Genomic DNA, 144,179 nt, shown 5'->3' with positions numbered 1-144,179 from the left:
GAAGCGTGTGCTGGCGGTGGTCTTCCCTGACTTGGATAGGCGCCTAGCGGAGAAGCAGCAGCAGGAAGGGGGTAGGTACATGTGTGTCACCAGCTTTTGGAAGTGCGCAGTTGCATGGATACACTGCCAGGGTTCATATGTGCAGTACATATCCTGTTCCCCAAAGTAAACCGGTGCTGTTCTTCCTCCCTTCCCCTCCTTGGCACGTGTTCCCTGGTCTGTGTGTAGTCACTCTTGCACAAGGTCATCTAGGCTGCCAGTTAATCCAAGTGACCAATGCTTGCAGCATCATGTGTGGGGGTGGTGTGTAACATGTGTTGGGACCTTGCCTGTGCCCTGGCCAGTTCAGTGAACGTGGGGTCCATGTTAGTTGGCACTGATGCTGAGTCCCGACATAGGAGTGTGTCTGAAAAGTATACTGCCTTACAGCATGCATGACCAATGTTGTGGCCTCAGACATGATGTGCATGAGTGGGAGATATGCATAGTGCAGGGACGTTTGCTTCTGTTGCAGTCATATCCATCCCGGACTATGGAGGAGTGTGGCCACTACAGACCCCTGGGGCACCATTTCCTAGGTATCATGTGTGTCATCCAACAATGTGGACATTCACTGTGTCTTCAGCATAGGTTGGGCTCTGTGGCATTGTACCCTGGCCTAATGGGTATATACGTAAAGTGTGCTACATGTATCCACTGTACAGGGTGACCCAATTTGGCTTGTGCATACTCACAGTGGCCGGTGCCAGTGTGTTTTGGTACAACTATCTGATGATGGTTGTTTGTCAATTTTATGTGTGGACAGGCGCACAAGGGTTAGTTCGTGTACATTCAGGATTTATTGAAGGGCATTTTAGTAATCCCTGAGTAAGAGGTGTAACTACTTCCTCTGTGTCACTCACATTGTCTCAGGTAGGGGGGGGGGGTTGTGCGGGCAAGGCCTACATGTCCAAACCGTATGTGTCCTTGCCAGGTCTGGCCTGTGTGTGATGATTGTCTGAACATACACTCAACATGCAGTGACCCAGTCATGTTGGGCAGGGTTAAATGTATTTGCTAAGCAGCATGTGCCAAAATTTACAAGACATGGTTCCTGCTCATCCCTTTTTTGGCTACGGTGTGTGGTCCAGATGCTGTACTCGACTGTACCCAGAGACTAGCTCCTCAGTCTAATTTGATATCAAGTTCTTTGCTGTTGTGTCATGCTCTCCATTGTTTCTCAGTGGCATGGTGGGTCAACCAACTGTGTGGTGCAGGGCCTACATATGTGCGTAGTTTTGTAGATGTTACTCCTGTTGCTTTTCATGCTATGCACTGTGACCTCTGTAGTTTTGAATCATGTGTCATATGTATACAGGTGTCTGATTATTTCCTGTCTCTTCACCTTGCCCACAGCATCGTCGGGGAAGACCGAGGGAGACACTGGCATGGAAATTGAGGAGGGATCCAGCAGCGGTGCCACCAGTGCTGGCGTGTCTGGCTCAGCGAGTGGCACGGAGGCGGAGGGGAGTGCGGCGGAGGACCTGTCCAGTCCCACCACCGACTATGACGCTGACGGGTCCGAGGCTGAGCTCCCTGAGAGGGCGGATGCTGCTCCCAGAGCTGAGAGCAGCACTCCGTCTGTCGCCGCCCCCTCCATTCCCATCACCCGCCTCCCACCTGCTCGGGTCCCTTCCCACCGTGCTAGGCGCCAACAGGTCTCCTTCGTGCCAGGCACCACACCCCCTGCCCCTGTCTCCCCTGCTGCCATCAATGCCGAGTCTGTGGATATTCTGCGGCAGTTGCAGGTTGGTCAGGCATCGATGCTTACTGTCCTCCATGGCCACACCACACTGCTGACACAGATGCAGTCGTACATGGAGGCCATGTCAGCAGCGATGTCTGATCAACGGATGTTGCTGAAGTCCATAGACTCCTCACTGACTGCAGCAGTGGATTTCCAGCAGCACTCCGTCCCCCCCCTACCACTGCACGATCCACACTTCCTACTCCCATGCCTGTCCCACGCCCCCCGACGTCCCAATGCACGCACCCCACCAGACACAGGCAGCACACCACCAGGGAAGGCAAAACGCACTCCTCCAGTCATGCACACACAGGGGGAAGTAGGCACACCCACTGGGTCTGGGGGCAAACGGCAGGCACGCAGCCAGAGTGGGACTCCACATTCCTCAAGACCCACTTCCTCCAAAGCCACTCCCCTTAGCTCTCCTGGCCAACTGTCACCGAATGAGTCCTTGGTGCCCAGTGTGTCCCTCAGCCCCAGTGTGGCACCACCCCGCAAGCGGTGGAGGCAGTGCCCGGCCACGGGAGTAGAGTCCCCCCCTGTCCACACCCTCCCCCGGGAGCGCTGCAACCCATCCCTCCGCCCCCCCCCTCCTTGGGGCCTGTGGTTCATTCGGGTGCAGGGGAGACACTGGGCGACCTGGCAGTAGTGTGTAGCGCCGTGCTGGAATCCACCTTTGGCGCTGCCCCACCCCCTGTGGTGGAGTCGTCCATCCCTGCACCCACAACACCTACCCTTGCCCCTCCTGTCCCTGCGGTGCCTGGTCCTTCCCCCCCCACATGATGCCCCCCCCTTCTGTGGAAGAAATGGACATGTGAACTGTGCAGGCAAGCTAGGGGACACACGTCCCGATGTGTACCCCCCCAGGACTTTGCTGATGGCCTGGCCCATGGGCCTTGTAAATAGTGGACATTTAAAACAATTTATTTTGAATGCTGAATAAAGCATTTTGTTTTTCTTTTGCACACTAATGCTTTCCTGGAGTTGCTGTTGGTGGTGCTGCTCCATGATTTGGGGTGGTGATAATGTGTTAGGTGTCTGGGAAATGTTGTAGTGTGCTGCTCATGGGGTGGACCCTGGTATCTGTGTGCCATCACAAGGGCTCTGCAAATAATCTTTGGTCATGTGTGCTCTTACTGTATGGTGATATTGTCCCAAGGTGTGTTCCTTCCTCTGTGGACCCTGACATCTTCCCTGCAGGCTGTTTCCCAATTGTTGTGCTGAGCTGTGTCTACATATCCTGGGTGTGTGACGGATCCCTTCAACTTTGGCCATGCCTGCTCAGCAATGTCTCCACCTGCATCATTTGTGGCATCCTTGGTTGTCACTGCACTAGTGTATGGAGTATATTGACATGACTTCATGTGGACATGTTCCCTTTTACGCCCTATGCATGTGTGTACTCTCAGCCTCGCACACATGTGTTACGTGTTCTGCAGGGTCTTTGGTCACCTGACTGACAATTGTGGGCATTGTATCTGTGATTACTCCACCCTTTTCCTTCCATGGGAGGCAACAACTTGTTGGCTGCCCCAGCACCTGTACATTCCTATCAGTCCTGGAATGTGCGTGACAGTGTGTGTTCCCTTTGGGTCTCTTAGTTTAGTAGGGTGGCACATGAGTATACAGTCTTGTTGCATGCTCTCATTGTGTGTATTGTGCTGCCAGCACCAGGGGTGGGTATGCATGTGTCATATGTCTGGGCACTGCTGGGGGGGACTCTGCACCCACCCCTCATATGTCTGGGCACTGGTGGGAGGACTCTGCACCCACCCCTCCTATGTCTGGGCACTGCTTGGAGTGATAGGCACCCACCCCTCCTATGTCTGGGCACTGCTGGGAGTGATAGGCACACACCCCTCCTATGTCTGGGCACTGCTGGGAGTGATAGGCACACACCCCTCATATGCCTGGCCACTGCTGAGAGGACTCTGCACCCACCCCTCCTATGTCTGGGCACTGCTGGGGGGACTCTGCACCCACCCCTCCTATGTCTGGGCACTGCTGAGAGGACTCTGCACCCACCCCTCCTATGTCTGGGCACTGCTGGGAGTGATAGGCACACACCCCATATATGTCTGGGCACTGCTGGGAGGACTCTGCACCCACCCCTCCTATGTCTGGGCACTGCTGGGAGGACTCTGCACCCACCCCTCCTATGTCTGGGCACTGCTGGGAGTGATAGGCACACACCCCTCATATGTCTGGGTACTGCTGGGAGGACTCTGCACCCACCCCTCCTATGTCTGGGCACTGCTGGGAGTGATAGGCACCCATCCCTCCTATGTCTGGGTGCTGCTGGGAGTGATAGGCACCCACCCCTCATATGTCTGGGCACTGCTGGGGGGACTCTGCACCCACCCCTCCTATGTCTGGGCACTGCTGGGGGACTCTGCACCCACCCCTCCTATGTCTGGGCACTGCTGGGAGGACTCTGCACCCACCCCTCCTATGTCTGGGCACTGCTGGGGGGACTCTGCACCCACCCCTCCTATGTCTGGGCACTGCTGGGAGGACTCTGCACCCACCCCTCCTATGTCTGGGCACTGCTGGGAGTGATAGGCACATACCCCTCATACGTCTGGGCACTGCTGGGAGGACTCTGCACCCACCCCACCTATGTCTGGGCACTGCTGGGAGGTCTCTGCACCCACCCCTCATATGTCTGGGCACTGCTGGGGGGACTCTGCACCCACCCCTCCTATGTCTGGGCACTGCTGGGAGTGATAGGCACCCACCCCTCCTATGTCTGGGCAGTGCTGGGAGGACTCTGCACCCACCCCTCCTATGTCTGGGCACTGCTGGGGGGACTCTGCACCCACCCCTCCTATGTCTGGGCACAGCTGGGGGGACTCTGCACCCACCCCACCTATGTCTGGGCACTGCTGGGAGGTCTCTGCACCCACCCCTCCTATGTCTGGGCACTGCTGGGGGGACTCTGCACCCACCCCTCCTGTTGGACAGGCCACACGAAGGGCTTGCTCCCTCCCCGCATGACAGGGCCCAAGCCCTGGCCCGCCAGGCGTGACCCACGAGAATCACCCACACCCCGTCACCCGACGGAACTCCTGCCCTCGGACCTCCATGTATCACGGGCCCAAGCCACCACCGGCTCCCTCGGCCGGGTCAAGCCGCCATCTTGGGCCCTGCGCCACGAGGCCGCGTGGCCTCCACCCGACCCTAACCCTGGGCCTGGCCGGCCCCGACATCCCGGCACCACCATCCACCCAGGAGGTGAGCGGACCACTTGGCAGGTCAATGGGAGAACGAAGCGCCAAGGACTCTCCCCCGCCAGGTGACGATCGCCTTCAGCTCCCCCAGGCACCGGCTCCACCCCCCCGCTGGGTGTCTGGACACCTTCATCCCGGACCCTCCGACCTCTAAGTGCGAGGGGCCGGACATCAAAGGGTGCCTGCCCTATAACTGGAGCAGCTCCGGAGCAGGAAGGCAGTTGTATCCTGGAGTCGAGAGACACCGAGAGAACTCAGCCTTGACGGACTACTGGCGCTGCCGTAGCCCTAGCTTGTGAACTATCGTCCTGCCTGCTGGCGCTGCCGCGGCCTTCTGCAACATCCATCCTCGTCGGGACCTGCTGGCGCTGCCGCGGACCGTTGTAACGACCACCTTCACCGGGACCTGCTGGCGCTGCCGCGGACCGTACATCGACCATCTTCACTGGGACCTGCTGGCGCTGCCGCGGACCGTGTATCGACCATCTTCACCGGGACCTGCTGGCGCTGCCGCGGCCCGTACCAGCTAGACCACCAAGCTCGAGGATTGTGAGCTACCCACCATACCATCTCAACTACCAGACTGGTAACCAGACTGTCCCGCTACCCCCTTTTCCCATCTTGAGAGACTTGAATCGAGGGGACCCCTGAGTCCAGACCTCCTTGTACCTTTTCATCGTACCTTAAGAAGTGCTTATAAAGAACGCTAACTCATCTCCTTGTGTGGTATCTGTCTGTGGGGGGGAAGTTATTTGTCTGTACGATCGCTGGAGACGGCTCTCCCCGGAGACCTCTCCCCTTGTCCTCGGCCGACCCTCCCGGTCCGTCTAACATTGGTGGCCAGCGGCGCGATCCGAATCAACGCGTAATCGTACAGAGAGTAGCTCACCCCACGACAAAACCACGATGTCAGCCAAAGATAGCGGTTCCACTGAAAAGTTCCAAATGGATAAGTTGGGAGAATATAGCCACCGCGAACTTAAACAATTCTGCATGGAACTAGGCATTGCTACCACCGGCCTGAGTACCAAAGATGATTTGAAGCGCGCCCTTGAGTCGTGGGCAGAAACTGGGATCGCCGGATCCTCCGACCAAACCAGTGTCGCACCAGAGGGGAACGCCACGGCTCCCGAGGAGCGGGGAACGGGCCTCTCGCAGGAGGAGATCCAGGAAAGAGAAAGGACCAGATTACACGAGTTGGAAATGGCACGACTCAAGATGGACGGTGAACTAAAGTTAGCCGAGCAGAAACTAAATCTAGAGCATCTGCGGCTCCGAGAGGAACGAGAAGAAAAACAGAGACAGAGAGAGCTTGAGGAAAAAAGAATAACACTCGAACACGAGCGCAAACTGGCGGAAATAGAACTTCGGAAACAGAATAAAGAACCGGGGGTGCCTGAGCGACCGCACACCCCAGGGGCAACCGAGAAAAAAGTCCACATCCCCAAGGATGTTGTCCGAGAGTATGTCCGAGAAGACGACATACAGCAGTGGTTCAAAGCCTACGAGATCGCCATGACCTCCCACCGGATCGACCGGAGTGATTGGGGAGCCGGACTATGGGGGAGGTTCGTCAACGAAGGTCGCGATGCCCTGTTGCAGCTCCCAGATCACCAAATGTCGTCCTACGACCACATGAAGGCTGCCCTCCTCACCCGCTACGGCCTCACACCCGAGATGTACCGCCAGAGGTTCAGAGATTGCACCCGGATCCCGGGTACAACTTGGGTGGAGTACGTAAACTATTTCAGCCGAGCCTTCGAGGGTTGGATCAAGGGGAGCCATGTAACGACCTACGAACAACTCTTTAACCTTATGGTATGGGAACACCTGTCGAACAACTGTTTCGTCGAGCTCAGGCAGCACCTCCTCGACAGTAAATTGACTGACCCCCGGCAGCTCGCCGCTGAAGCTGACCGATGGGAAAGCACCCGAGTGGGCCGGAGAGGACCACACGAGCAGAACCGAAGCAACCAAGGCCAGCACCGTCCTCGGGGAGGAGGAGGAGGCCAGGGGTGAGGGAGAGACACCCTCCCGGCAACACCCGTGGCCAGCACCCCGCCCCCGGCCGGCCGGGGAAACCCCCCGATGCGTCCAGGGTTCCGAGCCAATGTCACGTGCCACCGATGCCAGCGAGTCGGCCATTACGCCAATGACCCGAGCTGCCCGCAGAACCAAACGCCCGAGCCCCGCCAGGTAGCTGCCGCCGCCCTGGGGGAAGAACGACTATCAGAGGAACAGGAAGAGTATGAGCCGGCCCAGCAAGAGTGGGAACCGGCCGCCATGGTTCTAGCGTGCCTAGGGGGAAAAGACATAGTCCCGCGGGCTCCCCTACCCGCCAACACCAGGAAATACGGTCAGTGGGTGACCATTAATGGGCATCGGGCCAAGGCCTTACGTGACACAGGCACCAGTGTGACGGCCGTCCGCTGTCACCTGGTGAAACCCGAGCAGATCCTGCCGAACATTCTCTGCCCCGTCCGCTCAGCCGACAATTCCGAAAGTCTGTGTCAAATGGCCTGCGTCCCCTTCGAATGGGGAGGGGTCTCCGGCCTGTTGAAAGTGACGGTCCGGGATGATGCCCCCGTGGACTGCCTCCTGGGGAATGACCTTGAGAGTTCCCCGTGGGCCACCGTCGAGAGAAGAGAGCACCTGGGGATGCTGGGCGTCCCGGACTGGGCCTGCGTAACCACCCGGGCCATGGCCGCCCGTGCCGTCCCCCGACCAGAAGAACAGGAATGGCCAGCACCTCCGCCCCCGGTCACCCCAGTAGAAGACAACAACGAGGCCAACCCCCCGGAACCAACGACCGAAGGGGACGCGCAACCCCAGGACTTCCCCGGCCTGGCTCAGTGGCGTCAAGAAGGGGGGCCCACCCAAGAACAGTTCCGCCAGGAACAAAAGACCTGCCCCTCCCTCGAGGGACTCCGCCAACAAGCCAGCGCCCAGAGCGCAGGGGACACCACCGGAACTCACTGGGTCTACTGGGAGAACGACCTGCTATACAGTGAACAGAGAATCGCAGAGCTAGGGGCCGGTCGAGTATTGGTGGTACCTCTCCGCTTCAGAGACTTCCTGCTCAACCTGGCCCACGATGTCCCCCTGGCTGGACACCTGGGCCAAGACAAAACTTACAGTCGCCTAGTGACCCACTTTTTCTGGCCGAAGATGCGGAACGACGTCCTGAACCACTGCCGGTCCTGCCCCACGTGCCAGGCCAGCGGGAAGAGTGGCCGTAAGCTGAAAGCCCCTCTACAACCCTTCCCAGTGGTCACCACCCCGTTCGAGAGGGTAGGAATAGACATTGTGGGGCCCCTGGACCCCCGCACGGCACAAGGACATAGGTTCATCCTGGTACTGGTGGATCACGCCACCCGCTACCCCGAGGCGGTGCCTCTACGAACTGTAACAGCTCCGGTGGGTGGCCGGGCCCTAATGGGGATCTTCTCCCGGGTGGGCTTCCCCCGAGAAGTCGTCAGCGACCGAGGCACGAACTTCATCTCAAAATACATGAAGTCCCTCTGGCAACAGTGCGGGGTCACCTACCGATTCACGACCCCCTATCACCCCCAAGGGAACGGACTAGTGGAGCGATTCAACCGCACTCTCAAGGGGATGATTGGGGGATTGGAAGAGCCCCTCCGTCGCCAGTGGGATGTACTACTCCCGTGCCTCCTCTTCGCCTACCGAGAAGTTCCCCAGAAGTCCCTCGGTTTTAGCCCTTTCGAACTTCTGTACGGGCACCCTGTGCGAGGGCCCCTCAGCCTAGTCAAAGAAGGTTGGGAGATGGCCCCCCTAAAAACCCCTCCAGACGTCTTCAAGTACCTCCTGGCCCTACGCAATCAGACCCGGCGCTTCAGGGAGATGGCCAAGGCGAACCTCGAGGCCAGCCAGGAAGACATGAAGAGATGGTATGATCACAATGCCTCCTCCGTCGAGTTCGAACCTGGTCAACAAGTGTGGGTGATGTCCCCCACCGAACCATGTGCCTTGCAAGATAAGTGGACGGGGCCCTTCAAGGTGGTCGAGCGCAAAAGCCCCGTCACTTACCTCATCGACATGGCGACCCCCCGGAACCTCCTTCGGGTCCTCCACACCAACAGACTCAAACCACACTTTGTGCGCTCAGAACTCAGCCTCCTGATGGCTACGGACAGTGGGGCAGAGGAGGACTCCGAACCCTTCCCGGATCTCCTGAAGACTCAGGAGAACGACGGTTCCGTGGACGGGGTCCGGCTCTCCGATGCCCTCACCCCAGAGCAACGCCAGGGCTGCCGGGACCTCCTGCTGCGGTTCGCTTCACTGTTCTCCCTCACTCCCGGGGTCACCCCTTGGTGCTTGCACGACGTGGACACCGGGGACAGTCCCCCTATCCGACACCGGGCCTACCGCGTACCAGATCGGGTACGGGCCTGCATACAAGAGGAAGTGGCCAAAATGCTCACGATCGGGGTCATCGAGCCCTCGGACAGTCCCTGGGCCAGCCCGGTTGTATTGGTCCCCAAAGCCGCTGCCCCCGGCACCACACCTGAACTGAGATTCTGCGTCGACTACCGGGGCTTGAACGCTGTCACCCGAACCGACGCTCATCCTATCCCCCGAGCGGATGAATTGATCGACCGGCTGGGGGCCGCCCGCTACCTCAGTATCTTCGACCTAACAGCGGGCTACTGGCAGATCGGTCTCACACCCCGGGCTCAAGAACGGTCCGCCTTCTCTACCCCCGATGGCCACTACCACTTCAAGGTCATGCCCTTCGGCATGAAGAACGCCCCCGCTACATTTCAACGTCTTGTGAACCAGGTCTTGGCGGGGCTCGAAGAGTTCAGCGCTGCCTACCTGGACGATATCGCTGTATACAGCCGCCACTGGTCCGACCACCTCCTCCACCTCCAGGAGGTCCTACAGGCCCTCCAGCGGGCCGGCCTCACGATTAAGGCCGGCAAATGCCAAATTGGTCAAGGGTCCGTGACCTACCTTGGGCACCAGGTGGGAAGCGGGCTGGTGGCCCCACTGCAACTTAAAATTGCTGCCATCCAGTCCTGGCAGCCCCCCGTCACCCAGACCGAAGTCCGAGCCTTCTTGGGGCTCACCGGCTACTACCGGCGGTTCGTGAGGGACTACGGCAGCATTGTGGGGCCCCTCACGGGTCTCACGTCCAAGAACCAACCGAAGCGGATTAACTGGACCCCCGATTGTCAAGCGGCCTTCGAAAAGCTGAAGGCCGCCCTGTGCACCGCCCCTGTGCTCCAGGCCCCCGATTACAGTCGGGAATTCGTGGTACAGACAGACGCCTCCGACCACGGCATCGGAGCGGTTCTTTCCCAAGTGAACCCCGAGGGTCATGACCAGCCGGTGGCCTTCATCAGCCGACGTCTCCTGGCCCGAGAACAGCGCTGGAGCAAAATCGAGAGGGAGGCCTTCGCAGTGGTGTGGGCCCTCAAAAAGCTCCGGCCCTATCTCTTCGGGACCCACTTCCTGGTACAAACCGACCATAGACCCCTGCAGTGGCTGATGCAGATGCGGGGGGAGAACCCAAAACTATTGCGCTGGTCCATCTCCCTGCAGGGAATGGACTTCACCGTGGAGCACCGACCGGGCCAAGACCACGCCAACGCAGATGGCCTGTCACGCTTCTTCCGCCTCGACGAGGAGAGTCCCCAAGAAGATGGGTGACTCTCCCAGCCTTCAGCTGGGGGGGACGCATGTTGGACAGGCCACACGAAGGGCTTGCTCCCTCCCCGCATGACAGGGCCCAAGCCCCGGCCCGCCAGGCGTGACCCACGAGAATCACCCGCACCCCGTCTCCCGACGGAACTCCTGCCCTCGGACCTCCATGTATCACGGGCCCAAGCCACCACCGGCTCCCTCGGCCGGGTCAAGCCGCCATCTTGGGCCCTGCCCACGAGGCCGCGTGGCCTCCACCCGACCCTAACCCTGGGCCTGGCCGGCCCCGACATCCCGGCACCACCATCCACCCAGGAGGTGAGCGGACCACTTGGCAGGTCAATGGGAGAACGAAGCGCCAAGGACTCTCCCCCGCCAGGTGACGATCGCCTCCAGCTCCCCCAGGCACCGGCTCCACCCCCCCGCTGGGTGTCTGGACACCTTCATCCCGGACCCTCCGACCTCCAAGTGCGAGGGGCCGGACATCAAAGGGCGCCTGCCCTATAACTGGAGCAGCTCCGGAGCAGGAAGGCAGTTGTATCCTGGAGTCGAGAGACACCGAGAGAACTCAGCCTTGACGGACTACTGGCGCTGCCGTAGCCCTATCTTGTGAACTATCGTCCTGCCTGCTGGCGCTGCCGCGGCCTTCTGCAACATCCATCCTCGTCGGGACCTGCTGGCGCTGCCGCGGCCCGTTGTAACGACCACCTTCACCGGGACCTGCTGGCGCTGCCGCGGACCGTACATCGACCATCTTCACTGGGACCTGCTGGCGCTGCCGCGGACCGTGTATCGACCATCTTCACCGGGACCTGCTGGCGCTGCCGCGGCCCGTACCAGCTAGACCACCAAGCTCGAGGATTGTGAGCTACCCACCATACCATCTCAACTACCAGACTGGTAACCAGACTGTCCCGCTACCCCCTTTTCCCATCTTGAGAGACTTGAATCGAGGGGACCCCTGAGTCCAGACCTCCTTGTACCTTTTCATCGTACCTTAAGAAGTGCTTATAAAGAACGCTAACTCATCTCCTTGTGTGGTATCTGTCTGTGGGGGGGAAGTTATTTGTCTGTACGATCGCTGGAGACGGCTCTCCCTGGAGACCTCTCCCCTTGTCCTCGGCCGACCCTCCCGGTCCGTCTAACACCTCCTATGTCTGGGCACTGCTGGGAGTGATAGGCACCCACCCCTCCTATGTCTGGGCACTGCTGGGAGGACTCTGCACCCACCCCTCCTATGTCTGGGCACTGCTGGGAGTGATAGGCACACACCCCTCATATGTCTGGGCACTGCTGGGAGGACTCTGCACCCACCCCGCCTATGTCTGGGCACAGCTGGGGGGACTCTGCACCCACCCCTCATATGTCTGGGCACTGCTGGGAGGACTCTGCACCCACCCCTCCGATGTCTGGGCACTGCTGGGGGGACTCTGCACCCACCCCTCCTATGTCTGGGCACTGCTGGGAGTGATAGGCACACACCCCTCATATGTCTGGGCACTGCTGGGAGGACTCTGTACCCACCCCTCCTATGTCTGGGCACTGCTGGGGGGACTCTGCACCCACCACTCCTATGTCTGGGCACTGCTGGGAGTGATAGGCACACACCCCTCATATGTCTGGGCACTGCTGGGAGGACTCTGCACCCACCCCTCCTATGTCTGGGCACTGCTGGGAGTGATAAGCACACACCCCTCATATGTCTGGGCACTGCTGGGAGGACTCTGCACCCACCCGCCTATGTCTGGGCACTGCTGGGAGGACTCTGCACCCACCCCTCCTATGTCTGGGCACTGCTGGGGGGACTCTGCACCCACCCCTCCTATGTCTGGGCACTGCTGGGGCTGATGGCCACACACCCCTAAGTGTCTGTCCACTGGCGTGGTACGCTTGGTACGAGCCGTACCCACGTCCTTGAGGCATGGGTACGGGTCGTACCCCCATTGTTGGGGTGCCGTAGGGGTACGCGCCGTACCCATGCCTTTAGGACGTGGGTACGGCTCGTACCAAGCGTACCCCTGCATCAACACTGCAATGGTGGTACGGGCCGTACCCATGCCTGTGGGACGTGGGTACGGGCCGTGCCACCATTGTGGCGGTGATGTAGGGGTACACGTGGTACGGGCCGTACCCACACTCTGGGGGCGTGGGTACAGGCCGTACCACCATTGTTGGGGTGCCGTAGGGGTACACACCGTACCCACGCCTTAAGAGCGTGGGTACGGGTCGTACCACGCCCACCCCTACGTCACCCCAAGAATGGCGGTACGGCCCGTACCCATGCCTTTGGGACGTGGGTACGGGCTGTACCGCCATTGTTGGGGTGACGTAGGGGTGGACGTGGTACGACCCGTACCCACGCTCTTAAGGCGTGGGTACGGTGCGTACTACAATTGTTGTGTTGCCGGTTCGCGTCCATGTTGACTTCCGTTGTGGTGGACGCAGGCCTTGGTGGAGACACCCCCACCCCCGAAGTGACCAGGCCCTGGGGGTCAGGTATGTACAGGGCATGTTTGATTTTGGACTTGGGTGGGGGTTATGTTTCCTGCCCCTGCCCCCCCCCCCTTGACCCTGGGTGTTGTTCTGACCTTCTGCGGCATCTGCGTCGGTTCCTGTACACCAGGTGGACTGCAATGAGGGCCGGGATGACACGTAGGTTGGGGTCCATAGCTGTCCGTCGCGTACAGGTGCTCCTTGTGCGCGTCGTCCTGATTTCCCGGCAGTTTTTGGCTCCCGTAAAATATTGTCCGTGCGGAGTGACGTCGGTACGAATCGTACTTGCTGGTTCGTGAAACGCTGCCTGACTCCGTCTGGACGTTACGTCCGCGGTGTCCCGGATCAGAATTGTGGGTATTTTTTGTTCGGTCGGTGTTTTTTACGATTCGTACGCAAATGGTGTTTGCGTACGAATCGTACTTGCATGTTTGTAAGGTATTTCTACCGGGTACGAGTCGGACGGAGAAAACGCTCCGTCCGACGGTTCGTACCCGGTTTATCCAGGATCGGAATCGGCCCCTAAGTTGTGTGTGGTCACACTAGTTGCAACATTTGCTGGGCAGTCTCCTCCATGCATGTGTGACACAGAACATTTCTCATGTAGGCCACATTGCAGTTGCACACTTTGAATCCATCTACACAGTAGCATCTAATGCATAAGGCTCCCATCGCACACTCTTTTTCCCGGCAATGCACACCAAGATACAGCCAAAAAAACAGAAAAAAGAAAAACTCTAGAACTCAATGAGACCATTGAATCCCTACCCCAGTGCGAATTTGGGTGACCAAGAAGGCAATATTCTAGTGGAGCACCAGCTGAATGAAAAGATGCAATACTTCCCTTATTAGCCTGCTCATCGTTTGTCCATCTTCCCAGGGAAGGTTAGAAATTTGCCTGTGCTGATGTGCAACATCAAGACTTGCTGTCTTGCTGCTGCTAGACCCAAGCATGTCCCATAACTGGATCCCCTCACTAATGTAGTAGCAGAACCAGTTAGGAAAAGCTAAAGTGCCGCTCCAGTCATAGAGTCCAGAACACACTTGCGGTCTCAGGAACTGGAGTCAACCCACTTCTATCTCAAGGATCTTTAGAGACCCTGAATAAAAGTGGGACATCTGAAAAAAGCACAATTTCACAACCATCTCCACAATATTGCCTGTATTACTCAAACCAAGAACTCTTTGGTACCTCAGATAATTAAAGAGGTGCAGCGAAATTACTTAGACTGTAATAGAAATGTGGCTACTTTGTGATCTAATAATAATGCCTTTAATGCTGTCCCTGTTATTCCTACTACATTTCATTTAAAAATGGTTCAAGAGGCAACAAAAGAGGTTACAAAAGAGTATATCCTTAATCTTTTCCCTTCACTGCCTCTAAGACATTGTCTACCTCTTTTTCCTCTTTGCATACCCTACTGCCAGATACAACTGCAGATCCCCCTTTTTTCATCTCAACACCTAAAGAGTTTCAGTCCTCTTGATCATTCCACTGGTTACGCATTGCAAAATCAGACCACTCTACCAACCTATCACATGATTGGTTTTGATCACCGAGAAATTGCTATCAACATTCTGGAATCTGTTTTTAATGAGATAGACAAACCTTTCTCTTCTTTATTTGATGTGTTTGTCTTGGGATCTGTAGCAGACTATGAGCCTCAAATTGATAATCCTATTGTCAGGACTGCCTCAATAAATCGATAGCAGATGCCCCAACCTGATGCCATCGAACCCAGTAGGAGCGATGTCGAGATGCATAGCCCACCAATGCCCAACTGCGTCTGTACCCAGTAAGTTCTTAAATAAAGCCTTTTAGAGAAAGAGCACCAAGAGCAAAGGGGGAACATAACAAGGTATAGAGGCAGAGACTATCTAGTGGACTGATGCTTCGAGTGCTGCATCCGTATTACTGGTCTCTCATTGGAATGTGTCTCTTCCCAATGAACTTGTGGCTACCCAGTAACTTTTACCGGGCAGTGTTTGTTTTTTTGTATTGTGACTTAAACTTGGCTGAAACTGCTGGTGTGTTTGTATTTTGGCTCAAACTTGGTTTGGAGTGTGCCAGAAACGGATCTCGTGTTTACCCACAAGAGAAGGAGTCCAATAGAATGCACAAATCTTGGTTTTGTCACAGGCCCAGTCTCCTTAGACAGTGCAAAACGTTGTAGAGTTACAATATCAGTCTTATTAGGGTTGACTTCTTGTCTTTGTTGCAAATCAAGGCTTCAGTTGAATCTCATTCATGCAAATACATTCCCCTGTTCAAAGTCTTAGCTCAAACTAAATGTCACTCAGTACTTCTCCTTTATGTTTGTGAACTTTCAGTTTGAATTTGCTCTCACTCACACTGCAGCTTTGTTCACTCTCTATTAGTTTAACAACTTAAGCCTTATCCAAAGTCTCTAGTGCTTGTGTTCATGCGCTACAGAATGGATTTACTTTGCTGTCCTTTTTGATCTGCAGGTTCAGGATATGTCTGAAATTCAGAAGAACAGGAATTGCATCAGGGAAGATAGAGAAATATAAAGTTATCATCATGGACTCATCTGTTCACCAGAGTAAATCAGGCAATCAACCTGTGGAATCTTTACTGGTAAAAATCAATGATTAATTGTGCACCCATCATGGAAGTATAAGAAGCACATAGTTGGTCTGTGCACAGCTACTAAGAAAATGTGCCTGCTTGGCATTTGAATGACTGATGTAGAAGAATGTGCAAAATGAACTAGAATATGCCACCTCAAGTATTCAAGAGCAAGTTGACAATCAGCAAAAGTAATCACAGTGTCTGATGGACAACGTGGAAGACATGGTAAACCAGATGTGATGTAATAATTTGCGAGTATTAGACATTGAGGAGGGTTCTGAAGGTGATGACACATTTGGCTTCATTGTTCAACTGTTTCAGAGAGCTTTTTGTGGTCTCCAAGTGGGGAATGTGAATAGTTAAATGTAATGCAACATTGCTTCCCCTATACTAGACCGAGAGTCAATCAAAGTAATTCACATCCAAGGAAGATTTTAACATTGATAACCTTGCCTTTCGTCAGTGACTATAATGTGTCCCCTATTTTAGAGATACTTCCAAAGATGGTGTTCACACATTATTTATATGGTATAATGTGAGTCATCTCACAGTCATGCACTGATGGCAGTTCTGACAAATGATTACTAGATTTTGATTTTTGGTGGCATTTAGTCTACCTTCACGAGATGGCATAGCTTAAAATCTTTTATGGATCAAATACTTGTTCTTAAGAGGATGGAGCCTATGCTTTGTTAGATTGGTGGTCCAAGGGGGGGGGGGTCTAGGTTAATGAAGGAGGTTTTAATGATGAATGATTTATAATATGTAACTACTTTTAATTTTTGATTAACTCTCAGTATTTCATTTGTGGTCACTCCTGCACAATATCACTATGCATTTCAGTTACTGTGAAAGCTGTCAAATGGGTAAAGCTTAGTGCAAAGGGGGACCATTAAAACAATTCTAAGTGTTCACTTTCCTCCTCAAGCTCCGTTTTTTTCAGCAATCTCTCCCAGTGGCCGTTCTGACTTGTGGCCATTGACGATGCACTCTGGAATGGTGGTGTGGGAGATTATCTCTGACTATTCAGAGATAAATATTTAAATATTGGGTTGGGAATGTGGGCATCAATATGTCCCTATTGGGGGGAGATGGGTGATGAAAATGAGGGTGTAAGAGAGGGGGTTACAGGGTTGCATACAAAAAAATGAAAAAACTAAAGATGTATATAATTTGCGACAAAATGAGGCTAATAACCCTTGATGATTACACAGACTAGACAGGCAACACAACTTACCTTGTATGGCATAAGTGTAATCACATGGAGCTTCAGTATAATTTGTACAATTAGGGAGGAACTTATTTACTTGGCTTATGAAATACTATGCCTTCCAAAGACATATTTATCGAGACATGAATGTGCAAATTCGACCCATTTGGACTATAAAGTTTTAGGGCCATATTTATGACCCGGTTTGTGTCGCTCTTGCACCAGGCAAGAACGACCCAAAGCTTAAGTCATATTTCTGAAGCCATGCAAAGCCACTTTGTGTGGCTCCAAAAATATGGAGTAATGCAATGCAGTGCAAATCACTTCATTGCTTTCTTCTGCCCTGGGTAGGCATTCCATGGACCTTGGACATTTTGACACATTCCCATATTTACCTGGGAATGTGCCAAAAAGATATGCCTCCCCAGGTGTGGCGTAACACGGAGAAATATGTTTATTTCTCCTCATTCATGAATTCTGCAGTACGCATAGAAGGATAAAGAAGCCTCTCAGGATTATTTTTGTGCAGGAGGGTGTTCAGCTGTACACCGTTTGTATTGTAGAACTGATTCATGCTTATACATCCATTGAACTATACCCACGAATAGTATCAGAACACAACTCACACTAAGTCTGGAAAAGAGGTGGTTTCAATCACCACCAAGTCCACTGAGCTAGACATTTGATAGATGTCTTCTTAATGATTTAAATTTCAGGGTATGTTTGTCCAAAGTAAATTTCTAATATAGGGTTAAAGGAATAAGAACTGTGCTCATTAGTGGTATCAAATATACGCATTATAATATTAACCTAATCCTGTTTTTATGTATAAATTGGCCCTTTCTGCCCTTAAGTTAGATGTTATAAGGTCCATGGCTCACTATAGCTTGTATATTTTTTAGAAAAGGGTATAATAATAAGCTTCCATCTTCAATCAATTAGGGAGTTTTAAGCATGCTACTCACCCGCAAGGGTCTGAAGGCACTGGGGGAGGTGGGGAGCAGCTCCGGTCAGTCAAAGAGCCAAGTCTTGAGGGTCTACATGAAGATGTGCAGGGTGGATGAGCATCTGATGTCGGTCGGCAACTTGTTCCAGGCCTTGGCTGTGATGTAGGAAAAGGTTTTCCCACCTTTTCTTGCTCTATGGATGCGCGGGGGTTCGGCGAGGGCAGGGTCAGCGGATCGGAGGGTCCTCTTGGGCACGTGGAAGGATTTTATGCTTGGTAAAATGTGAAGAACAAAAAGAAATATTAAGAGGGTCAACGCTGCTAGTATTGGGAAAAATTAATCACCAATGGTTTTAAAAATGTGTTGTTTTAAGAGCTGCTATTTCTGATTGTGAATGTTAATTAAGTAAATAGTGTATATAACGAACATTAAGCTTTAGAGAAAACATCAAATGGAATTGTCTTATGATAGTTTTGTATTGCAGACTTAGAACTATGAAATTCATGTTGTCGTATTGTATTGGTTAATAAATAACTAAATAGATATTTCACATTCATGTATATCCAAAGTGTTGCAAGGAATATATTGTCAATAAGATGTGCATTGCCTCCCCAGTGTAGTTTGGGATTGTATGAAAGCTATTATGAGAGCCTATACCTCACTAATACCATTTAAAGATACAGAAACAATTGAAATACAGCTAATAAATTGAGAACTTTATTAGACAGTTTGGAATACGAATATGCACTCTCATTGGCTATGCAGAGTAATCAGTTTAGTCAGGAAAACTTGTTTAAACATCTCACTACTGTCAAGATACTCATAAACAAAATGTTACAGTATAGGGTAGTTCATTGACTACCACAAACTTTATTTGAGAATAATGAAAATATGTGCCCTGTTCTTGCTTCTAAATCATATAGCAGAAATTCATCATCTCAAGGGTAATATAGTTCAAGAAAACCAAATATAATTTCAGCATTCCGAGAGTAATATATGCTGTGGTATCAAGAAGAACAACTGACTACACAGTCTGAGTTTCCCAGGAAAATAATGAACTAAATGCTCATGCTGTTACATCTTCACAATGCCTACTTATGGAAACATCTATAACAGAGGAGAAATGGCATATGGCAATTAAGTTCTTATCATTAGAAAAAGCTGCTGGCCCTATTGGTGTACCTCCCCTGCTCCTTAATTATGCAATTTGCAATAATGCTGATTATGTTGTGGTGTTTACATCTAACCACACTGCTGCACTTCCATCCATCCAATATGAAGGTAAGTGATTTGGTGCAGTATCTTTTGTATATAAATACAACTCAAATCTTGTATAAGCAGAAGGCACCATATTCGGTAATTTACTATGTTACATCAGCCACATATCTAGAGGTTTACATTTCTACCAGTATCATAACCTCTAGTTTACAAAAATGTAATACACTAACTCTGTGGATACAAGGCCAATGCAATACCATCAAAATTGTTATATTACCAAAGTCTTTCTTTCATAAGGTTGAAGCATCTTGGTCTCGATTCAATTGGCAGTTTAAGAAACCTCACCCAATAGCAACAACCTCAAACTAATCGTGGGTTGGCACTGCCCTGATTAAAATTCTATTATACGAGAAAGCAAAAGACACACAATTGATGGACAGAATGCAGAACAAATCAAAACATTCACCCCCAGTCAAGAGATCTGGGTTAAATCCATCATTCTTTTGCTCACCATGCCACCCTAGTTTTGACCTGGCCATATGCAAATCAGTCTTGACTCTGTGCCTCATGGGAACAGTCCTGCCCGAACTGCCAAGCAAGGTCCTCCCTGGACCGGAAACAAGCATCCTAGGACCGGTTTCGGGGTTTCACCCCTCTTCAGCCAGGATAGCTTGATTCCAGTGGCACAGTGAGCCCAGGACCCATGTCTGGGCATACCTGGCGCACTTAGTGCGAGAAAGCAAAAGACACACAATTGATGGACGGAATGCAGAACAAATCAAAACATTCACCCCCAGGCAAGAGATCTGGATTAAATCCATCATTCTTTTGCTCACCATGCCACCCCAGTTTAGACCTGGCCATATGCAAATCAGTCTTGACCCTGTGCCTCATGGGAACAGTCCAGCCCGAACTACCAAGCCATTACCTCCCTGGACCGGAAACAAGCATCCTAGGACCGGTTTCGGGGTTTCACCCCTCTTCAGCCAGGATAGCTTGATTCCAGTGGCACAGTGAGCCCAGGACCCATGTCTGGGCATACCTGGCCCGAAACCGGTCCTAGGATGCTTGTTTCCAGTCCAGGGAGGACCTGGCATGGCAGTTCGGGCTGGACTGTTCCCATGAGGCACAGGGTCAAGACTGATTTGCATATGGCTGGGTCTGAACTGGAATGGCATGGTGAGCAAAAAACCGATGTATTTAGTCCCAGATCTCTGTACTGGGGTGAATGCATGACATTTTTCTGCATTCTGTCCATCAACTGTTGTTTTTGCATTTGTCACCCCGAGTGGGACAGGTATGCCCAGACGTGGGTCCCGTGCAAGCTATCCTGGCTGAAGAGGGGTGAAACCTCAAAACCGGTCCTAGGATGCTCGTTTCCAGTCCAGGGAGGACCTGGCTTGGCAGCTCAGGCTGGACTGTTCCCATGAGGCACAGGGTCAAGACTGATTTGCATGGGTCTGAACTGGAATGGCATGGTGAGCAAAAAAATGATGAATTTAGGCACAGATCTCTGTACTGGGGTGAATGTATGACATTGTTCTGCATTCTGCCCATCAACTGTTGTTTTTAAAATTGTATTATAGGCATATTTCCAATCAAGGATGTCACAAGCACCCATGGTTTCTTTACACAAGCATACTTTAAGAAAACAAGATATTTTTTTTTTTAGTGTTTTCACAGATACGGTCAACCATATTATGTAAGCTACAGACTCCTAGATACACTCATTAAATCTTCTTATGGTACAATCCATTTCTTCTCGAGCTTTTCTCCTGACCCATTGGTAAAAGTCTGGTCACACACAAAAAGCTGCAAACTTCGAAATAAGTGTTTGAGGAGTCTGTTTTCCATTCTTTTACCACATTGTCTTCCTCCTACTTAGGGACTGATTACGATGACGGGCGGATCGCAGTTGCCAGCCCAGTGGGGGCAATCCGCCCACCATCGTACACTGAATTACCCACCGCCATATTAAGATGGCAGTGGGTATTGCGGCAGACAGAAATTCCGTCTGTCTTTTTTCCGCCGATCGGCAATCGTTAAGATTGCCGACCGGGCGGAGCTGGGGTACAAATATCACCGCCATCCATATAAGGATTCAGGGGATTTGCAGGTACTTCCATGGCATCGATGCCTCCATGGAAGGGCTGGCGGGGATTTTCTTTGGGGGCCCGTTGCGTGCCCCCGGGGGGCGTGGGGGGCTGCACTTGGGGAGTACCACATTGCCATGCACAAGGTGGCAGGCACCGCGCGGTGCCTGCCAAGTTGTGCATGGCAATGCACAACACAGCAACACAGCAGGTGGTCGGTCCGTTACCGCTAGGGTGGTGGGCGGACGAAAGTACGCACGCCATCCTAATGACCCCCTTAATTCTTAATGCAGTGTTCTTCAAATACTTGCAATTATTTTATGAATATATCTGGATCTGTTTTACAGATGAACACAGTCATATACATAGATGGCTTGGCCTACACAAAATACATAGGTATAATTCGCTGGGTTCACTATCGTGATGTAGCTGAAATGACATTTTACTCATAGGGGTACATTATAATCACATGTGTAGAGTTCACCCATCTATAATCTTTTGTTGTATTAACATGAAGTGTTAGGATTCTGAAATGTATTAATATGAAACGTGATGTGCTCAGGCCATTGAAAAGTAACCTGGAGAATTTATGTAGAATGTGAATGTACTTAGCAGAAAACATTGACGTAAAGAACTTGTGTTGTGAAACTGACAATTATTCATATATTAAATGTGCTTATTAATTGCCTTGTTTTACATGTAGGTAAATGCATTAATTGAAAGTGCCTTATTTCTATGCAATTTCGTACTTATGTTAGCCGAATCTTGTATACCTGAAATGCAGTTCCTAGGAAACTCTTGCTTTAGGATTAACAAGTCGATTTCATGTGTGCTTTGGAATTTGTTCTTTCTCACGTTTGTGTTGCAGGTGAAAGAAGTGCTCTTGTTAGTTAGAATAATGTCTTTGTTTTACTAGTCAAACAAGGAGAGAAGAAGTTACAATCATGTGGCTTGAGTTGATAAAGGAAGGTCGTTGTGAACGGCTGTTGGTATCAATTTATAGATTTGTGGATTGGAGCTATCCATCATTGAAAATAGCACTGACCGTCATCGTTTAAGGGATTTTCTGGGACCCACTAATTTCCTATATACACACACTCTCAATACGATTTCTTTCTCCTATGCCAATTTAGGAAGTATTCTGTATGCTTGATTATACATTTTTAATCAAGTAAAAATAAAAGCTGAAAAATGTATTTAAATTCCGCTATAATAATTAATTGTAATTAGTTCAAATTTTGGGGATTTTGTATACATCTTCTAATATTAAAAAAAATAGAAAAGAAACACTGCAGATATAGGCCATATGATAAACACACAGGGCCTCATTTATGAAAAGTGCTGCATCGCTGCGGAAAACAGTGATGCAACACTTTTCAGTGCGCCCTCCTTGCAGCACCATGGATGCGCGTATTTACTGTACAGCGCTCCAGGTCGCAAGGATTTACAGATGCGTGAGTATTTAGATATATCTGTTTTCGCAGTAATGACGCAGTGCAGGATTTTACAAAGTGAAGTATCTACTTAGATGCGTCACTTTGTAAATTTGCAACTTGGCGCATTTTTTACGCTGCTGCAGCGTCACAAAAAGTGGTGCAACGGCGGTGCAAAGGGCACATAAATAAGCCCCACACTCATATGCATACCACTCTTATTGAGTAGGGTGCCCTCTGGACGCAAATGCTCTTCAGCACCATGTCAGGGTATGAAACATTATATAAACACATGAGGCAGTAGCATAACTCAAAGCACACTTCGTTTTAACATTTATTTTCACCACCAATTTAGCCTTCCAACCAAGCAAAATTGATAGATGTCATTCCAAGGGAATTTTTATATCATTTCTACAACTAATATGAGATGACAATACATTTGTTCTTCCATTATCTAATAAATACAGTTTGTAAGAACATGCAGTTATTTTTTTCTCCTAAAAATTGTGCCATTATTTAATTGATGGTGGTCGTCAAAACAAGCATCCATTTGGGAAGGCATTTAAACTCGGGTGTTTTTATAGGTGTTCTTGTTTGTTAAAGAAACAAGTCCCTGTAATGCGCATACAATAATCTATTTGTTCTATATTACCTTTACCACCTCTATAATACATCCAGGGGGTGTATTCTGTGCAAGATACGTGCGAACATTATTTTTGCGTAAAAATGATACTGGTGCCGTATTAAGGGAAAGCGCAGTCTACCAGAGTCTCTAAAGCAACTCGGGAGGGAGGGATGAAGGAAGGGAGGGAGGGAGGAAGGGCGGGAGGGAGGGATGAAGGAAGGAAGGAAGGAAGGAAGGGAGGGAGGGAGGGAGGGAAGGAAGGAAGGAAGGAAGGAAGGAAGGAAGGAAGGCAGGCAGGCAGGCAGGAAGGAAGGAAGGAAGGAAGGCAGGCAGGCAGGCAGGAAAATAGGAAGGAAGGAAGGAAGGAAGGAAGGAAGGAAGGAAGGAAGGAAGGAAGGAAGGAAGGAAGGAAGGAAGGAAGGAAGGAAGGAAGGAAGGAAGGAAGGAAGGAAGGAAGGAAGGAAGGAAGGAAGGAAGGAAGGAAGGAAGGATTTTGTATGTATTAGGAAGCTGCAAAATACAATGTTAATACTGAGAGCATAAGGGACAGACGAAGTAGTTTTTAGTAACAAGGCGTCTGCAACACAAGTGATCCACTATCCATAAACACCCATACCAGAGGTGAACTAAGAATCCCAGGGCCAGATTTACTTACATTTGGCGCAAACAGCACAGCACAGCAACCGAACTTGCTGTGCTGCATTATGTCAGAGCAGAACAGCACCATAGCTATTAAAATATGGCGCTGCTGCTCGCTCCCTCTGTTGGTGCACTTTAGGGAGACTTACGCCATCCAGGAACCCATGTGCCATAGTACAAGGATGTGTGAGTGATGTAAAGCATAGGTTTTGTACTGGAAGGGCACCCCTTCCAGTACAAAATATTACACTTACACATAGAACATTTACATTCAAATTTCAAAGAATCAAGTTAGATGACTGAAGTAAGCATAGACAAAGGCAATATACAATGTTAGTATTTTAATTCTGGATCCGCCGGGAACGAGCTCTTGGATAAATTAACAGGCCGGTGAAACAACAAGCATGGGACGGCTGGCAATGAAGAAACAGAGCTCATGCGGTGGTTTTCTTTAGCTCATCTCTACTAGAGGCAGACTGACGACTCAAACTGCTCTGTTGTTTCGATTCTTAGGGGGTCATTTAGAGTTTGGCAGATGGTCTGTCTGCCATCCAGGTCAGCAGAGGCGATGGCCTCCACTCCACCGGTGGAAGGCCACTGAGTGAGTTACAGAGCCTCATCTGCCTGGCATGAATCTCGGTGCATACTGTGCAGCTGCTGCTGCAATGGCGAAATTGTTGCCAGTGATGGGTAAAGGACCTTGCAGAGTGGACAGATTTACAGATCATCTCTTGCCTGGCATGAAACTGCTGATTCAGGGTAGATGCTGCTGTGGCTCCAGTGAAATCCAGGATTCTTTGTCGAACTTCACCGGTGCATGTAGCATGGTGCCCACTCTGCCCACTCTTGTGAGCTTGGCAAATGGGTCATCTGCTGTTTTTTAGCACAGCTTCTCCATACTTTAAATTACCCCCTGAGGGGCTTATAGGACTGATCTGCCAAATGACAAAGTCCCTGAGAGTGGAGCGGCCATTGAAGCAGCATGGTTCTTTACATTATCCATCGTCTCCACACTCACAGGATCGGTGCCTGAGGCAACAAATATCGTCATAAAGAAGATCTTTTGCTAAGATATCTCTCCTTCTCATTGAGAGCACAGGGTGTCACACTTAAGAAGGACTGAGCGTCTGTGATTTCAAGGTCACCAATTGAAACCCCAGAGTATGCGCCCGATTCTGTTTGGACTGTTCATAAAAGTTTCCCTATGAAATGAATGCCTTCCATTATCCTTTATCCTTTCTTATTCTACTCATGGCAAAGCAAAAGAATCTACTTGCCTCGGAAATGGTAAAGAAAGGAGAAACGTTTCTAAGGAAACATGCCATACAGCACCAGGGCGTCCTCCTGGACCGCAGAGTATTTTACAAATCTTATAACATAACATAGCATATGCATTGCTGCAAGAACAGACTGTGGATTTATAATTTGTAAACGCATAGCCTCGCTTTAACCTAGTCTAAAAATACCGTCTGCTACAATATAAATATGGTTGCAGATAAGTGTATGGTTTTGCTGTTCACAGTAAACAGAATGGGGCAGATTTACAAGAAACTGACGCATCTCTGCGTTATAGCAGAGATGCTTCAGTTTAATTGCATCACTTACAATGCGGCGCACCATGACGCAAGGATTGACAGATGCGTCATGCATCTGCTGGCGTAAAGGTAACGCATTGCTGGAGTCGTGTCGCAGGAACAACGCAACTCCAGCAATGCCTATTCCTATCATTCTGCATCACTCCTTATGCCTGCTTCAAGCAGGCGTATGGTTTTGATGCAGTGGCCTCGTAGAAGTGGCACAGTGAAATCTTGTAGATTTCACTGCGTCACTTTTACGAGGCTTTCTTGCATCAGAACGCCCACCCTGCATACATTATACCTGATGCAGGTATAATGTGGTGCAGGGCTTTACTACGTGACGCATCTCTCTAGATGCTTCACATTGTAAATGTGTCCCAACGTGGTGAATTGTTTGCGCCACTGCTCCGTCACAAAAGTGACGCAACAGTGGCGTAAAAGTGTCGCAAGGGGCTTGAAAATCTGCTCCATATGTCCTTCTCTGAAATAGGTAAAACAAATTCACCACAGTATTCTGTCTAGTATGTAAATATTACATGCTGGATATGTACCCACGTAGGAACATGTGTGGCCTGCGGTTCAACCAGGATATAATATTAAGTTAAGTAACCTTTGAATAAAAACAGGTTTGCCCTTTAAGGACATGTCCTTCTTCACATGTTTAAAAAAGAAGAGGAAAAACATATCTCCTTCAATGCACTGTCATCATGCAAGATACATGAATGCATAACCTATCAGTACAGATGAATTGGAGAGAGGAGACAAGGAAAGATGATCTGAGTAGCAAGATGTTACTCTATTGGAAGCCACGATAGCACTCACACAGCAATACACCTACATCAGCAACCACTAGCTTGACACAAAACCGCAATCCAAAAGCAAGGATGCCAGGTGTAATGAGGAAACCATGACAGATCTATTATGTTTAGCCTCATTTACCTCATCTAGCTTTATAGAAGACACAATAAATTAAATCCTCATCTTCTCAAATGAAGTCAAACTCTGTGACACTCTCCATTATCACTTAAGTAAATGAAAACAATCATTATCATAAAATATGGTTAGAAATTGGGTTACTGGTTGAGGGGGTAAAATCCTCCTCAAGCAGCAACTATCATCCCCATCAGGGTGAAACACAAGCAAACTCCAAATTAGCTGTTCTTAACCCTCTGGTAACTTGGCACAAAAGCAGTCATGCTTAACTTAGTGGCAAAGTGTAATGTAGACTTTAAAAATTAATAAAGTGAAAACACAACACAAGAAATATCTCACACGAGTTTAGAAAAACTAGAGCACGATGTAATAACTGATTTGAGATAAAAATGACAAAAATCACATCAGTAGAACCAGAGATGTGAAATGTACTTGTAAGTCCCTTATAAAGTGGTGTTCCATGTACCCAGGGCCTGTAAGTTAATGTCTTCTAGTGGGCTGCAGCACTTATTGTGCCACCCACAGAAGAAGCCTTTCAAACCTGTCTCAGAAAGGCACTTTTAGAAACTCTTTCTCTGCACTTACTGCTCTGTTTGCCTGACAGCCTGCCTCCAATACAAATCCTGGGTGAGTGACAGATTCACTTTGTGTATTCCCTCTGGACAGCGACAAACACAGGAAGAATAGGCGTGTCAGAGAACCCATCTAAATACATCTACAATCTGATGGCCTTGTCTGTGCATTTTCAAAGGGATGTTGAGTAGGATGTGTCCTGTCCCAACATAAAGTACTTATTACCCCCCACAGTTAGCCTATGAGACAGGACTGGGTTGAAAGGGACAATGATGCACTTCATAGAGCTACTTTGAAGTCACCCCCTATCAAAGGCACTTTTGGGTACAAGTACAGGGTCTCTGAACCCCCAAAATCAGACACTACTTGACTTGTAACTGAAGCTCTGCCTGAAACCCTGCTGTGCGGCTTAAAGGACTCAACTGGACTGCTGATCCAGAAGGCCTGATTTTCTGTTTGTTACCTTGCTCCCTGCTGCTCCCTGACTATGCTGAAGGAGAACTGGGCTCTGACTTCACTCCAGTTGATCTTCAAGGGCTTGTTTGCTTGCCTGCTGTTGCTTGAGACCCAGGGATATCAAAGTCTCTACTCTTGCTCCTGTGCCTGGCTCACTGGAAGTGGTCCAGATACTTGCAACAAGGATTTTGCCGGCTCTCCTGTCTACGTGTAGCAGAACCAGCGCATCAAATCGGTTGCAGGAGTACAATCAGATTATCAGAACCAGCACCTTGCCTCCAGATATCGACACATCAGACAGTGTAATGCAGCCACTGAAGCTTGGTAAGATAGATGCATCCCCTCGAATGCATGGGAAATATACAGCATATTGCTTGATGCCTCTCGACTTCGGCACCCATCTTTGAAACTGACACATCGCCTTCACTGCTTGGAGAAGATCGATGCATCCTACGCCTGCGGGCCTCAACATCTACGCATCTCGCTGTTTGCTATCAGAAAAGGTACTTTGTTCAACGGGGCCAGCGCTTCATCATGGTCGGCCCGAACTTTGACTTTGCCCCAGTCCAGTGCAACCCAAAGTAACCTTTTTAGCGCTACTTGCTTCTAAGCACTTTATTGCATTTATTCCTTTAAAATTCAATATCTCAACTTCTATACACTGTATCTTTTCCGTTGTCATCTTGTTTTGTTCAGAATATAATAATCTATTACTCTAAACCTGTGTAGATCCTTTTTGTGGTGAATTCATTGGGTTACTGTGTGCTTATTGCACAAATATGTTACACATTGCTTCTGTAGATAAGCCTGACTGCACTCTGCCAAGCTATCAGAGGGTGAACACAGTTTATCTTTAATGTATTTCTAGCTTACTCTGACTAAAGTGGTGGTTCTTGGGTGCACATCTCAGGCAACCAGGAATCCCATTTCTAACAGCCAACTATCCCTTACTGCCTTCCATTGGGAGGAGGTCGCTTTTGGCTTCTGGGGTCCGATATCTGAGGCAGTATTCTGCTTCCCAACCCAGCCTCTCCGTAACTTGTCTGTTTCCGCTAGGGACATGTGTGTCTCTTGGATCAGTGCTAAGTCTGGTTTCCTGGATCCTAGGTAATACAGGATCATGCCATGTTCATTGAGCGACCTCCTTGAAAGGGGTTTAGTTGTGGAATCAGCCATTGGACAACTTATACAAACTCTCCATTGTCAGAAGGAATTCCAGTAGGGGGTTATGAAGTCTGTTGTGTTGCCGTAAAGAACATGTTCCAGATAACAAGTTCTTCTGCCGTCAATAGAAGCAAACAGAGTATATGGCACAAAGGCCCATGGTGTACAAGCTGGGAAGGACATCCGTGGCAATCCTCTGTGGGTGTCACCAACAAGAACATTGGTCCATTAGGGTTTAAGAGGAAATAGATATCCCAAAAATCCTCTATATGCTCAAGGTCTGTTAATTCTCAAGTGGATTTGTCAATAGTAAGGATCTTTGTGGCTGGATCAAGTAGTCTGTATCAAATCCCCTTGTGTTTCAATTTGGGGCACAGAGAGAGACATTGGTGAAAACGCTCATGGGCATCATAAGGGGAGTCTGCTGAGAATGTGATTGAATGTTCTTTATAGGAAAAAGGGGCATGCTGGTGTGCTATTCTGTGTATCTGCTATGGCGCAACAGGCATAATATGATCGGTCGAGGATGATTCAACAGGTCTGGCTCACCGCGTGTTAGCCTGTGTGCCTGTTCAAAACTCAAAGGGAGTTGAAAATCTGTGTCAAGTACGCAGGGAAGAAAGGTATGCAGGAAGCCCTCGATGTCTTGCCTTCTTCCTTCTCAGTCACTCCATGCAACCGGACATTGCTTGCAGCTTTTCACTGGAGGATGCAAATTGCCTGCCCCCAATCAGCATAGTTGTAGAATTTATCCTCCAGCGTCATTCTCTTGGCCTCTGTGGTGTCTTGTTTGGGCTGAAAAGTGGCAAATTCAGTGTGTACAGATTTCAATTCACTTATTGTAGAGTACGAGGATGCTTCGACTGTATGTATGAAGCTTTTGATGTCCTCCAGTTCTTTCACAATTTCCTCTATATTGATAGCCCGCTCCTCAGACATAGCTCCAGTCTGCGGCTTGCCCTTTATGCTAGACATCACTTCGGAAAAGGTGAATTGACCCGTTATCTTCCCTTTCCGCATTGGGAAAAGCAAGGTCATCCAAGGGCAGGTAGCTCACATTGTCCTTTATAGGTGCTGCATGCGAGGACCAGTCACCACAAGAAGACCCACTGGAAGATCTATCAAGAGAAGTGCCGCCCACAGCCAATGAGGTGCACTATGATGAGCGAGTGGCCCTGCAATGTAGTGCAGGCAAAGACTCAAGAATATGATGGGAGGGGCAGGCTTGCCAGAAGACCATCACAGCAGCACCAGGACCCCCATGATGATTACCCGTGGTCTTGGCACAGCACTTCTTCCCCCGGGTTGGCAAATGGCAGGCACATACAAGATCCTTTCTGCTCTCGTTCTGTATATGCATGATATGAGAGCTGGTGGGGCAGCTTGCCATGTACTGCTAGGATAGCAGCAGCAGTCCACCTCCCCCCAGTGCAGCGGTCCATGCGCTCCATTCCATCAGACCCTCTAGCGGATAAAGCCAGTGCAAAGCCAGTGTACTCTGTTATTCTGTTGGTAACTTGGACAATTTAACACCCTAGAGAGTACACATTGTTGCTGTACACTTAGACGGGAAATTATCTAGACATATACCATATACTCATACTATTTGAAATTATTGAGGTCACTGACTACTTCATGTGGAAGGACCAATGAACAACAGTTGTGGGTGTTCTCATAGAGAGTAAGCTTTACTACTCTAGTGACCTATATACTAGTGTAAGACAGTTTTATGTCCTGTCTTGAGATAATACAGGCCATCCAAACTGTGGTAAAAATTCTCACAAGGATGGTTATAATCTACATTGGCTACCAAGTAAAGGAATCCTCTTTTCTGTATAATTGTTTTATTGGGATTTTCATATCAGTAGAAATCAATCACAAGCTCCCTTCCATACAGTCAATGGATCTTCAAGGAATATTATTACACAAATCACATGAAATGCCCTACAAGCTGCCCTAACAAAGACAACTGACTCATCACACCAAAGAAAAATGGAAGAATAATGTATCAGTAATCTTCCGTTTTCAATGGTCCTTTAAGGCAATATGTGTTTTGATAGATTTCAAATAGTCACTTTCAATTACTCTCAAACACACATAAGACTCTCAGTCTTAAAGGGAACACCATCAGTGGGGCTGCTTTGGCCAAATAGTTTATCAGTGGTAGTCAGATCTTCAGGAAGTGAAAACTTTCAAATTGTAAAGCAAATGTTCTTCCTCCATTGCCAAGATTCCCCAAATTCTGAACTACCATTGCAGAATATTTGGTGTAGTGTTTGATTTCCACTTAGCTGCTAACATTGTGACTGCTAATTGCACTTATTTTAATTTCTATTTAGCTGCTTGCTCAGCCCAATACCCTTCAACATCTACTAGACGTCATACAACATAAACAACCTCACTTACGCTGACAACACACAACTAATACTGTACCTCTTAGAGAAAACACCCACAACCAGGAATACATTCACCACATGCATGACAGAAGTAGCAACCTGGATGAAATCCAGTTGCATCAAATTGAACTCAGACAAGACTGAGGCAGTAGTCTTTAGAAAGAACACCTTGCCATGGGACTCAAAATGGTTGCCTACAGACCTTTGGCCCACCTGCATGCCCTGCCTGTAAGTGTGAAATCTTAAAATTATCATAGACACAAAACTGAACTTGACAGCCCAAGTCAACGCAGTTGTCTTGGCCTGCGTCAACACACTAAGGATGCTGCAGAAAAGCTTTAAGTCGCTATCTGACAACACCAGGAAAATAAGCACACAAGCCCTCATCACCAGCAGAAAAGACTGTGGGAACACCCTGAATGCAAGGAGTATCAACCAGCTCACAAGAACACGGCAGACCATCCAAATCACAGCAACCAGACTTGTCTTCAACCTCTCACACTGAGTCCACAACACATCACACTTTAGTGTGCTCCACTGACTCCCAATATAAATTTGCACACACTTTAAACTCGCCACCCGTTCCTACAAAACTCTCCACAAAACTAGCCATGCCAACCTGAACAGCTGCATTTACTTCCACCAACCTTCCAGACACCTCTGCTCTAATGGTCTCTCACTAGAACACAGTCCATGTGTACACAAAGCAGAGCAGGGGGCAACACCTTCTTGTACCTGGACCCTAAAGCCTGAAATCCTCCCTCAACACATCAGAGCCTCCTCCTCCCCTCTTGAACTTTACAAGAAGCTAAAGAACTGGAGCAAGATTTATTAAAGGATTGTGTTGCCCTTGTGTCTCACAAGGTGATGCACGGGCAACGCAATCCTTAAGTAAAGTTTACCAAGCCATGCAAGGCCAACTTGGGAGTCGCTGCGTTGCTTTAAATCTGGAGTTACGCAAGGCAGTGCCAGTCACTACTTTACGTTACTCTGCACAGGGAAGGCGTTCCATGGGTGGAGAGTGAGTGTTCCCACACATCCACCCATGTTTATAATCAAGGATCGCCGCATTATGGTATAAGCCAGTCGCCGCTTCGCCAGCAGACCGAGCCGCGAAGACTGCACCGCCCCGTGAAAATTAATGAAGGGGACCTTGGAGACACAGAATCTGGCAGTCTCCTGTTGGCGAAGCGGCGACTGGCTTATACCATAATGCGGCGATCCTTGATTCAAAGCCCACTGGAGGGCTATAAACAATGTCAAGTATTGCCATGGAGCAGCGAAACTTACTATAAGGGACTAATGTTACAAAGGAGGTACGTAACCTACGAAAGGAATGTACTAAACTCAAAGTACCAGCATGCTATACAAGCTGCCAACACCTGCTGCCTAATTGAGGGCGTTACAAAATTGCATGCTGGGCGACGCCTCCTTTGACTTTGCTGCCTTTCCATGTTGAACTGCCTGTGACCAAGGAGCCGGTATGCTCTGAAACGCGTAAGGCTATTTTACAAAGATTGAATGAAGGAAGCGCTGGGTGCCGTTATTATGCTGCTTGATATATAGATATATATATATATGTGGTCCAGTAGAAGGCTGGGAGCCAAAACGCGTAGGCCGTCCTCTACCGTTTGTAATTGCACTATGGTTTTATTAAAAGCACTTTCTGGAGTACCTTCTGAGCGTGGTGCTGTGATCATTCACCGAATCCGACTGTGGAACGAAGAAACGGAGGAATTTTGAATATAGACATATATATATTCACTGAAAAAAACACAGGTTTTATGGGTGTTATAGTTAGCTGGACATTTCCCTCATACAAAAGCCTAGAAATTCCCCCGTTATAGTTAGTTCAGCTAACTATAACTTGTGCCCCTGCAATGCACTGCTGTCATTTGAGATGTCATCAGTGATGTCATCAGTGATGTCACTGACCATGTCATGAGTGATGTACTATGTGACGTCATCAGCAGTGCATTGCGGGGGCGCGAGTTATAGTTAGCTGAACTAACTATAACGGGGGAATTTCTAGGGTTTTGTACGAGGGAAATGTCCAGCTAACTATAACGCCCCTAAAACCTATGGTTTTTTCAGTGAATTTCTAAGGTTTTTTAAATGCCAAAACCTAACTATAACGCCTCTGAAACCTATGTTTTTTTCAGTGAATTTCAAAGGTTTTTTAAATGCCAATTCCTAACTATAACGTGCATGAAACCTATAGTTTTTCAGTGAATTTCAAAGGTTTTGTAAATGCTAATTCCTATCTATAACTTATCTCTGAAGATTTCATGTTCAATGATTTTCATTGGATTTCTATATTTTTCAATTTCAGTGTGTCAATTTCATTAATTATGTTTTTTTGAAATACTATTTTATAACCATTTTTTTAACTTATTTTTTCAATTAATTCTTTTAACAATTAAAAAATATTATTTGTTTTTATTGGTTTTTTTTAAATACTTTTTTATATTTTTAAAACTATTTTTAAACTACATTTTCAAAACTTTATGTTTTATTTATTTTTCTCAATTTTTTTGGGATTCGCGCACCCTATGCGCACCGTTCGCGATCCCTATGCGAAAGCATCCGCGCACGATATGCGTTGGGTACGTGTTTGCAATGCGACCGGTACGCGGCTCCAAGCCTATACGCGACACGTACGATGTACATAATGCGACGCGTGCGCGCTTCCGCGATGCGTCATATGCGTGTATGACGCGATGGGTGCGCAGATCCGGCGAAATATTTAACATTTAAAAAAACATATATATATGTATTTCATGTGAATATTAATTGAAGACAAACTCTAAACTAGTCTTAAAAGTAATATATTTTTACATCTAATCCTATATTTCTTTTTAATTGAATTTCGCGGATGCGCGCTGGGTGCGTGATGCGTAAGCGCAGGGTGCGTGGATCCCATGTGACCTGCAAAAAAAGAGATTTGATTGGTTCATTACACTTCCTATTCTAACTATTGAAAGACCCCACCCATTTCAATCATTCTTCTTTGAGCTTCTTTGGAGGAACATCTCACACCTTAGAACTAGAAGAAACTTTTTGAGGAAGATTTCCACAGCAGCTTCTGCACAGCAGCCACCATCAGAATCAGACCATTCGTCCGATGAGGAATTTGTTGTGGAACCTCCACGCACAGAAAGATACACCTCTGTGGTGTGCAAATTGTTTACCTTCCCAGAAGGACAAAATAAAACTAATTCAACTAAAGTGACATGTAAAATATGTCAAAGAGTGCTTTCCAGAGGAGATCCATCAAAAAAATACTCTTGTGGGACTGCGAGTATGTTAAAACACCTGAAGACTCTGCATCCCGTGAACCTGGCCAAGCAGGAATGCAGAAGACTCCGACAGCAGCCTCAGCCAGCAGTGACAAGCACTTCTGCAGCATCATCATCGAGCACTCACCCGGACATACGTCCAGAATTTGGAAAACTAAAAATTAGTTGCATTAAATGCAACAAACTACTATGTTACGGCGAGCAGTCAATTGAACTAATCTGCCGACCGCAGCAAAACTACAAGTGCTAAACTTGTGTTTATTTTGTTTTTTGCAGAAGTTGACTGTTTTGTTCCTCCTGTTGTCTTTTTTTCCTTTTGAAAAAAACAAAAATATAACAAAATTGTTCCAAAAATTACAAAAAAAATTAAAAAACAAAAAAGAAGGAAAAAAAAGTTCTTCAAAGAACTAACTTTCCTGGTTTAAAAAAAGAGCTATATTTGTTTGTTTGTCTGTGAAAGTTTAGATGAATGTATGTGTAGTATGTAATTGCCTGAACAAATGCATTAGTAGCATATGGTGAATGTATGAGTGCAGAACTATGAGGAAGTGCTGCAGCATCACACAGTAACCTCATTAACTACAGTGAGCTGTAGTAGTTCCGAAGCACAGGGATGCAACATATGTACATAAATATTTTGCAAATCTATGCTTCTCTCTGCACGGCTGCTTAAACTGCAGCCATGTGGTGACACAGACACCCTTGCAGCATAGTGCAAGGATATCTGTGTCATGTGCTGTTTGTTTTTGTGCAGGCAGACACACCTTCCTGCACAAAAACAATCAGTAAAGGCATTTTTCTCCTTCAATGTATGCTGAGCATTTTATCATGCATTGAAGATGTAAAAATGTGGAGAAATGAAAACAATTCTCCTTGTTGTGCTTTCCTTCACCAATTTTAGAATGGTGCAGCATTCACACACAAATCGAGATTTATGATTTATGACAAATCTAGACATGTGTCTTGTTCTATGAGTATTCAGTGCAATCATGCACAACAACAATTATAGAACACCCTTTCAACGCAAACTGGTGTGCATAATGAGGTTGTATTTACATGGAGTATAAAAAGGTCACAGAGTGCCTTTTCCTCTCTTTGTAAATATGAAAGAGTGTCTTGATCAATAACTATGTTACAAAAAGTGACATATTTCCAGTTTAAAAATTCCTTGCGAATGATAGATGGTAAGCACAGAGTTTTGTCTGCAAAGATGTTCAAAGAAGAATGATTGAAATAATTGTGGTCCTTCAATAGCTACAATGGGAAATATTATGAACCCCTCAAATCTCTTTTTTTGCAGGTCACATGATATCTGATTATGGTCAGATTTCAAAACTACATAGGTATAAACAGAGTGTTTTTAGAAACGTGTTTCAACTTTGTAGCTTCTTGCAGACCTCCTCATTCTGCATATTGAGACTTAGTTAAACTTACCTTCACAGTAATAGCAATAAAAAATGGTATACATTTTTTCCAGATTTTCATTCATATAAATTGCTTATTTTTAAATTTGGATCTGTGAAGGAAAAGGAAAAAGAATTATAACATGTAATAATACATTTTTTACAACACAGCATAATTTCCACAAAGTAATTTATTTGCCTTTTTTGCTGTTCTCAGAATATATTAAATTTCACTAAAAATAGTGATTTCAATCGTACTCATGACTTAACAGAGGGCAAAAAAAAACCAATCAAAAAGATTGTTAAAAAAAACCCAACATGCTATTCTCAACAAAAATACCACAAGATACAAATCACAGATATATATAATGCTTACAGCTAACAAAATGTTATAAGTTTAACTTACAAAAACTGTAAATGTTGTCGCTTTAAAATATTCACCGAATCTAAGGATGAATTTTTGGAGGACGCACCACACCCACAACGTTTTCCTTTAGTGGTGTGGAAATTTTTTACTTTTCCCGAGGGGCAAACAAAGATCAATGCCACCTTGGTCACGTGCAAGATTTGCAAAAGAGTTCTGTTGCAATGGGATCCTAACAAGAAATACTCGTACGGCACGGCAAGTATGATGAAACACCGAAGGACCCTTCATCCAAACAATCTTGCACAAGAAGAGTGCAAACAGATGAGAAACACTCCTGTTCTGTATCTGTAAAAAAGAATCACAAATAAATGTATATTAATAACTTTCAAATTTATACTATTCCATCACTGTACAAACACATTTTATATAAAAACTGACTAAGAAACTATAGCCCTGAACCACAAGTGTGACGATGGTTAAAACACTACATGCATAGTGCATACTACTTTGAAGCAGTTCATGCCCTAAAGCCTACCTCACTAAAAGACTACATGCTAACTGACTGAATGATTACAGTACTATAAGGAGCCACACTGGGTGAGTGACATGGTGTTTGCTAGAAGTGTATGAATACTAACTGGGGAATTGAAGGTGTGAAAGACAACTGTGTAGGTGGTTAGAGGCCTGCATGCATAGTGAATAGGCATTTGAAGCAGTCTATGTGCTAAGGCCTGGCTCACTGCATGAGTACTTGGGAACTGACGAAAGGATTAGAGTACAGCAAGGAGAGTGCCTGGGTGAATTTATAAGTGGTTGGCTTTTGACACAGTGAATGGATTAGTACTTGGTACTGAATGGGCCACTAGAGGAGTGCAAAGGGAGCGACAGGATGTTTGCTAGACTGTATGGATACTGACTAGGGAATTGAAGATGTGAAAGACAAGTGTATAGTATGTTAGAAAACTGCATGCATACTGCATAGACATTTGAAGCAGTCTATGTGGTAATGTATGGTTCACAACATGAGTACTTGGAAACTGACTAAATCATCAGACTACTGCTAGGACAGTGCCTGGGTAAAACTTTTAAATTTTCAGTTCTGGCACAGTGAAGAGAATAGTACATGGTTCTTCACTTTAGTGTCAAACCCTGACTCATTTTATCAATGCAGAAGCAAAGAATAGCTTCTAAAGCTACTAAAACTTGAGAACATGACCGATTTTAAAACAGTTATCTGTCAGCAAATACACCATGTTACCAAATGCTTCTATCACAATCCTTACCCAAATGTACACAGACTCACAGTGTGATTTTAGACAAGCAACACTATCCCTAGCAGTTTACCAAAACTCATTCACTAGTCTAGAAGAGGTAAGGGTACTGCACACAATCTACATATTTAAATACAGCACATTAGTGTCAAAGCATGACTCATTTAATCAACACATAAGCAAAGACTGGCTTCTAATGCTACTAAAATATGACAACATGACAGGTTTTAAAAGAGTTATCTGCCAGAAAATACACAATGTTACCAAATGCTTCTCTCACAGTGGTTCCCAAATGCACACAGACTCACAGTGTGATTCTAGACAACAACCACTATACCTAGGAGTTTACCAAAAATCATTCACTACGGTGGAAGTGATAAGGGAACTGCACACAATCTACATATTTCAGGACTGCACTATTGTGTCAAAGCCTGACTCATTTAATCAAAGCATAAGCAAAAACTGGCTTCTAATGCTACTAAAACTTGACAACAAGACAGGTTTTAAAACAATTATCTGTCAGCAAATACACGATGTTACCAAATGCTTCTCTCACAGTGGTTCCCAAATGCACACAGACTCACAGTGTGATTCTAGACAAGCAACACTATCCTTAGCAGCTTACCAAAACTCATTCACTACTGTGCAAGGGGTAAGGAGACTACACACAATCTACATATTAAAGTACAGCACATTAGTGTCAAAGCACGAATCATTTTATCAATGCATAAGCAAAGACTGGCTTCTAATGCTACTAAAACTTGACAACATGACAGGTTTTAAAAGAGTTATCTGTCACCAAATACACAATGTTGCCTTCTCTCACAGTGGTTCCCAAATGCACACAGACTCACAGTGTAATTCTAGACAACAACCACTATACCTAGGAGTTTACCAAAAATCATTCACTACTGTGGAAGTGGTAAGGGAACTGCACACTATCTACATATTTCAGGACTGCACTTTTGTGTCAAAGCCTGACTCATTTAATCAAAGCATAAGCAAAAACTGCCTTCTAATGCTACTAAAACTTGACAACAAGACAGGTTTTAAAACAGTTATCTGTCAGCAAATACACGATGTTACCTCATACTTCTCTCACAGTGGTTCCCAAATGCACACAGACTCCCAGTGTGATTCTAGACAAGCAACACTATCCTTAGCAGCTTACCAAAACTAATTCACTACTGTGCAAGGAGTAAGGAGACTACACACAATCCAAATATTAAAGTACAGCACATTAGTGTCAAAGCATGACTTATTTTATCAATGCATAAGCAAAGACTGGCTTCTAATGCTACCAAAACTTGACAACATGACAGGTTTTAAAACAGTTATCTGTCAGCAAATACACGATGTTACCAAATGCTTCTCTCACAGTGGTTCCCAAATGCACACATACTCACTGTGTGATTCTAGACAAACAACACTATCCCTTGCACTATACCAAAACACATTTCTTCATCTAGAAGTAGGACTACATTTTAATATAGAAACATAACTCATTTCACAAATTCATAAACAATGACTGGTTTCTAATTCTACCAAAATATATAAACAGCACAGTTATCTGTCTGCAAACACATGAAAAACACAAATGCTTATCACAGAATGGTTTCTACATGCACACACACTGTCAATAAGATTGTAGAGAAAAAAGTACTCCCTACACTTTAGCAGGAGAAATACATTAGTCTGATTAAAATCAAAATAGTCTACATACATCCCCTCACAATTAAATAACTCACCTTTCAAGTTGTTTTGTAGATTAGGAAGTATATCAGTCACACACCAAATTTTCTTTTACAGAATCTCTGCACTGTGCACCTCTCAGCAAAAACAAAGAATGGAAAAGTTTCCCTTTCATTTTCCACACATATACATGTAAACATCAAATCACAATCCTTCACACATAAATTCAAAAGCAAACACACATTTCTATTGGTTAAACATTTCAACCCTTTCCAAATGAAATACATTTCAACCCTTCCCCCAATCTGCCTTCTGCCTGTTACCATAGAAACAGGTCATGGAACACTGCACTGAGCACACAGGTCACAACTTCAGCACACAATGTTGCTAAACAAGACAGCAAGTGTGCTTGACTTTTCAACATATCAGTTTATCATATATAATGTTCCTTACAATCAGTTTTTGTTAACCAATAAGAATCATGCCTTTAAAAAACTGAAATATACACCCCACCTTTCAGTGTAGAAAGTTGTCATACACCCAATGAATTCTTGTCTTTTTAAAAAAAAAACATTTCCTTGGATCCGCGCACCCAACGCGAGAGGATCCGTGCACCAAACACGATAGGATGCGCTCACCGTGCGCGCATTTCGCCGTTTAAAAAAAAAAAAAAGGGGGGCCCCAGTGGGTCCTTCTGGGACCCCCTAAGCACCTCTACAGGGTCAGAGTATTTCCACTCTGTCCCCTTTATATGTTTTACACACTTATTCCCCTTGCTTCTTCAGCCTCGCTTCTACCGAGGCAGAAAATGGAGGCCAACAGTTCCTGGTTTCGAATGTAGACAGACACTCGACAGCCAATTAGCATTCAGCGTGCGATCAGGAGGGTGCGCGCTCAGTTCGGGGAGAGTGTGCATACGGTGCGGGTAGGGTCCGCGGATCCTCCACGGCCATAGATATATATGTACTTTTAACTCTAATTTTCTCAGGAACTACTGAACGGATTCACACCATTTATGCCAAAGGCATGAGTCTGAACTGAGGACTGCCTCTTTGCCAAATTTGGTGTAATTCCATTCAGCGGTTCGGGCTGTAGCTGCGACAACAGATCCCATGGCAAATTGCATGGGGAAAATGCGTTTTGGGACCCCCCTTTTTTCTCGTACCCCGCTTGACGAATCACCACGAAACTTTCAGGGTAGGAGTGGAGCGGAGATGGCCAAAAGTTTGGAAAATTTCGCGAAGATTCGTCAACCGGCGCCAGACTTATTGAGAATAGAATGTTGCGGATTTCCTATGGAAAATAGGTCCTAACTATAACTATCTACTGGCGACCGCCAGCAGATAATATATATCTCAAAAACCACAGTCCAGCCTCGTACAGCAACTTCCGCCGAGGAAATCTGGCACGGACCTCTTTTACTCTCCTTCACAAAATTACGGACAGCCACATCCAATATGAGGTGAGCAGTGCAGAAATTCATTCAGGCAATAATACATCCTGGATTTTTTTCGGGCTCAATGCCTGCCATGACGCGTTTCACTAGCTCTCGCTAGCTTGATCACATGGCGCGTTCATAGATAGGAGACAGATAAATACAACAATGCGCACTATTGGCTGTAAATAGTGAGAGTCAAGTGAATGAACATCAAAAACAGACTCAAAGTAAACACATTCTCCGATTAGAACTACTTGTATACCTTCCAAGTACGTTGGAATATTTCAGTTCGTAAAGAGAAATACAGAATCATGCCACTTTAGATCACAGTCGAGAAGTGAAAATTGAAATTGATGCATAGTGCCTATTATACTTAATGAGTCATATATCAATGGGGTTAAAAAGTGAATACAGGTTATTTGAAAAGACCTTATTTCCTAAAAATGTATTCACGCAAAAATGCAACAGTTGTTTCACTTAAGTACGTGAAAAACAGTAAGAGCCATGACATTGTACCTATAGGAAATAAAGTGCAAGTGCAATAGTTTCATAAAAAGTACAAAATAAAAACACTTCTAACATTGCGAAGGAAGCATAAGGATCCATGATGTATTATCAGTCACTTAAAACCACAGATAAAAGCAAACAATGCATGACCATCAAATTGGACTGGAAGCAAATAAAGTGCAAGTATACTAATATAAAATACTATGCATAAAAATCTATGGAATCAACCACATTAAAAAGTAGCATAAAAAACAGTATTTCATAGTGGGTACTAAAAAGGTAATAAAAAGTCTAAAAATATATACATTTATTTTTTTTACTCATAATCTCTAGCTCAATAGAATGTTTTACCTGATGATAGTGCTCTATTGAGAAATTAGCACTTAACGAGAATCTATTCTCCTAACAAGCTTCTAGGAAGAGAGAACTTATGAGCACTCAAAAACTGTATATTCAAACTTTGTAAATATTCTTAAACAAAATATATATTTTATACATAAGATATTCCTATATATTGAAAACATCGTATCTGCATTTACAGAAATGAGAAATAAAGTATTGATAATATAACAGAAGTATGACAACTGTTAAGATTGATTTAATAATATATATGAGTATTTAGGATTTTTACACTTTCCATTTTCTACTACTCAAAAAAGCAACATTTGACAGCTGAGAAAAATTGTTTAAAGCACTTTAAGTCTAAACAAATGTTAGCAAACTTTTACTATTGGTGTCAAACATGCATAACTGGAACGCTAATTGATTTTTTAAGTTACTGATCCTTAATGAAAGAATATTAGTAGCACTGAACCTTCATTTTGTCCTAAATTATTATTTTGACAATCCAAATCTGTGCTACATTATGATACCCTCTTTGGAAAGGTGTAGACAAGCTAATGAAATGACTGAATGTAATACAGATTTGGAGACGGGACAACGAGAAAAAGATAATACTTTTTACTCACAACCGTTATCCAAAATGAATTATTTTCTTAGAAGCAAAACAATTCTGAAAAACAAGACCACAATGTCCTTTGGGAGTATCCTTATCTGGAATAAAGCATTGCCAGAGGCTTTCCAAGTTCACCCCCACTTTTGAAAATGTAATGAATCTCTCTTATGTAACAACATAATAGTAAATCTCCCGAAATGTTGTGCTGTTAATCTAAGTGCATCATGGCAGTCATTAAGAATATATCTACAAGGCATTTCACAACCCCAGCAAGACAAAGCTGGGAAAAAAGGGAAATAATAATGAAGGAAAAAGACTTAAACCAATGGAAAAAACATTTTGAAAAAAAGATAGACAAAGTAATGAAACTCAAATACTAGCCAAAGTAATATCACCCAGGTCTATAGTGTATATAGTTGGAAATGTATCTTTTATTTTAATATGAAAATGAAGAGCTAAAAATGTCAATTACTAATGACAGAAATAACTAATGTAATCTCAAGATTAAATATTGGAAACATTTCGGGTCTGGACAATTTCTCTGTTGCAGCCTTTTAGTTATTCAGAAAAGAATATGACACATTTACTAATAAATACATATCATTTGGGGGGGTGTGGCCAACAGCATGGTCGGGTAGCTGCACTTTCTGCGAGCTCCGCTAGCCCCGATCCAAATCCTGTGAAAATCCTGTTCCTCCTCACATCTGGTGAGACTGAGCAAGCGGTGGTGTGCCCGATTGGGAGTTTCGTGGTTCCTTAACAGCTGGAATTGGAGCCTTTTTGGCGCGACTGTTGGCACGCGGTTCGTAAGATGGCGGCTGGGGTGGATCGAAGGAGGCTATGAGCTGACTCGGTGGAACCCTCACCCGGTGTGTCTGTGGTGGTACTGGGCGACCGAGGATTGTGGCCTGAGGGGAAGATGCCGAGACCCGCTCTGCCCCTCTGCAGGGGCGACGCGACTGGCGGCTCCTGCTCACATCCTGACGACTCATACTGTGGCTGCAGAGGGTCTGCTGCGATTGCAGAGGCCCGTAGAGGGAAGTGTGCCCTTCGCCGGAATTAAGATGAAGCTCCGTGCCTGTGAGGGCCGCTGCGGAGACCTGAGGGTGATGCCGGGAGCCCATACGGGGAGGCGCCCGAGCCCCAGAGTCTCTGCAGACTTCACGTGAGGCGGCGGTGAGTGGCGCATTTCGATTGAGTGCATGCCGCTTGGGTGCGACAGGGGACAGTGGCATTGTGCACCGCTCTGCTCCTTTTGAACAGCGCTGCACCCGGGAGCCGGTGGCTACCTTTTGGAATCCCTCTCTGGAGTTTGTGGAGTGGCAGGGCTCCGAAGCAGAGGACGATCTGCATCAGCACATGGAGGAGCCTTGTGCCTTCTGCAGCTGTCCTTGAAGTCTGCGGGTGTAGGTGGAGGGGGACCGCTGTCGATGGGCATGCAGCTCCCTGTGTCCTCTGCCTCCGGTTCTGCTCAATAATAGAGCATCACTATGGCCCATTAGAACTAAATCTGGGGCACCACTATCTGGTGTACTTGGTTGTTGGCCCCATGGATCTTTGGGCAGATGGTGACAGGGGTAAAGCTGCACCACCTTTCAACGTTGGGGGTCCCTGGTGGGGGAAAGACTGCTCTGCTGATCTCCTGGACATACCATGTGGGACGGAGGGCACTGAGGACTGCGTTCCACTTTGCTAAGGGTCCACAACTTGAGAGGTGCGGTTACCCCCCCCCATATTGGGTCGCTTGCTGTGCCGGGCGTGAGATTGACCTGGATGGGGCTTCTTACACCACTGTGATCCCGACGTCTGAGTGCTGCGGAGCTAGGATCCCCCCTCCACCCGGAGTCTCATCTAAGGGCAACTAGCGGCGTCGGTCTGCATACAGCTCAGCCATGAAGGCGAAAGATAAGGAACACAAGATGGCCAAACAGGGGAAGCTGGACCGCTTTACGAAAGTTCTTCCGGCGCACGTAGGGGCGGAGGGAGGCCCAGCCCCCCCGTCCAGACAAGGAGGAGATCCTGCAGGTGATCCACGCTTCTCGGGAAAGCCTGGAGGGCAAGTTGGCGGAGGTGCAGACAGAAGTCTCCCTTCTGCGACAAGACCTTTCGCAAGGTTTCTGAGAGAGTGACCGAAGTTGAACAACGTGTCTCGGAGCTCGAGGACACCTCGCAGACCACGTGTAAAGACATAAAGGACCTTCAGGTGGCAGTGAAGAACGTGGTCTGGAGAGTTGATGATGCCGAAAACAGGGCCCGCAGAAACAACCTGCGATTTATTGGCTTTCCGGAGAACGCGGAGCGTTTAGACCTGGGGCATTTTCTCTTGACTTTTCTTAAGGATGCCCTTTTTGAAGCACAATTCTGCTTTTGTCATAGAAAGGGCGCATAGGATGCCTGGGGTCAGGCCACAGATGGGGCCCCTCCCTTGGCCGTTGATAGCTCAATTCTTGAATTTTCAGGACAGCGATCTGATACTCAGGGAACTGCGGAAGAAGGGTGAGATCAAACATGAGAACACAAGAGTGATGGTGTTCCCTGATTATTTGTGTGATGTTCAAAAACTACAGAGCACCTTTGACCCCATAAAAGTGAAACTTCATGCCCTTGGGATCCAGTATATGTTGCTGTTCCCGGCCAATCTTAAAGTTATCTTCCAGGGTACCATGTAGTTCTTCCAGACACCGGAGGAGGCGGGGTCCTGGATTGAGGAACGGCCTCAGCTACGACATGGGTCGCCTTCCCCTGCTCTCCTGTCCGCCACCAAGCAACCAAGCTCTGGCTGGGAGAGGTCTGAAGCGAAGAGACGGAGATGAATGCTCAAGCGCCGGACTTCCGTCAGGAATATGCTGGGGAGATCCCTGAGGCCCAGGGACCAAAAAGCCACCATATCGGATGACGACGACGACACAGCTCTGGAATGCACATCAAGAACTTCTTTGAGGTCTAGCGGCCATGGAGACTCTGATCAATCAGAGAACTTCGATTTCCAGGTTGCTGACGATACACACCCTCTTCTGGAGAATATTCAGCAGTTGGAGGCCTCAGGCTTGGGTCTCCTGGGTGGGAATTCTTGCTTGTTGCAACATCCAAACAATGGCGAGGAGGAATGAAGCGGTGGGGCCGGATGCCCTCCCAGAGATACTGTATTGTCCTCGAGGCATAGAGGACATTTAGAACCTTTGCTGCGAAGAAGGGAAGTATACAGCGAGTTGTCTTTTTTGTAGTGCTATATAGGTTGAGGAGGCAGAGTACTTAGCCAGGGGAATCTCAGATCATTCACCGTTGTTCCTGCGGGTTGGGGGAGGATGGAGGAGCCAGGGCACAACATGGAGGCTAAACGCTGGAGCACTGAGGGATGAACAGGTTGTGGAAGAACTTGGGGTAGACAATGACCTTTATTTTAAAGAAAATGAGGTCCCCGAGCAATCGGCGACTACTCTCTGGGAGGCATTTAAAACTGTGATACGGGATAGAGCCCAAAATATTATAGCCCACAAAAAAAGACTGGAACTTCAGGAGATGCTGTTTCAGAAACGCAGGCTGCTAGAACTTGAAGGGAGTGCCTCTCCCCTGAGCGAGTTGGATATTACTCAACGGGACTATCAAGTGCTCGTTACTAAAGGGACCCGGGCGCATCAACTCGCAGTCCAACATAGACTGTACGAGACTGGAGACCGAGCGGGCAAATTACTAGCATGATTGGGCAGGAAGGAGCAAGAGTCGAGATGGGTCTGTCTATCAAAGAACAGTGCAATATCTATACTGCACATCAGGACATTGTGGAAGCATTTGCTCGATACTACTCAAAGCTATATGCAGCCCAGATGCAAGCCTCCGAGACACAAATAGCCCAATACCTTAAGAAGATTTGAGCTCCCCTGTTTAGCCCCCGAGGAGCGCAACAAGCTCAATGAGGATATCACCCTGGCAGAGGTCAAGGAGGCCATTGGTCGACTAAAGGCAGGGAAAACCCTGGGTCCTAATGCCCTTTCGAGGGAATTTTTTAAAGCATATAGCTCCCTGCTGGCTCCGCACCTACTTAAGATGTTTCAGGCCTCTAAGGAGGAAGGGATAATCTCAGCAGATCTTCGGCTAGCGGCAGTGGTGGTGATTCCTAAGGAGGGGAAGCACCCAGATGATTGTGGGTCATACTGACCCATTTCACTTTTAAACATTGAAACCAAAATCCTGTCCACTGTTCTGGTGACGTGCCTTGTCTCCGTTATTGCTTCCCTGATACATGTAGACCAGATGGGCTTCATGCCAAAACGTGCCACACGTTACAACCTAAGACGGGTAGCCAATTGGATGGATGTGGTCAGGGACCGGTAGGAGGCTCATTTGCTGCTCTCCCTGGACGCGGAAAAAGCATTTGACACCATCCAGTGGCCCTTCATGAGACAAGCTTTGGAGAAGTTTGGCTTCGGCCCGGGATTCCAGGAGTGGGTGGCTTTGTTGTACAATGTGCTTGAGGCCAGGGTTAGGGTCAATGGTGCTCTTTCTGAGACCTGGCCGATTCGACGAGGGGATTAGGCAGGGTTGCCCACTCTCCCCCCTACTGTTCGCACTAATTTTGGAATCCCTGGCCTGTGTTGTTTGGGCCTCTTCAGGGCTGGGTGGCATCGTAGATGATTCCCGACAGATCGCGCAGGAATGCATATCGTTATATGCAGATGATATTTTGCTGTATGTGACAAATCCGACGGAGACGCTTCCTCAAATCCTGCGAACAGTTGAAACCTATGGGTATCATGCGGGCTAGAGGATTAACTGGTCCAAGTCCACCCTGTACCCAGTGGGGGGATGGTGGAAACTCAGACTTTCCCTAGCCTCTTCCATTGGTCCACAGAAGGATTTACTTATCTTGGCCTCTACATTACTTTGGACGCGAACGCCAGTCTGGTTCGCAATATTCGGCCGTTTTTTTTAAACTTTCAGGAAGATGTAAGGAGGTGGCAGAAGCTTCCCTTAACTATTATGGGCAGGGCTCCCGAGTTTAAAATGGTAACACTCCCGCAGTTGCTTTACATACAGCAAAATACCTACACTAAGATTCCAGATCAGATATTTAAGTACATTGATAGTGAGCTACACTTACTCCTTTGGTGCGGGCCCATCCACGCAGTGCACTTTCAACTCTGCAGCGAAATCCCTATAATTGGAGTTTGGCTCTGCCAGACATTCGGTCTTACTGTAGAGCGGCTCACCTTATTGCCATTAATGAATGGATTCATGCATCTGGGGAGCATCCAACATATAGGCTTGAAAGGCTGTAGTTTAGAGACCATTCCCATCTTCACTATCTGTAGGGGGGCAAGGGATGTAGTAGATTTCTCCAGGTAACCCAGAGAATGGTGGAGCCATGGAAGAGTGCAGAGCGACAAATGAAGTGGGATCAAAAATGCACCAGGGAAGCCCCACTGTGGGAGGGGACTAGGCTGAAAGAGATTGGAAAGTTGACTGGCTTTAGGCAGTGGGACCTAATAGGGATCACTAAAATTGGCGATGTCCTTGAACATGGTGTATTGTCCTCTTTCTCCACACTCCAAGCTAGGTACCAATTACACAACACTCAGACATACGCATACCTTCGTTTGCAGCAAGCATAGGGGACAGAGGGGTTGGCTGGTGTGACTCTACCGGAGTGTGCCCCATTAGAAGGTCGTCTACTACAAGAGGAAATCCCAGCTGAAGCTATTTCCTTTACTTACAAATCATTACTTAATAATATGCCCGACTGACTGGGCCTGCTTCGTGCAAAATGGGAAAGGGTCACTGGTGAGTTGAAGAACATTGATTGGGAGGCCGCCCTCATGTATCCACGGAAAGTGGCAATTAAATTAAGGTTTCATCTCATCCAATATAAAATACTACATCACACATATTTTGATAGAGCCAGTTTGCATGCAATAGGAAGAGCCGAGAGCCCAGAGTGTTTTCAATGTCATACTGAGCCTGGGACGTTTATACATATCCTGTGGGGGTGCACTAGGATATAGGCCTATTGAGGATTGATTGTGGGGGAGCTCAATCGTATATTGGAAGTCCAAATAGAATTGGAGCCAAGGTTTCTCCTTTTGGGAATTCCAACAGAGACATCCTGAGGTGCCAACTTGCTTTAGCTAACTTGGGGCTGGTAGTAGCCAAACGGGATATAGCTAAATACTGGGGGGTACCACAAACACCTATGATCAACGAATGGAGGACAAGCTTTGATTTGAACATGGCTGTGGAACGGGTGACATATAAAGCCCGGGGAAGTCCTAAAAAGTTCCAAAAAATTTGGGCCCCATGGATTAAATATTATGGTTTGGAGGTGGGTGAAAAATAGGAGGGCGGGACTGTCGGTCAGAGCAATGTACTGTTTGTGCCAAATATGTGTAACCATGTAAATTGTACTACTGCCTCTGACTTTTCTTTGTGCCTAGTCCGTTCGCACATATGTGTAGATTTGACCAAGATAATCAGCCTGTTATTCACCTACCCTGCATGGCCAATGTGGAATGCTATGCAATGTGTTTTGAGTATTCATGCCTTGTTTTATGTTTTGATTTATTTGGAAAATGCAATAAAAAACTATTTAAAAAAAAAGAAACATATAATTTCAATATTGGAAATTTCCCAGGTAAGTTAAACAATGCATTACAGCAGAATTTGGTAAAGATGGTAAAGACTCTTAGTTACATAGCACCTAGGGGTACATACCCTTGTTAGTAGAGATATGAAACTATTAATCCGTGATCAAGAACCTTGTAGATAAGAGCAAATATCAATCAACAATCTACTATAAACATACACATTTGTTGATTGTATACTTTATGGATGTAGTGGGCATTGAGTCAGAGGGAAAGTGAAATTACAGGGAAAAAGAAATGGATGCAGAATCAATTTTGAGGTGAAGAGCAGGTGTATTAAAAGCCTTACAAGAATACAATCTCAAAAATATTTTCATGTTTTCCGTTCATATATTTCACAGTTTTTAGGTGGAACTGTGGCATTTTGTTCTATCACAACACCCTCTCTTTTCATACGTAACTACTTATAACTGCATTTTTGCAGCTGCATAATGTATTTTTAATTGTTTATACAGCACAGTCTGAAGTCGAAAAGGCAGCTGCTATGCAGCATTTTTAATGTTGGCACAATTGTGTAGAGACACTATGAATATTTACACATCAATTAATTTTCATAATTCACACAAACAGCATGGCCACCTTCTGGAGTGATTTAACTGCATGAAGATAGGATCACTAACTGTAGCTTGTTCAGAAATATGTTCCCAGTACCATAGCAAATGTATAAATGAATTAGTGTTGCTATTTGAACAGCTCCGCTTCGCCAGACACTTCCCTCATTTTATTTTATTCTGTTAGCAACTATTCCTTCTAGAATAAAACCTAAAGGTAGGAGAGATAGAATGATACAAGAGTGATGAAATTATACATTAAAAAAGAATCATTCATTTTATGCGAATGCTCTGTATAGTGAGAGACTACTGCTGATGAGTTTAGACTAGTGATTAGTTATTTATTCTTGATCTTGTGTTAGTGTGAAAATATGCCAAAATTAACTAATTGCACCAGTCAGATCATAGTTACATTGGATCTAAGTATGTTTCCACTGCATAAATGTTACAACCATCATGAATGTATTTGTTATGCATCGCTCTCACCGAGCCCTGCTACCGTGAATGTGAAGATTCAAAATCGGTTAATTCACTGCTTTGAGGTAAAAACTGTGGTAAACAAAAACTCTGGCAGGGCTCTCCTATCAGTGCAGGGCTGGCGGAGCAGAGAGCATTAGGGCATTACAGACCTTATAATTTAATTGGAAATCTAAAGGAGGGGTGCAGAAAGAACCAACAGAGGTGCAGAAAGAGGGAAGAGAAATGCAGAAAGAAGTAACAGAGGTGCGGAAAGAGCCAAGAGAACCACAGAAAGAGGCAAAAGAGGTGCAGAAAGAGGGAATAGGGGTGCAGAAACAGGCAAGAGGATTGCAGAAAGAAGCAACAGAAAAGTTGAAAGAGGCAAATTAAGTGCAGAAATAAGGAACAGAAATGCAGAAAGAGGCTAGAGAAGTGCAGAAAGAAGCAACAGAGGTGCAGAAAGAGGCAATAGAACTGCAGAAAGAGGCTAGAGGAGTGCAGAAAGAAGCAACAGAGGTGCAGAAAGAAGCAACAGAGGTGCTGAAAGAGGCAAGAGGGTTGCAGGGAGAGGCAAAAGATGTGCAAAAAGAAACAAGAGAAATGTAGATAGAGGCAAGAGAAGTCCAGAAAGAAGCAACAGAAATGCAGAAATAGACAACAGAAGTATAGAAAGAGGCAAGAGAGATGCAGAAAAAGGCAGGAGTGCTGCAGAAAGATGGAAGGGGTGCGGAAAGAGGCAGGAGGGGTGCAGAAAGAACCAACAGAGTTGCAGAGAGAGGCAAGAGGATTGCATAAAGAGGCAAGAGAAGTGCAGAAAGAAGCAACAGAGGTCCAGAAAGAGGCAAGAGAACTACCGAAAGAGGCAAGAGTGGTACAGAAAGAGAGGTATAGAAAGAGGGAAGAGGGGTGCAGAAAGAGGAAAGAGGGGTGTAGAAAGAAGCAAGTGAGGTGCAGAAAGAGGCAACAGAGGTGCAGAAAGAGGCAGGAAAGGTGCAAAAACAGGCAAGAGAAGTGCAGAAAGAGGCAAGAGAGGTGTTGAAAGAAGCAACAGATGCTCAGAAGGAGGCAAGAGAACTAGAGAAAGAGGGTAGAGTGGTGCAGAAAGAGGCAAGAGTGGTGCAGAAAGAAGCAAGAGAACTGCAGACAGAAGCGACAGAGGTGCATTAAGAAGCAAGAGGGGTGCAGAAAGAGGCAAGAGAAGTGCAAGAAAAAGCAAGGGAAACATAGGTGGAGGCAAGAGAAGTACAGAAAGAAGCAACAGAAATGCACAAAGTGGCAAGCAAAGTGCAGACAGAAGCAACAGAGGTGCAGAAAGAGGCGAGAAAAGTACAGAAAGAGGCAAGAGTGGTTCAGAAGCAGGCAAGAGAGGTGTTGAAAGAGGGAAGAGGAGTGCAGAAAAGGCAAGAGGGGTGAAGAAAGAACCAAAGGTACAGAAAGAAGCAATAGGGGTGCAGAAAGAGGCAAGAGAAGTGCAGAAAGAAGAAACAGACGTGCAGAAAGAGGCAAGAGAACTGCTAAAAGAGGCAAGAGAGGTGCAGAAAGAGACAATAGATGTGCAGCAAGAGGGAAGAGGGGTGCAGAAAGAGGCAAGAGAGGTGCAGAAAGAAGCAACAGAGGTCCAGAAAGAGGCAAAAGGGGTGCAGAAAGATTCCAGAGAAGTGCAGAAAGAAGGAACAGAAATGTAGAAAGAGGCTAGAGTAGTGCAGAAAGAAGAAACAAACATGCTGAAGAGGCAAGATAAGTGCAGAAAGAAGCAATAGAGATGCAGAAAGAGGTAGGAGAAGTGCAGAAAGAGGCAAGAGAGGTGCATAAACAGGCAATTGAGGTGCTGAAAGAGGGAACATGGGTATAGAAAGAGGCAAGAGAGGTGCAGAAAGAGGGAAGATGGTGCAGAAAGAGGCAAGAGGGGTATAGAAAGAAGCAAGTGAGATGCATAAAGAGGCAACGGAGGAGCAGAAAGAGGCAACAGAGGTGCAGAAACAGACAAGAGAAGTGCAAAAAGAGGCAAGAGAAGAATGCTGAAAAAGCAACAGATGTACAGAAAGAAGTAAGAGTAGTGATGAAATAGACAAGGGAGTTTCAGAAAGAAACAAGAGAGGTGCAGGAAGAGGCAAGAGAGGTGCAGAAAGAAGCAACAGTGGTTTGCATACCATTAGTACCAATTTAACACCCACAGAGGGTCACCCCTCTGCTTAAAAAACCCACCGCTGATGCGAACGACCCCAATAACTACCGTCCCATCACTAACCTACCCTTTCTTGCGAAAATCACAGAAAAATGTGTAGTGAAACAACTCTCTCGCCATATCAAGGACAATGATCTTCTGGACAATTTCCAGTCCGGCTTTATTCAAAACTGCAGCACTGAAACAGCCCTGCTGCTAGCGATTGATGATGCGCTGCGGATACTTGATTCAGGAGAGTCTTGTCTTCTAATTCTTCTTGACCTTTCTGCAGCCTTTGACACTGTCAATCACAACACTCTCCTTAACATGCTTCAACAGAGAATGGGCATGGAGGGCACTGTGCTCAAATGGTTTGCCTCCTTCCTCTCTGATAGATCCCAAATGATCAAAATAGCGAACAGTCTTTCATCTCCTTTAGCGGTCGGTCAAGGTGTTCCTCAAGGCTCTATACTTGCACCCACACTATTTAATCTCTATTTAGAACCGTGGGGAAATCTCCTGAGTAAATCCGGGATCCACTATCATCTATATGCGGACGACACTCAAATCTACCTTAAGGTGGCCTCTACTCACGATCTCTCCTTCCTAAGCTCTACTCTCGACTCCATTCAAAACTGGATGTTAACTCATCAACTGAACCTGAATCCCTCCAAAACTGAATTCCTCCTCCTTTCCTCCTCACTTTCTCCTCCCCCAGTGCATTCATGGATGGATCAGATTAATCTACTGAACAATAAACCCATCATTGTCGAGAGCGCAAAATCCCTTGGTGTCATTCTCGACAAAAAACTCAATCTACTCTCCCACATCGATTCCATTGCAAAGTCTGCTCGATACCAACTGCGCCTTCTTTGGGGGATTTGTCGCTTCTTCCCGGAGCACGACCTTAAAACCCTCGTCCAATCGCTGGTTCTCTCCAGATTGGACTACTGCAATTCTCTTCTTACTGGCCTCCCCAAATCCCACCTGTCCCCCCTGACGTCTGTTCTCCATTCAGCAGCTCGCTTCAAATATGGGGCTAAAAGAAGCGACCACATCACACCCATTTTGTCCACCCTCCGGTGGCTTCCCATAGAGGCAAGGTCTATCTACAAGACTGCCTGTATCACCCACAAAGCCTTGCACTCCTCCTCCCCTCGCTACCTGGCGGATAAACTGAAACTCTCTGGAGGCTCCAGACCATCACGTAATGCAGAAAATGTTTTGCTTGAACCTCCCACTTTCATGAAGGAAAGATCGATGGCCCAATCCTTTTCAGGCAACGCGGTGAGAATCTGGAATTCACTTCCGCCTCAGCTCCGGACCACCACCTCTTCCCAGGCTTTCAAAACTGACCTCAAAGCTCTCCTCCTTCAAAGGCACTTCCAAATTTAATTCACGCCCTCTATTTTCTGAAGGAAGTCCTTCCATTATAGGAAATTCTGTTCTCCATGCCTATAGAAGTGCCTTCCCAGTGTGTTTTTGTGTTTTGAGTGTCTGCCATTTATTGCAGTATTATACTTTTACTTGTATTTTGAACGCTTTTGTAACATGCACACATGTCACTTTTTCCTTTTGTAACGTATCGTTTGCTACCTCTTGTATTTTGTGTGCTTTTGATACATGCACCACTGCCTCATGTAACGTAACTTTTGTTTTAGTGTTTTGAGTGTCTGCCATTTATTGCAATTTTTTTTACCTCTACGTGTACTTTGTATTCTCTTTTAACCTGCACACGTCACTTTTTCCTTTTGTAATGTATTGTTTGCTACCTCTTGTATTTTGCTTGCTCTTGATACTTGCACAATTGTCACTATTGCCTCATGTAACGTACCGTTTGATTTTGTAACATGCTCACTTGTAATTTTTCTCCTTATGTATCATTACTGCTCCTATTGTGAAGCGCTCTGACACCTTCGGGTAAAAGTCCGCGCTATATAAAAAAGCATTAAATAAATAAATAATAAAACATTTAGCAATAAGTAACAGGTGACCATTCCAGCTTTGCAAAGGGGCACTCCACCACGCTGTAACACTTGTTGCTGCATTTTTGGTAACGTTTGAGCCGTTTCAGCTAGAAACAAGGTTTGATTGTTCAAATCTGCAGGTTATGCAGCAGATTGTGGATTATGTGGCAAATGCTGAAATTGTATAATTAGGCAAAAATTGGTGCTGCCGAACAGATGCATATTTCCAGTGACCCTGCTCATACCTTAGACCAAGTCCAGAAGTGCTTCTCAGTGGTTCCTTCTTGTTTTTTTCTCTCATTGAGTTTATAGTTAAGCTTCGATGGAAACGACGAAGGCTAAACCTGATGTTACCACTCCACAACACAGACTACCATACCACATAATTACACTCCATAATACATAATCACACTCTACATAATTCCTATACACTAAATACCACATACTTTCTATCCACATAATTTCACATTAAAATGAAGAGCTAAAAATGTCAATGACTAAAGACATAAATAAAGAATGTAATCTCGAGATTAAATATTGGAAAATTATCGGGTCTGGACAATTTCTCTGTTGCAGCCCTTTAGTTATTCTGAAAAGAATATGACCCCATTTCTAATAAATGCATATATTTTCAATACTGGAAATTTCCCAAATAAATTAAACAATGCCTTACAGCAGGCATTGGCAAAGATGGTAAAGACTCTTAGTTACATTGCACCTAGGGGTCAATACCCTTGTTAGTAGTGATATGAAACTATTAATCCGTGATCAAGAACCTTGTAGTTAAAGAGCAAATATCAATCAACAATCACCTATAAACATACATATTTGTTAATTTGATACTTTATGAATATAGTGGGCATTGAGACAGAGGGATACTGAACCTACGGGGAAAAAGGAATGGACGCAGAATCAATTTTGAGGTGATGAGCAGGTGTATTAAAAACTTTCCAAGACTACAATCTTAACAATATTTTAATGTTTTCCGTTCATATATTTGGCTGTTTTTAGGTGGAACAGTGGCATTTTGTTCTATCACAATACCCTCTCTTTTAATAAGTAACTTCTAATAACTGCATTTTTGCTACTGCATAATTTATTTTTAATTCTTTGTTTATAATGCACTGTCTGAAGTCGAAAAGGCAGATGCAATGCAGCATTTTTAATGTTGCCACAATTGTGTAGAGACACTATTAAAATTTGCACATCAATTAATTTTCATAATTCGCACAAACAGCGTAGCCACCTTCTGGAGTGGTTTAACTATATGAAGATACAATCTCTACGGTGTAGCTTGTTCACAAACATTTTCACAGTACCATAGCAATTTTAAAAATGAATTAGTGTTGCTAGTTGAACAGCTCTGCTTAGCCAGCCACTTCCCTAATTTTCTTTTGTTCTGTTAGCAACTATTCCTTCTAGAATAAAACCTAAAGGCAGGAGAGATAGAATGATATAAGAGTTATTTAGTTACAAATTCGAAAAGAATCAGTCATTTTATGCTAATGTTCTGCATAGTGCAAGACTACAGCTGATGAGTTTAGATGTGAGATTAGTTATTTATTCCTGATTTTGTGTTAGTATGAAAATATGCCAAAAATTAATTAATTGCATCAGTCAGATCATAGTTACATTGGATCTAAGTATGTTTCCACTGCAGAAACGTTGCAACAATCATGACTGGATTGGTTATGCATCGCTCTCACTGAGCCCTGCTACAGTGAATGTGAAGATTCAAAATTGGTTAATTCACAGTTTGGGGTAAAAACAGGGATGAACAAAAACTCTGGCAGGGTTCTTCTATCAGTGCAGGGCTGGGGGAGTAGAGAGCATGTCAGTAGCGGGCAGGATAAAGTGGAAAAGAAGAGACGCGTCCGGGGCAAGTAAGAATGGTGGGGCGGGGTGGGGGGAGTCGACAGACGAGGGAAAGTAAAATAAGAAAAAAGAAAAACACTTACCTTGCCCTCGCCACTTTGCCAACCTGGAGATGCGGCGAGTGGAATGTATGTGGTTTATTTTTGTTTACTTTTCCCTTGTCGTCATCTGTCGACTTCCTCCCCCCCACCCCACCACTCTTACCTCCACCGGCTGTGGCTGGGAAAGAAGGCACAGAGGATAGTGAGGGGGCTGGCAGGAAGGAGAGGCAATGTTATGTATTTCTCCCCAAACATATTGAAGGATGGAAGGGGTCATTTATTGCCCAAGTGGTGATATGAGAGAGAACGATATCTAAATGTGTCTGTTTTGTATTTGAGCAATGCAGAGCTACAGACCGTTCTCAGTTTTTATTATGTTGCGCCGGGATGCCCCCGGGTAAGCTGAGCGCATTATAAATTTCATATTATTATTATTTATTATTATTAACTTTCTTTTGTGCTTTGAGAGAGCGGATTTGAACTGGCATAAAGCCTCTAGATTTTCTAGTTTTTACCCACCTGGTTTTAGTACTTCTGCTGTGAATGAATCTCACTCACTGTAAACTTTGGTAAAATGCATTTGAGTTTTAACTGCCAGTTTGTGTCTTTTAAGATAAGGTCCACTCCTGTGCGACTAGGGTAAGAGGCTCTGTGCTGGTCACACATGAACATGTATGCACACGCCTGTGCTGCCTGACCAAGTGGGACTACTGCTTAATTGAGCCGGGTATCTGCATACAGGTAGCCTGTCACAATGGGACCTTCAGTAAAATGATTAGGGCATTGCAGACCTTATAATGTAATTGGGAATCTAAAAGGAATATCACCATTTCTTTTTGAATGGTCAGCTCAGCAAGCTTCCTCAGCATTGTCTTCAAAAGAATGAATGGTAGTAAATAGACATAACTTAGCAAACTAATACAACCTTGTAAGAAAGTTAAGTGATCTGAGATGCTAAGCATGGTTTATTAATGTCCTCTTGGGTGCTATTTATATTACCATGCTTCACTGAAAAATGTGAGAAGTTAAGACATCCGGTACTGTAAAATTTCTTAAAACTATTTTGAAGGAAAGAATCTCAATAATCACTTAATATGGGTTACTTTAAAGTATTTTTGGCTCATAAATTCATGAATACACTATATGTTATTTACTAGTCTATTGACTGTCTTAACATTTGTAGAGGAACCTGCCTCCTATGCTTTTGTATTGAGGGTCATATATATTGGAACTGTTTTATGTAATTCTAAAAAGTTAAAAACATCATGCCAATTTGACTATATTGGAGCTGCGTAGTGTTTACTGTAGTGCTGCACTATAGATCTGTAGAGCTTTGCTGCGTTTGCACTGTAGGTGAAATCTGTCATAGTACTAACTAGCATTGGCGCAGCCTACAGAAAAGTTGTTTTTTAAAACAATTTCTATGTTTAAAGAGATTACATGTGCAAATATAATATTAATTGTTCATACTTGTACTCCTTCTTGTGTAATGGGTCTTTCAGTATTGTCTTGAGTTATCTCTTAAAGAGATAGGTGTTTTAATAAGCCTGCTAGGCCAAGCAAGTTAGCTCAAAGTCTTCAACCAGACAACAGGAAAATTTGAAGGAAATTAGCTTGCTAATGGGAGAGGGTGAGTAAGGACTCTGCATAGCTGCATGAACACAGTTACTGACAAACAGGGTCAAAACAGGATAGCCAAACCTCTGGCTCTACTCATAAGAAGGGCTCTCTTTTGAAGTTTTGGAGCGCAAATCCAATTTGCTCTGTCACTTAGGGACAGAGTTACAGGATTGGGGAGGGATGAAACTGACTAAGCTTAGCTTGAATTCCCCAGCTCCGAAAAAACACAGGATGCTGTCCCGGGAGTGAACTAGTACTGAAGGGCTGATATGGCATCCTTGAACTTGACAGAGACACTCACATTCTAAACCTCTCAATCTGAACTTTCAAACCCTTGCACAAGAAAGAAACACTAAGAAGAACAGGGAACTACAGAGGAGAGAGGTTGGACATGCTTGCTGACAAAACCCTGCCTTAAGAGGACTTCTAAGGGTGCTGTTGCACTCCTGTATCCAGGGCCAGTAGCAGTAGCTTCAGATTCCCCTTTCTCCCTGGGTGATAGAAGACTTGTAGGAGTGGGTCCTGCTAAAGGAAGTCCTTGGAAGAAGGAGATCACCAGAAGTCCCAACAGAAAAGCAGACTGTGGGTTCTTCATAGCTCCCTGTTGCGGGAAGAAAGCAACTGTGCTCCTGAACTGCAAAAAAGCCTTGAAAATTAGAATGAGGAGCTAAAGTGGCAGGAGGACATGCTCAGAGCTTTCTGAACTGAGCTCTGAACTTCACATTTAAAAGAAAGCTCCAAGAAAATTCCACAAATTGAGACCCCAGCAGGCCTAAATGGTGGAAGCCTGTCATCAAAAACAAAACACAGCAAATCCAACCTAAAAAGGCTCATCAGGGCACCAGGTAGCAGTGTTTGTTTCTCTTTCTCATGAGGAAGACTACCCAGTGGATTTCCAGTGCCACCTGGCAAAGACATCTATACCGCATTGAGCAGTTTCAATAAAAAACACCCCCGGAGAGGGCCATGGCTCCAGGGTGGTAACAGCAACCTAAGCGCATAGTGCTCAGCCCATATGGGTTTTTGTCTGGAGTAGGGGCGATTTCCCGGGAGGGGATAATACAGAGAACATAGCACTCCAACTTTACATCTACATTAATTTTACAGTAACCCTGAAGAATGTATGCATCTGAATCACTGTTGGCTCTTCCCCACTGGGCCTGCATGTTTTGTGGGAGAAGGGAGCACATAGGGGGCAGTTTTCTGCCTGTCCGGTGGCAAGCCAGACAAGAGAAGGTCAGTTGCTAGCTCTGTTGCTGGCAAGAGAGGTGTCTCGTGGATGGGGTGCTGGCCTGCATAACCAGGGTTGACGGGGTCCCTGGTGGCAAACAGTTTTACAGGCCAGGACATCTACTTGAGGAATTGAGTCTGGTCAGGTGCTTGATTTAAAAACATAAAATAAAATATAAAGATAGCCTAGGCCATGATGCAGCTGTATTAAAGCGACTGGGCACCTATAATCCCAGGGACTTTGGACTTGTGCATAACAACCAAACTAATGCCCCAGGATAAACAGTGGCCATTGAGTAGCAGTGGATTTCAGAGCTGCCAGAAGAGCAACAGATCCCTTCTGGAGCCTTCCAAGTCTCCCAGGTTCCAAAAACAGTATCCCGTGGGGGGAGTTATTTGTTCATGAATTCAGGCACTCTTGGAGCTGGGATTTCTGTTTTATAAGTTTTGAGGGTGCCTGGGCTTCTATTGGTAAGTCCTGCACTTGTTTTGTTGACAGGTTAAAGGTAAAAGAAGTATCCTCATGCTGCATTATGTTGAGCACTGCAAATGTAATGACATGTCTGTTACTCACAGTAAATCACATACTGTTTTTTATCTCATTAAAAATTGTTACCACTCAGAAGTGTTTCAATGTTGATTAAATTGTGTTCAGCTTTTTTTTGTTATAGTCACAGTGGAGACTCACTGACAAAGTGTGAAGTGTTTAACGCACTCCTCAGGTTGTGTTAGTTTCATGAGGGTGGTATTGTATTTCTACAGTTGAGGGTGTTAAAGGTGCCTCAAATGCAGGAGTTCCAGGGTACATTTAGGCAGGGACCTGACATATGAGACATTTTGGTAGCATAAGCCCCTTGATGTTTGTGAGGAGTTTTAGAGGGAAGTGACTATAGTAATTTCCATGTGCTTTCTTAATATGCTTGGGTGTTAGATGGAGTAAGTCGTGTGTGTTTTGAACTTCATTTACTTTTCATAAGAAAAGGCTCTGGAAAAAACTATGAATTATAAAATTAAGTGTATTTGTTGTGTTTTGGAGTTCCAAGTCCCCAGCGAGCAACAGCTCCCTTAAATAAACCTTGGACTATTCTGCCTTGGTACTGAGTTCTTAAATGGAGTACTTCATTCCCAGTTGAGGAGTCTGCAGTACAGGGGCCCCACGGCACCAGTGCCAAAAGACCCCAGTGGTTAAAATTGGATCACAGTACCCTTGTCTACCCTGGGACCCTCCAGCCAACAAGTCTTAAAGAGGCTTTTGTTCAATCACAGTCAGATGTTTTCTAGCCATGAACCGTCACTGAGGATATAGTCTGATTTTTCTCACAGCTGGATTCTAGTTATTCCTTTTCAGTCTTTTTCTGATATGGGAGGCTTCAGTAAGCTGATGTTTTAATTGATAGTAGCAGCATGTTTTAAACGCCTGTTTAAGCATCCACAGGCAATGTTATGGTCCCAAACACAAGTCAGGATGCAAAGAGGGTAGGGATTACCCTTGTTTGTCAACTGCAACAAACCCCTTGGTACAGTCAACACACTCACTTCTTTATTTAGGAGACCCACATCATCTGTTCAGGGAATGTACTGTTCTAGTATACATCTAGAAACACCACCTATGTGTGCTGTAGTGTGGGTTAACCACGCCCAATGTACAACGCTAAGTTAGCATAACCTCGATGGCTTTTAGAAAGCCAGCTCGCTGCTTCTGCTGCTTTTGCACGCGACACTGTTGTTACATGTTATTCATTCGAGAACTGCTGACTCGACTTTGCTTCACATGAGAACCGTCTGTTGTTTAACATCTTTAACAGCGAGCAGTGACCTTGGTCTGTACACCGTGTAAGGAACAAGTCTGGGTCACTAGACGGGGCAGGTTGTTGTGTTCAGGTTGATCGTACCACTTTTTAGACATAACATACATACAGCTGCCAATACCTGACGAGCCCTTTAATATTACAGAGTAGCATGTTTTCTGTTGCATTCGAAATGAAGAGCTGAAGCAGGAAGAGCCTAGCTGATTCTGTGATGTGATTCCACTAAGCTGATCTATAAGGTATGGGGACCCCCATGCAAGCCTAAGAGACCTTCTATTAGTCTAATAATACCTTATTAGTTGCTAGAGAAAGGAGTGTGGTTGTGTTCCACAGTCATTATTATTATGATTGCTCCTTTCATTTTCTATGGTATTGTAACAATGCTGATGGTGCTGATCCTAACCATTTGTCTGCTTGTGTTAGCCAAAGTACTGCATCTTAGGACGCAAGGTTTATAAACTCTTTAAACTTTTACCGTGTCTTTGTTATTCTGTTGTGGACTGATATATAGCTACCAACGGGTATTTTGGGTTCCCACCACTCCTGAGAGTATCTAAGTCGCTTGTTCTGGGTTGTCTATACATTGGGACCGCCGAGCTAAATCTCGGATAACGAATGTGACACTAAGCTAGTCGGATAGGGGTTCTTAGTTCTGAGGGGAGTTTCTGATACAGCACAATTCTCTGAGGTCCTGGTTTCCTGCGCATAGTTCTGTGCATAAACAGAATCCCTGCAACAGTGCTCTGCATTTAAAATACGCCCAGTGCCCAGGAATCACTACAAATAAGCAGCCAACCACCCTCTACGCAAGACTCCATGATGCGGGCATCTGTGGGAAAGCCTTTCAGTGGATCCTCTCCTTCCTCACCAGCCGAACCCAGAGAGTAAGGCTCCCACTGTTCTCCTCACAACCTACAGAGATCAGCTATGGAGTCCCTCAGGGCCCCTCCTTGAGTCCCACCCTCTTCAAGATCTATATGGCCCTGCTAGCAGTCATCATCAGAAACTATGGACTAAACACTGTCTCCTATGCTGCCGACACCCAGCTAATTCTCTCCCTCACCAATGAACCTACAGCCGCAAAGAACAACTTCCACAACAGGGTAAAGGCAGTCACCACCTGGATAAAGGACAGCTGTCTCAAACTCAACTCTGACAAATCCAAAGTCCTCATCCTGGGACCACCACCACTGCCTGGGACAACTACTGGTAGCCCACAGCACTTGGAGCCCTCCCACACCCACCGACCATGCCCATAACCTCAGCATAATCCTTGACTCTTTGCTCTCAATGAACTGACAAATCAATGCCGTCTCATCCTCCTGCTTCCACACGCTCCACCTGCTTTGATAGATCTTTAAGTGGATCTCTACCGAGTCCAGAAGAAAGGTCACCCAGGCGCTCATCAGCAGCAAGCTAAACTACGGCAACCCACTCTATGCCGGCACCGCCCAGAATCTCCAAAAGATATCACAAAGAACCTGGAACGCCGCAGCAAGACTTAAACTGGACATCCCCACAGCCATATCGTCACTCACCTGAGAAACCTCTATTAGCTCCAGATCAGCAAAAGAATCGCCTTCAAGCTCCTCACTCATGCCTACAAGACCCTCCACAGCATCGGACCTGCATAACTCAACCACACCTCTCCTTCTACACTCCCATCAAACACCTCTGCTCCACAAACCTGGCCCTGGCTTCTATCCCACGGATCCACAAGACCACGGCCGGAGGAAGATCCTTCTCCTACCTCACCGCAAAGACCTGGAACTCTCTTCCTCTACAATTCAGGCAATCACTCTCATTGCCTCAGACCTGGCTCTTCGACTGAACTGATTCTGCAAAGCCCCTAGTGCCTTGATACCCTATCAGGTGATTAGCTGCACTCTTTAAGAATCCTGATTGATTGATTGGTTTGAACCAGGAGCCAATTAGCAGGTTCTCACTAATTTTGCTCACTTTCATCATCACTGGCAACTTTACTATAAAAACAAAGAAACCAACACCCAAAAATGGTCAGAAGAATGTTGTGTTTGTGTGTCTATGTATCTCTACCGGATATGTCAAACACCGAGGTGAGAATTCTTCCTCGCAAGAAAACATAAATTAGAAATGCGTTATGTGCTGCACTTAGCATTACTCAATCCCTATTTTGCATTTACAATAGGCCTGTTATTACCATCCGAATGCATTTCTAATTTTTGACCCATCTGCTTCTTCATTATGTTGGTCATGCTCCACATGCAATGTTTTTTTAACACATTTGTTATATTATTCCTCTCATGTTAAAAAAAATGTGTTACTCTGTTTGTTCTAAATGTTTGCAAATTTTCCAATGTGTTATGCCACTAACTTTCTAAAATGTTTTCTTAGGATCCTTAGCACCTGGTTTTGACTATTCATCTCCTAAACCTTTGTTTTTGATCATTTTAAAGTTATACTTTCTTGTTGAAAAGATGTTTCTAAGATTTCTTTGTTAACATGGTGTAATTTGATATGTTATGAGCATAGAATTCATATAGTATCTCCATTGACTTTACCTCAAAAGATTACATCTGATTTATATTGGTTACCTTTCACTACTTTTCTCGCCTCACACTCATCAATACCTTAATCAAATTGTTCTCTCTTCTTCTTCCTCATCTCCTTTTTATTTTCCACTCCCTTTTACTTCTCCTCTTAATCATTTACCTTTTCCTTTTCATCTTTCTTTTCATACAACATGATAAAATCGTATGTTTATGATATGATTTTGTCTTTTGAGATTGCAATACTTATTGATGTATGCATTTCCTCACAAATGTTATTCCTTTTTTTGGTATTGCTCTTTCAATCTTAAATAAAAACCATTTAGAAAAAAAGTTATTTCTTACATACTAATGTTCTTTATTATTTATTGCTAATCTATGCAAGTGCAATATGCCTGTTTGTCCTCTGCTCCTTTTTAGAATGTTTCTGAATGGTAATTTGAGCATAAATGTGGATTTAAACATTACGCGGACATAACATTGCTACAGTGGCTGACTTGCTGTTCCCTTTGTAGCCCAAGCATGCACATAATTGGAACGGCAGTCCTGCAGCATAATGAACAATCCTTAGACTTTCAGTACTTCACTGTTGTATTCCCATCAACGTGTTTTATTCTTGCAGCATTTCGAAGTGTGAAAACAGCAAGTTGCAACTGTTATCTGAAAGTGTCTTGCTGAAGTTGCCCTGCAAACATTTCCTGAAATGTTCACATTTAATGAGGTAATGCAAGTGAAATAAACAGACCTGCCTAAACCTTGTAAAATCAGTCAGCCTGATAGACTGTTACTAACAAAGAAGTGTTGGTAATGGTGAAACTTTCGAATAATAATAATGAGCAGGAGATGCCGTGTAAGGGTTCATCACTATGAATTTATGAGACATTAAAATATAGGCAGCGTAATATCAAGTTGACAGTAATATTCTTTTCCTCCATCATCAATATACTTTTTATTTTACTCTGTGCTTATACTTACAGCATACAAACATTAAAAAATAATCTGAGTCTACCTCTTTGAAATCTCTATACTTAACCTCTGCCACAAGTTCGCCTTACAACGTTTGGAACACCTCTCGCACATGGCACACAAATATTTTCAAACAGGCCCCCCTATAAACACACACCCTTACATAAAATATAGATACACAAACAATATTTATCCCCATCACAGCTCTCTCCTTTACTCCATGCATAAGCACAGCCACAAGTTTGCTGCAACGTAACAAGAATACCCTGCGGACTCTTACCCACAACACCCAAACTCTTCCCACAGAGGCAACTCTGTAAGCACTTAGGGGCAGATATACAAGCCCCTTGCGACAACTTTACGCCACCGTTGCGTCACTTCTGTCATAAACAATGCACCACTTTGCGACATATTTACAATGTGACTCATCTAGGGAGATTCATCACATTGTAAAGCCCTGCGCTACATTATACCTGCATCAGGTATAGTGTATGCAGGGTGGGCGTTTCCTCATAAGAAAGCCTCGTAAAAGTGACGCAGTGAAATCTACAAGATTTCACTGAGTCACTTTTATGACGCCACTGCGTCGAAACCTTACGCCTTCTTCAAGCAGGCGTGAGGAGTGATGCAGCATGTTAGGAATAGGTATTCCTCACCATTGCTGGGGTTGCGTCGTGCTTGCGACACGACTCCAGCAATGTGCTGCATGTACGCCAAAAGATGCGTCACGCATCTGTCTATCCATGCGCTACGGTGCGACACATTGTAAATGCAACCATCCATGGTGACGCAATGTTTTTTTTACGGGACGCAAATGAACTAACGCATCTCTGCTAATATGCAGAGATGAGCAAATTCTTGTAAATCTTCCCCCTAAATCTAAAACATTCTGCACAATAAAAGGAGTAGATGTTTAGACATCAAAAAATCACATCAGGACCTTGTACAGGTTCTGCAATAGCATACAATCACAATATTCATTCAAGTAAAAGCTTATGCATAACGAAGGGGCCAAAAGAGTTGATGAGAAGGCTGCCTGCCTAGGAGCTCTCGTTACTGAAGGACTTACAACTAGATTATTTAATCTACAATGGACTACAAGACTTTACTTCCAGTAGTAAATTGGAAGGAGAAGTATATCTGTGTTTCTGCACCCGAGTTCAGTAACAACACCAGTCTCGAGTTAACCTGCTTGAAAATAAGGGCATTCAAATCACATGAGGATCAGACTCCTCAACCCTTGCCAAATCCGTACTATGGCATGAGGAAGCACAGACTTCACCAGCTTGCCAGCCCACAGGCTCATCTGATCCTGACACCTCCCCACACCCACCTCCTGCCCCTGCCCTGCACGGCCCCCTCACTTCTATTTACCACTAGTCAGAGATGGAGCCTGGCGAGATGGTTTCGAATTGATGTTATGTTGCTGGACCACATCTTCTGTATTTTTTTAAATCTTCAAGCTTAACAGTTCGAAAGTTCAGCCACGACCTAGTTTGAAAATATAGCAATTGTTTTAGATTCATGAAAAATAGAACAGGATGTTTCACCTTTCGCAGATCTTCCAGAAATGTTCAGGGGAGGACTCCACTGATCCTGTCCTCTTGGTAAAAATAAATGTTGGTGTTTTCTTTAACAGGAGATCAGTGGGCATAACCCAGCTCATTCCACCAAGCATCTTATATTTCACTCAGGATTCCAGCAATCCTAGTTTACTGGACATATCATATCGTCTGGGGCAAAGAGCTCCCACCGGAATAGCATAAGCCCCTCCAGACAACAGCTCAGAGGAACAAAGTGCCCTTTAAATGAACAGGCTGACCCAGCCATCCTGGACCCTTGGCCCCTGGAGCCCAAATCACGAGGTAAACTGGTTAAAACCAGGAAGCAAGTCTTCTCAAACAGAAGGATGCAAGCAGGGCAGTGAGGGTAGCTTCACAGGAATGCTCTCCTAAAATCTTCTTCAAGTGGGCCTTTAGCTAGTGAACTTAGAAAAACAATACAGCATGAAGAAAAATATTTGTTCGCCTACTTGAAAATATATAAGCTGACTGAAAGGCCCATTAATATTAACTCGGAATACATTTTCAACAAAAGTGGATTTTCAGGCATGTATTTGCTTTTCTATGATGTGAATCTGAATACAGCATTGCTTGTCTTCCTGCGTGAGCTATGATCCCTGAAACTACTAAAACCCGCATCTCTAATTCTAATACTATTTCCAAATCATCGAGAAAGCGTTGTAAAATGTACAACAGCATTTGTACTTACTCAACGTGCCTACCTTACGTATGACGTAACACGCAGAGACGTGACTACCAGTACATTCATGAAAAGGCATGGCTAGACTGCTTACAGTTTTGGTGTTGAATATAGCTACAGGTATGAGGTATCTGTTTGTCATTCGGCATTTATATCTACAGAGCACAATAACAGAGTTAGCGAAGACAAAGTACACATTTGGAAAATAATGTGCAACTCAACTGGAGTTTTCCACGGCCTGGCGGTGTGCTATGTTTGTTCAGCTATGTATTTCAGTAGCCCCACATTGGCCCCGTTTTGGCACTTCTTTCAGGAGGCAACAGATGTGCCATTGTTTGGAGAGGCAGCCAGCTGTAATTGCATCTAAATTATTTTGAGCTAAAGAGATGGGGTTACATAATACTATAGCAGTTGATGCATGAAAAATGAAACAGAACAAAGTGAATTATTATACAAGAGCATGGAATCTGGATTAGTTATGCCTACTCGTTTTATATTTCTATTTTGTGAAGGAATCCGTTGGATGTTTACTTCATATACTGCAAGGAGATGCCAGGTTTGCTTTGAATGCATTTAAAAACACTGGATAAGCATTGCAATTGCTTGTTCTTATTTCAAATCTAGTGGATTTCCATTTTCTTTTATTTATTTGATTTGCCAGGCAAAAAACATTAGCAGGGAAACAAAAATGATATTGTTCGTGTTAAACTAGAGATGTTTTAAATATGTGTTGTTGGTGCTCAGATGTGCTAAAATGGGTCTTATATTGATGAATGCTGTTAGCTATGAGGTATTAATCTTTGTGCTTTAAAGTCAAATTATTATTCTGGAGTAAACTTCTGGTCCATCCCCTTTTCTTTTTAAAGCATATTTTTATTTGCATTTTGTAAGAAGCAGGAGTACGTATCACGTACATGTGGATTCAATATAACAGATATAATTATAATCATTGTATGGACCTGCGGCACCATATACCGTTAGAAATTCACATGACAATTATCGTTGTTACTCGTCAGTCTACCTGGCGCTAGCTGTTGGTTGCACTCGCTTCTTTCTAAAATGTTTTATACGCCTTCTGGTTTAAAAAATTGATTGTCACTCGTTATCGCTGAGCACTATATATTTTTAACAGAAAACTGTGAAATCATCCTTCAGAATTCATTACCTGTTCTTGCACGCCAGCGCGTAGCCCATCCGGTCACTCCCCGGTCCACCACGGGTTTCTGTCCCGATTAAGTGGAGGGAGCTCACTTCCGGTGCTGGGTCAGCGCTCTAGTCTCTCTGTGCCCCACGCCATAAAACCCGATGCAAAGCGAAGCACGCAGCGGACGCGCGCCGCGGGCGCGCCGGCGGCGCGCCGAAGGCAAGCCCGTCTGCGCCCGTCCGCGGCCGACCGGGCCCAGGGCCCAGGATCGCTGAGCTTAACTCCCCAAAATCGACTACTTACTCGAGAGAAAACCTGCTTGCTATCAGGGGTCACGCTACTAGATGGTGTGTCCACCCCATCTCCCTGGATGCTCCTAAAGATAAGTGTCCCCACTGCGGCTACAACTTTGCCCGCAAACCCACTGCCTCGTTCCCCGCAAGCAAACAACTGAACATGGTCCTGCTGAATTGCAGATCACTGCCTAAACACGCCATAGAAATTTCTCTACTATTAGACGAGTCTGAATTAGACATCCTATTCCTTACAGAGACCTGGCTCTCATCCAACTCAGATCCTGACGTGATTCAAGCACTCCCCCCGGGCTACATGATCCAACGCCTTGACAGAATAGGCTGCAGAGGTGGAGGAATTGCCATTATTCATAAAGACCAGTTAGTCTGTCGTCTCCTACACAGCCCCTTGCTGGACTGTGAAAATATTCAATTCTCCATCCAAATTACCTCTTTAGCCACCCTCTCTGGGATCCTTGTATACCGCCCTCCAGGACCTCCCGGAAAATTCTGCAGCTCGTTGCTCGAATCCACACTAAACCTAGCCTGCACCTCGTCCAATTTTACTCTGCTTGGAGATTTTAACCTACATCTAGATGAGCCCTCTAACAAAGTGGCTACTGACCTTAGGCACGACCTCGCAGTGTATCAGCTCCACTTGAAAAACCACCTTGTCACTCACGTGAAGGGCCACCTTCTGGACCCGATCTTTTCCAATATTAATGAGCCAGAGGAATTGGACCCCATCCCCCTTCCCTGGTCAGACCATTTTCTGATCCCCTTTGTCTGGCAAATCCCCCAGACACACACCCCTCTGGTATCTTCACGAACCTGGGCGTGACATTGGCCCAGACTTAGCATCAAGAACTGGACTCACGGACTCGAACGGACTATTCCTAATCCCGACCCCAAACCGGTAGTCGCTAATAGAAAGTTTCACGCATGGATTGAAAACTCACTCAACATAGTACTTCCCCGTACAAACAGTCTGCAGAAAAGTGGACCTAATAAATGTCCCTGGTTCACTCCTGGCCTTCGCACCCAGAAGCAACTATGCAAAAGATTGGAACGGGCCTGGAGAAAAGATTATTCTTTCGAGAAAAAAGTTACCTATAGAGCAGCTATTGCTGCCTATAAAACAGAAATTAGAGCAACACAGACTGCCTACTTTGAAGAAAAAATTCAAGCCTCAAGCAATTCTTCCAAAGAAACCTTCCGAATTATAAAAACTCTCACACGTACCACTGACCCCCCACAAGTGGCAGATCCTACGGGCCAGCACTGTGAAGACTTGGCAGGTTTCTTCTCCTCAAAAATTAAAAAAATCCTCAACCTTCTCCCACCCATCACGACGGACCATGTTCTGATCCCTGAACCCCTGGAGAACTATAGATTCTTTCACCCCTCTCTCAGAGGAACACCTTTGCCACATCTTAGAGGCAATAAAAAGTGGCTCACCCCACGACCCGGCACCCTTCAAAATTCTTAAGCAGGTACTGCCTACCATTATCCCCCCCATTACCAGCTTGATCAACGCCTCCTTAGCCGCAGGCACAGTCCCCCTGGACTGGAAAAAGGCGATGGTGAAGGCACTTTTAAAGAAACCTCACCTCGATCCCTTGGAATTGGGCAACTACCATCCCATCTCTCGTATGTCAATAAAATACTCTCGGCCCACCTGGAAACCTCTAACCTGCTTCACTTCTCACAAACTGGTTTCCGCCCTGGTCAGGGCACCGAGACGGCACTTATTGCGGTGGTTGAGGAATCTCGGAAAATTCTGGACGCAGGAGGATCCTCAGCCATCATCCTTCTAGACTTGAGCGCCGCCTTCGATACGGTGAACCACCACATGTTAATTCACCGTCTCAGAAACGTGGGAGTGACGGGCACAGCCTTATCCTGGCTGGAATCTTTTCTGGAAGACAGATCCTTCCAAGTATTTGATGGGAATACTCAGTCCCAACCGGTTCCCCTCTTATGCGGAGTACCGCAGGGCTCCTCTCTGAGCCCTACCCTTTTTAATGTTTATATGTCCCCATTAGCTCAGATAGTCTCTCCGTTTGGAATCCAGCTGATCACCTGCGCAGACGATACCCAGCTCATTGTGGCTCTGAATCAGGAAGAACAGTCCTCCATAAATCTGTGCTCATGCCTTAAAGAAATCAACAGCTGGATGAGCCTCTCCCATCTTAAGCTCAATGGGGACAAAACAGAGCTCATGCTGCTGGGTAATCAAGCTAGCTTTAATCCCAGCATATCCTGGCCCACAGACATGGGACCTGCACCACTGCCCAAACAAGAAATAAAAAGTCTGGGCATATGGTTAGACCAGGATCTCACTCTGATGACACAAGCAAGAAAAACTGCGGCTACCTGCTATGGCATACTCCGCACTTTACGAAAAGTACTTCCCCTCTTGCCTCCCCTCCCTAGAAAACTCGTGATTCAGGCACTTGTACTGTCCAGGCTGGACTATGGCAATGCCCTTTACCTAGGCGCACCGAGAACAGTCATATCCAAACTTCAGATCGTCCAGAACTCAGCTGCTAGGCTTCTCACGAAAACTAATAGCCGTAGTTCAGCCAAACCTGCACTGCACACTCTGCATTGGCTTCCAATACAGGAAAGAATCCATTTCAAGACCCTTTGTATTGCACATAAAATTCTCCATAATAAAGGCCCTCTCGCCATCAAAAACCTCCTTAAACCCTACAAAGCTACAAGAAACCTCCGCTCTGATCAACTTCACTTAGCAGCAGTCCCCAGAATCAGAAAGGCTCATTCAGGAGGTCGCCTCTTCTCCTATAACGCTCCGAAACTATGGAACACCCTCCCTCTTTTCATCCGCAAAGAAGCCAACCATCTGTCATTTAGAAAACATCTTAAGACCTGGCTATTTCCGTAAATTCCACCCCCCGGCTTGACTGAATCCGCAGCGCTGGGATGCCTCCGGGTAGCCATGCGCTATATAAGAACATCTTCATTCATTCAATTGACCAACTTCCTTACTAATATATACATTCATTGTTTCACATTTCTTATGTATACTGTCTATTCCTAATAGTGTTTCTGCCCGCTCCGCTATGGGAGTCACGTTCCTTTTAGACATTGTTAGGTAGGTGTCAGCCCATGCCAGTAGGTCCTATTGTAGTTTTGCATGCTTATATATATTAGAAAAAACAATAACTGTAAACATTAGCTAAAACTTATGCAGAAGGGCGTACTGGTCGTTGGTGTGTGACTGAGTATGGGTACTTGATTGCTGTGTCTTATTGTGTGTGTCCAGGTGTGCTACTAGGGCCACTCAGTCTACTCTGGTATACTACGATTTCCCAACTACTCTTGGCTAATTTAACTCTAATTGTTCATTTCAAAATATTGTTCAACCCTAATATCTCATTACTGGGACTTGGGCATTGCAGTCCTATACGTCTTGTTACTCCTACCCCTTTTTGTTCTCTTCTTCCTCGCCGCTAGTTTGTGTGGGTGTCTCCTACATCGCCAGCGCCTCTTTCCAGAGTTCTGCTATTGGACGTTGCGGTATACCTCTGGCTTCCTCCCACTGTAACGCTCTCCCCTCAGCTCCAGCCCAATAGATCACATCCCGATTCCACCCTGCTACCTGAGGTCCAATAGCCGACTTCCACTCCAACGCAATTATCTGCCTGGCCAGCCCCAGAGCCAAATCTTCAATCTATTCCCTACTTTGCGCTTGTGTGGTCAGGGGAAAAGTCCCAGCAGGCATTTCCGTACTGTGAGAGCCAGCTCCCTCCCCAAAGCATCCCTAATTTTTGCTAGGACTGCTTCAAAAAGCTCTCTCATCCACTAGAATTCCCATGTAATATGAAGGAAGTCCGTGTCCAGGTGGGCACATCTTGGACACTTATGCATCTCCCCTCCATATGTTAACGTGGAGGCGGTGAGGTGCCATGTAGGTCATGTGTAAAAAATTAAATTATGTGTATTTCAGATGAGTATTACGGGATATCTTCTTTGGATAATGCATTTTTTCCCCCATTCTACGTCTGATACTTCCCCATCTACAACCTTCTCCCACTTTCCCTGCAAACCAATCAGAGGGTAGGGTCGAGCGTTGCCGCTATCAAGGCAGCGTAGAACCATTTCACCTGGTGCCCCGCAGAGCCAAGCGTAAGTAGTGCATGTAATATTGCCTGAGTCCCAGGTTCCTCCCTTCCCCTTCCCCACAAATGTCCGAAAGCTCGTGTCAATGCCTCATATTGCAGGCAGTGCACCAGGGGCTGGCCGCTATCCTCTGCTAGGTCCTGGTACGGGACCAGCACGCCATCAGAAAACAGTCGTGTACATTCTCCAACCCTACTGCTGTCCAGGATGCCAGCTGCTCAGGCAAGAAGGCACCAGCGGGGAATATCTTATAAAATTCCAACTTTAGACAGACATCTTTTCATCGTCTGTAAGGCTGTGGATTGTAGCAGTGAGCGGTACGGAACAGTAAAAGATGAATCCAATAATTTAGCCAGGAGTAAGTCAGGGCTAACAGTAGGTTCCGACAGACAGTCCCCCTCCACATTCACCTCTTCTAGCCACTGTGCTAGCCATTGCAGCTGGGCTGCTAACATATAAAGTTCATAATTCGGTGCCCCCATTCCACTTTCTGTCATAGGACGTTGGAGTGTCTTCAAGGACACTCTCCTGCGCCCGTCCCCCCCACACTAAGTCTCGCAGAAGAGAGAACCACCCTGGGGGCATCAGAACTGGGAGATTGGCAAAAAAATAAAGAAGTCTGGGTAGCATAACCATTTTCGCCAGGGAGATCCTAGCCATTATAGGCAGCTGGAGGGTGCCCCAAAAACGGACACAGGCTCTAAGTGCTCGCAGGGCTCTGTCCAGGTTTTCTACCCTCAGATCATCCACTGAATGGAAGAAATGTATGCCCAAATATTTGAACGAGTGGAGGGCCCAATTAATGCCCTCCTTCAAGGTCCCAGGCCTATATATGGGACCCGTCACTGGGAACAAGTAAGTTTTTGCTCTATTGACCCGTAGGCCTGATATACATGCAAATCCCTCCAGAAGCTGTATGGCCGTGGCAGTACCCGTCACCGCCTCCACCAGGTAGATCAGTAGGTCATTGGCATATAGAGATATAGTGTGGATTTGCCCTCCCACTCTTAGGCCCATCCCCAACCCCCACTGGTGCAATAGCTAGAGCAAACAGCAGGGGGAGAGGGGCAGCCCTGCCAGGTTCCACAGAAGATCTGGTACTGACAGGATATTGTTTTAACCGTCCTAACCAGAGTCATCGGCGCCTCATAAAGGAGTTGTAACCACTTCACCCAGCCACTCCCAAGTCCCATCCGTAGCATGGTTTCAAAGAGATATTTCCAGCAGACTGTATCAAATGCTTTCTCCAAGTCAATGGAAAGCACGGCTGCCCGTCGCCAAGAAGTCGCATCTGGATGAAAAAGAATAGAGTAGAGCATACGCGAGTTATAAGAGGTATTGCGTGAGGGGATAAAGACGTTCTGGTCATGATGGATAAGGGATTGCCTGTGAGGAAGAAGCCTGCTTGCCAGAATCTTACTAAAGAATTTTAAAATCAAGGTTGAGCATGGAGAGAGGTCTAAAATCTGCCACCCGGGACCCAGTCTCCTTTGTTTTGGGGAGTGGAATCATCAACGCGCTCCGGGTAGAGTCAGGAAGCCTGCCAATCCCAAGAGACTCCATGTTGAGGATCACCAGCCGTGGTGCTAGAGTGGCACTGAATCTCTTGTAAAATTCTGCCGGGAGACCATCTGGTCCTGGAGTCTTACCAGGAGCCATGTCTGCAATGGCTGTATGTACCTCCTACAGGGTTACCGGATCTCCCAATTCCTCCTGAACCCGTCCCGCAGGGGTCCTAAGAAGTCCCCAATTGGTGTTAGAGGAACTTCGCTTGGGGCAGTGTACAATCTCTCATAATACTCTTAGAATAAGACGTTAATTTCCTCTGGGTTTATTCACTAGATCTCCAGTCTCGGCCCTAAGCTGAGTAATCGGTGACCCACGGGTCTCTGCCCTAATCAGCCATGCCAGGAGGCACCCAGCCCTCCCCTCCTCCTTCTGTACCCTAACCAGGTGTGCCTTATAATTATGACATCTCCGTCTTTCCAATGCTGCATTGTGGCTTGTCCGTGTTTCCTGAATTTTCGCCAGGGAAGCCGGGTCAAGACCCTAGACGTTATCCAGTTGCCGTAACTGTCCTTCTAAATCTATTAATTCTTGGCGGATTTTTCTGTGCATCCCAATGGACTGGCCCATGCAATGCCCCCTCACCACCACTTAAATGCCTTAAATGTGAGACCCTTGGGACTTGTCCCATGCCGCACTGTGGAGGTCTCACCTGAGAAGAGAAAAGAAGCCTCAGTGAGTGGGGCTTACAAGGCACACTGTTGGTGCCTGTGTGTGCATGTTTCCCTGCAAGTGTAGGCCCCGGCGAGGGGGGCCTACAAGGCACACGGTGGACGGTGGATGCCTGTTGGTTCGCCATGCCTTTGCCTTCCACTCCTTCCGGTAGGCCCAGCAACCAAATATTGTTCCTCCTATTTCTGCCTTCAGCATCTTCGGCCCGTTTCTCCAACATGAAGACCCTTTCTGCCATTTTGTGTGTTCTGCATGGAGGCAACCCAGCCCAACAGATACCGTGCTGATATCCTGGTGCAGCATTGCATTCATGTTTGCGGGTCTTAGGATCTCAGGATCTTAGTCAAATCCAGCTGCACCGGATCTGTCTGCTCGCCCTGCATCCCGTCCTGTGAGGTCTCTTTCTGCTCCTGAGGAGGTCCTGTTTGTCTAGACCTGGGCTTACCCATTTTGTTAGGGACGTTCCCCACCTTGTTACTCGTCCAGTATACACTGATGGGAGGACTCTGTCTCACAAGTCCCTCCCTTCACACTGTGGGTCTGGATAGGCTCTGTCAGCTATTCAAAGACCGGGTTAGTCCTAGAGTACCAGCTCAAGTGGGGCACAGGACTCTTCCACCAGATGACACTCCCCTCAGGATCTCCTTGGCGATTCTCTCTTTCAGTGTTCTCGCCCTCAGTTCTAATCCAATGGGCGCCGCAACGATTCAGGTACAGACTTCTTTACCCTTTCCCCTTGTCTGATGCTCAGCGCTTGGGGCTGCTCTGTTTGGTTAACTATTTGTCCACCCATTGCAGTATTCCCTAAATCTCGTGCTCCTCCATTAAAGCAGCTCTCAGGCCTAGTCTGGACAGGGCCCTGTGCATTTAGTCCCAATTAGTCCCCATTATGCAGTCCGCTCTTGCCTGCCAGAGAAGGATCTAGGCCACAGTAGAATATATTCCGGTCTGTTGTACAGCCGTTCCCCTTGTCACCGCCCCTCAACAGACCACCCCGGATGGAGCGGTCTTCTCCACGTACCGTGTCATGCCTCCCCGCTGGGTGTCAAAACGATATAGACGTTGGTGAGGTGACGACTGCGGCGGGCCCAGCACCATCGACGCGATCCTCTTCTCCGTTCACCCCCACTCACTTTCAGCTACTCCCGTTTTCCCCCTTCGCTCCGCAAACCACTTCTAGGGGGGGCAATCTCTCAGTCTCTCTCATTCACGAGCGGTGCCTCTGCGCTTTGCTTGGTGCCCCCGAGGCACCCCATCTGCTCTCACCAGCCTTGAGCTACCTTAGCGTGTGTCTCGGCTCCAAGCTGCATCTCACGGGGGCTTTTTTCCTGTACCTCAATGGCACTCCGGCCCATTCCACCATTCGGGCCACCCACCACCGCTAGTCCACCCTTCCTCGTAGCTTGTAGGGGGTTCTGCAACGGCTTTCTCTGGCCACTCTCACCTGAGCTCCTCACTTCCACTGCTCACGGCAGGCTACTGAGCAAGGCCAGAAGCCATGCCACCATCTTGGGCTGCGCTGTAAGAAGCACCTCTCATCTACTTCGGTCGCCGACCTTCTCCCGGGCAGCCCCCGTCCTTGAAACCGACCGGGGGGGGGCCATTGTACTTCCGCAGTATTCTCCACCCGGTAACCATGTCCAGGCATCCACCTGTGAGCAGGATATTTTACAGGTCAGCATGGAGCAACAAGCTCACATGGCCACCATCTTTGGCTGCCAAGCCATGCTCCTGGGCCATCCCCTTTTCAAATGGACTTTCCGGGCCGATTCACGAAAGTAAACTTATGTGTAAGTTTATGATTTTTTGCTATTTACAAAAGATATTTTGCGACTGCATATAAAATGATAGGACTGTAGATTTCTTATGGTATTTGTACCAGGAAGCTATATCACCAGAATGTGTAAATCATAAAATACCATAATAAACTGTAGTGTAATAAAGCATAATTAATATTGCGTAAGAACATATATGAAGGGAAGAGAAGAAAAGAGTTGTATATTGAAAAGGGATAATAGTTCACACATTTATTCTAATTGAAATCCACAATTTAATCTATAACCATTTTTTAACACAGATAAGTACACATTTACACTATATACATACTTATAGAAACAGAAATATAGAGAAATTCACTAGTTATAGTTAGCACAGCTAACTATAACTTGCGACCCCACAACTACTGGCATAATTAAAATAAATTGATCATAAATCAAAATGTAAATTGTTGAGAAGTCTATATTCTTTTCTTTGCCCAGCAGAAGTTGGAGTATACTAGATACATTAAAATACATCTCTTAGTAAAAAGTGTATGCTCCTTTTTCTGACCTTTTCAAGAGACTTTAAATTGTGTCTTTCTACTTTCACTAATATTTTGTCCAGTATATTTGATTACCTCTCATTCAATTATTATATACCCTCCTAACCTTTAATGAATGAAACTGATTTGCTTCATTTGTGTTCAGCACATGTGTTGAAAGTATGGCACAGACTTTGTGATTGCATTCTGACAATGGTCTATCCCCCTTTACAGTCCATTTTACTCTCAAATAGTAAAAGTCCTTAATCATCCTCTACCAAGATAGCTACCCCTTAAGTCTATTATTATTAAGATGTAAAAAAATACCAGTGCTCTCTCAGTTTAGGCTAAACAAATGGCTTGTTACTAATTCAAGAATATGGTTCTGTTGGAGTAGATTCATACCTTATTTTTTTCCCATCAAATATTCCAATCAAATATTCTCACATCTAATTTCTATTGGTTTTTATCTTAGCCACATGAACATTCTAGTTCAATCATTCAATTATGATTTACTAGAAATGCTCTTAAATTTGATCAAAGCAAACTTTGGCCCTAGTTCGATGGTACTCTGCATCGTAATGCTAAATATTTTGTTCATCTCCCTTACTCGGAATGAAGTAAAGATTCCTAATTTTTCATTTTCTCCCTACCATTCCCTACCCTCTGTGTTCTACCTGCTGTGGGGAATTTATTTTCGCCTCTGTTCAAGCATAGCTTGAGCCATATAAATGCCTTCCTTTCACCTTATATTTCTAGTCCTCAACATTCTTGAGTCACCATATTTGCATGTTTTATTTGTATTTTGGTTTGAAATTTAAAATATTGCCCAAGACTTGTCTTCGTGTTTTTAATGTTTGGATTGAGTCATAAAGGTTCCCTGTGTGTTTTTCCCAGAAGAGACACATGGCAAAATCCTTAATATCTATCCCTTCTAAAGAAGCTTATATTTATGTTAGTGATGTATATAACAAGTACATAGTTACCAAACAAAGGAGTATTATACAATTAATGGATTTATAAAAATAAGTATGAGCAAGGAAGATCAGTGTGTCGTGCATTGCATGAGAGGATATATGATTGGTGAAGGAGCCAATGGAGGGGAATGCAAGAAGGTGGATGTTGGTCCTGGTTGAAATAGGAGGGATGTGGTAGTGAGTTTCATCATCAAAGATTCAGCAAGTTTACAGACTTGGAAGAGGGAGAGAAAATATGGGGAAAATGCAATATGGGAATACACTATTATTTGCAGACAAAAATGGGGGAATTCAGGGCTTGGAGAGTTAGTTTAATTGGGTGGGATTGGTGGATGGGTGGATATAATGCTGAAAAGTGTTGTTTCAAGAATACAATCTTTACATCTATCTTGAAATGGAGAAGGGGGAGTATTGCCAGGTCCGGACAGGAAGGGTTGTAGTCTGGAATATCAAATGGGAGTATAATTATACCTCAATAGTGTTCTCAAGTTATTAAGAACAAAAATATCAAAAGTTATGTACATATAGGAAAGTATAGATTTACATTTCTTAATGCCACATCTATGTAACTTTCAAATATGTATTGTAAAGGTACATGTATGTGAAGTTAGGTAAAGAAAATCTACACATATCCTGTCTAAATATTGGAAAGGTTTCCAAAGACAATTCACAGAGATGGGGTCGAGAGTAGTCCAATCGGCATGAATTGGTATTGGGTCATTGTTGGATGTAAAGTGTGGTTGTATTGTCAAATTATGTTGGTCTTGTCTTTGGAAAAGATTTTGATTACTGACCACTTCAACTGTGAATATATCTGAAACATCAATCCAGAACATCCATGATTGGTTAAATTCAAGATCACGGCAATACATTCTGACATTTTTGTAATTGGGTGCACAGAGAACGGAGTACATTTATAATGTTTATGGAAGATCAATGCCTAACAAAGGAAGGACCTAGTACACCACATAAGAAAATGAAATACAGTTCTAGTTGCATGGCTGATGTGAACAATTAATGTATTATGATTTTCTTTTAAGGAATAATGGTAATCAGGTTAGGCGAAATGCAATCAACATCGTTAAATTGTATTTGGATGGGGTAAAGTATGCATTCAATGTAACAGAAAACATGCAGCACAGAAATAATCAGATGTGTGATGTTTCAAATTGCATACACTATGAGATGTATGTGGAATGTTCCATTCATGTGCTAGTCAATCTATGAAAATAATTTATTTGAGCAAAGGCCACAAAACAAATCACAAACATAAAAACAATCACGGAGCTCCTTAGATACTTGTAACATCCTTAGAAATCGAAGCAGCTGGAACTCTAATATATTATGAAAATTGTATTTGAGAGTAGATCCAAAAACAACTACACTCATTTCCCATATTTCCATTAAATGTGCTATTGATAATAGTGCAGTATATTTGGGGTCTCGGGAAAATGTGCATGCATTTAGAAGACACATTCATCCATTGTGTCTCTTTTTTGTTATGTTGACATATTTGCTACATAATAACTACTACTTGTGCTTGATTCTATGACTTTGCCATTCTGCAAGACTATATAGCTATAAGCTGTCAGCATTATCTCACTAAAAGCGACTCAATTCCTCTGCCTCAGTGGGATAAATGTAAGGGCGAGCACAACTCCTGCTGTGATTTGATCCTGTGTGTACAGAGAATTGAGTACATTTACAACGTTTGTGGTAGATTAATGCATGGGAAATAAACAATCTAGTGCATTAACGTAAGACAATTTAATACAGTTCTAGATCTATATATTGACAACAAGAGGTTTAAACTTTAGCAAGAGATGGTAGTTCTACTATAAATGTATATCACTAACATCTGTTGTTCTACAGAACATAGAGCAACATGGAGCATTTTAATTTTGTGGCTATCGTCCCATGTTTTGAACAATTTTCATCTTATTCTATTCCATTGTAATTAAACTGAGACTGATTCACAAAATATTTTGTTCATCTACGTACCACTTAGGTGACACAAATAAACAAATTATAATTATAAATTCCACCCTATGATCCCAGAGGTATTTGAAAATTCCTCTTGTAATGTGGAAAATACACAAATATAGTGGACTTTCTGAATTTGTACAAAAGATCAAGTATAGTTATTTCATCACAGACATTCCTAAAGATGTACAGGAGAGTTTTACTTCACAAAAGCACTTTTAATGCAGGGGTGGCAATATGGGTGTTCCAGAATGCACTGAACACCTACAACCTTGAAGATTTCAATAATATTTTAATTTTCTGACATTGGTAATGGAAGGAAATTCTCTTATATTCAGCTTTATATTCCAGAGGGTGCAAGGATGGGTTCTTTCAATATATTTGCATTGAATTAAATGTGTGCAAATACACATCTCTACATTGCTTATATATGCAGACATTCCAATCTGGTGCCCATTAGAGTACTATTAACCTAGGAGCATCAATTTTCTAGAAGTAGATATAGGATTTATGAATCTGCTCATTTAAATGTGCTGACCTTGTTTATGCAATATAATGCAAGGCAGCCTGCTTAAATGCAATGGCATGTCAATAAACCTTAATCCATGTGAACATTTCTAATTATGCCGCTTTAAGAGGAATAGATAAATCATAGACGTTGTATCAACTATGCAGCTGTTGAGCTACCAACAAAAATCAGATTAGATGTAAAATAAACCAAACCATGTGGAAACTTTGACTTTGGCTAATAGACAGATTCACATAAAGTATTTAGTTTGGATAATAATAAGAAGATGAAAAAGAAGATCGAAAACTGGGGAACAGAGGAGCACTGCTTGCTCTTTTGGCCTGAATACCAGACATCATGAAAGAAATGGATTTTACCAGTCTGCAGATCCTTAAATGTTAGGAACTACCATTCGTCACTCCTTATTTTAAATATGACACTAATGATTTAATAGTGTTTGGTCTATGGAGATTTTTTACATCAAGCATGGTTTTACCCTCCTGAGAGAAAAACAGTGGTGTTGCATGTTGAAGGTTTAAGGCTCTAATGAGCAAAAAATAATTCTTAAATCCTTTTAAAGTTTTTAATTTATCAATTTATTGAGTGAATGTTTTGATGTTATGATTGGCGTAGTCCCCGAAATAAACATGATAATAATAATAATAATACTAACAATAATAACAATGATGATAATGGTGATAACATTATAATAATAATACGAATAATAATAATAATAACAACAATAATAATAATAATAATAACTATAATAATAATATTATTATTAATAATAATTATACAGTCAGTTAGGCACAACATTTCTTAAGCATGTGCCATCAGCGCTGTTGAAAGCAAGGGTTGCAGCTGCCCAAGGTGGTTTTGTCTTGATTCCATGATTCCACCTCTACTCCATTTTTCCACCACCTTTCTCACAATTGCAGATTTTTTGTATCCCTGCTTTCTCTGTCTATCACTAACTTCCTGTATTTTCTGTCCCTCCTTCTTCCTCCCTTTTCTGCCTTTGCAGCTCTTGATTTGGATCAAAGTCTAATAATGGAACATAAGTCCCAGTCCTGAGAATTGAGTGCTGGCACTCACCAACTACAACCACCCGATTTAATTGAGTACTGCTTATCTATATTGACTTGAGGAACAACTACAGTATTATTGAGTGCCTGCAATTTGTTCTTTGCTAAGTAAGTCACATTATGTTACAATAAAAAAATGTATTATAGTCCAGCCACTTTACAGAAATGCCAGTAATATGGAGTGCAACATTGAGCAGATTCATTTAAACTATAATCACAACGTTAACAATGATATAACTATTGATCCCAGCTATGCCATAACGTCATTAAGGGTGGAATATTGTTTGCGGAATAGGGAAAAAGTGGATACATTTACAATTAAGTGACGAAGACATACATCTTAAAGGAGACTTTGAACATCACTGTGTGCCTGGCAAGCATGCTAAACTTATGAACGGAAGGGATGCAAGCCATTCTCCACCTGGGCCCTTATTACGCATAGGGTGCATTTTTCCTGTGGGCAGTGCATTCAAGTGAAATACAGAGAGGCTGCTTCAAAGCTGCTCCGTGTTTCACTGTGCAGGTTTCATCTGCCTGCACTTTTAAGAGTGATTAGAGATCCCTTTGCAGGTGGGTACAGTGAATGACTGCAGGAGGATGTCTGGAAGAGGTCCATAGGACCCCTTTCTTCCCTCCAGAGGGCTGACATCAGGGTGTGCACTTAGAGAGTGTCACCTTTTTGTGGCCTCCTGACAGCTTCTTTGTCCTTGCGCCCGAGTACAAAATACGGCACAGGCGCAGAGGAAAAGAGATTCACTCATTTGCATGAGGCCACGCCCCGATGCAAATGATGGAATGCCCTCTTGAGATAGCGCTGGTGATACATGTGTACCAGCGCTATCTGTATTACAGAAGGGGCCACGCAAGCGTCTGCGGCCTCTTCTGCAATACCAGAGTGTACTGAGGGTGGACAAAGTGGGTGCACATGCCCGTTAGAGGATATTGGAAACTAGACAGTAGCTTTAGCAAAGTTGAGTCTGATAAAGAAACACTCCTGAAATAAGAATGGAACATGAATTTCTAAAGTCTTATGATTAGGTAAGTGAAAAGTTGCAAAGTAGGATGAATTGAAACTTTGCCTTTTTTCGTTTTTAAAGCTTTATAAGTGCATAGTCTGCAATGCTTAAGAAAGGGTTTGCTTTACCCTGAAAACTCTTGCTGATGGATGTAACAGGCTGTGAGAGCACAGGGAGTCTGTCAAGGACAGAAGTAATACATTATATCCCCTCTTCTCTGCAACAGGAAGTCTCGGTCCTCGTGGGCAGGGCATCTTGCAGCAGGAAACTTTCACTGCTATCAGGCTGGATGGGAACATCTTTGCATCTGGATAGTAAGTGAAACGTAGGCCACCTTCACAAAGGACAACATTTGCATACGCTCAACTTATAATAACTGTTTTCAAAATCTGAGGAGATGAATTCTGAATGAGATATATTTAAATAATATGGCATAAAAAACAAGAAGGTTTGATAAAAAAAATTTAAAAGTAAAAACAAGCTTGAGCTCGAAAATGCAAAAATAACCAATACCAGGCAATGGAAAGTACATACATATGCATGTTGAAGTGAGAACAAAATACAAATCAATGTAAAAAAACAGGAAACCACACAGCCCTCCAGACAGCAAACGAAAAAAAAGCATTATGAGATCCTCTGGTACTGTAAGACATTGTAAAGGGCACACCGCATTCGCAGAGAAATGCAAAATGCAATAGAAAAAAATATTTTATATTAGACTTCTACCATTTATCAGGGCTATGAAAACACCAGATGGCATATTTTAAACAGTTACCCAGAAAATACATTTATTCAGAAGACAAGCATGTTTAAATGCACAAGCATTTGAAGCACTAGCATCCAAGTGAAGCTGTAAAATCCGTACAATCAGACAAGATATAGTTATTTTATCACAGATATGTTTAATGATTTCAAGGACAGATTGGCTGACTGGTATGAAACATCCAGTAGCGGTCCGCGGAGAGAGTTCGGTGGGGCAGTGAGGCGGGGTGGGGGAGGGGCAGGGTGGGGAAATATAAACACCGGAAACGCGTGCAAAGGAATTCGCCCCGCCTCACTGCCTCACCGAACTCCCTCCACGGACCGCTACTGGAAACATCTTTATTGTACGTGTGGAAAGTACATTTATTTCGCTGTTATGTGTCAAATAATCATATTGTATGTTTATAAAACAGCTTCATTTAAGCTTTTAGTTGAGCTAAAAAGTATATGTCAAATTGGTCCCAAAAATAGACCGAGTAGAAACCATATTAAATCATGGACACCTGGATCCGGGTGAATCATGAAACATTGGATTGTGGCAGACAAACATAGGAAAGTAACCAACTTCACTTGGAAAACAAAGTACATTTTAGGAGTTGAAATGTGTCTCATGGTGCTCTGACAGGCAGATCATGGATAGGGTTTACCCATGAAATTTCCAATGTGTATGCATGGTATTTTGGTTTGCATTCTACTGATTCAACCACAGGGTTCTAGTGTTGGACTGCTGATGGCAGCCTCGTACTATTATGTGATCATAAACCACTACTAACTGCACCACCATCATTTCACAGAGGGTCTTCTGCATACTTTGAAAATACATCTGGAGTATTCCTGACTGAAGTCGGTGAATGCGGTACCATGCTGGGGTGGATAAACCAAAAGGTATCGTGGTAAAAGACCAGTTAGCTCACACATGCAATTGGAGCCAATAAAACATGCTTAATCATGTTGAGGTGAAATGTCATTGGCAAGGATGAGTAAGTGAATGAGGCTTAGATCAAGTCAATGGAATTGGTAGATATATCATGCTCAAAACTAAAGAATGAACAAGAGGCAGGGACTCAGTAGAAACGATAAAAAACACACGGTCACATGGTCTAAAAACTCATGAGGTACTTGGAAGGTAAGCATCTGGAGAATGGACAAGAGACTGAGACCCAATTATTTCAGATAGAAAACACCTTGTCGCAAATCTTATGAAATCTAAAAACAAAAAAATGGCACATTCAAATATAAAAAGTGCTTTCAATCCTACCTAACATTACAAGAAGAATTACAAATGTTGGTAAAACTACATAATCAAGTCTGTAGAAAACAAGGCATTTTAATAAGGTCATTTAATATTGTTGGCTGAAAAGTTTTTTTTTTATACAAAATGTCTCCTTTTATAATAATGCCATGTAAATGTTTTTCTCTACTTTTGGAATTACTTGACACCGTGATTTACACTAACTATTAAAATATTCTTGGAAATGTTTGGCTTCTGAATATTTTTCTAATTGATTCCTTATTATAAGGAATCAAGTAGAATAATAATGATATTCCTTTTTTGTTCCTGCATTGACATTTGAGAAGATATAACGAGTTTGGATGTGTAGCAAGTGTATTTGTCCTGGATTTTATATTTCTGACTAGTGTATGATTAAAAAATGTGCTGAGTTGCGGTAATGCATAGTTTCTCCTTTGTTGTTTTCAAGGATAGTTGTTGGTGGATCTATTTCTGTTCAGGACTGTTTTGTAGTTTTTATTTCTTTGATATGCAAATATTGTTTTGATGCTTTACTTTTGGACCTTATTCAGGCCATCAGCTATATATGCATGTTGCTAAAATTTGTCATGCTTTTTTTGTTCCATTTTTTCATATTATGCTGAAATGCTGGTAATCCATTTGATTCTTATTAGGTGACTCAATGGGAGATGGTATATTATAGCCTTATGGCCCGCCGTAGCAGGCTATACCGGCTAGTAAAGGTCCGCTGCAGCGTTAAAGGCCCGAGCCGAAGGCGAGGGACTTTAACAAGGCAGCAGGACTTTAAAAGCTGGTATAGCCCTGCTACGAAGGGCTATAAGGCTATTAGAACATTCTGTCACTAGAGGGCAGAATGTTCTAACAAATTAAACAAAGGTGTCAGGGAGCGCGAGGGGATTGAAATCCCCTCAGGCTCCCTGAATCCTTTGTTCACAGCCACAAAGAAGCATTGGAATGTTGGAACCCAGGCTTATACCAGCCATTATAAGCTTGGAGCGCTCCATTGTTTTCAATGGAGCTTCCAACACTCCAATGTTCTTATAAGGCGTGTTGATAGGAGTTCATGTGATAGATAACGAAATTAATTATGTCAGTCTGTCTCTTTAATTTACAGATTGGTTGGGAATCATGTATTAGAAAATGAAGGTTAACATTCAGGAACCTTAAATTCTTAGGCAAAATATTGACTGTAAACTCAGAGGCATATTTACGAGTCCCCTGCACCACCGGAGCATCATTTTGTGACATTCCAGGAGCACAAATCACAAAATCATATCTATGAGGCCAAGAAAAGTCACTATGGTTGGCTTTGAATAACAACATTGATATGGAGTAAGGCAAGGCTGCGCAAATCACTGTGTTGCCTTACTCTGTGTTCAGGAGGCGATCCATGGGCGTTGCAGTGGGTTTTCCCATGCAACACCCATGGATTTTGACTATTCCCCAGATTTACAAGAGCGTACACCTGGGGTAGTGCTAGATCATTACGCCTCCCCAGGTGAGATGTTTCTATTTGTGCAGCATTCTGCAGCACACATAGAAAGAGGAAACCACCTCTTAGGATTGTTTCTGTCTGGAGGGCGTGGCTTGGCGCCCAGCAGAGATGGCGGTGCTTGGGTGATGGTCTCCGGTGCTTTTCGGAGAAAACACGCTTCTGGATCGAGCAGCGATTCATGGAGGACAATTATGGGCAGATGAAGTTCACAGGATCATCATGAGACCCTCGACGCCCTTATTCATCACCAGCAAGTAATTTTATTTTCAAAATCCATCTCCCTATCGATCGCGTATTCTCGCGGCCGCCATTTTGAATTTTTACCACAATCGCGGAGCTCATTTTCTTACAGCTGAACTTTCTACAAAGTATTTTTCTTTGATTTTCCCAATATTTCCCAGCATCTGATGTTGCATGATGCCTCTTCTTTACACTGGGTATGAGGTTACAGAGCGTAATTAAAAACTACTGGAAGATTTGTGGAGAATGGGTTTGGTGGCCATTTTGCGCTTCTAGCAAACCCTCATAGAGCATACCTTTCTCCACTTTCATAATGCTGAATGGAAATAAGTGCAAAATGTTTCACTAATACCTACACTGGTGGCTTTTTGATGTACCCAGCGCATCCCAGCTTCTGAAAAAGGCTTGATTTCTCCTCAGTGTGGTGGAATACAATATTATGTATTGCGGTCAATGAGTCACTGAAGGAGTGTGAAGATTGTTTTCGGAGGCCATTTTGTGTTCGTTAGTAAGCCCTCACAGAGAACACTTTTTTCATTTTCTTATTGCTGACTGGAAGAAGAAGTTTTCGGTCAGCGTTATATGGGCAGAACAAAGGTAATTCGTCCTTCTCCATCCAAGAAGCATATTTTTATAAAAAATTCAAACATTTTCACTGAATTTTCTAAGTTTGAAGATTCTTTATTATCCACGCCTCAGCACTCAATAACAACTATGGATCCTTCCTCTGGAGCTCCTGGGAAATCCGTCACTAAACATGTAAAAAAAGATCCTCCTTCACCACCTAAGTCAGTCTCGCCTGTTTCTATGGAACTATTGCTTGCCGAAATTAGAGCCCTTTGACCTTTTATGGAAGGGACTAACGCCAAGCTGCAAATCTTGACGGATAATTGGTCTCAACTAGACACAAGGGTCTCTGTAGTCGAGAATACCATTTCTTCCTTAAAAGAGACATGTGTAAGTGTTTCTCAACTACATTCTCAGGTCTCTACACTTCAGAAACAGGTTGAGGATCTTGAAAATCGCAACAGATGGAATAATTTGCACATCTTCGACCTGGCAGAAGGACTTGAAGGTTCTGACACACTCGCTTTCTTTAAATCATTTCTCCCTAAGTTACTTCACATGCCAGAAGGGACTCAACTTAACATTCAACGAGCTCACAGGTTGGGGCATGCTTCATCTCATGCTAGTCCCTCACAGAGACCAAGAGGAGTTATCTTATATTTCTTAGAATATACAGACTTGTTGAAAGTGCACTCAGTGGTCAAAGCTTCTCCAAGAATTACATGGTCCGGATCATCTTTATTTTTCTCACAGTACTATGCCAAAGCTACTGCCAATAGACGTAAGGCTTTTCTCAACATGAGAGCTGATTTACGTTCCATGGGAGCCCGATATGGCCTTTTTCATCCGTGTCTTTTCAAAGTTACGTACAACAATAGAACAAGGACGTATGAAGATCCGACACGTCTACAAAGCTTCATAAACTCTTGCAAAACAGTTGTTATGGATTCCTCTGGACCCTCTTATTTGTCAAATACTTGATTGAATGTTACTTCCTTTACAGGTTCTTCAGTCTCTGTTTTCTTTTTCACGGTATCCTGTTATTTAAGTAATGCTTTTCTTTGGTTCTTGATATACTTGCTGTTTTCATAAGTTACAATTTTTGTCAGGTTGTTAAATGTCTATGTTGTTGTTCCTGTTATTGATTGATCCAACATATATCCTAATTGTATCTTCTAATGCTTATACTAATCCTTATTATTCATCGTCCTCACAGATTTTTCACCCCTGTATTGTGATTTCTCCTGGATCCTTCGTCCGGCTGATCCCGAACATGTTGCTTACTCCATGTGGTTCCCTCCCCCTCACGCCTTTCCCTGAATTTTCTTTTTGTAGGTATGTTATCTGTTGGTATGTTATTCGTTTTGTCTTTTGTTTTGTGTTATGCAACACATTCTTCTATCTCCTTCATCATCTAACTTTTACACTTATTCTTTCTCATGTGACCTTCCTCTCTTTTCATTCCTGGTTTTGCTTCCCTATTTTCAATAATTCTCACTGTTCTAAGCTCACTTCTCATTGAATTGGACTTTAGTATTACAAGTTCGGACTCTTTTATTGTTGATTATTCCACTTTTTTTAATTGGACTGCTATTTTAAACTGTTATTTGTACGCTGTTTTAATATTTTATGCCACTTAAGTTAGTCTCATGGAACATTAGGGGATTAAATTCTCCTATTAGGAGACAGAGGGTTTTGTCACACTTAGCGAAGTTAAACGCTGATATTGTTTTCTTATAAGAAACACAACTTACGGATATTGAGTCTTTGAAATTGAAAAGGGGTTGGGTGGGTGAGGCTTATTTTTCTCCTGGGGATGGTAAGTGAAATGGAGTTGTGATATTGTGCTGTAAATCTCTTCCAGTCACATTATTATCACAAGAAACAGATGTTGAAGGGAGATGGCTTGTTGGTAAATTGTCACAAAAAGGTGTTCCAGTTTCTCTTCTCAATGTTTATGCACCTACAGGCGGAGATGCCTCCTTCTGGTCTGCTTTGGCCAAGCGAATTTCTAAGTGTATTGAGGATAATTTTATTATGGCTGGAGACTGTAACCAAGTGTTGGATCCCTTTTTAGATAGGAATTCTAAAGTGCCTTTTATCCCCAATAAATCACATAAATCTTTTACTCACACTATATCTCAACATAAATTGCTTGACGCTTGGCGTCTCTGTAATCCAACCACCAGAGAATACTCCTTTTATTCCTCAACACATCATACTCAATCAAGAATTGACTATGTCTTTGTCTCCCATAACATTTCGCAATCCCTCACATTTGCAGAAATTGGTCCTATTCTCCTATCAGATCATGCACCCGTTTCCATTGGCTTTGATATACTTCCTAGGAATAACGCTCCCAGAAGATGGCGTTTTAACAACGCTCTCCTCTTAGATCCCAAATTCATTGCTTCTTTTATTTCCTTCTCTACTGATTACTTTGAGAGAAACCATACACAGCCCCTATCACTCGTGACTATTTGGGATGCCTTTAAGGCGTCAGCAAGAGGTTTTATTATAGGCTTTGTTGCAAAGAAACGAAAATCTGCACGTAAGATTACCACAGACCTCCTCCAAGACATTAAGGCACTAGAACACTTATAGTATACATCTCACTCAGAGGAATGTTTAAAAGCCCTTATTAATGCTTAATTGAAATTGAATAAAAAGTCAACAGAAGATGCCTCACTTTACTTATTAAAATCCAGCGCAAAATTCTATGGAGGTAAAAATAAAGCAGGGAAAATTTTAGCCAACTATTTGAAGATCCACCAAAACAAATTAAACATTGATTCTGTCTTTGATGAGCATTCAGTCTTAAAGTTTAAAGATGCCGAAATTTTTAACAAATTGTCTCTTTTTTACAAATCCTTATATTCTTCAGAAACCCAACCTACAGATCACTCATTATCACAATTCTTCTCTAATATCCAAAAGCCTCAACAGGTATCTCCGAATTTGTCTCCCTTAGAATTTGATCTCTCCCAGCAGGAACTCCTAAATGCTCTTCAAAACCTTAAAAAGGACAAAGCACCTGGCCCGGATGGTTTTACTGTTGAATTTTATACCCATTTTTCTAAGCTTTTAATACCCAAATTGCACTCACTTATAAAAAAATGTCTTCCTCAATTAGTTCTTCTGGGTAATTTTCGGAAGTCCATATTTGTCTTATCCCCAAGCAAGGTAAGTATTGCAAAAACTATAGACCTATTTCACTGGTTAATATTGATTACAATTTTTTTCTAAAGCTTTAGCCATACGTCTAGATTCCTATTTACCAAATTTACTAGGGAAAGAACAATCTAGCTTTGTCAAGGGTCGAATCATTACGGACAATGCGCGGCTCTTTTTCAATGTTTTATCCAAATCATCGCATCTTAATCATTCTTTGGCGGCAATACGTTGGATGCCGAAAAGGCTTTTGATAGGGTTGCATGGAAATGTTTATTTTATATTCTTAAATGGTTTGGATTTGGCTCCAACTTCATAAATTTATTATCTCTCCTCTACTCTAATCCTCGTGCAGCAATATGTGCATGGCTTAATTTCCCCATGTTTTAACTTGGGCAAAGGAGTGCGTCAAGGATTTCCTCTGTCTCCTTTCCTCTTTAATTTGGCACTTGAACCATTTTTATCCAAACTACGTCAAAAGCCCAGCATTTATGGGTTTCAACCATCAAGTGTCCACATTAAACTTGCAGCCTATGCTGATGATATTTTTCTCTTTATGTCCAGACCAGAAGAATCAATTCCTGCTTTTTTAGTGGAGGTGAAATCTTACTCCCTCATTTCTGGATACAAATTAAATAATGATTTATGTGAAATCTTGCCTTTAACAAAACATACTTTTAGTTCAGAATTTCAAGCTTCTCAATTCAAATGGAGTCCAAACAACATTAAATATCCAGGCCTACACTTTACATCTTCAATCTCTGAAACAGTAACATTATGTATGAATAAATGTCTTCAAAAGATCTCAGAATAGACCTCTAAATGGCATACTTTGTATTTGTCTCGGTGGGGCCGCTTGGATACCATAAAGATGATGTTATCGCCCATAGTTTTATACCCTATTTCGAACATCCTGGTCCCAATCACAACTAAATTATTTTAAAAAGTTGACTCCATTTTATCCTCTTTATTGTGGAGCAATAAAAAACCTTGAATGTCTTTACTAAAATGAATTTGCCCTAAATCAGAAGGAGGAATTAACTTTCCAGATTTCCAGGCTTATCAGAATGCTTTCTTATTGTGTCAGGCCTCTCTTTGGTTGCTTGACTCTACAGATGATTGCCCTCTCTGGACTTCAACGGAACGCTTCATTTTATCTCCTTACTCATTTCGTGAATATCTTTCATTTTCACGCAAACCACAATCCATTTCAACTCCCATAATAATGCACACTTCCAAATTACCCGATTTACCTTCTCACTCTACTCATGATTCTAGAGATTCCTTTTTAAACTCAGCAATTTGGCATAATAAAAATTTGTTGATCCAAAATAAACCCTTTTATTGGAAGACTTGGAGAAAAAGAGGTTTGATATGGATCTATCAATTATTCTCAGAATCGCAATTTATGCCTTTTGTTACACTCATGCAGTTATTCAATTTACCAACCTCCTTTATCCATAAATGTAACTTACTCCAAAAAACTGTGCTGGAAACTTACTCCCACTTCCCAACTATACTCAACACCTCCAATAACCCAGAACCCTCCTCCAGTCTTCATGCCTTGTTAACGACCACACCCAAGGCTCCTATTATTTACAGTTACCTGCAAGGCCTTGGTACCGATAGACAGAAGACAAAATCTGCAGATGCATGGGAACAAGATTTTACCACATGTTGGCCATTATCACTTTGGAAAGGCATATGGACCAAATTTCGTAAAGCCTCTAGAGCAGCAAATGTCACCCCAACATTATTTTTTGTTTATCACAACTTTTATTCACACCAACTATCCTATGTAAACATTTATCATCCACTCCAGATACATGTTGGACTTGCTCTTCTCCCAACGCTGACCTATTTCATATGTTATTTACTTGCTCACAAGTACACAGTTTTTGGAAACAAGTATGGTCTCAAATTAACTTAATCTACGACACTAAGTTTCCTCTTTCTTTTATTCATATCTTCTTAGGCAGTCTTTCTCACATTTGGGACGATATTTCACTTAATGTCAAGATTATTGATTTATTATTGGCGATTGCCTTTCAACAAATTACTGTCAATAGGAAATTTCATATAGAGCTTGGTGGTACACTGTTTGCCATAATCACAGGTTAGATACTGCCTTTGTATATCCTCCTCACATGGCTACAAAACGTGCTGACTTGTGGTCGCCTGTCACAATATTTATTGATACCAGTGCTAACCAATGTTCTTTACCAAAGCCTTCTCGACAGGAGGTTCCCAAACCATCCTGAATTCGCTAAAAGTTCCAAAAGTTTCTTTTATGTACCTAGAAGGCATATATATCTCACTTACTTTGCATTCTTCTGTTTCAATTTTGTTTTATTAGTCCAATTCTTTTATTTTCTATGTAATGAGCTTGGAATGTGATGTTATAGGATTTATAGTGCATATTGTGTATAGTCACCCCCATTTCTTTTCAATAAAATTATTTGAACTTAAAAAAAAGGATTGTTTCTGTCTAGGAAAGCGCCCCTTCCTCCACAAAAACAATCCTGACCACAACACAGGCACCCTTGCACCATGGTGCTTGGATGCCTGCATGGGCGCTAGACTACCAAACCAGCATCAGCACTGGGGGAAAGGGCAGGAATGCACTGCTTTGCATAAATATGGTGGATTCCTGCCCTTTCATTTTGTCACAGGGCAGCTCAGCAACCTAACTTGCTGCACTGCTCTACACCAAATCCCCATAAATGAAGGCCTCAATGCTCTGATGGATGGTTTGCAGAATTTTAGTCTCTGGAAGGGTCTCCAGAAGTTCTAAATGCCTCATTCTAGAACCAGCCAGATTCAACAAAAGGAAAACACACAGCTGCACTTACTCCGGATCTGCCCCAAGAATATGGAACTCACTACCACCTGCTACTAGATCGATTACCTCACTCAGGGTCTTCAAGAAGGAAGTGAAAGCCTTACTACTAGAAAAACATGTGACATAAGAGAACTCTGTGAAAATGCCATTCACCTTTCTGTATATTGTTTCCGATTGTTTGTACCTTGCTCTTTGAAGTCTATGTACAACATATTATAAGTAACAGGTATTCTTAATGTACTGCAATGCTAATTAGCTCTCTCTTTATACAGCGCTCTGATACGGTGATGGTCATGTTTGTGCTTTATAAAACACAATAAATAAATGATTACACAGTTTGGATTGCCTTGCCACAATAGCAGTATGTCATGGCTAAACCATTTGCGAAATACAGAAAATGTAATTCGGTAGTTGTTGTTGTAGATATGTTATTCTTCCAGTTTTATCATGGAGAGGTTGCAGCACCCGGGCCAGTCACTGATCCCATTGAGGTTCCAATTAACTGCAAACAGATGTTTGCACTCAAATCATTTTAACATAGTATGAATTGTAGCAACTGTATTAAAAAATGGAATTAGCCCCAGGTCCTAGGTCTCTCATGAGGAGCCATTCTGCTGCTTCTATTCTGCCTAGGTGGGGGAAAGATGTATAGAGTGCTTTGACATTCAGTGTGCAAAGGGTTATTTGTGGTTCATTAGACAAATCCATTATAATATGTTTGTTGATTTTTAAACGTAGGTTGTAAAATGTCTTCAATGTATTTTCCAGGGTTCTGAAGTGCTAGAGTTGGTTAGAAATAGCCAGAAAGGTGTGTTTTTGTGTATCTGTTGCAGAAGATAAATATGAGGGTTGTGCTGGTACATCTATAAAAGGTAATATTTAGTGTCTCACCTATGATCTGCTTCATCAAATAATCAGATCAGGTAAGGTAAGGTAAATTGTATTATGCTTGATTAATTAAAACCACTGCATATATTACGTAGGCATTAAAATTGCAGCACATTGTGCTTGTACAAGAGTTAAACATATTAAAACAATCCACTTTATATTGTACATAAAACAATTAAAATTATCTCATGAGTGTTAAATTCCTCAATACAATTAGTGCATAATCTATTTAAAAATCAGTTCAATAAAAAAAAAATCTATTTGAGCTATCAGTCCACCAAGTTCTTTCGCAAATTTTTGTTCTATGTTTTTTTTTCTTTGTGTGGGTGATGCACTAGCCATTCAAGATATTCCCAGGATACAGAGAGCCAAAAAACATGTTACGTCTGTTTGTAGCATCTTGTTGCCATTTTAAGAGTCTTAAATTGGCGTAACGGTGCTGACTCGAGTGGTACCCATGTCCTTTGTGTCGGGCAAATTCGTGACCGATGCTGTTAGGTTTTTCAATATCTCTGCAGTAAGATCAAATATTTTTGTAAGGCGACAGTTTAGCTGCACTAAGGTTGCATTAAAGCACAACATTACCGCCTGCCTGCAAGACCTGACTCCATGCTGGTTAAAGATGGTTTTGTACAAAGTGCTCCTGATATCCTTTAGTTGTTTGCAAATGCAGATAATAAGGATGAGGTTCTCTATGCCACAGGCGCACAAACGGCATAGCGGGTCTCCTCCTCTTCTTTCTCAAGGCGCTAGAAATTGAGTATTTGAGCCAACTCAGAGGCGAAGTTTTAGAAATCTTTCTTTAATCACGATCTTTGTTCCTGCTTTAAAATAGATTTGGGGCTTCCGTACGTCATAATTGTTGCGCACGACCCAACCATGGCAACGCTTTGACAGTGCTTCCTTGTCCTCTTTGACTGATATTAATCTTGTTGTCTTTGTAACGATTTTTTTTAATACTGGATAAGCCGTTGGGCTATTCCAAAGGTCTGTCAGGCCTAGAATCTTGATGGATTCCAATAGATACTGATTGGCTGGCAATTTTCCGGTACTGGACAGCTCTACCCAAAGGTTGTTATTCAGTGTCCCTTCTTCGGCGGCTCTAATCTTATGCCAGCATTTTACGAAGGCTCCTCTTCTGTCTGTCACTTGGTTTTGAAGCCCAAATTCCAAGCTTATTTGGGCCGGAGAAACATATTCTAGAGTTGTTGCATCTTTCCCTCTCAATGGTTTGCTCCCGTAAGTGATCGTAGGCTGTAATTTGGCACGCAAAACTTTTAAGAAGGGGTCTGGTGTTAGGTCTGGCAGCAGCTTCTTAAGGGATTTTAATGCAAGATAGGTCAAAGTTCACTTCCTTCTTAAGGAGTCCATCTGTGGCTTCAAGGAGTTGTTTTGATCTAATAGAATACCCAAGTATTTGTAACAAGTTACTTGATTTAGACGGTTCCCATCCAAATACCAGCTAGGATGTGTCCTCTTATGGTGATTTACTATCATGATTTTGGATTTTTAAAATTTATTTTCAAAGTGTTCCATTGTGAGAATTTTTGAGTCATGTCCAAGAGGTGCTGAAGACCAATGGGGTTCTGACTGATCAAGACTAGATCATCAGTATATAACAAGTTTGTCAGTATCGTATTGCCTAACTTTCCCAGGTAAGTCCGCCAAAAAAAGACGAACAACAGCGGGGCTAGGACGCATCCTTGTTTTAAACCTTTAGTTGTAGGAATTCTCCTTGAGAGATGCTTCCCAACCCCTAACTTTATTCTAATCCACGTATTAGTGTGCAAACGCCTGAGTTGATCTAGAAGAGGAGTTGGTATCCCCCAGCTTCCCAGTTTACGCCAGAGCTTTGTACGGTCTACATGGTCAAAGGCTGCGGTGTAATCTATAAAGCAAAGGTAAAGGGGGTATTTGCCCTGCTTCACAGCATCAATAAGCATAATTAAAGCCATGATGTTGGTTGCAGTGCCTTGCCCTTGTGGGAAACCTGTTTGTGTTGTTGGAATAATGTGATTCATGGAGGCCCAACTTGCCAATTCATTTAAAATGATCCCCACAAAGTATTTTGCCTCGGTATCAATGAGGGCTATCAATCGATAGTTGTTTGCAACAGACTTCTCTACTTATTTGTGTAATGGGCTGATAATTGAACCTTGCCAAAACTCTGGAATTGTGTTGGTTCTAAAAGCATGTCTCAAAATTGGGATTCCATTGGGGCCGGGTGCTCCCGCCCATCTGCCTCTCGCTATTTGTTTCAGTATGGCCAATGCTGCAGGTCCATTTTGCTCCTCTGCTGCACTGGATAGGCAATTAGGACTTAATGATAATATCGTCTCCTGTTGCGTCAGCCTTAGTTATCTGCTTACCTCTTCATATGGGCAATATTGAGTTAGTGCTGCCGTAGTTGAGTTGTTGGTGTAGGCGTTTCTCTGGTGGTCAGAGGGAATAACAGTTTTTAGTTCCAGGTCATTAGAATGTTTGAAAAGATAATCGACCCAAGTTGCTTCTGTAATGTTAGAATCAATGCCAAGGTGGTTGGGCAATTGTCATTTGTTAACTGATTGCCAAAATTTGGCGATATTTTTTAGATTGGAATTGTAAAGAAGTTTTGCCCATGACTCATTGTCCTTTACTCTTTTGTTTGCCCACCCCTGCCGTTTTTGTGATGATGTTCACGGAGGGTACTTTGCAGACTGAAGTTGTTTGAAGATTTACAAAGTAACTTTAGAATTTGATTTATTGATTGCTTTAATATTTTTGAAGCTGGGCTTTTTGCCGTCTTAGCTTGGATGACTGAGGCTTTCTTACGTCTTATGACCGGCCTGTTTGTAAATATCTCTCCAAGAGACGTGACAAACTTTTCCCAACTTTCCAGAGGCTGGGCTGACCTACCTCCTCCTTGAATATACAGGTATTTAGCTGTTGAAGATATTTCCTCGATGTTATTTGAATTGCACCTTATTCTTTTACGATTACTGGTCTAGTCTCGCTCAATGGTTTTACTAATGTATGGTGTTTGACACAGACTTGTTGTTAGACTTAACTCTTATGGCATGTGATCACTGAAGTCGTTGTAGCCAATCTTAAAGGTAGCAATTTTATTAAACAGGGTTAAAGTTGCAATGGTAAATTCTAAATGTGAGGATACTGTAGCTGAATGATACGTGGCTGCCGATGGATTGTCCTCCTTAAAATGACCATTTAGGTGTCTCATATTAAGGTGTTCCAATTCCCGGAGTAGGTATTTCGCACTTCTCACAGGCTTGGCAGACTCAATTAGGCCTTGCATCGGGACTCCCCAAGCGCCTGAAAAGTCCTGCGTAGGGTCGTCGCCCGTAGTGGGTCCTAGGAGATGCATGATAAAATCTCCTGCCAAGATGATAAGATCAGGCTTTCCTTATACTTATTAATGAGATTGACATCCAGCAAACATCTTGGATAGTGGCCATTTCACAAATGATTTGCAGGTACTACCCAGCCAGGTAACAAAAAAAATTGGGCTCCTGTCAAAATTCAGAGTAAATAAGTTTCCAAGGTTAGCGTAAGGAACAGAAACCACTAGCATTTTCTAAAGTGGTTTTCTTTTTGCATAGTGAAAAAAGTACATTTTACATTAACTTTCCCATGTGCAGCTGTACATTTGTTTTAATTTGAATGCGGATGCTTATGCATTTCAACACACAGTGTCATTAGAGAAAAAAAGTTAATTTTACGTTAACTTTCCATGTGCAGTGGTACATTTGTTTTAATTTGAATGCGGATGCTTATGCATTTCAACACATAGTGACCTGAGTGACTGCCATGGGTGGCAAAGAGCCCCTGTGGTGTAGCCAGACCATGTGCAGTGTGTAGCAGGTAAGAGCGGGGGGGGGTGCTGGCAATTCGATTTCTGCGACGGCCGCAGGTAAGAGCGAAACCTCTGCCACCCCCCTTGCTGCGCCACTGAATAGCCCTGCCCTGGAAAATGTTCACTGCTGCAAAACAATGAGTAAAATCCACTTGTGCACATTCTTGGCTTAATTTGTGATACTCAATGTAATAAACAATATTTCATATAGGGCAAAACATGGAGAAAACTGAGTTCACATTATTGTGTATATTGTATAAAATATGGAACAATATTTGAGACAGAATTGTTTTGATCCACTTTCATATAAGGTTGCACACAGCATTGGCTGTCTACCAGGAGCTCGTGTCACATGCATCAAAACATGCACTGCCTGAGGTTTTAAGTGAGCCCCTTTCATTCTTCAGTTTACTTCTGCAGTCCCCCTTAAGCCACTGGTTGAAGAAAAGTTCATCCCCATTTTTGATTTTATTCAGAGGAATATAGACTGTTAGCCCAAATACTTAAAGAGTGCTTTCCATATCAGGGCAAACAGTGGAACTAAGTATCAATGCACTTTAATGCAGGCTCATTTGTGCTCCCAAATGTGTTTCCAGGCTGTTTAATCTGTGATTTTGCACCTATATGTGATTAAACTCCTAATGTGATTAGTGCTCCTAAAAAAAATTCCACACGCTTGCCAATATCGCACCAGGGTGATTTTTGGACATTTATGTGATTTTGTATTTGAATGTGATTTTGCATCATTATACAAAGGGTGATTTTGCAACTAAAAAGGATTTTGCCCTGAAAAGTGATTATACACCAATAACATCATCAAAATTCACCAAAATGCTGCTCTTATACGACTCTACTAGGAAAGTTTACTTGCAAGTTTCCTTCTCTCAACTAAAGCATCAACAGCGACCTGCACCTCATCCAGAGCTGAATGTCCAGCGCCTATCTCAAATGCAATGCCACGAACTTCTTGTTATTTGCAAAGAATAACACAAAAAAAAGAATACTTTGGCCCTGGCCTAATGGCATGAAACTTGCCAAGTCACTTGGAATGGGCTTTAACAGCAGTTCGGAAGTTGATTTCAGTATAACGAAACCAACAATCTTTCCAGTTTCAATTGCAGTTAATGTAATACATGAATATACCATTACATTACAAATACAGGCCTGAAATTCTTTTACACTAATAATGTAGTTTTAATCATCGATACATATACTCTCTTGTATAACCAAAGGGAATAAGATGCAAAGACACATATAATAAATAACAGCAGACTTCAAAATTCACATTACATTGAAAATCTCTACTATCTAGGTATAGGTATGATATTCCAAATAAATGTACCAGTTCAAGTAAGAAAGATAAAAACATTTTCAAAGACAGCAAGAACTAGTGTTGACATTGCAGTCTGACTTTATAAAATGTACACAAGATCCTCTTCAAGACATGAGGCTTTCTCTAAGTTATATTTGTCTGCAAAGCTCCAAACAAGAAATAAGCAGAATAATACCTTAACCAGGCAATAAACATAATTAACCAAGAACTAATCATCAGCAGCAGAACAGCAATTTGGTTAAAAGAGCATCATATAGTGAGTACCCATTTGTTAGAAATGGGATTCCTGGTTGGCTAAGGTATGCACCTAAGCCAGGCAGGAAACACCACTCATGTCAGGGTACGCTAGATACACACCAAAAAATAACCTGTGCTCACCCTCTAGTAGCTTGGCACAGAGCAGTCAAGCTTACCTAAACAGGCAATGTGTATAGTATTTGTGCAACACACACACAGTAACACAATGAATACACCACAAAAAGACTCCACACAGGTTTAGAATGATAGATTACTATATTCTGAAAAACACATGACCAAAATGTCAAAAATCCAATGAATAGAAGTTGAGATGTTGAATTTTAAAAGAATAAATGCAGTAAAGCGCTTAGAAGCAAGTAGGGCTAAAAGGATATTTTAGGTCAAGAAGCACCGGGGCAAAGCCAAAGTTTGGGCCAACCATGATGGAACACCTGCCAGCTACAGGACCCATGCAACCCCGGTGAACAAAGTATCTTTCCTTGTGGCAAACAGGGAGATACGTGGATCTTCTCCACGCAGTGAAGGTAATGCGTTGAAGACGGGTGCCAGAGTCGAGAGGTGTCGGAGCCGAGAGGTGCCGGAATCGAGAGGTGCCGAGTGAAGTGCCAGATTCTGCCATGCAGTCGAGGGGTTGCTCCATCTCACCCAGCTGCAGTGCTGGTGTTACGTTGTTTGATGCATCGATCTCTGGAGGCAAAGCACTGCTTCCAATGCGATGCACCGATTTTACTCCTGCAACCAGGTTGATGCGGTGGTTCTGTTACAAAGCTGACAACAGATGCATTGAAATCAATCCATGTTGCAAGTATCTGAGCCACTTCCAGAGAGCCAGGCACAGGAGCAGGTGTACAGACTTTGATATCCCAGAGTATCAAGCAAAAAGAGGTAAGCCAACAAGAACTTGGACATTACTTGGAGTGAAAGCAGAGTCCGGCTCTCCTTCAGAAAAGTCAGAAAGCAGCAGGCAGCAGGGCAACAAACAGAAGAGCAGGCCTTCCGCATCACAAGTCCATTTGAAGTCATTTAATCAGCACAGCAGTTCTTCTGGCAGAACTCCAGTTACAAGTCCAGTAGTGTCTGATTTTAGGGGGTCAGGGACCCAGTACTTATACCCAAAAGTGATGTTACTTCAAAGCAGTTCTCTGAAGTGCACTAGTATCCCTATCACCTCAGTCCTGTCTGCCAGACTATCTGTAGGGGGCAATCAGTCCTTTGTGTGGGGACAGGACACAACCTATTCAAGTGAAGTGTTAGCCCCTCCCTTCCATCCTGCACAGGCAAGGCAATCAGAATGCAGATGCATGTAGATGGGTACTCAGACACACATATCCTTTCTGTGTTTTGTGGTTGTCTATAGGAAATTCACAAAGTGTAGCTGACACCCACCCGAGAAATGTATTGGAGCTGTCAGTAGTATGTCAGTAGTATGTGCAGAGAAATGTCCACTTTCTAAAAGTGGCATTTCTAAAACAGTAAGATTAAATCGAACTTCACCAGTAAGGAGGATTTACCATTACTATTGCAAACATATGAAACTACAAAAAGCTACTTCTCTGTAATCAGGAATTACAGCTTAAAAGTGTATTACGGAATTATCACTGCTAGCCTATGAGAGGAGTAGGCCTCACAGTAGTGAAAAACGAAATAGGCTTCTTGTCACTACCATGAAATGTAAAACATAAACACACATGTCCTACCTTTTGTTTACATGGCAGCCTGCCTTTAGTGTTACTTAAGGTGTACTTCATGGGTAACTTATATATAGGGCTCCCGGTTTATGGTATTTATTTTTGGGACATTTCCGTCTGTATTTATCCATATTTATCTTTAACTTATTTGATCTATATTTATCCATATTTATTTTGGGTTTTTTGGACAAATGAAGCTGACATTAGTATATTTTCGCAGCTATTTAACCGATAAACATGCACTCTTGCTTGAATGCCTGACAGGTTTCAATGCTGTGAACACCGGCAGAAGATAAATCAATGCACTTATATGAAAATATGCAAATTTCAGTTTCAACCTTGTGTATATCTACTGCTGTTAAAGCCTCTTTACTAAAATTCCTTTCTTTTTTAACCCCCTTACCTATCAATCCACACAGCTATTGGCCTGGCAGTCATGGCTGACAGTATTTAGAATTACTCAAAAAGCAAATGAATTTCTGTTTTTATCCACACTTAAAAATAAATACATACCAGAAAATAAATGTTTCCTGTCTGTATTTAGTTGTGAAAATCAGTAAAAACGGAAAAACAGGGAGCCTTACTTATATGTAATAAAAGGGGAGTTTAGGGCTCGGCAGGTAGTTTTAAGTGCCAAATCAACGTGGCAGTAAACTGCATACACAGGCACTATAGTAGCAGGCCTGAGGCAGGTTTGAAAGGATACTGATGTGGGTGGCACAATTAGTGCTGCAGGCCCACCAGTAGCATTTGAAGTAAAGGCCCTGGGTATATAGCCTACAACTTTACAAGGGATTTATCATTACTTCAAAAATACCAATCAGGTATACATCCATGTCAACATGTTTAGGGGAGAAGCAAGCTTACTTTAGCACTGGTTAGTAGTGGTAATATGCTCAGAGTCCTAAGGCCATCAAACGTCAGCAAAATGGGGAGGTAAAAAGTCTAGGAGAAAACCACCCTGAGGATGATAGATCTAACACCATCCTACTAATAATATCTTGTTTCATCTTTCTTACAAATACTTTCAACACTTACATTTCCATTTGATATGATTCACTTTCATATGCTAGCGGTCTTTCTAAAATTCTTGGGGGTAAGTCCTCGTCACTTGGTATCTGTTTGGTGTCTATTTAATTTTCATTTTGGCTGATGTGATTCTTTAAAAGAATATTTGTGTGTAGTTAACATTCCAAGGAGCAAATAGCTCCCTTGAGATTTCATGGAGAAGTAGTCTTTATAGGGTGCACTACAATGAAAATGTTTAAGCCTGCTATGATAAACATCAAAACTGAGCAGCGAGTCAGCAATATGCACGCTTCCACCCTGCCCTAGTAAAAGAAATCCCAAATTGTCCAATTAGCACACCAACAACTGCCAGAACAAACATCCACAGCGGTATGAATACCGTGGCCACCTGGATGAAAAATAGCTGCCTCAAGCTCAACTGGGACAAGACCGAAGTACTCATCCTAGGACCCGTACCCTCAGCCTGGGACGATTCTTGGTGGCCCGCACTCTGGAAACCCCTCCCACCCCCACGGGTCATGCACACAAGCTCAGCATCGTACTGGACTTCTCACTCTCAATGAACTGCCAGATCAGCGCTGTATCCTCATCCTGTTTCCACACACTCCACCTACTCCGAAAGACATTCAGATGGATCCTCACAGAAACTAAAGAAGACAGTCACCCATGCACTCATCACCAGCAGACTAGACTACGGCAACACACTCTATGCTGGCAACACTCATAAACTGCTCAGGAAACTTCAGAACGTCCAAAATGCCGCAGCCAGACTGGTCCACGACATCCCCCACCGCAGCCACATCACTCAACACCTCCAGCAACTCCACTGGTTCCAAGTCAATAAGAGAATCACCTTCAAGGTCCTCGCACATGCCTACAATGCTCTCCACTACACAGGGCCAGCATATCTGAACCAACGCCTCTCTTTCCATCCATCCATCCATCAGACAGCTTCGCTCTGCCCAACTTGCCCTGGCCACCATCCCACAGATCCACAAGACCAGAACCAGAGGAAGATCCTTCTCCTGCCTTGCTGCCAAGACCTGGAACACCTTGCCCCTCCACCTCAGCAATCACCCTCGCTGACCCAATTCAGGAACGATCTCAAGACCTGGTTCTTTGACTGAACCTCCACGCCCAGATGGATCAGCAGCCCCCCTCAACACCTTGAGACCCTTACCAGTGAGTAATCATGCTATATTAATCCCTGATTGATTGAAAGGCTTGTTGACTGGACATGATTATACACTAGAATCTGAATACGGTATGTAGAGATAATTTGGATATGGAGATTACACCTGTCACCAATATTAGACACACCCTGTTGCCTTCTCTTACTTCTATTTATATTTTTAACATTTTCATTCATTCTCTTCCTTTCTCTTTTCCTTACCTCGGGATTTAACTTTGGTTAAGCATTTACTATGATGCGAGGACATTTTTTATTGTTACATTGCGATGAGTAGTCTGTGACTGTCACTATGGATATATCTTTATTAATAACATGTATGAGTCTGTTTGGTTATTCATATGTGTCCCTCCCTATGTGGTCCTTGGTATTCAATGATGTTATAGGACATATTTATTGAGCAAGTACGTAACCATTTATTTATTGACATTATCCTTCCTGATTGTAATTATGATGATTGGAGACACACGTTAATAGGGTTTGCCCCCACAGTGCAGCATTGCTAAATAGACTCTTTGTAGAAAAGTTTTTAAGATGCATTTAACATTTTTTTTTTATCATATTTACCCCAAGGGGGTTTTGAAACCATGTTGTGGATTTTTGGACAAATGTTGTTTTTTTTTGGTGGTAGATATCCATGTATTGTCTATGTACTTATGTTTTTGTGATTTTAGGTTGAAAATACACTAAATATGCACTTGTAGTTATATTCACATTTTGTACTTATTGTATTGCAGCACTCAAGAAGTCCACTCTAGTGGACGAAATGCATTGGTTGACTATGCTGTATCCTTTGGAATTTTGTCCGTAACAAATATAATAAAAAGAAGTAATGGAACAATTCTGGAATTCAAATGGGATTTTCTTTTGGAAGAGGTATTGAATGTGGGGCACCTCTATTTGTATTATTATTATGTTTAATGTTTAAGCCTGCTGTTTTAATATATGTGTGCTGACATCTTGGCCCCTTTTTCTATACAAGATTAGGGGCCTCATGTAGGTAAATAAATTTTACCGGTTCTTAAATACCGAGCCGTACCGAATCGGTAAATTAGAATCGGTAAGTTATATGTAGGTAAAAATTCGGTAACAGTTACCGATTCGGTAACATTCGGTAATCACGAATCGGAATTCACCGAATCGGTAAATACCGAGGTGGTATTTACCGAATCGGAAAATACCGAGGTGGTATTTACCGAATCGGAAAATACCGAGGTGGTATTTACCGAATCGGAAAATACCGAATCGGTATGTACGTATTCGGTAAATAAAATCACATGACTTGACGAAACAGCTAATCCTGTGCAACGACAGCCCACCCAACCAGGAAGTGCCCACACCCAGGCAGGTGTACATAATTAGCCGAAGTGGCCACACCCAGGCAGGTGTACATAATTAGCCGACCCTGGAGAGGCTTGGAGTGCAGAGGAGAGGCAGGGAGCCGTTGCATGTGCGAGCGGGTAAACGAACAGCATGTCCAGCCAGAGAACACAGAAAGACGGAGGGGAAAGGAGGAGGAAGCTGAAATTTAGCCCCAAGGAACTCCAGGTGCTGGTGGAGGAGGTGGTGAAGCAGCACCAGAAGCTGTTTGGAAGGCAATCCCTGCAAGTGCCTGAGGTGGAAAAGCGCAACATATGGCTGGCCATCCAGGCGCAGGTCAATGCTGTGGGAGTGACCCACAGGGACATTGAGGTCCTCAAAAAGCGCTGGTATGACCTGAGGATTGTAACCAAGAGGAAGATGGGCGACATCCAGAAGGAGGCCAGCCAGACCGGAGGTGGAACCAACAGGGCACCTGCCCTCACCGAACTGGAGGAGCTGGTGGCGGCCACAATCCAGCAGGAGAGCGTCGTGGGTCTTGGGGACGCCGACAGCTCTGCCAGAGCCGCAACACACCAAGGTAAGACGAAAGCACAGCAATGTAGCCCCCCCTACCCCTATCCCACATCCCCCATTGTGAAACGAGAATCACACTGCAGTCCACACGTGTCAGTGCAGACAGGCAATGCATTCCGGGAGATGTAGTCAGGGCAACACTAACCATGACGTAAATGTTACAGGGCAACAAGGCATGTCACGCACTCGAGGCACAAGGAGACAGAGGACATATTGGAATGTGAAATGTTTTATTGTGACGCTTGCAATGCAGCCCTTAGGGGACACTGAGCCAATGTTGTATTTCTGTCCACAAATGTGACATCATGCAGGACAGGGCATGCTGCAGGAGAGACGGCACACCGGCCACAAGTATCACCTCTAGCCAGCACCAGTTCAGACCAGGGAGCAGGCCCACTGGCAGCCGCACCACCGACACAGCCAGCCTCGCCGCACCCAGAGCCAGCATCACCTCACCGAGAGCCAGCATCACCACAACCAGAGCCAGCATCACCACAACCAGAGCCAGCATCGCCACTCATGTTCGAATCACCGGCCACATCTCCGCTTGCAGGTGTGAGAATGAGGAGGCGTCCAGCAGCCAGGCTACGAGCCTTAGACACCTCGTCAGACGACAGCATGGGCCCAGAAGACCGCACCGGGCCCCAGGAAGGGAGCCATGCCACTGTGCCCCACACCTCACAGGCAGCACAGACGGGAGCAAGAGGGCGCCGCAGGTCGCGTGTCCAGAGTCCACCAGCACCCACTGACGGCCATGGTGTCTTCTTGGGTCTCGAGGGCCAAATGTTGAAGCAACAGCGCCTGCAATCAAAGGCAGTCATGTCAGTCCAGAGGCACATGCGGGTGATGAGGACAACATTAGTCAACATGGACAGTAACATTAGCGGCATGGCTGCGGGCATTCGGGACATGTCCCAGTCAATCCAGCAGTTGTGCAGCAAATTAGATGCTGACATCGAAGCACGGCGCCGGGAACGCCAGAGAAGGGACACTACCAGCAGGGCACTCAACCGTCTGGCAACTGCGACTTCTCTACTGTGCCGGCGCTCTGTGACGATGCAGGAGGGCCTAACACAGTGCTGCAGCGACCTGTCTCGGGGGATGGTGCAGGTGACAAGTGCACTAGGGGTGCTATTGACTAGTCAGGCGTCGACAACTGCTGCAGGGGATGCTGCGGAGAGCATCGACACCAGCAGCAGCATCACACCCCCCGTCCCAGAAGCACGCAGGAGCAGCAGGCGGCTTGGGGTTGGCTCTAGTGAGGATGCACAGGCCGTGCAATCCACCACTGCAGCGCGTATGCGCAAACATTGATGTAGCCCTGCTACGCCACTTCCCATTGGGTGACGTAACCCTGGACATACTCCTTGTATAGATGGTATATTGCCTGATTGGCCTGTTCATGTGTTCATGGCGTGGTGCCACATTAAAACTACGTCAGTATTTCTCACAACTCGCTGTGTCCCCTCACTTACTCAGAAATAGTTGCATGTGATCTCTGCCCGTCTCTCTCTCCCATCGATTGCAGTTGGCACTCTAGCTGCGTTGCCCCCTGGCTGGCCTGACTCATCCTCGTTGTCCTCAAAATATGTTAGTTCCACATCTGTACCTTTTTTCGTGGCAAGGTTGTGCAGCATTGCACAAGTGGCAATAATCTTGCAGCAGGTGATGGGTTTGTACTGGCGTGCGCCTCCGCTCTTGTGCAGGCAGCGGAACCTGCTCTTCAGTAGTCCAAACGTGCGCTCCACCACATTGCGTGTTGTTTTATGTGCCACGTTGTATCGTCTCTCACTCTGGGTTGCTGGGTGTAGGTAGGGAGTGAGGATGAATGACCGGCATGCATATGCACTGTCGCCTGGATGAGTAAAAGGGAACCATCAGTAACATGCCTCTATACACTATGATTTGCAGGTTTCAAGGGGCGTCACTGTTACTTACCTAGCAGGTATCCCTCTCCGAATTCTCCGGCACTCAGTCGTGTGTAGATCCCACTATTCTGGAAGATGTAAGAGTCGTGGGTGCTCCCAGGAAACTTTGCAACAATATCTGTGATGATGTTCCCTGCATCACAGATCACCTGCACATTGATGGAGTGGGTGGACTTCCTGTTCCTGTAGATGTGCTCTGTATCAGCTGGTGGACAGATTGGGATGTGTGTACCATCAATACAGCCGATGACATGGGGGAACTGTGCCATGTGATAAAAGTCTGTTTTTGTTTTCTGCAGTGCAGCCTGTGTGTTTGGGAAGCTTATGTAGTGGTGCATTCTCTGCATCATGGCATCCAGGAACTTCCTGAAGAAACGTGACAGGCAACTCTGGGATACCCCACCCACCGCAGCTATCACCACCTGATAACTGCCGGATGCCAACAGATGTAGGCTGCAGAGCACCTGCACATGTGGGGGTATGGCGTGCGCCCTTCTTATTGGCTGGTCCAGGAGTGGGTGAAGGTCCCTGATTAAGTCCATGATGGTTTCGGGGTGTAGCCTGTACCTCTCATGTATCTCTGCATCAGTCAGCTGGAATAGTGTGATGCGCTGTCTGTAGATTTGTTCCTCCCGTCGCCACACCCTCTGTCCTGCTGCCTGTAGACGTAGGCGCCTTGCAATGACGTACATGGCGGCCATGTTGTCCACGCTGTTGCATTTTGGGTTTGCCTATATGCATTGTTGATGGTTACCACCTGCTTTCACTCCGTGTTAATTACCGACTCTTATTTACCGATTTTCCTGGATTTCTTAATTACCGAGTGCTCCTACATGTCATTTTAAATTTTACCACTTCATATTTACCACTTCATGTTTACCGAATCGTTATTTATGTATTCGGTAAATCTGATTCGGTATTTTGGAATTCGGTAAATATGAATCGGTATTTACCGCCTCATATTTACCGAAAAGTGGTTTTTGGACTCCTACATCTCACTTGTCTGCATACCGGTCGGTAACGGCATATTTACCGAAAATCGGCCGTTACCGACCGGTATTTGGCAACCTACATGAGGCCCTAGATGTCTTTTCATGAATAAAACTGAATAGCAAATTTCAAGCTCTGCTTTGTGCTGCTTCACACGGGCACACAGCCCAGGTAAATCTGGGCTGTAGTTTCAGCTTTAGGGGTCAGAAAAACACTCCAGATTTACTAAAGCTTTGCGCCTATTGCAAAGCAATGCAAAGTGATGAAAAGTAGCGTATGCTATTTACTATCCACCACATGAAGTGGTTTGTGCTGGAAAGGTGCCTCTCTCATATAGGCAAACATTGTGTTGCGCTGTTTTGCAGAACTTCAAGGAGGTGTTACTGGGGCAGGTCAACACAAACACTGGTAGGTTTTCACACAAACACGGTCTGCAATGATAACCAGATCACACTTTGTCTTAAAAACTATCACCTACTTGAAGCCGGTGCAAACAATGTATTTGCATATGTGCAGTAGTGTACAGCACACATGCAATGCCGGTGTTCCTTCTGAGTTTGTGCATGCATAGGAATTTTAACTGAAAGTCCAGATCCAGTACAAATCCTATGATAGACTGCCCACACTTGCCTCTGGACCTCAGTGCGAGGCTGCGCTTTTCAAGAGGAAACCTTGTTTGAGCGCCAATGCAGGGGATGACAGAAGCAGGAGGCCGCCTCAGTAGTAGATACCGCTCTGCATTGTGTATCCCTCCTAGTGCAATGCAGAACAGAACACTTAGATGCTGCACCTTATTGGGAGAAAAAATGAATTATCCACGTAGGCACTTTATTTGTACTTTGATAATTCTGTTGATCTGTGTTTATTCTGTTGGTATTGTGTTCATTCTGTTGGTATTCCAACATTCTGCATATGAAGTGGTTTGCTGGTTTGCAAACTGACAAAATAATATGGGTGCAATTTTGTTGCTGGTGTGCATGTTTTAGCCTACAAATTATGCGATGCCTCTTTGTTTTTCCCAGCCCACGTTTTTGTGACAATTTTGTTTCTCAAGTGCCATTTAAATTATTCCTCAAATTTTAATTACTGCCAATTCTCCTCTGCTTTTCCACTTTTTCACTTTTTCACTTCTCATCACTCAACTCTGTAATAAAATATTGGGTGATGTAATATTATCATAGTGATTTTCCAGCTGTCAATATATTGAGAATGACGTGATTTATGGATATGCTAAATATCTTCATTCATCTGGCAGCCAGCTTAGCCTGCTAGCTTGATTATTGCCAACCACACTTTCCCTGGATAAGCCCTACACCAGCCATTTGATGAAACAGCTCTATCTGAACAAGCATTTGCAATGCAATAGGTCTCGCATTTACGCAAGTTTGAGATATTAACATTGAAAATAACAATGTCTTTTTGTAAGAAATACTGCTGACAAGTAGAGGTAAGGAGAAGCAGTTTATTTCATCTTGATCCTCAGGCACCAGCTAGACACTGAGGCACACCAACGTTCTAAGTGGAGCTTCTCTCCAACATTCTAAGGTAGGATTATACCAGGGAGAGGGGAAGGGGAGGGGAACCAGGATAGGGTGATACCAATAGTGAACCAAATACAAAAAGGATACAGGCACAGATTATAACACACCTCCCTTTGTAAGGGAGAATTAAAAGCTACATTTGAGATGAAACAAGAAAAACATAGTAAAAAGGATTGTTGAAAATGTTACTTTACAAAGTCCTCTTGCCATCGCGGGGGGTGACGTGTTCTGACATCCCTGGGTAATTATCTGTTTGTGAACATGTCCTCCTGGTTCTCTCCTCTAGTAGGCATAGGAATACATACGTTGGGGCAGCAACTCAAATTTTCCATGCTCCACACGCTACCATCATCCAAAACAACAGAATATTATTGAGTTTTTTTCTTTGAGGTTTGTAGAATGAGGATGTCTTGGTACGGCCTACCTGAGGTCTTTTAATAACTACCCATTGGCCTACTACCCATTGCTTGTTGGTGGTTCCCCACTTCTGGTCATACTTTCCTTGGTAATTAGATTGATGCTGACCAACTTTTTCTATGACTGAATCTCTATCAACCCAGACGGGACTACCGCCATTTAGCCAATTAGGTGAGAGTTTAGAACCAGAATTCCTCCCTTTCAGAGACACAAATGGAGAAACTCCTGTAATTGCATTAGGAGAGGAGCGATAAGACCATAGTGTCCTTCTCATGGCATCTTATATGGGTTCGTGTGATGTAAGAGCCATTTGAATGGTGTTCTTTAACATTCTATTGGCCCTTTCCACAAGTCCATTGGCCTTTGGACAATAAAGGGGAGTTTTTACATGTGATATGGGTAAATTAGCTAAGAATTGTGTCATTACCTCGAATGTAAATTGAACGCCATTGTCAGTGACGAGGGTACTGGGAATTCCTTCTTTTGAAAATATATCTTTCAGGAATGTGGTGATGGAGGACACCATTTTAGCAGAGATCCAATGTGAATGATAATCAATGAGGACAAACATGAATCTATGAGAGACGTTTAGTAGGTTTAAAGGACCTATGATGTCAAGGCCCAATGTGTCCCAAGGCTTTGAAGGAACCGACACTGTAGAGGTGCTTTGCGAGTGACTTTGGATTTGTCACTAGACCCACAGTTATACAATCTTTCACAGTTCTCTCCACCACATTGTCCATATTAGGGAACCAATAATTCTGTCTAATTTTACTTTTGGTCATGCTTCTTCTTGGATGTCTTTCATGTGCAACATCTATAATGTGTTCCTGCATGTTAGTAGGTGGAATAATTCTGTTACCTCTGTATACTTGATCCCCTATTATGGATAATTTGTCTCTCACCACCCAGAAGGATTTAAGGATATCAGGTAGGTCTTTAATTGTTCTGGGCCATCCTTTGCAAATCATGTTTTTTAGCTCCCTTAGAAGAGTATCTTCACTTATACTTTTTTCCCATTCTTCTCTGTTAATGGCTGGAATATCAATTGCCAGGATGGTTTTGTCAGGAGGGATGAAATGGGATTTCTCATTTGAAATGGGAAGTCTCGACAAGCAGTCAGCTATGACGTTTTTTTTCACCAGCAACATAGCACATATTATAATTGAAACCTTGTAAGGCTAACACCCACTTGAAGATGCGAGGAGTGGCTCTTTCCAGGCTTTTAGTTGAGAACATGGGTAGCAGGGGTTTGTGGTCAGTACGTAGGGTGAAGGGAATTCCTCACAAGAAAAATTTGTGGTTTTCGCCCAAAAGCAAGCAAGAGCCTCTTTCTCAATCGTGGAATAGTTACATTCCGGCTCTTTCAATGTTCTGGACGCAAACGCAATGACTCTTTCATTGCCATTTAATGACCGCTAAACCCCTCATGCTAGCATCTGTGGTCAAGGTGGTCAAGGTAGTCATGGCATTAGGGTTGAACATTCCTAAAGTAGGAACTTTTATTATAGCCTGCTTGATGTAATTGAAATCATTTTGACATTGATCATTCCAATTAAAAGGGCATCCTTTTTTTAGTAATTCTCTAAGAGAGTACACATGTCCTGCAAAATGTTCCACAAACTTAGACATATATTCTACTAAGCCCAAAAAGGATTTGAGCTCTTCCTTGTTAGTAGGAGCAGGGGCCAACCTTACTGAATCCACTAAACTGGTTTTGGGCTTCATTCCTTCCTCGGAGATGGTGTGGCCCAGATACGTTACCGACTTCACACCAATTTTACATTTATCTCTGTGAGTGGTGAAACCTGCCTTGCTCAGATTACTGAGAACTTCTCTTAGGATCTTGTTGTGTTCCATTTATGACTCTCCATATATCAGGATGTTGTCCTGGAAGCATAAAACGTTTTTCAAACCTTCCAAAATGTGTTGCGTTATGTGTTGGAACACAGCCGCGGCTGATGCCAACCCGAACGGCATTCTGATAAATCGGTAAGCTCCAAAAGGTGTTATAAAATATGTAAGAGCTTTAGAATCTGGGTGGAGAGCTACTTGATGGTATGCTGCGGAAAGATCAAGGACACTGAAAAATGTGGCACCTTGTATGATACTGAGCATTTCGTTGATGTTAGGGAGGGGATGTCTATCCACCCAAATGTTGGAGTTAAGTTCCCTAAAATCCACACATAGGCGGATACCTTTTCTACCATCCTTGGACGCTACTACTATTGGAGCCAACCACTCTCATCTTTCAATTCTTTTAATCACCCCACTGGATTCTAATCTCTCTAATTCTTTCTTGAGAGTGTCTCTTATAAGTAGTGGGACAGATCTAGATTTATGGACAGTAGGCTTATGTTGTTATTTAAATTTAATTTTATGAAGGAAACCCTTAAGCAAACCCAGTTTATCCTTAAATACCTCTGGAAACTCTTCACAAATTTCATTTCCAATACAAGGTCTCTCGACAAGATACACAGGTTCTGATGCATTAGGATCTAACTTTATTCCAAGATCTTTATGGTGTTTCCACCCTAACAAGTTCGACCCATTCCTAGTTATGTAAACTTTCCCCACCGTAACTCTGCCTTTGAAGTTAATTTGCATGACAAGCATGCCTACCAGAGGTATAGGATCATGGTTGTAACCTCCAGGGCTAATATCTGGGGGCAAAATTTCATATTCTTTGTTTCCAGATTTGGTTTTGAATATAATTTCATTGATTAGAGTGTAGTGGGAACATGAGTCCGTGAATACCATACATGGAACATCATCTAGGTAACACTCAGGGTAATTGCTATTTCATACGTCATGAGGGTTTGCTACCTGAAATACAATGTCTTAATTTGGCACTTCCTCATTATGAACCATGTGTGTTACCTTTTTTTTATATCATTACACACTTTGGAAAAATGCCCGCGTTTGTTGCATTTCCTACATATAACATTCTTAGCCGGACATTTGATATTATTGGCCAAATGGTTAGGATTTCCACAGCGAAAACATTTAAATTTTGAAACTTCAGTCTTATGTTTTACATTTTCAGTGGATGATGCCTTACTTTTGTCCTCCTTTGTAGATACTTTATGTACAACATTATCATTAATTTGTTTCACTTTAACAGCATCTTTCATTTCATTCATACAAAATGCTGTATGCTCAATACTCTTGGCAATATCAACTGCCTGTTTTAAATCAGGAGCATCTGCTAACAATTTCTCTTGAACTTTCTTGTCAGATGTACACCTCACTAATTGGTCTCCAATAAGAGATTCTATTAGTGTGCCAAAATCACAAGTAGAAGCTAAACCTCTTAGTACGGCTACATAATTTGCAACCTTCTCATTCTTCCTGTGTGACCTAGAAAATAATTTATGGCGTTCAAGAACTACGTTGATTTTTTTCCAAATTGTGCTTCTAATTTTTTAAGGGTAATTTGGTAAACATCATGTTGAGGATCTCCGTGAGCATCTTCAATTCCATTCTCACCTTCTATAATAGTGTCAGGTAAATCATCATAGATTTCTCTTGAGTGTTTCCCTAAATTGTGTAACAAAATATGTTGTTTGCGTATAGAAGAACATCTGACCCCCCCAATTGCAATTAGATAAGATTCAAAAAGATTAACCCATCTTTTCCAAGGTATGAGCGGATCACCTTCTTCACTCAAGAATGGGGGAGGTTGAGACATTGCAAATGACGCCATAGAGAAAATAAAATAATTAAGGAAGAGAAAGGAAGGAGAAATGAATAGATAAAGAAGAAAGGTGAAGAGAAAAAAGAAGGAGGAAAAGAGAAAGAAAAACAGATGAAGGAGAAGCACAATATACTAATTATATGAAAATACTATGAAATGTAAAGTATATACACTAATTAAAAGAACCATAATCTTAAATTATTGTAGGAAGTAACCACTGAGAATAATGAACAGGCTGTAATGTATAAAGATGTACTAGTTTGCGGTAAAATGCAATACATCAAAATGCAAGGAATTGCCACCTTGAATGAGCTGTGCTTGTCAGCGTTGTAAAACTGGCAAGCAATAAAGAAGTACTTTGTATTTGTTGAGATTAAATGACAGGCTGTAACACATTAGAATGTACCATAAGAGGGAGATTCCACTTTGAATGAGCTGTGCCTGTCAGCGTTGTAGAACTGGCAAGCAATAAAGAAGTGCTGTGTATTTGTTGCAGCAAGCGTACTCCAAAAAAAATGGATGGCTGAAACATAAAATACACACAAAAAGGAATGTCCGCATGAGAATGAGCTGTGCCTATCAGCGTTGCAGAACTGGCAGGCAAGAATTTGTAAGCAGGAAAGTAGATGGAAGGTGCAGGCAATGAAGGAACGCGTACTTGTTACAGCGAGTGTAAGGAAAACAGAAACTGTAAACGTTTAATAATTAAATCCTAGACAGTGAAATCACTGTGAGGGGAGTGCGCTTCACGCTGAGAAGATAAGTTGACAGGAAATCTCAGTCGTCCGCACAAGAGGTGGAATCACTGTGAGGAAAGCACCTGGGGCTCGAATTCACTGTGAGGAGAGCGTGCCTGAGCGTTAGCTGAGAGGATTTTGACACGTCGAACGCTCCCGCTGAGAGGCTCACTGCCTGGGACTCCGAATACACTGTGTCTCAGCGTGTCTGAAATAATCTCCGCCCCTCCTTCTATGAAATTAACACAGTCGGAGCACTCATCACGAAGACAGCTGAGGGAAGAGGGTGGGAGTAACGTCAGCAGGAGACAGCTGAGGGAAGAGGGCGGGAGGCACGTCAGCAACTGAGGAGATACTCAAAGCTGACTAAACGCCCCTCCCTCTAGGAAGCTGACACTCTGGGAGCACTCACAATGAAGATAGCACCAAGAGCGCTCTCAACAGGATGGTTCCAAAAAAATGGCGAAGAATCAAGAAATGTAGGAGTGCTGAGGAAACGCAGGGAGCAGTCACCTCCGTTTAGTTGTTAAGAACCACCACGGATTACAGCCGCCCTCCCCACATAATAGACAGTATACAGCATAAAACCTCAGAGTCAAAGGAGTTTGAAGAAAATCAGCGTGTCACAATAAACTGGCAGAACCAGATGGGGACCGCGATACTACCGAATCTTGTCCAGCAGTGTCCCCGAAGGCCATAGCAGGGTGACGGTCGCACGCAGTGGCAATCAGCTGTGCCTGTCAGCATTGGAGACGGCTGGCAGGCAGCACACAACACTCCCACGATTGAGGGCAACAAAGTTCATGTGCTCGCACCGGATGATTCCGAAGAGTGTAGAAGAAGTGCACTCACCAACAACGTAGAAAGGAATGGTCCGGATCTACTGTCACTTTCCGCCTCAGCTGGTGATCAGAAACTGGGGGAAGATCAGGAGCTGTCCCCAGCACAGCAATCTTCGCCAATTTGTTAAGAAATACTGCTGACAAGTAGAGGTAAGGAGAAGCTGTTTATTTCATCCTGATCCTCAGGCACCACCTGGACACTGAGGCATACTAACGTTCTAAGTGGAGCTTCTTTCCAACATTCTAAGGTAGGATTATACCAGGGAGAGGGGAAGGGGAGGGGGAACCAGGATAGGGTGATACCAATAGTGAACCAAATACAAAAAGGATACAGGTACAGATTATAACACTTTTATTTTTGTTTTCGTTTTTAAAACATAAATAAAAGGCATTGTCAATAGCTTAAACTTGTGTAAATGCTAGACCTATTGCATTGCAAATGCTTGTTTTAAGTAAGAGAGATCGTTTCTTGCAGAATAATCCAGGGTCCTGGTTAAATAACATTTTGTATAAGAGAGGAACAGAGCTTGGATGCTCTTTGGCCTTGTTTTTGCCTGCATTAAGAATATTTGAGCATCATAGACGTAGGAGTACTCCATGGATTCTTTGTCAATCCAGCTGTGCAAACACAAGTCACAGAAGGTTTCACCCTGAACTTTCTGGATCAGCCCTTACTCGGGCCACACAGTTGGTAAATGGGTTAGATATTGACTATTCTTAGACGAGCGATAATAAATTCCTCTATTCATGCTTGCAGGGATAACCTTCAGTTGCAACACATTTAATTACAATTTCATTCAAATCAGTGCACTTCACTGGAGAGAACTGATATGAAACATTAAAATTGTGTTGGGAGGCGGGCATGTGCCTGCGTGAACTGCATATTTGCAATTATATCATCAAGAGAAGTACAGATGGAAATTGCAGCACAAGGAACATAATTCTGATTGCAGTTTTTGCTCCACGTGGGAGGACATGAGCTGTGCACCTCTTCACAGGCACCTTTCTGAGTCTCACAGATTTATTGCAGATCATAAAGGATCTGTGGTAACAAGGCAGCTAACATGTGCCACACCGATAGGCGGCGCCACATACATTGTTTTCTATCACGAGAAAACGCAATGCTCTTAATTACTAGATGGAAACATAACCCATAGAAGGCTCCGACATTTTTTGCCCTGAACCCCACTAAAACTTCTGACAAGCCTGCCCAATCACGCAATAAGGTGTCTCCAGGGCTGCGCTATCACCTGGTAATCCGAGTTATTTATTTATTTTTATGCAGTTTTATATAGCGCAAACTCGACCCAGAGGTGTCAGAGCGGTTTACATGAGCACCAGTTGCATTACAGACGTAGATAGCGAGAGTTCCGTGTACCACAGCGCAGCAGCAGCACTGGCCTATCAGTGCTTCATGAGTTAAAGGCCCGGCGGCTGCGGACTCAGGCCGCACCCCCCCCCCCCACCGTCAGAACCACAAGGTCCTTGGGTGAGAACATGCAGCAGCTGCACTTAAGCAAACCCAATATCCTTCAGTGGGTGCATAAGGTGGGGAGCCAGCGTTTTATGTTTTTCTAGGGCTGCCCCTGAAGGCTGCCCCAAATAAGCGAAAAGCCCACGTTAATGAGAAGCGGGACTTCTGCCTGCAATAACAAACTGTAGGTGTGCTGAATCTTAAGTCAACAGGCCGAGCCTGGATGGGTTGAGGCTGTTCCACGTGGACGCCCGCAAATTCTGCGCGCGAGATGTGGGAGCTGCTGGTGTGCGCGCGCGGTTGCGAGCAGCAGCATATGTTTCCAATTATCGCGCCCGTGTCTGGGCACGATAATTGGAAACATATGCTGCTGCTGCACGTAACAGACACCAATAGGCCATGGGCGGAGCAATGCGCCCGCCTTTGGCCAATTGCGTGTTGTCTCGTTTCTAGGTGGAGCATACTCGCTTTAAAACATACTGCTCTTCCATTTTGAAGAATTTACATTGTGCTTGTGCACTGCAGAGTAATTCCTCTCATTACAAGGTGTGCCTTAGACTCATTTTACTTTTTTGCCTTTCAAGATTGTTCAATATACATTTCTTCCGTGTGGTGTTAAAACCTTTGGGAATCGGGTTTTACTGCTACAATCGACACACATTGGTTGGAATATAGGGAACTGGTCCCTCGTGGGTGAAGATGGGACACTGTATTCTTACCCCTGCCACTTGTACAAGTTACTTATGCTACATGGCAGAATTTCTCCTTGCAACCACCTCAAGCGTTCGGGCCTGCTGGGGGAAACCCATGCATGAAATGAACAGAATGGAAATCATATGTTTTTAATTTCATCTATAGTAGAAGGGTAAAATGTCCCCAGAAAAGAAAAAAATAATTTTCTTAAATTCCTTGGGTCCAGAAGTTTTAAACCCTTACGAAGAAATGACAAAATATCTTTGGGGGTGGTGATAATAATGTATTCCAGGCTATTTTAAATGATTTTGCCAATTATTTTGCACACATGGTTTGTATAGGAATTGTTAGGTATAAGTTTTTTCATAGGAAACAAATGAGTCTATTGATGAGTATGTCACTGCTTTGAGGACGTTAGCTGGTGATTGCAAGTTTAATAATTTACAAGACCATTTTATTAGGGACCAGGTAGTCATGCACATACGAGACCCTGCCATACAAGACAGCTTATAGAGTAATGGAGATTCGGAGCTAAAGGATATACTACCAATAGTGAGGGAAGCTGAGTTATCTAGTCATAGTGCAAAAGTCCTCAAATCAGATATCAGAGTAGAAGTGGAAAAAACACTCAGCAAAATAAGGAATAAAGAATTCACAAAACACAGAAAACAGAGTCCTAAGAGACAGGAGTACACTAAGAAAGGGAACTTAGGTGTTATCGTTGTAACAATAGTGCACATTTGGCATCTAGCAAATTCAGCAGTTTCAAAGGGGATGGAGAGCCCCCTGCCGACAAATACAGTGAGTGACTGCACCCACCTGTAGAGGGATGACTGGGGTGTCCCTGGGACTCCTATGCCTTCATTGCTTCTTTGTGGTTCATAATCAGTAGCCCTCTTAATGGCGTATTTGCCTCTGTGTCCGTAATATGGAAGGGTGCATGGGGAAACAATTCTTCCATTTACATGAGGCCATGCCACCATCAAAATGAAAGCAAAAGACACACCGATGATGCACAGAATGCAGAGCAAATCAAATATTCACCCCAGTCAACAGCTCTGGGTCAAATCCATTGTTCTTTTGCTCACCATGCCACTCCAGTTTAGACCAAGCCATATGCAAATCAGTCTTGACCCTGTGCCCCATGGGAACACTCCAGCCCGAACTGCCAAGCCAGGTTCTCCCTGGACTGGAAACAATCATCCTGAGACCGGTTTCGGGGCATCAACCCTCATCAGCCAGGCTAGCTTGAATCCAGTGGCACAGTGAGCCCGGGACCCACGTCTGGGCATACACAGCGGACTTAGGGCGAGAAAGCAGAAGAAACACAGATGATGGTCGGAATGCAGAGCAAATCAAACATTCACCCCCAGTCAAGAGATCTGGGTTAAAACCATTGTTCTTTTGCTCACCATGCCTCCCCAGTTTAGACCTAGCCATATGTAAATCAGTCTTGACCCTGTGCCTCATGGGAACAGTCTGCATTCTATCCATCAATTGTTCTTTTTTCATTTGTCACCCTGAGTGGGACGGGTAGGCCCTGACATAGGTTCCATGCTCTCAATGCCACTGGAGTCAAGCTATCCTGGCTGATGAGGGGTGAAACCCTGAAACCAGTCCTAGGGTGCTTGTTTCCAGTCCAAGGAGGACCTGGCCTGGTAGTTTGGGCTGGCCGGTCCCCTTTTTTTTTTTTTTAGTTTTATATAGCGCGAACTAGACCCCTGACATCGGGAGTCAGAGCGCTTTACACGAGCACCAGTTTCGTTACAGATGACACATTCATATTTGTTAGGCACGGGGAGATTACGTCATTTGCCCAGAATCACAGGATGTTGAGCGTCTTTGCTGAGATCGAACCTGGTTCACCAGCTTCGAGGGTGACTGCTCTAGCCGCAAGGCTACATCCTCTCCCATTGGGTGCAGGGTCAAGACTAATTTGCATACAGCTGGGTTCAAATTGGAATGGCATGGGGAGCAAAAAAACTATGGATTTAGGCCCAGATCGCTGTAGTGGGGTTAATGTATGACATTGTTCTGCATTCTGTCCATCAATTGTTCTTTTTTGCATTTGTCACCCCGAGTGGGACAGGTATGCCCAGACGTGGGTCCCGTGCTCTCCATGCCACTGGGGTCAAGTTATCTTGGCTGACAAGGGGTGAAATGCCAAAACCGGTCCTATGATGCCTGTTTCCAGTCGAGGGAGGACCTGGCCTGGCAGTTTGGGCTGGACTGTTTCCATTGGGCGCAGGATCAAGACTAATTTGCATATGTCTGGTTTCAAAATGGAATGGCATGGGGATCAAAACACAATGGATTTAGGCCCAGATCTCTGTACTGGGGTGAATGTATGACATTGTTCTACATTCTGTCCATCACTTGTTCTTTTTCATTTGTCTCACCAAGTGGGACGGGTATGCTCCGACATGGGTCCTGAAGAACCAGAACCTTTTGGACCTGGCGGCGCAGGGTACGCCTTAATCTCCTGGGTTCTCCTGCTTAGCTACACAGAGACACGGGGACACTCTGTTGGCGTAAAAGATCAGATTTATTAGCTGCAGCTAGTACAGTTGTCCCAGAAGTACACGAGGTAGGTTCTCAGGAGACTGCCACTTCACTCCGTGGTGTACAACCTTTTATAGAATTATTGAAAAATATAAATTAACCAAATACACACCCAGAATACATAAGAAAGAGCCAATAAGGAAAGTTGGAAAACAGGACAGAATCAATAGGAAAGGTTTAAAACAAAGTATCAGATGACTCGAAGAAGCCTTTCCTTCAACTGTGTTTGTCACCCCTCCTTCAAACTAATTCAGTAACAGATCTACAACTAACTTGCAGGTGGCGAGATACGTTTGTGTGTATTGGAAGACAGTTGTGAAACGAGAGAATGCTAGCAGAGGACAGCGAAGGCCAGACGATAAGATAAAGTCAAAGGAGAACAGTGTGAACCAACAGATAGTTGAGACGGGGATTAGAAAAACCAGACAGGGATTAGTGTACTCGGCCAAACCTGACACCAGCTTTGCAAATAGAGGCAGAAGGTTAATTTTGACACAAAGCTGCAGAAAAAAGCAGAAAAAGACTTTGACCGTCGTGCTGCCTGAGTGAGGGCAACACAAGATGGCGGCGGAGCACAAAATGGCGGGTCGATACGATCACAATCGAAAATCGAAGTTCCTCAGTCCCGTGCTCTCCATGCCACTGGATTCAAGATATCCTGGCTGATGAAGGTTGGAACCCCGAAGCCAGTCCTAGCATTCTTGTTTCCAGTCCAGGGAGTACCTGGCCTGCCAGTTCGGGTTGGACTGTTCCCATTGGGCGCAGGGTCAAGACTAATTTGCATATGTCTGGGTTCAAACTCGAATGGCATGGTGATCAAAAAACAATGGATTTAGGCCCAGATCTCTGTACTGGGGTGAATGTATGACATTGTTCTGCAATCTGTCCATCAATTGTTCTATTTGCAGCCATCAAAATGAAGGCATGCCCAGTTTGGATTATACCAGTGCTAAAGATGTGTCAGCACAGATCATATTACAGAACATATTACACAAGTGTCTGCAGCCCTATCTGCATCCCTATCCATAATACCATAGTGCTCCAGGGAGCAAAAATAGGTTGCAACCGCCCATTATGTATAATATCGCCCTGGAGTTGGTTTTCCATTGTAATTCATCGCTATGAGGCCGAGAGAAATTCACAGGGCTCATAAGGGGATGAGAGTCATCCAATAAAATCATATTCAGTGACAAACACGTTTGTAGAAAGTGGGCTTTCACAAATTTTGCTATTGTGCATGGCACTGACCTTCCAACACCTGCATCTGCAGGGATTGTATGTATTTTCCTTTTTTATGTTTATAGCCTGTAGCAAAACTGGTTCCCTAAAGAGAACTGACCCATTTCACCAGCAAAAGAGCCATACCCCTTGATTAATAACAAAGAGATGTGTTTTAATCACCAGTTGACACCAGGTAAGTAGAAAAGGCTTGTTTATTCATGACACCTCTAACAAGTCACAGCTGTTCAGCTCTGCAGTGACTGGCACCAACTGAAATGATTACATCATGACAAAGGTGGCCTGAAGGGCCAATACCCTCAGCTCAGCGCCTTATCATTCTAGATCTACTACAGACATTACTGCAAAGCTATTAAAGCCATTAGCTCAACTTATATTACAACGTTATCACCTATTTTTTTTAAACCAAATTCAATTGTCATAAACAAAATTGTACATGCAACAAATCTAAAATACTAAAGATAATATATAATAAACTGAATTTGGCAAACTTATACATGCAATAAGATAGATAATAAATAACTTGAGGAGGAGGAGCCTAGCGCGCATCCAAGATGGTCGCGTGAGCACAGGGCTCCCCGGACCCTTTCTGCCCCTCGGAATATATCCTGAGACTATCCTGATTTGGTTTATGGAATCTGGGAGATGAAGACCAGCTGATCATATATCTCTTTTTAAAACTCTAATCGGACCTGGGAATCCTGAGTTGTCGTCGTCGGAACTTTTGGGACCCACCCGACGGAGGTGGCCGGGGTGAAGGTGACCCGTGGGGCCGGGCTGCAATTGAACAACAGCGGCCTCAGCGCGGTGCCAGTTGCCGATTCAGCACTTTCGGTTTCGGTTTTGGCCTTCAGGAGATCGGCTGGCGTGCGTGCTCAAGGTGGCGAGGTGCCTCCTGGGCCTCTGCCCGAGGCTTGCTTCCATCTGCTACTGGTGGGCTCAACGCCTCCGACCCCTACATCGACAGTTTGTGGTCCTTTTGCTGGCGCCCGCACACCTCTTGATCGGAGGTCCCATTGAGAGACTGCGCTCGCATGGCGGGCAAAGGGGGTCCGGAGGGGCGCAAGACCAAGGCTTCTCTGCGCGGGGGAGCGGTCCAGAGCAACAATATGGACCGCTACACCCAGGGCAGGGGGTCCCCTGGCGCTGCTGGCCTCTCCCCGGATGCTGCAGGGGGAGGCACTACCGTCTCTGCGGAACTTTCCCTGCAGGACATTATGGGCGCCATCGAGGGCATCAGGGAAACCATCGCGACGCAATATGAGGCCTTGGCCCGTAAGATCGACACTGTCGCGATCGATGTCACCCTGATTCGGGCCGACCTCTCCAAAACCAACGAGAAGGTCCAGGCCCTTGATACACGGACCTCCACCCTGGGTGCGGAGGTGTCGGATCTGCGGGCCGCGCTTGGGGACATTAGAGTGGTCAACGACCATATGGCCCGGCGGCTTGAGGACTTCGAGGGACGGGCCCGACGCAACAACGTCCGCATCATTGGTGTACCGGAGTCCTCCGACGGCCGCCCGGTGGACCTCGTGGTCGAGGAACTTATCCTGCAACAGCTATCCCCGGTTGGCCTAAGCAAATTCTTCGCCGTGGAGCGGGCCCATCGAGTTCCGGGCGGCCGGCCGCGGCCGGGGGCCCCCCCGAGGCCTATCGTGGCTAAACTGTTCCACTACAGGGACCGCGACGCTATTCTGCAGGCTTCACGGACCCGTGGCCCGGTCCGCTACGAGAACTCGACCATCAATTTTTATCCGGACTTCACGCAACTGGTCCAGAAACAGCGGATGGGATTCCAAGGGGTGAAGCGCCGTCTCCGCGAGCTAAGCCTGAAGTATTCGATGATCTACCCGGCGAAACTCCGAGTGGAGTATGAAGAGCGGACAGCCTTTTTTGACTCTCCTGTGGCCGCAAGTGACTGGCTGGACTCGCTGCCGGACGGGGGTGGCCGGCCCGGGCCCTCTGGGGGCACCGCAGGTGACGGGTCCCCTTAGACTGACATTTGGTCCTTGCTTTTGCGGTTTTGCACTGTACAGTTGGGTCTTACTTCTTTTGCATACTGTGTCTTACCAGGACCCGTGAGGGGTGCGGGCGGGTTCGGGTCCCTTTCCTCCTCCGGGGTCTTTTTGTAGAATGGGGTTAGGGGGGCGACAGGCACACTGCAAGTTGGGGGGGGGTCATTGGCCCGCAGGGGTGCAGGGTGGGGGGAGTTGGACTTGGGGTGGGGTTGGGGGGGAAGAGGGGTTGTTTTGTTGTGTGTTTTTTGTTTACAGGGCGAGGTATTGATTTTTGTCCATATTTGGGAACCGTGCTGCGGGCTGGGGGCCTCTTGATCTATTGGAGGGGATGGGGGGAGACGGGTTGAGGCTTATGTCATGGAACGTCAATGGGTTGGGGGACCGTATTAAGCGGGGTGTTGTACTGCAATATTTGCGTCGTGTGACTCCTGATGTGGTGTTTCTCCAGGAGACGCACTTGGTCGGCAATGTCTGCCATGCGATGAACAGGGGGGGATACCGCCTCGTAGCCCATTCGGGTTTCACAACTGGCTCCAGGGGGGTGGGCATTCTCCTGCGAACCTCCCTTCCGGTGGAGATCACGAGGATAGTCTCGGATGACAGAGGGCGCTATGTGTGTTTGATTGGGAGGTGGGAGGGGCAGCCCCTTACCCTGGTTTCAGTCTACGTCCCCCCGGGCCTCCAGAACTCCACCTTTACTGACCTGGGTCGAATGCTGCTTGATCTTCCGGACGGCCTCCTGCTCATGGGCGGGGACTTTAATTCTGTGGTTTCGGGTGAACTGGATCGTCACCCACCAAGGACTCTCCCCGCTGCCCAATCATGGCTGGGTGGGATGTTGGAGACCTTCGGCTTGGTGGATAGTTGGAGACTAATGCATCCGACCCAGTGTCAGTTCACCTTTCATTCGGGGGCGCATGGGAGTCTCTCCAGGTTAGACTACTTCCTTATGCCCGCGGCGCAGACTGGTCGGATTCGAGAGGTCAGACACCTGGCGCGTGGTATCTCCGACCATTCTCCGCTGTGGCTTCTCTTTGACACCGGGTCGCGGTCCGCAGGGCGGATAGCTCCTATTAACCCCTGGTACCTGCGGGACCCTGCGACTCGTGACAGCCTGGTTAAGGCCATGGACCAATACTTCAGTGAAAACGAGGGGTCGGTGTCGTCTGCGTTGTCCCTTTGGGAAGCCTTTAAAACTGTGATACGCGGACACGCCCTCGCCCAGATAGTGGTGGCCAAGAAGGTTAGGAGCGAGGCGGTGGTGAAGCTGGAGACTGACATCTCGGGGTTGGAGTCGGCCTTGGAGGCGAATGTTACTCCGGACGGGCTACATGCCCTTAGCCTGAAACAGTTCGAATATAGGTCCCTGGTCACTGACGCGGCCAAAACTATGTATAGGGAGCAGCAGGGCCGATTGTATGACGCGGGGGACAAGGCGGGAAAGTTGATTGCGTGGCTGGACAAAAAGGAGAGAGTGAATCGTGTGGTCCCCGAGTTGCGTGCTGCGGATGGTGTGTGTGTGACTGAGCCGGATGAGATTGTGGAATGTTTCGCTGACCACCTCCGGGCGGTGTACTCCCCGGTGACTGACAGGGATGAGGATGACTCTCGCCTCCTACTGAGAGATATTGCTCTGCCCGGCCTGTCCGTTGAGGACCGGGAGCGGCTGGACGCCCCCTTGTCGTCGGATGAAATAGCGACCGCGATCCGTTCCCTTCGCTCGGGCAAGGCTATGGGTCCTAACGGTCTGCCCATTGAACTATACAAATTGCGTCCTGATAAGCTTGCGCCCTTCCTCAGCCGCATGTTCCGCGACTCTCTTGCGGCGGGTTCCCTTCCGGCCGACCAGCGCTTGGCCACTATAGTCGTTATCCCCAAGGAGGGCAAGCCGCGAGACCGCTGTACTTCTTACCGGCCTATTTCACTGCTCAATGCGGAGCCTAAAATCCTGGCTAAAGTCCTGGCCAATCGCTTGTTGAGTGTCGTGTGCGACCTTATTCATCCGGACCAATGCGGCTTTATCCCGCACCGCAACACCGCGCTTAACTTGCGGCGTCTTCACGGTGCCCTTGCCAGGGCGGAGTTCCTCTCCGAACCGGCCGTGCTGGTTTCTTTGGATGCCACGATGGCCTTTGACACTATTGAGTGGCCATTCCTCTGGGCCGTCTTGGATAAATTCGGCTTTGGAGAGGGATTTATTGGCTGGGTGAGGCTCCTTTACACGGGACCCATGGCTCAAGTGGTGGTGAATGGGCGGGTCTCTCAGCCCTTTGCCCTCGGCAGGGGCACGAGGCAGGGGTGCCCGTTGTCCCCGTTGCTTTTTGCTCTCGCCCTGGAGCCACTCGCTGCCTGGCTCCGTTGGGAGCCCTCGCTTAGAGGGATCCGGTGGGGCCCGGGCTTCGAAGATCGGGTCTCGCTGTATGCGGACGACATTCTCCTGTATCTCACCTCACCGCGGCAGTCACTCAACGTCCTCTTTGACGTTCTGACCTCCTTTGGGAACAATTCGGGTCTCACGATCAATTGGTCTAAATCCTGCGTCTATCCCATCTCTGGTGGTCCTCCTCTCCTGCCGCCTCGGCTCCCGATTCAAATATCTCTGAGCGGCTTTAAGTACCTGGGGATATACGTTTCGCTGGGCCCGGTGGCTCGCTATGAGCAGAATCTCCTGCGTCCACTTCGGCGACTGCGGGAGGACACGGCCCGGTGGTGCAGGCTCCCCCTGTCCCCGCTGGGTCGGGCCGCGCTGTTTAAAATGATGTCCCTTCCCAGGTTCCTCTATGCACTCCAGAACTCCTTCGACGTTATCCCAGTGGCCTACTTTCGGGAGGTGGAGAGCTTGCAGAGGAGACTGGTGTGGGACGGGCGGGCGCGTATTGCTCTTGCCAAGCTCACTCTCCCCTGGTATGACGGGGGCATCGCGCTTCCTGACATTCGCAGGTACTATTGGGCCTCGCAGCTATCTGCCATTAATCACGCCACGTATGCGCCCGGCTTGAATCCGGCGTATGAGATGGACAAGTTCCTGCTTCCCGGCGGGAACTACAACAGGGCACTTTATTCCCGCCTGGCTGGCCGGACCCTTACGGGTCCTACTAAGATTGCGGTGCGGACCTGGAGGGCTGCCACTGCGGCCATGGGCTGGAGTGAGCGATTAACATGTGCTACTCCCTTGTTTGCCTCCGACCGCCTGGGCAGCTTGTGGACCACGAAGGGGTTTGACCAGTGGGACACGATTGGTATCAGCAAAGTGGGAGACCTGTGGCATAAGGGCGCGGTAAAGACTTTCGCGGTGCTCCAGGCCGAATACGAGCTGACCGACAGGGAGTTCTTCCGCTACGCCCAGGTTCGACACGCCCTGCTCTCGGTCTTCGGGGAGGGGACCAAGATCCCTGTTTCCTCGCCCCTCGAGGACCGCATACTTGACGGACATGTCCCTGATAGTACTATTTCTTTAATTTATAAAAAATTAATTAATCACCGGGCGGACCTTTTTGTGCGCCTTCGGGAGGCTTGGACTGGGGATGGGGTGGAATTGGACGACGAAGATTGGCAGTCTGCACTGTCGTCCCCCAGGGAGGTTGCCATTCCGGCTCGTCTCCGGTTGGTACAGCTCAAGATTCTCCACCGGGTGTATGTGACGGGTCCGCGCTTGGTCTCGATGGGATTCTCCGGCGACGGGCTCTGTAAGCGAGGGTGTGGGCTCAGCGCCACCTTTCTTCATATCCTTTGGGAGTGCCGCGAGGTGGCGGACTACTGGCGCCGGGTCCACACGGTTATGGGACAGGTCACTGGGGTTGTGCTGCTGCCGGAGGTGCGTCGCTGTGTCCTGAATGTGTGGGAGCCCAATGACTACAGCGCGGCTCAGACTCGGTGGGCGGCCCTAGGGAACATGATTGCCAAGAGGGACATAGCGCAACTTTGGGGCGCTCAACGGCCGCCCACCGTGTCAGTATGGAAGGAGAATATGGACTGGTGTATGTTTAGGGAGAAGACTGTGTATGTGGCCCGTGGCAAGCCGGGGGCATGGGGTAGAATTTGGGGGCAATGGAACGCGTATCGCGGAGGCATCTGTACGCCCCCCCTGGTAGACACTGATGTCGCCATGTCCCCCTGACCCTTGATGGCTCCTGGCGCCTTTTGGAACAACTACATATGGACGTTCATCTCCCTTGACCCCCTCCCCCCCCCTCTCCGTCCCCGGCCTCCCGGTACTCCTCTCTTTAGCGGTTTGCTCAATTGTCCTGATTGGAGTTTCCCGGGGGGAGCCTGACCCGCACTGGTTTCCCTCATATCTCGCCTTTTGTTTTTTATTGTTTGTCTTTTTGTTTTTGTGATTGTTGGACTTACGCTTCCTGTTCCTCGAGAACTATCTGGAGCCACTGCGGGGCAGTGCCCTGGGAACTGATTGTAGCCTTGATATGTGTAGATTTCCTTCTGTACCTAGCGGCCGGCCCGGGTGGTTGTAGGCCCGTACTTGTAACCGAATTATTGCTCAATAAAAACTTTTTCAAAAAAAAATAAATAAATAAATAAATAAATAACTTGAGCAGCAACAAACTACCCTGACTCAAGTCTTTGTGCCTGATTCACAAAGGCAATCTGAGACAAAAGTGTAACATTCCGACTTTTGATATTCACAGAGGTCATTTGCAAGTCGTATCCGCAGGTGGACCCAAATCTCCAGCTCAATTCGCACTCTCCGTCTCAAGCCGTACTCTCCGCCACGGGCCACAATAACCGGCTCAGGCCGGATAAAGTGTAATCAATGGGCTGGAACACAATTTTTACAAAAATGAACATTAGGAATGGGAGAGAAATGGTAGAGGAGGTCATGAAAATCAGTTAGGTCAGGGAAAATGGTGTGGCCAGACACTGCATCACTTCCCAGAAAAGTTTGCTCCTTTGCATCATGGTACGTGCAGTTCACAATTTGCACTCCCCTCAGAGTTGACTGTAGTGTTGCACTACAACCTTTACCAAACCATAAACCATACCCCCATTAGAGATTACATGACCAAAAAAATCAACCTCTTTCATCTAAAACTCGCCTTTCTGTTTCTTAACTACAATGCCCCTTTCATAAAAAATCTTTAGTACATTGAACAAAATGTTGCCATTGTCCTGGAGATTTTTGGCATAAACCAAACATCATCTTTGAAAACCACCACACCAACAATAACTTCCAACAATTAAAACATAATCTTTTGGAAAACCAATGCTGCAAATGCAGGCCCAAAGAGCATATAGCAGTACTGAAATGCTACTAAGGGCGAATTAACTGCAGTAAAGTGTCTTAATGATTCATCTAATTCAACCTGATAGTATGCTGAGCCTAAATCAAATTTCGAGAACTATCGCGCCCACACCTAATGTTCCCAATAACTTACCAATATTAGGAAAAGCATGAGAGTCTATCCAGATTTCTTTATTCAGTCTGTGTAAATCCACAGATACTCTCAAATCTCCACCATTCTTTCGGGCAACTACTAAAGGCGAAAACCATAGTGAAGACTCTACAGGCTCAATTATTCCTTTAAATAGCAACTGTGTTAGCTCCTTTTCCAAATCCTCCTGTAATGGATGGTCTGTACCTTGTGTTTTGATTGGTATTGCTCCTTTTTACCCTAATCTGATACCTAAAGCCTTTTATCATTTCTAGAGTATCACAGATACAGACAGAAATGTCAATGTTAAATCCTCTACAACTGTCTGGTCCTTCTCTACCACCACTTGATCTTTGGCAGCTTGTCTGAGTACCATTCCAAACAACCCATGGTGAAACTAACCTCGTATATTAAGACCTTTGACTACAACATAACATTTTCCTTGAATACTAAGACCCCCTTAATTCCAAAATGTCCTCAATATATCCTCTAACAGAATTGTACAACCTCCAGAGATATATCTGGTGGGAATAATTCCCTATCTCCCCATTTTTCAGGGAACAGATTTGAAGTAATAATAGTAATCTGTGCTCCTGAACCCACCAACAAATGTAGGGGCATATTATCTAGTATTGCATGCTTTCCCGGAAACTTATCGCATTGTTATCAACACGTCGGTAACATGCGATAGTGGCCGGGAAAGAATGCGATAACTCCCGTGAAAATGTGGTACACATTACTGGGATAGCTTGGGAAAAGCACGTGAGCGGCGATATCATTTCAGCTAACGGCAATCTGACCCATGGAGTGTCTGCAAATCCCACAGTTAACATGGCCACTCTGCAGAGGGAACACTGGGGACACTGGGAGAATGACATTGTGAGCCCCTGTGATGTGATGGGTTGTTGTGTTTCTCGTAGTGCAATGTACCCCCTTACAACACAACGACACCTTAGCAGAAATACGCTGTAGCTGGTTTACATGCACCTACATGCTAAGGGACTAATAATGCAGCATAACCTGTACGTTTTTAGGGGCATATCAGCAACAACTGGCGATAATTATCGCTCAGCGCTCTTAGCGTGAGGATAATTATCTCCGGGTAACCCAGAGATAATCTCAAGTAGTGTGGGGTTAGCTTGCTGATAGGGACTCACAAACTTAGCCATGATATCCACCTTCCATAGGATATCATGGCTAAGTCAGTCCTGAAACAGGCGTAAGGAAAGTAGCAATAACAGGGGTTATCGCTACTTTTCCTGACGCTATGCTTCATAGCGTGCGGCTTGATGATAGGAGAAATGTCGCTTAGCGACATTTCTCCTGTCATGTTAGGTCAAGAACGCCCACTTTGCATCTCATTAGAGATGCAAAGCTGTGCGTTAGGAATCCCCACGCTAAAGCAAGGTTTCACGCGTTAGCATGGCCTTGCTAATTAGGCGATAAAATTATCGCCGCTTTTCGGCTGAAAACAGCCGCAAATGTGGCGATAATTGTTTATTGCCAGCTTGTAAATATGCCCCTTAGTCCCTGTGGATCCTCAGATGGAGATCAGGGCTAGTCTCCCTTATGTATCTCCATGTAGCACCATTGTTAGTAAGGTTTTTATGAGGTGTTAAAATCCTGCGATCTGCGGGACTTAACGCGACTTTTGTTATCGCGGCACAACTTTGATAATACAGCGATGTAGTCTTAGCGACTTTTAACGTGTAATTCTGGTTAGGAACGCCTACCTTGCATGTCATTAGCGATAAATATCGCTGACATGCAAGGCAATAGAAAAAGCGGAAGCTAACGCCTGAAAGCATGCGCTAACGCATGTTAGTGCAGGCTTGCTAATAGGGCGATGATAATATCGCCGCTTTATCGGCAAAAAGTGCCGGAAAAGCGGCGATATGTCCCTTGATAATATGCCCCGTAGAGACTTATCACCAACCTTAATGTCAACATACGGATTAATGTAATCGCCAAGGTCACATTGAACAATAGTTTTCTCTGCTAAAACTACAACCATATTCTGAAATTCCTGAGTGAGATGATCCTCTGAGATAACACCCACAGAATTTTCTTTAATTCTATCGACTTTCGTACTGAAGTTGTGAAAATTCTGATATAATTAGGCAAAATGTCCCACTTCAGATCAGAACCTAAACATAATTTCCAGCAGCTCACTGTTTCCCTCCTTTGACATTTGGTGAGTTACCACACCTAAAACACATATTGCATAATTTAAAGACACTTCTAATAGTCAATTTCCATTTCTTTCTTTTGGGTACGTTCTTTTTCATGTACAGCCGATACTGTACTTTTCTGTTTGTCATGAAATGCCTTTATGGAAATATTTAAAAGCTCAATACTCTTTGGGACTCTGATGACCTCTTCAAATGAAGGGTCATCCATGGTGAACAACTTCTGTTGGATATGTTGACCATAACAGTGAAATAAACTGATCCCTAATCAAGTGATCATTGAAATTTTCAAAACGACAATGAAAACACAGCTGCCAAAGAGCACTCACAAATATATCCACATGCTCATCCAGCATTTGTGACATTTTCAAAAAACTTGTGGCTTAAAACCACTACACTCAGTTGAATGTCAAACCTTGTCTCCAATTTCTTCACTACTTCTTGGAATTCATCAAGTTCCTCTCGCCACATGATGCAGGAACATGGTAAAACATTTCTCTACCTTCAAACCCTAATGAATGTGGTGACAATAACTTTTTCCTTTCAGGTCTTAAAAGCGATGCTCCAGTTGTGCCGAAGTACATTTGAAAGGTGGTAGTCCAGGTGTTTCCAAAAATGGAGGCGGAGGAGCTACTGACTGCATACCTGCACTACAATATCACCTTCTTTATACCCAGGGGAATATTTACAAACATTTTGCGCTGGGTTAGCATCACAAAAGTAATGCTAACCTGCGCGAAATGTTTATTTTGCTATTTACCTTCCAGCGCAAAACTTGTTTTGCACTGGAAAGTACACTGAAAGTAGTGCAAAGCACTGCTTTGCATTACTTAGCGCCAAGAGGGAGTTACATGGGTGGAACATGAGCGTTCCCATGCAACCATCCATGCCTTTTGACGCAAAACCATATTTATAAAGATGTGTAGACATGGTTTTGAGCCAAAAGTTAACACCCCTTTAAAGGAGGCACTAACAGGAGAAATGCTTTAATATCCCCGTGCTTTTCTGAGTTTGCATGCATGCTGAACTGGGCAGCATGCATACAAAGTGGGAAAAGCTTTCAATCGTGTCTATGCATAGTATTTTGTACAAGAACAGTAGAACAACCACGACGGCGGACTGTCACGGCCGCACTTCACTGTTCTGTTTCTTTTTCTTTTCATTCTATACAAATGTGCACAACAATTCCTGCACCTGCCGTCGTTTGGTGAAACTGCAAATGCGGAACAGAAATTTTGAATATTGGAATGGTGCACCATTAAGCTTCTTGTCCACAACCAATCAGACTAGACATGAGGACAGGTATTCCTTTTTATTCTTATTTTATTCAATTCTGGTTCTTTACATCTATGCACAACATCCAGCCAACGCCTTTCGTTCAGTTAAAACTTCATCAGGGCTTTTAAAAATTAATACACCGGATTGTCCAGATAGTCCCAAGATGCTTCATGTGGAAAGTATGGCATTTATTTATTCTCAATGCATGGCTCCTTCACACCCAGAGCAGGCAAACTTCGAAGAGACATGGCCCAATATTAGGGCCACAGTTTGATAGCCCGTCAAATGTGCGTTAAGATTGCGGCAATCGGTCACCTCACCAACCGGATAGAAATCTTTGAAGTTTGCCTGCTCTGGGCGTGAAGGAGCAATACATTGGGAATAAACAAATGCCATACTTTCCACATGAAGCATTTTGGGACTATCTGGGCAATCCGGTGAATTAATATTTAAAATCCCTAATGAAATTCAAGTTTTAACTGAACAAAACGCATTGGCTGGATGTTGTGCATAGATGTAAAGAACCGGAATTTGAACAAGAAGGTGTTTGTTGAAAGGATGCATACATGCTAATTTCCTAACAAATAACTCACAAAACTAAGATTTTCTGACCATGGATATCTCTAACAGATATTTCCATAAAACATTATTTATAGATTGTTGCAACTCCACTTCCCATTTGTCCTACATACTTCAAACATTTATAGCAGTGGTCATTCCCACATGGTGGGTAACTGAGAAAATCGGATGTGATATTCCCAATTATTCCAGTAATATCAGTTCTGAGACAATGCTCAAGCTATTACTCAGAATACCATGTTATTTCTCCTCCTAGAGTTAGTAATGCACCCAAGATCAGTAACTCAGCGAGGAGGGTAGTATGGAGCTCCTGTACTGCCACATGTAATAAGGCCCAAAGTGATTGCAAATAAACAGCACACCTTGATTGAAAGATACACATTTGAATTCCCAACCCCTCTCTTTCTCATGTGTTGCATGTGTTAATATTTCACCCCCCACTCCGGTATAGAATCAAGGGCTCTTTGTAGTATTCTTTTTTGAAAATTAGTGATATAAAAAAATCATATATTAAAAAACTTTAAACAACCTCTGTTCTATCACTGGTAAAATAGTTAATTATTATATCACATTTGAATATCTGTATTTTTGCATTGATTGATAAAGAGACAACATTTTGATGATGAAGGCAAAGTGTACCAGACACATACAGTTAAACAGCAAATGTGTTCTTATCTTAGGTATGTTGTTGTTTCTGGAGAGATGATAGAAATGTCAGTAAGCCTCTCATTTCTTTTGCACTTAACCAGCTTCTACTTGGACGTTTTTCTTTACATGGCTGTTCTAAATCAAAATGCACAAATCAGTCCCTGAAGTGTGTTACATCCGACTTTCAAACAATCTGCAATGTTGGAAATGTATCCATCAGTCCCCTTGGGAAGCTAGAAAAAGTCCTGTATCCTTATATTCCATTGGAAATATAAACACTGTTTCAGTCAAAGAACCGACAATCACAGCCCATTGGAAGATTACAACTTCCTTTCATAGTCTGGCTCATGGGCTTCGGATGTCCCGGATCACATATAATGTTCCCCAAAGTGCTTACATTTTCAGTAAGGAAATGGTAACCTAACAAAAAGCTGATTCTAGAAAAGCATGTTGAACTCATCACCCACGGATTTTTTTAATCCAAATATTTGACTCAATGGACTGACAAAACCCACACACCTGATAGAAAACAATAAATTCCCATTATTTCACAGAGGGCATATTCGAGAAACATTTTCTTTCTATGTCCCAGAACACATGTACTAAAAGTTAAGTAAGTTGTACTACTTTCACTACAAACTTCACATAAATGGAATATGTAACTTATGGATGGGTGAATTTTCGTATGCCTTGATTTGCAAACTATGTTATGGTGTGCGATATTTCGCTTTAAAACTATCGCCAGTGAGAACATATAGAGGTGCATATGATACGCTTCTTGTGCAAGGTAAATATAATGATGAAGTATGAAAATATATGTGCGTAACACTTCGAACAGTGGGAATGTGAAATCATTCACATCCGAGCACAATCAGACACAATTGAAAGCAATCACAAAAAGCAAAGACATAAATAGTTGGGTTTTCCAAAGCCTCATCCACTTCCTCTCGAACAGTAAGGTATTCCTGAATTGTCAACAGAAAATGGAGGCAACGCCAGTGATGACCAAAATAAACTTGACTGTGGAGGTGGCAGATTACCTAGCCCCCACAACCTTACCTAAACAACAGGTTACCTGAGCTAACTGTAACTTATGTCCCCACAATGCACTGCTTATGACCTTACATATTACATCATTCATGACATGGTCAGTGAAATCACTGATGACATTTCAAATTACATCACTGATGACATCATAGTGTGTGTAAATGTTTTCAAGAGTTTATGGGTGTTAAACATATATATTAACCTACTACAAAAGTTAAATTTAGTATACTAAGTGCACTACTACTGAGTGATACTACTTCTAACATATATTATGTGAATGGCTGTGTGACTGTATGTACCCTTGTGTGTATGGGTGTGCAAGTGGCAGTATGGGTGTATAAGTGGGTATGTGAGTACCTGTGTATGTGAGTGACATGCTGTGTGAGTGGCTCTATGGGAGGGTAAGTGGGTGTGTAGTGATTATATTGGTGAATGAGTGGGTGTCTGAATGGCTGTATGAGTGAGTGACTTGGTGTGTAGGTGGCTGTGTGGGCGATTGAGTGGCTGTTTGAGTGGGTGTTTGGTTAAGTAAGTTGCTGTGAGAGCGGCTGTATTCAAGAGTGTGTTGTGAATGGCTGTATGGGTGAGTAAGTGGGTGTGTGAGTAAATGTATAGGTAAATAAGTGGGTGTGTCAGTAGCTGTATGTGTGAGTGTGTGGCCATGTGAGTGGCTGTAAGGGGAGGGACTTGTTGTGTGAGGGGCTGTATGGGTGAGTAGGTGTGTGGCTGCCTCTATGAAGGAGTGAGTGGTTATATGAGTACTGGTATGGGTCTGTGAATGGGTATGTGAGTTGTTGTGTGGGTGTGTCAGTAGATGTACAAGAGGTTCTATGGGGGTGTGAGTGGGTGTGTGAGTGGTTCTGTGGATGATATTATCATATCCCTATGCCTGTACCTATACAGAGCACAAATACACACATCCATGCATGCACCCAGACCGACACATGCAATGTACCACAGTTATCCCCACCCACAGTCGTCTAACCCACCGCACTTCCACATGTCCAGCCATCCCCACCCACATTCACCCAACCCACCACACCTCTACACAGTCAGCCATTCCCAACCACAGTCATCCAACTCACCACACCTCCCCACAGCCAGCCGTCCCCACCCACAGTCACCCAACCCAACCCACCACACACCACACCTCCACTCACAAAACATTACAACATTTCAATTCATTCCACTTCCTGTACCTCCCAATCTGATCCCAACCTTGTTTTATCTGGACCCTCTGGCAAGTCCAGTTCCTCAAGTATATTTGACTTTGCCCTGAAGGAAACCTCCCATCCACCCTACCACCCAAATCCGCGTTTACCATCCCAATTCTATATACCGCCATGCCCAGACCCACCCATACACAATCAGGCCCCCCAAAGAGGAAGAGGAGTTGGAGGAGAAGGAAGGCCTGCTCTCTGAAAAGAAAAACCCTTCAAAGGCAAAGTCCTTTCCCCTGCCCCCACCTCCAACACCTCAGTCCCCCTCTTCATCCCGGGTGTGGTCCCGGAGGTGCCTGGCTTGCTCATCTGTTGCCCCTCCTGAGGTGGTGAGTTTTTTTTGCAGTAAACAGTAGGCAATGGTGTAGGCACAGATACCTAGCATATACAAATGTTGTTGAATGAACTGGCCTAAAGCATTGATAAGTGTACATGCTATATGTTTTATTTATTAAAGCAATTTTTCCCATTTTCAACTTGAGTCCTGCCAACATTTATTATCCAAATTGTAAAGCTGACATATTGATTTCATAATTTTGTGACATGTGATGAGCTTACATGTTGACTAATATGAACCAGACTAAATGGGCTTGTGATCGCTAAATGCCGGAAGAGCACAGGAGCAGGTCCGGTTATCTAAATGTACCATTCTGAAAACTTGATACTTCATCAGTCAGATGTATGTCTGTGATGGTCTTGTTGAAGATGTGAGATGTCCTGAACTTGCATCCAGTTACTTGGAATGTATGAAGGGCTGTTGATGACAGGCTACACGTGTGATTCTGTACATACATGTATTATGCAATTTCGGTGTGCCTTAATTCTTAATATACAAAGGTAGCACCAGATATGTATGCAGATAATATACCCAGTTTCACATTTAGCTTGGTGTGCATGTCTGAAGATGCATTACAGATGACTCCCCTCTGTATACTGGAGGAAGACACTACATATGCACATATTGCATGAAAACAATATTGGGTGTTGACGGTGGACATTTCAGTCAAAGCCATTATAAATCCCTATGCTTCAGTGACTAACATGACAAACCACTTTTCTATGCCATTTGTGTCATGGTTTGTTAGTATGCTCACTGACATGATTTGTCAATCAGGTTATGACCATGGAGAGGTTGCAAACATTTTAGTCACTAACCTGGGAATTGACGTTTAACGCATTACATACGTCCTGTGATGGTGGCGAGATGTTGTGACATCAGTGCAAAGCAGACAATCTATGCATATTGAACACTGACACACCACTCAAAGTATTGCGGTGCTCCTGACTTTTACATGTGGCCCCTTGATCAACAGCAGAAGTAGGATTCTGTTCACTCGATTCAGCACTGTCAGTAAAAAGATGTTAAATTTACAAGAAAGCCCTTATTTAAAGGTTAATTGAAGTTAAAGCAAATAACTAACTAGGTTGTCCTGCACCACTTAATTTTTCAAACACCTTCATTTACAAGGCCATCTTGCACCAAAAGTGTGTCCCCCCACCCCTGATCGCCACCCTGCTAGCATCGATGCGACCCTTGGTCACATCACAGACCAAACTTTGTGGCCCTTGCGAAAATGTTTGTGAATACACATGCTCTGGATGGTGGAGTATAATCACAATGGTCATGGATGTGACCCTTACAGTGGATGTCTTGCCTATTCGATCTCCTGTTATGTACTTCTCAGCGTGATATCAGTTGTGGAGATGCAGATTCATAGAATAAAAAAACCTGTCTCAGTTAAGTGGCTTTGATGAAAATACCTCCCGTAAGCAAGATGATACTGTTTGCTGTTTAGCAGATGTGGACATAGGAGGCAATGGAAGGGAGATCAGTCCGTGGGTTCAATGTTAAATATGGATTATTTTAAAGCATCTGTGTATGTTTGATGGCACATGTGGTGCCTCGCATATCGTTCATTTCTTTTTCAAATGTTGCAAGCTGATGTTTAACGCACGGTAGGCAGTCTTGACCGCAGCTTGAACCTATTTGGTACGGGATTGGATGGTTTTGAACATTGCGGCCCAATGGCGGTGTGCGTGCATGGCACACTTTGAGTATGAGGCGTATATGTAAGTGGCAGAGACCTGACCTCTTCAATTGGCAACTGACACTGCTGCAATCAGACCTCCTCAACAATAGCTGCTATTATATAAGACAACTCGAACATCTTACTTTTTCAGTATGCAAGCCTCCCAGATCCTCGTTCAAACAATTTTACAAGTGTGCTGTATGTCACATGATTCATGAGATTGTGTGACAGTATTTTCTCTCTATGTCCATAACCTGTACATGGAGGATGTCTACAATATTCATTAAAAGAGAACTAAGTACAATGTTCATGCGGAATCGTCTGTACTTTTTTGCTTTGACAATGGGCATCATGTCTATGAATGCTGTGAGAAATGGTGTATCACCTTAGGTGGACATGTATCTGATCAATTATGATTATTGGGATTTCTGTAGGTCATGTGTATATCTCATGTGACTGAATTATTGATGATATTTGGCATATGTGTTAAATGAAAGTAGATGCATTTGAGAGCAGTGATTCTAGCAACATGTCCATGACCACATACATGTCAGTGGTCACATCAGTGAGACTCACTAAGCTGTAGGATCATGTAGGTTGACGTTTAACCATGTTAACAGCCTGTGTACATAATACTTAATGGCTAAATATGTGATGTGAATAGTAGACTGTGTGCTTGCGAAAAGAGATGCTGCAAGTGGAGGCGGATGCATTGACTCCACATAAGCATGGTAACATGATATGTACATCCAAGCCATGTGAGTGTATTGTAAGAACCTGGTGTGGCCAAAATTGTCTGATTGTCCTCTATCAGACTCTCTCACCACACTGCTCTCTCGGTTCTTTGTGTCCATGTTGGACAATGGATTTTTAGACACATGTCTGCCCCTGACCGTGGACTTTTCCATGTAGTCCTACATTGTGTTGACAAGTGTTGGAAGTGAGTTAGGGCAGGATGGTCTTTGTCGTGTTCTTACCAATATTTAGGCTGAGGAAGTGATATACTGTTGCTCACATGTATGTTTGACATACCTTCAACTAGCCCATGTTTGCCCAATCAAACATGTCCAGTTGTTATGCTTCTTTAGATGTGTGCATTGTATGAGGCTGTCCCAGTGATTTGGTGGGGTCTTCCATTTGATATTAATGGCAGGTAGTATGTACATGTGTTTACTCTGTATAGCCCTTTCATCATGTTACATATGTCTGACATTGCCTGATCTTTATCAACATGACCTTTGCTTGCCACTTAGTCAGATGACAATGTGGCACATGCTAACATACACCCTGCACTGTAGATTTTGGATGTAGTACATCATATTGACTGTCAGGCAGCATGTGGCGTTAGCTGGATGATGATATGCCAGATGAATACAGGGTGTGTCCAGACACGGTTGAAAGTATTGTCCATCATGGATTTGTAATGGTGTTGTATGTGCCTCTGTGACACACAGCAGGCAACGATGACCTCAAACATGAAAATGTATGTTTGCTGTGGAATGTGTACCAGGATGTTGTGTTCAGGCATGTTCCTTAGAGGCTATCGGACAATACCTGTGTCTTTGTAGATGAAAAGGTGGTGACACTGATGTGAGGCCTACTAATGCAAAATGGTTAGTGATACCTACTTATTGTGCTAGGTGTCAACAATGGTTCAGGATGAAAGTTGCTTTGTTCTTCTCATCTATCAGGGTGGTATTGACTTGGTTCATCTTGCATTTATGTGTAGGTCAACACCCATCAAGCAGCCATTATGGAATGCCATCACCTGGAAAGTGTGGGCTGTTGGATTTGCCCCTTTTTCTCGGGTCATCCCTAAACTTTTTGCGTTTCTCCTAGCTATTTTTCTGACATGGTGTTGGTGGTTTTAGGACTCTGGGGACTTTAGCACTGCTGTCCAGTGTAAAGTGTGTGTGCCCTCTGTGGTAAACATGGTAAGATTGGTCTACACCTGTTTGGCATATTTAATTTACTTGTCAGTCCCTTGTAAAGTGGTACCTCAGATACCCAGGGCCAGTAGATTAAATGCTACTGGTGGGCTTGCAGTGCTGATTGTGCCACCCACCAAAGTAGCCTTTCAAACCAGCCTCAGGCCTCTGCCATTGCAGGGCCTGTGCATGCAGTGTTACTACCAATGTGACGTGGCACCTAAAGCGTGTGCCATGTCTGTGACCCCCCTTTTACTACATTTCAGTCACCCCTAAGGTAGGCCCTAGCTAGCCCTATGGGCAGGGTGCATTGTAGGTGAAAGGAAGGACATGTACCTTAAGTGCATGGCATGTCCTGGTAGTGACAAAAAGCCATTTTGTTTTCTCACTGCTGTGAGGCTGCCCTCCCCTAGGAATGCATTGGGGATTCCCTGATAAGTGTCTCAGTGGGCATTCCTGATATGAGAGGAGCAGCGTGGTCAAGATTAGTATAGTTCAAATGGTAATAATAAATGCAGTGCAATGGTGTGCTCAGATTTATTACAACTATTTTAGAAATTTTAGAAATGCCACTTTTAGAAGTTGGCATTTCTGTGTGCTATATGTCTGCCTGCCTGATGTGGATTGCATGTCTGACTTTGGAGTGACAAGGGCTGATGAGGTGTGTGTGGCTCCAGGGAGGACAGGGTGAGTCAGTGCTAAGCTGAATGGGAGATCTGCATTTGGAGTAGTGGGAGGAGCAGTCCCCTGACCCTGAATAGTTCTGTGCCTTCCTATGTGAATGCTGGCTCTGCCCCCCTGTGCCGTGTCTGATGATAGAGCCCCAACCTGACAAAGGGGAAGAGGAGCCCTGTCAACAAAGTGCTCCCCTCTCCCCAGAACCAGTTAGGACTGGTTCCCCCAAGCCCTGTACCAGGGCAGACAAAGGAATTTGGGATATAAATATTGGGGCTGTGACTCCATGAAAAGGGTGTGCTGTTCTTGTGCTGCCTGGTGCTGGAGCTGCTGGACCCCAGGAGAAACCGCCACGAGGGACTGCCTCTCTGTTGGAGGGCCCCGTTTGCTGGCCTGCCTGGGCCCAGCTGTGCTTTCTGGAAACTCTGGGGCCCTAGCGCCTCGAGAGAGCTATATTTTTTATGGCCAGGTGAAGAAGGAGCTCCTGTGTCATGCAGCGCTGGACTGCAAGGGAATCCCGGCGTGTGGGAGCCCCCCTGCACTGCCTGCTGGTAGGAGCGGGTGCCTACCCCGCTTGTATGCTTATTATTGAGTGGGAGCCCACCCCTCATTGTGGTGTGCTTTTGCGGGAGCCCACACCACATTGATGCCTATTTAAGCAATGGGTACCCACCCCGCATTTGTGTGGTTAATAGTGGAGTCCACCCCGCGTTTTTGCCTCTTGAGCGGGAGCCCATCCCGCATTGGCCAGGAATCACTGCCGCGGCCCAAGACAAAGAAGAGAGAGAGCCGCCGCAACCACAAGTGACCCAGAAACCAGGCAGCTGTGCCTGGTTGGGGGAGGATGCCGGGAGCCTGCCTGAGTGTGCTGAGAGGAAGGCGGGCCCCTGTGTGCTGGTGGGAGCCCCGCGTGTGGTAGAAGCCAGGCGGGAGCCTACCCCACACTGGCGACCAGCCAGGGAGAGCCCCAGTGAGTGAGGCGAGAGGAGAAGAGCCCGACGGGAGTCTTGAGAGCTCCCAGGGCCAAGTCTTGCCAGCGTGAAGGGGCGGAGACCAGCCCCGGTGAGTGGGGGCCGAGGTGGTTGGGCGTTGTTGGTGGTGCCGATCACAGGTACTAGGTGGAGGCCCCCGAGGCACATTGTTGGTGCCTGAAGCACGCGCCAGCCTGCCCCGGTGAGTGGGGCTGGTGGTACAGCAGCATTGTGGCCAATTGGGTGCCGAGTGAAGTGCACCGGGAAGAGCCTGTGACCAGGGCTCTCCAAGGCACTGTTTGTGCCAAGGCTTGTTGATCTTCCACAGCTGCCCCGCAGGAAAGAGGGCAGCTGCAACGTTGGGGGAAATTTTGTAGTAGGAGCCCCAGAGGGGGGCTCCCCAGACACAGTGGTGCCGAAGCCAATTCCCTACAGCTGCTCCGCCGGACAGAGGGCAGCTGCAACAAAGGGGGCATTTTGTTTAATTATTGATGAGGAGGGGGTGAGACGCACCCCCGTGCCCCAGTGGATGGCACACTTTGCTTTTGCGGCATTGGCAGCCAGAGGGCTAGGTGAGAGGCCCTACAATTAATCCTTGACATTTCGGACAAAGGGCACTTGAGCCACAAGGAAGGCCAGTTAGCCAGGGGTCAGTTGTTTGTTGGTAGGGCACAAGGCCCTAATGAGAATTATGCTAAGGTGCTGTGTGCACTTTATCTGTGGTACTGGGGGCAATACCCATGTTTTAGGCATAATATGTTGATTCCTAATGTGGTTAATTCCTAATGTGTCTATGCCTACTGTGATGCCTGTGACATAATGTGTTTATGCTTAGGATATTTATGCATAATGAGTTTATGCTTATGAGGTTTATGCATAATGTGTTTTATGCCATGTGAGAATGCAGACATAAGGTGTTTATGTTGCAGGTGATAATGCTGAGGTCATTAATGTGCCAATAGTTACTGGTTGTGATATTTTTACTACTAGTGCTTTCTGAAACGTTCTGAGAGCGTCCCGATTGGCCCTGTCTTGTGTATATAATCCCCTGTGAATATTGCCTAGTGCCAGTTGGCACAGTGTTTATGTGTGATTATGATTCTAATGTTTTTGGGATAATACAAAAGCTATTGTTTTATATAACCTTGTGCAGAGTTTCTTTTGTGGTGTGCCTAGTGTGTTGCTGTGGTGTGTGCGCTGCGCAAACGCTTTACACATTGCCTCTGGGATAAGCCTGACTGCTCGTGCCAAGCTACCAAGGGGGTGTGCAGGGGTTATCTTCAGTGTGTAACTCCCTTGCCCTGAATAGAGTGGTGGTTTCTGCCTGGATTGGGCGCATGCCTTAGCCAACCAGAAATCCTATTTCTAACATAGGCCCTGGAAGTCTATAAGCGATACCGCGTCCACTGTCGCAAGAGGTGGGAGGACATCAGATTTAGATGCTGTAACATCGCTGAGTACAAGCTGGGAAGGTCCTCCCCATGTCACAGGGGCGTGAGCCAGCCCATGACTCCCTTGATGGTCCTTGCTCTGTCGGTGTCCTATCCTTAGCTTGATGGGCAGTTGAGGGCCCAACGGCAGCTAGGAGGGGGTGAGTGTAGTACAGAGTCAACCTAACGTTTTCTAACAGTTTACTCCCTTCCTAGTCTGATCTTCATAAAGAAGGGATGATGGAATACTCCACACTTGAGACTGGTGTGTTATACCATGGCTGAATAGTAAAAATTATGTATTCTACTAGGATTCTCATATATAATTTTGGTATCCATATTTAGAGGAGATTGATAAACATCCGATTATAGCCATCACATGGCTTAGTAATGTGCCATGATGCATACAATTGTGTGATGTTGTGATTGTCAGATCCCACTCATGACAGATCACAAGTTATTATTCATGAAGTTGCTGCAGCAATAGTGTGTGGCATGTTTTATGACGTGTTCACAAATCATGTTTGGAAATGGCCTGTTGACATCTATACTTTTCCATCTTTGGCCTTGCTCTGAGAGTTTTTAATCCATATAGTAAAGTCAGTATATGAGCTATTCTCACATGTATTGTTGAACACGTTGGTATGTGTAGCTATGAGTAGATGTTTATCCTTAATTGACCATGGACATTTCACTGTATATTAGACTGTAAATATATGTTCAATTTGATTGTATGTCCTAATCATGTCTTAGCAGATGAATGAAGTGCATTGTGTGCACATTAGTGTACACCCAAACAGTGTGTCACTTGTAAGTTGATCATTCTAACATCGCAGCGGTATGATCTGCCTTCGGTAATGGTCTACTGAAGGGCCTATATTTCCTTTGGACGGTGGAGTTACAATTGTGTTCCACATTCTGGTTGTCTATGTGTGGTATGTGATATTGTATGGTTATGTTGAGTAATCGATTTCAATGTTGATTTAGGTCTCACATGACGCTAATGTAAATTAATTTTTTCGAACTGATGTTGTCTGGTAATGTGTTTGTGTGTATTCATACAAAGAAGGGGCCTATTTTCTGTTTTGGCACATGTTATCTGCTATTTATTTTCCTTCATTGTTGGTTACAGGTGTGCCACTTTAACAGGTAGTAGGACTTAGGAGCAGATTCTAGGCCTTGGATATCTATACGGTGTACTCTAGCTGTCCTATGGTGATGATGTTGCAAACGAGACCTATGTGCAATGAGCATATCCGTTGTTGTGGTAGTGGCCTCTTGCCATGGAAATCTATGTGTGAGCTGATAGTGTTACTTAAGGAACCTAGTGACCATGCAAGTAGTAGTGTCCAAAATGTATACAGTAGTGTATACATCTTTGAAGTTACTGTTTTGGAAATGTTCAGGAGATGACTATGTACATATTTCTCACACCTATTTCCACTGTTTTTTCAGCATCAACCAAGCCAGGCAGAGGGGACTGTGCAGATGACGTTGGGAAGGCAGCTGGACAGAGTGGCTCTGGTCAGGAGACTGGTGGCGGAGTGACAGTGTGGGAGAACGAGGGGCATGCCCTGGAGGAAAAAGACTTGTCATCGTCATCCTCAGCAGAGTCAGGCTCCGGTGGCAGCACAGTGGTGGCTGTGGACACCACAGGAACTGTGTCCCAACCACCCTTGTCTGCCACCACCCGTTCCATCACCAACCGCCCTGCTGTTCCCCACAAAGTTGTCTGCATTCACTTTCGTAAAGGGTGTTACATCTCCTTTGCCCCAAGCACCTCTTCCCCAGCCCGATGCCCACAGCTGCCCTGAGTGAGGAGGTTGTATCACTCCTGAGACAGATCTCGGTTGGACAAACTGCACTGCTGAATGGATTCCAAGGGCAGTCCAACATAATGACATAGATGCTGGAGTTCTTGAAGGGCATTCACAGTGGCATGTCTGCTCCTCAGAGATCTTTTCAGGCAATGGCCTCCTCATTGATGGTAGCCATCCCCCCAGCCCATCCTTCAACCCCTCAACCAGACTCTTCCACATCCCAAGTCCTGTTACCCATTCCTGTCCCAACTAAACGCAGACATCGCAACACTCAGACACCATCATCCACAATCACTACATCGGCCCCAAAACACAGGAAGATTAGCATGCATGCGTCCTCTGACCAAACACAGACCTCGCTCAGCATCCCCACTACACACATACCCACATAGCAACCACCATCAGACACAGCCCACACACAAGCAGCTTCAGACTCACAGACACCAGCCACAGGCACACCCATATCACACACAGACACTACCTCTACCTCCCTAAGCCCACCTCCTTGTTATCCCCAGTCCCCATAGTCAACTAGGAATATCTGAGGGTCCCAATGTGTTTCCCTCTGCCTCAGACACTACCCCTCCTTCCTCTTTTGATCCAGCTCCTACCACCC

This window comes from Triturus cristatus, chromosome 8 (genome assembly GCF_964204655.1).
Source record: "Triturus cristatus chromosome 8, aTriCri1.1, whole genome shotgun sequence".
Classification (NCBI taxonomy): Eukaryota; Metazoa; Chordata; class Amphibia; order Caudata; family Salamandridae; genus Triturus; species Triturus cristatus.
Note: the sequence above shows the minus strand (reverse complement) of the source record.